Source organism: Mesoplodon densirostris, chromosome X, assembly GCF_025265405.1.
Source record: "Mesoplodon densirostris isolate mMesDen1 chromosome X, mMesDen1 primary haplotype, whole genome shotgun sequence".
Classification (NCBI taxonomy): domain Eukaryota; kingdom Metazoa; phylum Chordata; class Mammalia; order Artiodactyla; family Ziphiidae; genus Mesoplodon; species Mesoplodon densirostris.
Window position 1 is genome coordinate 84,515,653 of NC_082681.1, and position 144,179 is coordinate 84,659,831.

Here is a 144,179-nt window from a genome sequence, read left to right on the forward strand (position 1 = left end):
CACTAATCCATTCCACAAACATTCCCAGAGCTCCTACTCTGAGCCAGACACTGTGCCCAGCATCAGGAACACAACGGAGACTAGGACCTAGTCTCTACCATGAGTAGTGCAGTAACACATGAAAAAATAATCATAATACCTTTCATATCATTGTCGCATGTCCTTTTGGGAATGTGGCAGTGTTTGAATTAATACATACTATATGGTATATGCATATGTAAATATGTGTTCTGTTAGAGGGATGCACAGAGTGCTAGTGAAGTTCAAAAGAGGGGAAACAGACCAGGAGTCAGAGACAAGAGGACATTTCAACTGGATCTTAAAGATGAGTAGTTTTCCAGGAAAGGGGGATGATGGAAAGTGCAACTGGAGGAAATGTCATGTACAAAAGCAGGCACAGAGGCATGAAAGGGGATGGTGGTTTCCAGAATAAAAGGGGTTTCCATGGAGCTAAAATATGAAAGAGTGGAGAGGTAGGAAGTAGGGGCCAAGGTTGAAAAGACTGGTAGAGGCTTGATTATGAAGGGCCTTGAATGCCATGCTAAATTTGGACTTTTTTTTCTGATAATAGTAAGAAACCAGTAGAAAAAAATTTTATTTAGTTTGGTTTTTAGAACAAAGCATCCTTAAGCAAAGGGATTCCAGTGTCTTTAATCAAGACTGAATTCTTAGGATTTCCCTGGTGGCCCAGTGGGTAAGACTACACACTCCCAATGCAGGGGGCCTGGATTCAATCCCTGGTCAGGGAACTAGATCCCGCATGCATGCCACAACTAAGAGTTCACATGCCACAACTAAGAGCCCGCATGCTGCAACTAAAAGATCCCACGTGCCACAACTAAGACCCGGTGCAGCCTAAATGAATACATAAATAAAAGACTGTATTCTTATGCCCTCCTGAGAGCAATGTTTCTCAAATTATGGTGAGTTCTGAAATAGATTTTTTAAAGGTCAGCCTTTTAAAAAAAATGAAATAGGAAAGAATAGATAACTTCAGAGTATATCACATATGGTGAGAGTAGCTACTGTTTCATGAAACTTTCATTTAAGGTATGTACGTGTGCATGCGTGCACATGTGTGTGTGTCCCCGCATCCATGAAGGGGGGTGGTATGTAAAATGTATTTCTTAGTGTGCGTCTCTGTCAAAAAGCTTGAAAACCATAGCCCTAGAAGCCTAGGCTCTGAGATATGAGGAATTCCAGACCCATTCCCAGAAATCTCTGATCTAACTCTTTCCAGGAAGCCTGCTCCTGCAGGCTGTGGCCAGTCAGACCCCAAGCCTAGTACCTGGGCATGGTGGCAGGAAACTCCAGAAAGGTAGGGGAAAATTACTGCAGTGGTACCAAGCTAGATGGGAGATGGCCTGCAACACAATCTCCTTCATTTTGGTGATGTGCATGAAGGAGAATTGTTGGTAAATCCGCTTGTCAGTGTTAGTCACTTGGAAGGGGGAACATCAACTGGAATGAGCTGGGTTTGAGGGAGAAGCTCTTCACCATCCACCCTCAGTCTTGAAGTTCTCTGAGAAAAACCACATGAATTGGATTTTCAAATGTACTTTGTGAGGGGGGGGGGGATGAATAAGCAGAGCACAGAGGGTTTTTAGGGCAGTGAAAATACTGTGTATGACACTATAATATAATGATTGGTACATGTCATTATACATTTGTCCAAACCTATGGAATGTGCAACACCAAGAGTGAACCCTAAGGTAAATTATGGACTTTGGGTGATTGTGATGTGTCAATGTTATATCATTCCTGGTTAAAAAAAAAAAGTATCATTCTGGTGAGTGATGTTGATATGGGGGAGGCTATTCATGTGTGAGGACTGGGGAAATCTCTGTACCTTCCTCACAGTTTTGCTGTGAACCAAAAATTGCTGTAAAAAAAAAAATGAACCTCCATACTGTTCTCCATAGTGGCTGTACCAATTCACATTCCCACCAGCAGTGCAAGAGTGTTCCCTTTTCTCCACACCCTCTCCAGCATTTATTGTTTTTAGATTTCTTGATGATGCCCATTCTGACTGGTGTGAAATTATATCTCATTGTACGGAATTAAAAAAAAAAGTCATGAAGAACCTAGGGGTAAAACGGGAATAAAGACACAGACCTACTTGAGAATGGACTTGAGGATATGGGGAGGGGGAAGGGTAAGCTGTGACAAAGCGAAAGAGAGGCATGGACATATATACACTACCAAACGTAAGGTAGATAGATAGTGGGAAGCAGCCGCAGAGCACAGGGAGATCAGCTCGGTGCTTTATGACCACCTGGAGGGGTGGGATGGGGAGGGTGTGAGGGAGGGAGATGCATGAGGGAAGGGATGTGGGAACAGATGTATATGTATGACTGATTCACTTTGTTATAAAGCAGAAACTAATAAAAAAAATAAATAAATGAAGTCCTTTTAAAACAGTTCTTCCTGTGAAAAAGTGAGGTTTTTTTTTTCTCCTAAAGAGAATTTTTTTTTCTATAAAAGCTTCTTGCATAAATTGAAAGTGGCAGAATTCTATGCTTATTGTCAGAAGCAACTTTTTGAGAGTGGCTAGTTCTGAAGAGAATTAATAAGGAAGACTTCATTTCTTACAAGACCTAACAAGGAAGTAAAAAAGTTAATTAAGGGAACAGTCTGACTCAAAGATAAGGTTTCAAGGAGAGGTTGGAAGAATCCTTAAGCTTAGGTGCTATTAGTTAAGGATTTGTGAGGAAGGTACTAGGGCTTGGTAATTTCCATGCACATTCCTCACAAATTACTCATGTTAGTAAAAGCATCAATTCATTATACTGTCTTTTTAATTTATTTATTTATTTATTTATTTATCTATTTTTTGGTTGCATCAGGTCTTAGTTGCGGCACATGGGGTCTTTTGTTGCAGTGTGAAGGCTTCTCTCTAGTTGTGGCGCATGGACTCCAAAATGCACGGGCTCAGTAGTTGCTGTGTACAGGCTCCCTAGTTGTGGTGTGCAGGCTTCAGAGCACATGGGCTCCAGAGTTCATGGGCTCTGTAGTTGCAGCACGTGGGCTCTCCAGTTGTGGCACGTGGACTTAGCTGCCCTGTGGCATCTGGGATCTTAGTTCCCCAACCAGGGATGGAACCAGGGCCTCCTGCATTGCAAGAAGCATTCTGAAGCACGAGACCACCAGGGAAGTCCCCAATTACACTGTCTTAAGTTGATGTTTTATATCGGGGAAATGTGAACACTGATATGCTATTTGATTATTATTTAACATGTGACAGTGTCATTGTGTATATATACATGTGTGTGTGTGAGATACATACATATATATATATATATATATATATAAAATGAGTCCTTTTCATTTAGAAATACATACTGAAGTGTTTATGGATGCAGAATTATGATGTCTAGGACAATCGAGGTGGGGGGTGTTACCGATTAAATTGTTAGTTGAGCTAGGACCTGTGCAGAAGGGAAGTGGCAGCACATGGAAAGGAGGGCGCCTGGAGTGTGGAGTTCTGGAGTTTGGAGTTTAATTGGGTTTCAAAAAGACCTTGACAACATCTCCATGATATCCTTGTGAAGAAGCAGAAATATAGGCTGAGGAGATCTTCAACAGGGCAGAGCAGTAAGACATGGAGACCGCCTTCCTCCTGCAAAATACATCAGAAATACATCTAAATGTGGAACAATTACTACAGATCACCTACTGAATGCTGGCAGAAGACCTAAGACTTTCCAAAAGGCAAGAAACACCCCACATACCTGGCCGTGTGCCTGACAGGGTCTTGGTGCTCCGGCAGGGTGGCAGGCCTGTGCCTTTGAGGTGGGAGAGCCGAGATCAGGACATTGGTCTACCAGAGGCCTCCTAGCTCCACGTAATATCAAATGATGAAAGCTCTCCCAGAGATTTCCATCTCAATGCTAAGACCCAGCTCCACTCAATGACCAGCAAACTACATTGCTGGACACCCTACGTCAAACAACTAGCAAGACAGGAACACAACACAACCCATTAGCAGAGAGGCTGCCTAAAATCATAATAAGGTAACAGACACCCAAAAACACACTACTGAATGTAGTACTGCTCACCAGAAAGACAAGATCCAGCCGCACCCACCAGAACACAGGCAACAGTCCCCTCCACAAGGAAGCCTAAACAATCTACTGAAACAACCTTAGCCACTGGGGGCAGACAACAAAAACAACAGGAACAATGAATCAGCAGCCTGTGAAAAGGAGACCCCAAACACAGTAAGTTAAGCAAAATGAGAAGATAGAGAAACACACAGCAGATGAAGGAGCAAGGTAAAAACCCAGCAAACCAAACAAATGAAGAGGAAATAGGCAGTCTACTGAAAAAGAATTCAGAATAATAATAGTAAAGATGGTCCAAAATCTTGGAAATAGAATGGAGAAAATACCAGAAACGTTTAACAAGGACCTAGAAGAAGTAAACAGCAAACAAACAATGATGAACAACACAATAAATGAAATTAAAAATACTCTAGAAGGAAACAATAGCAGAATAACTGCAGCAGAAGAACGGATAAGTGACCTGGAAGATAAAATAGTGGAAATAACTAGTGCAGAGCAGAATAAAGCAAAAAGAATGAAAAGAACTGAGGACAGTCTCAGAGACCTCTGGGACAACATTAAATGCACCAAGATTCGAATTATAGGGGTCCCAGGAGAAGAAGAGAACAAGAAAGGGACTGAGAAAATATTTGAAGAGATTATAGTTGCAAACTTCCCAAATATGGGAAAGGAAATAGTTAATCAAGTCCAGGAAGCATAGAGTCCCATACAGGATAAATCTAAGGAGAAACAAGACACATATTAATCAAACTATCAAAAATTAAATACAAAGGAAAAATATTAAAAGTAGCAAAGGAAAAAAAAATAAAAAAAACACACAAGGGAATCCCAAAAAGGTTAAGAGCTGATCTTTCAGCAGGAACTCTACAAGCCAGAAGGGAGTGGCAAGACATATTTAAAATGATGAAAGAGAAAAACCTACAACCAAGATTACTCTACCTAGCAAGGATCTCATTCAGATTCAAAGGAGACATTAAAAGTCTTACAGAAAAGCAAAAGCTAAGAGAATTCAGCACCACCAAACCAGCTTTTCAACAAATGCTAAAGGAACCTCTCTATGCAGGAAACACAACAAAAGGAAAATACCTACAATAACAAACCCAAAACAATTAGGGAAATGGCAATAAGAACATACATATCGATAATTACCTTAAATGTAAATGGATTAAACGCTCCCACCAAAAGACATAGACTACCTGAATGGATACAAAAACAAGACCCATATATATGCTGTCTACAAGAGACCCACTTCAGACATAGGGACACATACAGACTGAAAGTGAGGGGATGGAAAAAGATATTCCATGCAAATGGAAATCAAAAGAAAGATTGAGTAGCAATTCCCATATGAGACAAAATAGACTTTAAAATAAAGACTATTAAGAGACAAAGAAGGACACTACATAATGATCAAGGGATAAAACCAAGAAGAAGAATTCACAATTGTAAATATTGATACACTCAGCATAACAGCACCTCTATAAATAAGGCAAATGCAAACAGCCATAAAAGGGGAAATCAACAGTAATACAAACACAGTAGGGGGCTTTAACACTCCCTTATCACCAATGGACAGTTCATCCAAAATGAAAATAAATAAGGAAACACAAGCTTTAAATAAAACATTAAACAAAATGGATTTAATTGATATTTATAGGACATTCCACCCAAAAACAACAGAATACACTTTCTTCTCAAGTGCTCATGGAACATTCTCCAGGATAGATCATATCTTTGGTCAAAAATCAAGTCTTGCTAAATTTAAGAAAATTGAAACCATATCAAGTATCCTTTCCGACTTCAATGCTATGAGACTAGATATCAATTAGAGGAAAAAAATCTGTAAAAAAATACAAACACATGGAGACTAAACAATACACTACTTCATAACCAAGAGATCACTGAAGAAATCAAAGAGGAAGTAAAAAAATACATAGAAGCAAATGACAATGAAAACATGATGACCCAAAACCTATGGGATGCAGCAAAAACAGTTTGAAGAGGGAAGTTTATAGCAATAAAATCCTACCTCAAGAAATGAGAAACATCTCAAATAAACAACCTAAAGTCACACCTAAAGCAATTAGAGAAAGTAGAACAAAAAAATTCTAAAATTAGCAGAAGGAAAGAAATAATAAAGATCAGATCAGAAATAAAAGAGAAAGAAATGAAGAAAACGATAGCAAAGATCAATAAAACTAAAAACTGGTTATTTGAGAAGATAAACAAAATTGACAACCCAGTAGCCAGACACATCAAGAAAAAAAGGGAGAAGACTCACATCAATAGAATTAGAAATGAAAAAGAAGTAACATCTGACACTGCAGAATTATGAAGGATCATGGGAGATTACTACAGGCAACTATAGGCCAATAAAATGGACAACCTGGAAGAAATGGACAAATCTTAGAAAAGCACAATGTTCTGAGACTAAACCAGGAAGAAATAAAAAATATAAACAGATGAATCACAAGCACTGAAATTGAGACTCTGATTAAAAATCATCCAACAGGGCTCCCTGGTGGCGCAGTGGTTGAGAGTCCACCTGCCAATGCAAGGGACACAGGTTCATGCCCCGGTCTGGGAAGATCCCACATGCTGCAGAGCGGCTAGGCACGTGAGCCATGGACACTTAGCCTGCACGTCCAGAGCCTGTGCTTCATAACGGGAGAGGTCACAACAGTTAGAGGCCCGTGTACGACAAATAATAAATAAATAAATAAATCATCCAACAAACAAAACCCCAGGACCAGATGGCTTCACAGAAGAATTCTATCAAACATTTAGAGAAGAGCTAACACCTATCCTTCTCAAACTCTTGAAAATATAACAGAGGGAGAAACACTCCCCAAGTCATTCTATGAGGCCACCATCACCCTGATATCAAAACCAGACAAAGTTGTCACAAAGAAAGAAAACTAGAAGCCAATTCACTGATGAATATAGATGCAAAAATCCTCAACAAAATACTAGCAAACAGAATCCAACAGCACACTATAAAGATCATATACCATGATCAAGTGGGGATTATCCCAGGAATGCAAGGATTCTTCAATATACGAAAATCAATCAGTGTGATACACCATATTAACCAACTGAAGGAGAAAAACCATATGATCATCTCAATAGATTCAGAGAAAGATTTTGACAAAATTCAACACCAATTTATGATAAAAACCCTCCAGAAAGTAAGCATAGAGGGAACTTTCCTCAACATAGTAAAGGCCATATATGACAAACCCACAGCCAACATCATCCTCAATGGTGAAAAAGTGAAACCATTTCCAATAACAACAGGAACAAGACAAAGTTGCCCACTCTCACCACTATTATTTAACATAGATTTGGAAGTTTTAGCCACAGCAATAAGAGAAGAAAAAGAAATAAAGGACTGCAAATCTGAAAAGAAGAAGTAAAGCTGTCACTGTTTGCAGATGACATGATACTATACATAGAGAATCCTAAAGATGCTACCAGAAAACTATTAGAGCTCATCAATGAATTTGGTAAAGTAGCAGGATACAAAATTAATGCACAGAAATCCCTTGCATTACTATACACTAATGATGAAAAATCTGAAAGAAAAATTAGGGAAACACTCCCATTTACCATTGCAACAAAAAGAATAAAATATCTAGGAATAAACCTACCTAAGGAGACAAAAGACCTGTATGCAAAAAACTATAAGACACTGATGAAAGAAATTAAAGAGGATACAAACCGAGAAATATTCCATGGTCTTGGATTGGAAGAATCAAAACGGTGTAAATGACTCTACTACCCAAAGCAATCTACACATTCAATGCAATCCCTATCAAACTAAAAATGACATTTTTCACAGAACTAGAACAAAAAAATTTCACAATCTGTATAGAAACACAAAAGACCCCGAATAGCCAAAGCAATCTTGAGAAAGAAAAACGGAGCTGGAGGAGTCAGCCTCCCAGACGCCAGACTATATTGCAAAGCTACAGCAATCAAGACAGTATGGTACTGGCACAAAAACAGAAACATAGATCAATGGAAGAGGATAGAAAGCCTAGAGATAAACCCACACACATATGTTCACCTTATTTTTGATAAAGGATGCAAGAATATGCAATGGAGAAAAGACAGCCTCTTTAATGAGTGGTGCTTGGAAAACTGCACAGCTACATGTAACAGAATGAAATTAGAACACTCCCTAACATCATACACACAAAAAACTCAAAACGGATTAAAGAGCTAAGTCTAAGGGAAGACACTATAAAACTCTTAGAGGAAAACAAGCACTCCATGATGTAAATCACAGCAAAATGCTTTTTGACCCACCTCCTAGAGAAATGGAAATAAAAACAAAAATAAACAAATGGGACCTAATGAAACTTAAAAGCTTCGGCACAGCAAAAGAAACCATAAACAAGACAATAAGACAACCCTCAGAATGGGAGAAAATATTTGCAAATGAAGGAACTGACAAAGGATTAATCTCCAAAATTTACAAACAGCTCATGAATCTCAATATCAAAACAAACAACCCAATGCAAAAATGGGCAGAAGACCTAAATAGACATTTCTCCAAAGAAGATTTACAGATTGCCAACAAACACTTGAAAACATGTTCAACATATAGAGAAATGCACATCAAAACTACAATAAGGTATCACCTCACACCACTCAGAATGGCCATCATCAAAAAATCTACAAACAATAAATGCTGGAGAGGGTGTGGAGTAAAGGGAACCCTCTTGCACTGTTGTCAGGAATGTAAATTGTTACAGCCACTATGGAGAACAGTATGGAGGTTCCTTAAAAAACTAAAAGTATAACTACCATACAACCCAGCAATCCCACTACTGGCCATATACCCTGAGAAAACCATAATTCAAAAAGATTCATGTACCAGAATGTTCATTGCAGCTCTGTTTACAATAGCCAGGACATGGAAGCAACCTAAGTGTCCATCGACAGATGAATGGATGAAAAAGGTGTGGCAGATATACACAATGGAATATTAGTCAGTCATAAAGAGAAAGGAAATTGAGTTATTTGTAGTGAGGTGGATAGACCTAGAGCCTGTCATACAGAGTGAAGTAAGTCAGAAAGAGAAAAATAAAAGTAAAGGTTGTATCCTTATATATTTTTCTTGTATGAAAATGTCAACATTAAAAATATTTTCACTGACATACAATTTAAAAAAAAAAAAAAAAAGAAAGAGAAAAATAAATACTGTATGCTAACACATATATATGGAATCTAAAAAAAAAAAGAGTTTCTGAAGAACCTAGGGGCAGGACAAAAATAAAGACACAGATGTAGAGAATGGACTTGAGGACATGGGGAGGGGGAAGGGTAAGCTGGGATGAAGTGAGAGTGTGGCATGGACTTATATATGCTACCAAATATAAAATAGATAGCTAGTAGGAAGCAGCTTCATAGCACAGGGAGATCAGCTCGGTGCTTTTTGACTAGCTAGAGGGGTGGGATAGGGATGGTGGGAGGGAGACACAAGAGGGAGGATTTATGGGGATATATGTATATGTATAGCTGATTCATTTTGTTATAAAGCAGAAACTGACACACCATTGTAAAGCAGTTATACTCCAATAAAGATATTACAAAAACAAAAGTCATTAGTTGATAATTTTGAGCCTGGGTAATGGATATATGAAGTTCATTAAATTATTCTCTTTATTTTCGTATACATTAAAATTTTTCTACAATAAAAAGTTTTAAATAAAAATTTTAAAAGAGGGGACATGCCTGGTGATTGAGTGGGTAAGACTTCGTGTTCCCATTGCAGGGGGCCTGGGTTCGATCCCTGGTCAGGGAAGTAGATCCTGCATGCATGCTGCAATTAAGAGGCCCACATGCTGCAACAAAGAACCCACATGCCACAACTAAGACCCAGTGCAGCCAAAATAAATAAATAAATAAATAAATATTAAATTTTTTTAAAGATGTTTTTGTTAAAAAATATAATAAATGGGTAGAAATATATGGCAGGCATAACCAAGGGTCACCCTCTTCTTTGAACCAGTCCCTTCTAACTCAGTCCTTGTGTTGGATTTGATAGTGTCCCCCCAAATTCATATACATCCCAGAATCTCTGAATGTGATCTTGTTTGGAAATAGCGTCATTGCAGATGTAATTATTTAAGATAAGGTCATACTGGAGTAAGGGAGGCCCTTAATCCAATATGACTGGTGTCCTTAAGCAGTGAAGAAAAGACTCACAGAGACACATAGGGAGAATGCCATATGTATATGAAGACAGAGACATCAAATGGATTTATGCCACCACAAACCAAGGAACGCCAAGGACTACCAGCAACCACCAGAAGCTAGGAGAGAAGCATGGAACAGATTCTTCCTCTAAGCCCCCAAGAAGGAATCTCCACCTTGATTTCAGATTTCTAGCCTCCAGAACTGTGAGAGAATAAATTTCTGTTGTTGTAAGGCACTCAGTTTGTGGTACTTGATTACGGCAGCCCTAGAAAAATAACACAGACATCACTGGTTGCATATGCTCCCCTGATGGCGGTATACCCTGACTGCAGACCAACAGCCTGAGGCTTTGCTTCTCCAAAGTGTAGCCAACAAACCTCCCAGAGAACACAGCAGCACTGTGTGTGCATAGCAGGCTAGAGCAGGGCAATGAAATCACAGACTAAATATGGCACAACCCACCTTCTTAGGGCACTGATTTCACTCAGTGGATAAATAATTTAAATCTCTATTTTTATACTAAAGGAAACATGGATATAGCATGACATATAACGCAAAACTGGCATGGCTATTTACGATAAAACATGAGGCTTCAAAAAAATGTTGACCCTCAGTTGGCACCAAATTTCCTCCCCAGATCCCCAGGGGCTCAAGGACAATTCCCTCTCCTCTGAGATGTTTTGTGGAAATGTTTGAAAAGTACTAGCTTGAGGGAAATAAACAGATTTAGAGGTGCTAAGTTTGTAAAGTTAAGTACAAAGTTAGGACATTTCCAGATTCTAAGATTTAAATGTTAAGAAAGAAAAAGAAAGAGAATTTAAAGTACAAGAAGAAAACCAGGCAAAATTTCTATAACCTCTAAGTGAAGAAACCTTTTCTAAACAAACACCATACAAAATTCAAAAGCCATAAAAGAAAAGATTGATACATTTTACTACATAACATTTACAACTTCTGCACCACACAAATACATAGGACATAAAATGAAAACACAAGCAGCAAACTAGGAACGTATATTTACATAAAACAGGGAAAGAAGGGACTACTTTCCTCAATAACAAAGAGATCTTATAAATCAATAAGAATAAGGTGACTAATAGTACAAAATGGGAAAAGAGCATGAAGAGGGAGTGTACAGAAAGAGAAATATCAATGAATAATAAAAATGCTCATCTTCGGGCTTCCCTGGTGGCACAGAGGTTGAGAGTCCACCTGCCGATGCAGGGGACGTGAGTTCGTGCCCCAGTCCGGGAAGATCCCACATGCCTCAGAGTGGCTGGGCCCGTGAGCCATGGCCGCTGAGCCTGTGCGTCCGGAGCCTGTGCTCTGCAATGGGAGAGGCCACAACAGTGAGAGGCCCATGTACCGCAAAAAAAAAAAAAAAAAGCTCATCTTCAATCATAATGAAAAATATTTAATTTAAAGTGAGATATTTTCACCTATCAGACTGACAAAGATTAAGAAGTTTGATAATATTCAGTGTGGGTGACAGTATGAAGAAACAATCACTCTTGTACATAGCTAGTAGAAGTGTAAATTGGACAATCTCTCTCAGGGGCAGTTCATCAATATCTATCAAAAATTCTGGTGTGTATACACTTTGACCCAACAATTATATGCCTAGGGATTAGCCTGCAGATGCATCACACCTGTGCATGGACAAGTATACAGAGATAATCAGTATAGTGTTGTTTCTAGTTTTCCCCTATAAATGGGGAAAATCCCTGAATATTCATCATTTGGGAGCTGGTCAATTAAATTAAGGTATAAACTCTACCTCCAACTATACCTTCATTAAAAATAATGAAGTAAATATGTTTGTACAGATATGGAAAGCTGTCCAAATACAGTTAAGTAAACAAATCAAGGTATGGTATGAGTTCATTTGTGTAAAAAAATGTTGCTCTGTATAAACCATTAACATTTTCTGGAAGAAACACACGATAAACTGTTACCAGTGGGTACCACTGGGTAGTGAACTTTGGCAGTCTGGCTGTTTGCACTGATTAAATGCTTTACTTTGTGAACATACTGCTTTTAAATAAAAAAAAAACTAGTTAATTTAAAAATAACTTTTACCTACTGCAATTTTTTTTTAAGGTGAGTACAGTCATGCCAAAGTGTTTCAGAGATAGTTTTTTTAACATCTTTATTGGAGTATAATTGATTTACAAAGGTGTGTTAGTTTCTGCTTTATAACAAAGTGAATCAGTTATACATATACATATGTTCCCATATCTCTTCCCTCTTGCATCTCCCTCCCTCCCACCCTCCCTATCCCACCCCTCTAGGTGGTCACAATAGTTTTTGACACTTCCACTGGGAGATGGGTCGGGCTAAAGTCTAAGTGTGAACGTACCTTGGTCAAACCCAAACAGGAGATTTTCTTGCCAGGGTCAAACGGTGTAATTTAGCAGGGGGTGGAGGTAGAGCACTGCACCTAGTATCCTTTATGAATACATTCTAAAAGGCAAGAAAGTCCTGTTTTTCTGGACTCTCACCATTGGTGGCACAAATGCACAGAGCTAAAACCACCTCTGACTGGCTACCACTATGATGAGGATTTTTCCTCTGTCTCTATCTTTGTATCTGTCTCTCTCTCTCTCCATTTGGCCTCAGCTTTCCAGAAGAGCCCTGCTAAATAGCCCAGGAGTGATGAGATTCTGAAGCTGACTTCACCCTTCACTCAGGTCCTGTTAAACCCTGAGGCTTGGGATCAACAGCTTGCCCTGAAATCTCCCATTACCCTCTCTTGGCCTGAGTTCCCATTAAGGAGCCCCCACCCCAAGAAAAGGTTCTGCCTCCATCTCCCCTTGACCATACCACCCAGTCAGAGATTAGGTGAGACACGGGTCTGGAGATATGGAGCTGTGGCCCTCAGTCAAGTAACAAGAGGCACCCTGCTCTGGCTTCCTTGCCCAAGGATGAGTCACGTCTGGACGCGGAGAAAGAAAAGGAGGTGGGAAAGAACAGACACCAGGGTCAAGATAGTCTGCTATGAGGGAGATGTATGTGTCCTCTAACTCAACAACCACTGTTCAAGTTCCTTTCTGCTTCCCAGCAAAGATTTTCACAGAACACTGAACTATCCAACTCCTTTTATGACGGAGGGAGGAGTGAAGCCCATCAAGGGTGAGAAGGTAGCTAAGCCCAGACTAGAATCTGACCCTTCTGCTGCACCATAATGGTGTAAACATAAAACACTCATTCCAAGGCATATAGATAGGTGTCTTCCTCAGAATCCCCAGAGAGCATGCCCCAAGCAGCCACCAGGTACCTTACCTTGGTGAACACCATAGTATACTAAAGAGAGGAGAGGATCTCCTCAGTCTTAGGGTGGCAGGGTTTTTGAGACCCTACATTTGAGCCCTGTGGAATTTCCTTAGAGAAACCAAGTTGAGTGTTTAGGGAGGAGGTCAGCATTCCAGTGTGTGTGGAATTAGACTATGCATGTAGGCATATTTGGGACTAATATTTGGGTGGTATGCACTGATAGAGCTGTACAGGTTGTTAAAATATTGAAAAACCTCTGTATTGATTGGTATCACCCTTCTCTCCCACCACTGCCACCCTGAACCCTCCCTTGGGACACCTCCTCCCTCAAACCTCCTGATACAATCCAGCAACCAAAGGGTTAATGTCTGGCCTAGCAAAGGACCTCTTGGACTCTGCTGTAGTACTAAGGTCACTAAAGTTTGAGCCTGGTCAGAGTCCCTGCCAGGTGTTAAATATTTTAAATATCATCTCTGATTATCTCCATTTGTTCTGGGGAAAAATTGAGGTTCAGATAGATGGTGAAATGACGTGGCCAAGGTCACACAGCTAGTGTTATGGGCTGAATTGCATTCCCCCAAAATTCATATGTGAAACTTTAACCTCCAGTACCTCAGAATGTGAGAGTATTTGGAGAGGTGATTAAGTTAAAATGAGGCCTTTAGGGTGGTCCCTAGTCTGATCTGGATGGTGTCCTTATAAGAGGAAATTTGGACACAGAGACACCTGGGATGCACATGCACAGAGAAAAGACCATGTGAGGACAGAAAGAGAATGTGGCCATCTTCAAGCCAAAGAAAGAGGTCTCAGAAGAAACTAAACCTGACGACACCTTGATCTTGGACTTGTAGCCTCCAGAACTGTGAGAAAACAAATGTCTGTTCTTTAAGCCACCTAGCCTGTGGTGTTTTGTTACGGCAACCCTAGCAAACTAATACAGCTAGGAAATAGCAGAGCCAGGAATTTACCACTCACCCCCTCCCCCAGGCCCAAGTTCTGAGCAGCTCTTGCTTCCTCTGCTCATACAATGAAGAGAATAAGCTCTTAAGAGAATCCAATGAGAGAAAGGAATTTGGGACAGTGTCAAGAGATATGACTCCTCAGAAGTTATTCTTATCTGCCAGGAGAAATATAAGAACAGTGCCTTGTGCCATGAGTAAGTACTCATGGAATGTGTATGAAGCTAAATGAGGGTACCCTTTGGCACAGGGCCTAAGGGAAGAAATGACAGTTTTCTTAAACCTAGAGTGTACACATCCCAGAGACTGGTGCTGAAAGGAATTCAGTGGAAGGCTTTCACTGAGCAGTATGAACTAAGGGGTATAACTAGGGCTGCCCAACTAACCTCCCACTCTCCATACCCACACACACACTTACCAACACATGTCCTCCCTTCACCCCATCTCTGCATATGCTTCCTTAAACTCTCACATGCACTCTCACTCACATACAGATATACTCAAAGCATGCATGAGTATAGGCACATCTGGCTCACTCTTCAGCACATATTCCACCATAGTCTTGCTTCCCACAATCCAATGCAAATGCTTTCTCCAAGACACCACACTCTCCATCCATTCACGTATATTCCACATACAAATGTATCCACTACCAACTCTCATATTGTCACATGCCTTCCCTTTGTTCACATACACACACACACTCTCACATACCTACATATGGATATTTGTACATACATAGAAAATGGTCTGGAAGGCTGAATGTCAAACCATTTGCCATGGACACCCATGGGAAGTGGGTGTAGGGAGTGGGTGGATGTTCTATATTTACTTTAATCTTTTCCCTATCATTTGATTTTTTTCCAATGAGCATGTATTTCTTTTACAATTAAAAATATATGAAATGTTCATCATGTCAATGGAATCATGAAGCAAACAGTGTTTTGTGTTGGATTTCTTTCACTTAACATAACGTTTTTGAGATTTGTTATGTTATTTTTGTTGTTGCTGTGTAGTACCCCAAAGTAGGGGCATAATACAATTTGTTTATCCATTTACCAGTTAATGAACATTTAATGACATGTTTCCACATTTGGGGCCATTATGAAAAACTGTTACTATGAAAATTTGCATACAAATCTTTGTGTAGACCTATATGTTCATTTCTTGTGATAAATACTTATAAGTAGAATTGCTGGGTCCTAATAGAGATCCTGGTATGTATATTTTTGTTGTCATAAGAAAGCACTAAACTACTTTCCAAAGTAGATGCACCATTTTGCATACCACCAGCAACATATGAAAGTTTCAGCTACTATTTAGTCTTTAAATATTTTTCCCCCTTATTGTTCTTCTCCTTCTGGGACTGCATTATATTATCTGTTTATTTTCTTTCTATTTTCTCTGTTCTTTACATTGGATAATAGATTCCTGACTCTACTAGACACGAATTCTCTGTCTCTTTCCTCAGTCATCACCATCATTTCATTTTTATGCTCATCCAGTGAATTTTTAATTTCAAATATAGTATTTATCCATTCTAAAAATATATACATGAAATGTTCAAAGTAACTCAAAATAATCTAAACTCCTAGTGTAGTATTTCAGGACCTCTAAGATCTGGCGCCACCCTAGATTTAAAAATCTGTATACAAAAAAATCCAAGTCTATATCCCTCATATTTCGTATCCACTTGATCCTAACAACACCCCCTGGAGACAGGCAGGGCAGGAATCATTGTCCCCAAGGTCAATCTCAAACTCCCTGATCCTATGACCCCAATTCTCTATCTACTTATCATGCTTCACCATGTTTTCTCACTACCTATTCTTCAATGAGTGGAATCTTAATCTCAATTCTACCCATTACTTAAGGTCCACCTTAAATACCACTTCTTTCATGAAACCTTCTCTGACTTTCAGAGACGGAACTGATCTTTCCATTTTTTGTGTTCCTTTGGCCTCTCTTACAGAACTTATATTCTGTCTTGAATTTTAGTTATGTATGAAGCAAGGCCCAGAAATGTTAAATGACTTCCCAAGAACGCATTGCTAGTAAGAGGCAAAGACCTAGGTGGGAGAGGTACTTATCTCATTGAGGGCAGGGACTCCATCTGACCCATTTGTTTTCTTAATGCCCAGCACAAAATTTGGTGCATAGAAGGGGCTCAGCATATGCTTGTTGACTGAATGAAAAGGAAAGAGGGAGAGAAGAGGAGAAAAAGAGGAAAATCATACTTGTTTCTGGGCTTAGCTTGACATTAGGTGCTAGTTGTCTGACCTGTTTGCTTCTCTAAAACTATGTGAAGCTCTAGGGAGAAAACTGGCAGACAGAAGGACACTTTGCAAAGGATCATGAACCAGACCACATCAACGCATCCCCATCATAATAAAATTTAGCAAGTTAAGGAGAAGGAGGCAGTAAAGCAAAATGGAGGAGATTTTGAAAGAAGTAGAGGGCCCAGGAGGGCCTGAGGATGATGAAAAAGCAGAAAGAAGCCTGAAATGCAAAGACAGACCTGTGCAGGGAGCCCAGAAACAGGCCAGGATAGGAAAAGGGAGATCAAAAGTAGGGAAGGGCAAAGGCCCAGCCAGATTCACATTATAGCTGAAGTGCTCCATGGCAGGCTTGAAAAGGAGGGCACCAGCCCAGGCACTTGCTGGCACTCAGGGGAGTGCAGAACTCACCCAACATAACAGTGGCTCAAAGTGAGGGGAAAGAGAATCAGGGAGAGAACAAAGGCCGGAACTTCCCAGCATCTTAGGCCCTGGTCAGTCCAATGCAAGCAACTCAGGCCTGTCTGGTACCCTGCAGTAGCTGTAGCCAAGGGATAGCTAGCAAGGGCCCAGAAGATGTTTAACCCAAATAATAAAAGGCTTGAGAGTCTCAGAGGGCATGGTCAATTCTCCATTATCCTTGTGATAGCAACCAGTGGATTATTCCAGAAGGCTTTTTGCTGTTTGTTTTTATTATTTTATTTATTTTTTTTTTTACAACTTTATTGGAGTATAATTGCTTCACAATGATGTATTAATTTCTGCTTTATAACAAAGTGAATCAGTTATACATATATATCTGCTCCCATATCGCTTCCCTCTTGCATCTCCCTACCTCCCACCCTCCCTATCCCACCCCACCAGGCTGTCACAAAGCACCGAGCTGATCTCCCTGTGCTATGCGGCTGCTTCCCACTAGCTATCTACCTTACATTCGGTAGTGTATATATGTCTGTGCCACTCTCTCACTTCGTCACAGCGTACCCTTCCCGCTCCCCATAACCGCAAGTCCATTTTCAAGTAGGTCTGTGTCTTTATTCCTGTTTTACTGCTAGGTTCTTCATGACATGTGTTTTTTTCTTAAATACCATATATATGTGTTAGCATACGGTATTTGACTGTCTCTTTCTGACTTATTTCACTCTGTATGACAGACTCTAGGTCTATCCAACTCATTACAAATAGCTCAATTTCATTTCCTTTTATGGCTGAGTAAAATTCCATTGTATATATGTGCCATATATTCTTTATCCATTCATCGGATGATGGACACTTAGGTTGATTCCATCTCTGGGCTATTGTAAATAGAGCTGCAATGAACATTTGGGTACATGACTCTTTTTGAATTATGGTTTTCTCAGGGTATATGCCCAGTAGTGGGATAGCTGGGTCATATGGTAGTTATATTTGTAGTTTTTTAAGGAACCTCCATACTGTTATACACAGTGGCTCTACCAATTCACATTCCCACCAGCAGTGCAAGAGTGTTCCCTTTTATCCACACCCTCTCCAGCATTTATTGTTTCTAGAATTTTTGATGATGGCCATTCTGACTAGTGTGAGATGATATCTCATTGCAGTTTTGATTTGCATTTCTCTAATGATTAATGATGCTGAGCATTCTTTCATGTGTTTGTTGGCAGTCTGTATATATACTTTGGATAAATGTCTATTTAGGTCTTCTGCCCATTTTTGGATTGCGTTGTTTTGTTTTTCTTGTTATTGAGCTGCATGAGCTGCTTGTAAATTTTGGAGATTAATCCTTTGTCAGTTGCTTCATTTGCAAATATTTTCTCCCATTCTGAGGCTTGTCTTTTGGTCTTGTTTATAGTCTCCTTTGCTGTGCAAAAGATTTTAAGTTTCATTAGGTCCCATTTGTTTATTTTTGTTTTTATTTCCATTTCTCTAGGAGGTGAGTCAAAAAGGATCTTGCTGTTATTTATGTCATAGAGTGTTCTGTGTATGTTTTCCTCTTAGAGTTTTATAGTTTCTGGCCTTACATTTAGGTCTTTAATCCATTTTGAGCTTATTTTTGTGTATGGTGTTAGGGAGTGATCTAATCTCATACTTTTACATGCACATGTCCAGTTTTCACAGCACCACTTATTGAAGAGGCTGTCCTTTCTCCACTGTACATTACTGCCTCCTTTATCAAAGAGATGGTGACCATATGTGCGTGGGTTTATCTCTGGGCTTTCTTTCCTGTTCCATTGATCTATCTTTCAGTTTTTGTGCCAGTACCATACTGTCTTGATTAATGTAGCTTTCTAGTATAGTCTGAAGTCAGGGATCCTGACTCCGCCAGCTCCGTTTTCCGTTCTCAAGATTGCTTTGGCCATTTGGGGTCTTTTGTGTTTCCATACAAATTGCAAAATATTTTGTTCTAGTTCTGTGAAAAATGCCAGTGGTAGTTTGATAGGGATTGCATTGAATCTGTAGATTGCTTTGGGTAGTAGAGTCATTTTCACAATATTGATTCTTCCAATCCAGGAACATGGTATATTTCTCCATCTATTTGCATCATCTTTAATTTCTTTCATCCGTGTCTTATAATTTTCTGCATACAGCTCTTTTGTCTCCTTAGGTAGGTTTATTCCTAGATATTTTATTCTTTTTGTTGCAATGGTAAATGGGAGTGTTTTCTTGAGTTCACTTTCAGATGTTTCATCATTAGTGTACAGGAATGCCAGCGATTTCTGTGCATTAATTTTGTATCCTGCTACTTTATCAAATTCATTGATTAGCTCTAGTTGTTTTCTGGTAGCATCTTTAGGATTCTCTATGTATAGTATCATGTCATCTGCAAACAGTGACAGCTCTACTTCTTTTTTGCGATTTGGATTCCTTTTATTTCCTTTTCTTCTCTGATAGCTGTGGCTAAAACTTCCAAAACTTTGTTGAATAAGAGTGGTGAGAGTGGGCAGCCTTGATTTGTTCCTGATCTTACTGGAAATGGTTCCAGTTTTTCACCATTGAGGACGATGTTGGCTGTGGGTTTGTCATATATGGCCTTTACTATATTGAGGAAAGTTCCCTCTATGCCTACTTTCTGCAGGGTGTTTATCATAAATGGGTGTTGAATTTTGTTGAAAGCTTTCTCTGCATCTATTGAGATGATCATATGGTTTTTCTCCTTCAATTTTTTAATATGGTGTATCACGTTGATTGATTTGCGTATATTGAAGAATCCTTGCATTCCTGGAATAAACCCCACTTGATCATGGTGTATGATCCTTTTAATGTGCTGTTGGATTCTGTTTGCTAGTATTTTGTTGAGGATTTTTGCATCTATGTTCATCAGTGATATGGGCCTGTAGTTTTCTTTCTTTGTGACATCCTTGTCTGGTTTTCATATCAAGGTGATGGTGGCCTCGTAGAATGAGTTTGGGAGTGTTCCTCCCTCTGCTATATTTTGGAAGAGTTTGAGAAGGATGGGTGGTAGCTCTTCTCTAAATGTTTGATAGACTTCGTCTGTGAAGCCATCTGGTCCTGGGCTTTTGTTTGTTGGAAGATTTTTAATCACAGTTTCAATTTCAGTGCTTGTGATTGGTCTGTTCATATTTTCTATTTCTTCCTGATTCAGTCTTGGCAGGTTGTGCATTTCTAAGAATTTGTCCATTTCTTCCAGGTTGTCCATTTTATTGGCATAGAGTTGCTTGTGGTAATCTCTCATGATCTTTTGTATTTCTGCAGTGTCAGTTGTTACTTCTCCTTTTTCATTTCTAATTCTATTGATTTGAGTCTCCTCCCTTTTTTTCTTGATGCGTCTGGCTAATGGTTTATCAATTTTGTTTATCTTCTCAAAGAACCAGCTTTTAGTTTTATTGACCTTTGCTATCCTTTCCTTCATTTCTTTTTCATTTATATCTGATCTGATTTTTATGATTTCTTTCCTTCTGCTATGTTTGGGGTTTTTTTGTTCTTCTTTCTCTAATTGGTTTAAGGGCAAGGGCAGGTTGTTTTCTCGAGATGTTTCCTGTTTCTTAAGGTGGGATTGTATTGATATAAACTTCCCTCTTAGAACTGCTTTTGCTGCATCCCATAGATTTTGGGTCATCGTGTCTACTTTGTCATTTGTTTCTAGGTATTTTTTAATTACCTCTTTGATTTCTTCAGTGATCACTTCGTTATTAAGTAGTGTCTTGTTTAGCCTCCATGTGTTTGTATTTTTTACAGAACTTTTCCTGTAATTGATATCTAGTCTCATAGCATTGTGGTCGGAAAAGATACTTGATACAATTTCAATTTTCTTAAATTTACCAAGGCTTGATTTGTGACCCAAGATATGATCTATCCTGGAGAATGTTCCATGAGCACTTGAGAAAAATCTGTAATCTGTTGTTTTTGGATGGAATGTCCTATAAATATCAATTAAGTCCATCTTTTTTAATGTATCATTTAAAGCTTGTGTTTCCTTATTTATTTTCATTTTGGATGATCTGTCCATTGCTGAAAGTGGGGTGTTGAAGTCCCCTCGTATGAATGTGTTACTGTCGATTTCCCCTTTTATGCCTGTTAGTATTTGCCTGTTTTGTGCATAAATATTTACAATTGTTATATCTTCTTGTTGGATCGATCCTTTGATCATTATGTAGTGTCCTTCTTGGTCTCTTCTAATAGTCTTTATTTTAAAACCTAGAGAGAGGGGAAGATGGCAGAAGAGTAAGATGCGGAGATCATCTTCCTCCCCACAGATACACCAGAAATTCATACACACGTGGAACAACTCCTACAGAACACCTACTGAACACTGGCAGAAGACCTCAGACCCCCCAAAAGGCAAGAAACTCCCCACGTACCTAGGTAGGGCAAAAGAAAAAAGAATAAACAGAGACAAAAGGATAGGGACAGGACCTGCACCAGTGGGAGGGAGCCGTGAAGGAGGAAAGGTTTCCCCACACTAGGAAGCCCCTTCGCAGGAGGAGACTGCGGGTGGCGGAGGGGGAAAGCTTTGGAGTTGTGGAGGAGAGCACAGCAATAGGGGAGCAGAGGGCAAAGCGGAGAGATTCCCGCACAGAGGATCGGTGCCGACTGGCACTCACCAGCCCAAGAGGCTTGTCAGCTCGGCCGCCGGGTTGGCAGGGCTGGGAGCTGAGGGTCGGGTTTTGGGTTTTCGTCAGAGGTCAGGGAGAGAACTGCGGTTGGCGGCGTGAACAGAGCCTGAAGGGTTTAGTGCACCACAGCTGGCCGGGAGGGTGTCCGGGAAATTGTCTGGACCTGCCGAAGAGGCAAGAGACTTTTTCTTGCCTCTTTGTTTCCTGGTGCGCAAGGAGAGGGCATTAAGAGCACTGCTGAAAGGAGCTCCAGAGACGGGCGTGAGCCGCGACTAAAAGTGTGGACCCCAGAGACGGGCATGGGATGCTGGGGCTGCTGCTGCCACCGCCAAGAGTGCTGTGTGAGAGCGCAGGTCACTACCCACGCCAGCTTTCTGGGGAGGCTGTGCAGCCTGCCACTGCCGGGGTCCCGGGATCTCCCAGCTTCCCCGGGAGAGCGCACGGCGCACGTTGCGCTGCTGCAAAGTCATGCAGGCCTCTGCTGCCGCAGGCTCGCCACGCACTCCATACCCCTCCCTCCCCCTGGCCTGAGTGAGCCAGAGTCCCTGAAGCGGCTGCTCCTTTAACTCCGTCCTGTCTGAGCGAAGAATAGACTCCCTCCACGACCTACAAGCAGAGGCAGGGCCAAATCCAAAGCTGAGCTCCAGGAGCTGTGAGAACAAAGATGAGAAAGGGAAATCTTTCCCTGAAGCCTCAGAAGCAGCGAATTAAAGCTCCATCATCAACGTGAGGTACCCTGCATCTGTGGAATACATGAATACACAACGAATCATCCCAAACTGAGGAGCCTTGTGGATGAAAGGCTCTTGGTGCTGCAGCCAGGAGTCAGTGCTGTGCCTCTCAGGTGGGAGAGCCAACTTCAGGACACTGGTCCACAAGAGATCTCCCATCTCCACATAATATCAAATGGTGAAAATCTCCCAGAGATCTCCATCTCAACACCAGCACCCAGCTTCACTCAACGACCAGCAAGCTACAGTGCTGGACACCCTATGCCAAACAACTAGCAAGACAGGAACACAACACCACCCATTAGCAGAGACGCTCCCTAAAATCATAATAAGACCACAGACACCCCAAAACACACCACCAGATGTGGACTTGTCCACCAGAAAGACAAGGTCTAGCCGCATCCATCAGAACACAGGCACCAGTCCCCTCCAACAGGAAGCCTACACAACCCACTGAACCAACCTTAGCCAATGGGGACAGAAACCAAAAACAAGGGGAACTACGTACCTGCAGCCTGCAAAAAGGAGACTCCAAACACAGTGAGATAAGCAAAATGAGAAGACAAAAAAACACACAGCAGGTGAAGGAGCAAGATAAAAACCCACCAGACCTAACAAATGAAGAGGAAATAGGCAGTCTACCGGAAAAAGAATTCAGAATAATCATAATAAAGATGATCCAAAATCTTGGAAATAGAATAGACAAAATGCAAGAAACAGTTAACAAGGACCTAGGAGAACTAAAGATGAATCAAGCATCGATTAAAAACACAATAAATGAAATGAAAAATACTCTAGATGGGATCAATAGCAGAATAACTGAGCCAGAAGAACGGATAAGTGACATGGAAGATAAAATAGTGGAAATAACTGCTGCAGAGCAGAATAAAGAAAAAAAGAATGAAAAGAACTGAGGACAGTCTCAGAGACCTCTGGGAGAACATTAAATGCATCAACATTCGAATTATAGGGCTTGCAGAAGAAGAAGAGAAAAAGAAAGGGACTGAGAAAATATTTGAAGAGATTATAGTTGAAAACTTCCCTAATATGGGAAAGGAAATAGTTAATCAAGTCCAGGAGGCACAGAGAGTCCCATACAGAATAAATCCAAGGAGAAATACGCCAACACACATATTAATCAAACTGTCAAAAATTAAACACAAAGAAAACATATTAAAAGCAGCAAGGGAAAAACAACAAATAACACACAAGGGAATCCCCATGAGGTTAACAGCTGATTTTTTAGCAGAAACTCTACAAGCCAGAAGGGAGAGGCAGGACATATTTAAAGTGATGAAGGAGAAAGACCTGCAACCAAGATTACTCTACCCAACAAGGATATCATTCAGGTTTGATGGAGAAATGAAAACTTTACAGACAAGCAAAAGCTGAGAGAGTTCAGCACCAGCAAACCAGCTTTACAACAAATGCTAAAGGAACTTCTCTAGGCAAGAAACACAACAAAAGGAAAATACCTACAATTACGAACCCAAAACAATTAAGGAAATGGGAATAGGAACATACATATTGATAATTACCTTAAATGTAAATGGACTAAATGCTCCCACCAAAAGACACAGATTGGCTGAATGGATACAAAAACAAGACCCATATATATGCTGTCTACAAGAGACCCACTTCAGACCTAGAGACACATACAGATTGAAAATAAGGGGATGGAAAAAGATATTCCATGCAAATGGAAATCAAAAGAAAGCTGGAGTAACAATTCTTATATCAGACAAAATAGACTTTAAAATAAAGACTACTAGAAGAGACAAAGAAAGATACTACATAATGATCAAGGGATCGATCCAAGAAGAAGATATGACAATTGTAAATATTTATGCACCCAACATAGGAGCACCTCAATACATAAGGCCGACACTAACAGCCATAAAAGGGGAACTCAACAGTAACACAATCATAGTAGGCGATGTTAATACCCCACTTTTACCAATGGATAAGCCTGATTGAAGCCCTAGATTTCCCCACTTTTGAAGATTTCATCGTCTGAATCAGATCTTTAAACAGGTAAATCATAGCCTATGTCTGAGGTTACGGAAAGCCTGGGCTTCAGAGCCATATATACCTGGGAGGGAATTGCATTCACCTCCTTTCTTTTTTTTTTTTCTTTTTTTTTTTTTCTTAGTTTCTGCTTTATAACAAAGTGAATCAGTCATACATATACATCTGTTCCCACATCCCTTCCCTCATGCATCTCCCTCCCTCTCACCCTCCCCATCCCACCCATCCAGGCGGTCACAAAGCACCGAGCTGATCTCCCTGTGCTCTGCGGCTGCTTCCCACTATCTATCTACCTTACGTTTGGTAGTGTATATATGTCCATGCCTCTCTTTCGTTTTGTCACAGCTTCCCCTTCCCCTTCCCCATATCCTCAAGTCCATTCTCAAGTAGGTCTGTGTCTTTATTCCCGTTTTACCTCTAGGTTCTTCATGATATTTTTTTTTAATTCCATATATATGTTAGCATATGGTATTTGTCTTTCTCTTTCTGACTTACTTCACTCTGTATGACAGACTCTAGGTCTATCCACCTCATTACAAATAGCTCAGTTTCATTTCTTTTTATGGCTGAGTAATATTCCATTGTATATATGTGCCATATCTTCTTTATCCATTCATCCGATGATGGACACTTAGGTTGTTTCCAGCTCCGGGCTATTGTCAATAGAGCTGCAATGAACATTTTGGTACATGTCTCTTTTTGAATTATGGTTTTCTCAGGGTATATGCCTAGTACTGGGATTGCTGGATCATATGGTAGTTCTATTTTTAGTTTTTTAAGGAACTAAGGAACTCCATACTGTTCTCCATAGTGGCTGTACCAATTCACATTCCCACCAGCAGTGCAAGAGTGTTCCCTTTTCTCCACACCCTCTCCAGCATTTATAGTTTCTAGATTTCTTGAGGCTGGCCATTCTCACTGGTGTGAGATGATATCTCATTGCAGTTTTGATTTGCATTTCTCTAATGATTAATGATGTTGAGCATTCTTTCATGTGTTTGTTGGCAGTCTGTATATCTTCTTTGGAGAAATGCCTATTTAAGTCTTCGGCCCATTTTTGGATTGAGTTGTTTGTTTTTTTGCTATTGAGCTGCATGAGCTGTTTATAAATTTTGGAGATTAATCCTTTGTCAGTTGCTTCATTTGCAAATATTTTCTCCCATTCTGAGGGTTGTCTTTTGGTCTTCTTTATGGTTTCCTTTGCTGTGCAAAAGCTTTGACATTTCATTAGGTCCCATTTGTTTATCTTTGTTTTTATTTCCATTTCTCTAGGAGGTGGGTCCAAAAGGATCTTGCTGTGATTTATGTCATAGAGTGTTCTGCCTATGTTTTCCTCTAAGAGTTTGATAGTTTCTGACCTTACATTTAGGTCTTTAATCCATTTTGAGCTTATTTTTGTGTATGGTGTTAGGGAATGATCTAATCTCATACTTTTACATGCCCCTGTCCAGTTTTCCCAGCACCACTTATTGAAGAGGCTGTCCTTTCTCCACTGTACATTCCTGCCTCCTTTATCAAAGATAAGTTGACCACATGTGCGTGGGTTTAGCTCTGGGCTTTCTATCCTGTTCCATTGATCTATCTTTCTGTTTTTGTGCCAGTACCACACTGTCTTGATTACTGTAGCTTTGTAGTATATTCTGAAGTCAGGGAGCCTGATTCCTCCAGCTCCGGTTTTCGTTCTCAAGATTGATTTGGCTATTCGGGGTCTTTTGTTTTTCCAAACAAATTTTGAAATTTTTTGTTCTAGTTCTGTAAAAAATGCCAGTGGTAGTTTGATAGGGATTGCATTTAATCTGTAGATTGCTTTGGGTAGTAGAGTCATTTTCACAATATTGATTCTTTCAATCCAGGAGCATGGTATATCTCTCCATCTATTTATATCATCTTTAATTTCTTTCATCAGTGTCTTATAATTTTCTGCATACAGGTTTTTTGTCTCCTTAGGTAGGTTTATTCCTAGATATTTTATTCTTTTTGTTGCAATGGTAAAGGGGAGTGTTTTCTTGAATTCACTTTTAGAGTTTTCATCATTAGTGTACAGGAATGCCAGAGATTTCTGTGCATTAATTTTGTATCCTGCTACTTTACCAAATGCATTGATTAGCTCTAGTAATTTCTGGTAGCATCTTTAGGATTCTCTATGTATAGTATCATGTCATCTGCAAACAGTGACAGCTTTACTTCTTTTCCAATTTGGATTTCTTTTATTTCCTTTTCTTCTCTGATTGCTGTGGCTAAAACTTCCAAAACTAAGTTGAATAAGAGTGGTGAGAGTGGGCAACCTTGTCTTGTTCCTGATCTTAGTGGAAATGGTTTCAGTTTTTCACCATTGAGGACGATGTTGGCTGTGGTTTTGTCATATATGGCCTTTATTATGTTGAGGAAAGTTCCATCTATGCCTACTTTCTGCAGGGTTTTTATCATAAATGGGTGTTGAATTTTGTCAAAATCTTTCTCTGCATCTATTGAGATGATCATATGATTTTTCTCCTTCAGTTTGTTATTATGGTGTATCACATTGATTGATTTGCGTATATTGAAGAATCCTTGCATTCCTGGAATAAACCCCACTTGATCATGGTGTATGATCCTTTTAATGTGCTGTTGGATTCTGTTTGCTAGTATTGTGTTGAGGATTTTTGCATCTATGTTCATCAGTGATATTGGCCTGTAGTTTTCTTTCTTTGTGACATCCTTGCCTGGTTTTGGTATCAAGGTGATGGTGGCCTCATAGAATGTTTGGGAGTGTTCCTTCCTGTGAAATTGTTTGGAAGAGTTTGAGAAGGATGGGTGTTAGCTCTTCTCTAAATGTTTGACAGAATTCGCCTGTGAAGCCATCTGGTCCTGGGCTTTTGTTTGTTGGAAGATTTTTAATCACAGTTTCAATTTCATTACTTGTGATTGGTCTGTTCATATTTTCTATTTCTTCCTGATTCAATCTTGGCAGGTTGTGCACTTTTAAGAATTTGTCCATTTCTTCCAGATTGTCCATTTTATTGGCATAGAGTTGCTTGTGGTAATCTCTCATGATCTTTTGTATTTCTGCAGTGTCAGTTGTTACTTCTCCTTTTTCATTTCTAATTCTATTGATTTGAGTCTTCTCCCTTTTTTTCTTGATGAGTCTGGCTAATGGTTTGTCTATTTTGTTTATCTTCTCAAAGAACCAGCTGTTAGTTTTATTGATCTTTGCTATCGTTTCCTTCATTTCTTTTTCATTTATATCTGATCTGATCTTTATGATTTCTTTCCTTCTGCTAGCTTTGGGGGTTATTTGTTCTTCTTTCTCTAATTGCTTTAGGTGTAGGGTCAGGTTGTTTGCTCGAGATGTTTCCTGTTTCTTAATGTGGGATTGTATTGCTATAAACTTCCCCCTTAAAACTGCTTTTGCTGCGTTCCATAGGTTTTGGGTCGTCGTGTCTCCATTGTCATTTGTTTCTAGATATTTTTAAATTTCCTCTTTGATTTCCTCAGTGATCACTTCGTTATTGAGTAGTGTATTGTTTAGCCTCCATGTGTTTGTATTTTTTACAGATCTTTTCCTGTAATTGATGTCTAGTCTCATAGCATTGTGGTCGGAAAAGATACTTGATACAATTTCAATTTTCTTAAATTTACCAAGGCTTGACTTGTGACCCAAGATATGATCTATCCTGGAGAATGTTCCATGAGCACTTGAGAAAAATGTGTATTCTGTTGTTTGTGGATGGAATGTCCTATAAATATCAATTAAGTCCATCTTGTTTAATGTATCATTTAAAGCTTGTGTTTCCTTACTTATTTTCATTTTGGATGATCTGTCCATTGGTGAAAGTGGGGTGTTAAAGTCCCCTACTATGATTGTGTTACTGTCAATTTCCCCCTTTATGGCTGTTAGCATTTGCCTTATGTATTGAGGTGCTCCTATGTTTGGTGCATAAATATTTACAATTGTTATATCTTCTTCTTGGATTGATCCCTTGATCATTATGTAGTGTCCTTCTTTGTCTCTTCTAGTAGTCTTTATTTTAAAGTCTATTTTGTCTGATATAAGAATTGTTACTCCAGCTTTCTTTTGATTTCCATTTGCATGGAATATCTTTTTCCATCCCCTTATTTTCAATCTGTATGTGTCTCTAGGTCTGAAGTGGGTCTCTTGTAGACAGCATATATATGGGTCTTGTTTTTGTATCCATTCAGCCAATCTGTGTCTTTTGGTGGGAGCATTTAGTCCATTTACATTTAAGGTAATTATTGATATGTATGTTCCTATTCCCATTTCCTTAATTGCTTTGGGTTCGTTATTGTAGGTATATTCCTTCTGTTGTGTTTCTTGCCTAGAGAAGTTCCTTTAGCATTTGTTGTAAAGCTGGTTTGGTGGTGCTGAACTCTCTCAGGTTTTGCTTGTCTGTAAAGGTTTTCATTTCTCCATCAAATCTGAATGAGATCCTTGCTGGGTAGAGTAATCTTGGTTGCAGGTTTCTCTCCTTCATCATTTTAATTATGTCCTGCCCCTCCCTTCTGGCGTGTAGAGTTTCTGCTGAGAGATCAGCTGTTAACCTGATGGGGATTCCCTTGCGTGTTATTTGTTGTTTTTCCCTTGCTGCTTTTAATATGATTTCTTTGTGTTTAATTTTTGACAGTTTGATTAATATGTGTGTTGGCGTATTTCTCCTTGGATTTATTCTGTATGGGACTCTCTGTGCCTCCTGGACTTGATTAACTATTTCCTTTCCCATATTAGGGAAGTTTTCAACTATAATCTCTTCAAATATTTTCTCAGTCCCTTTCTTTTTCTCTTCTTCTTCTGCAAGCCCTATAATTCGAGTGTTGGTGCATTTAATGTTGTCCCAGAGGTCTCTGAGACTGTCCTCTGTTCTTTTCATTCTTTTCTCTTTATTTTGCTCTGCATCAGTTATTTCCACTATTTTATCTTCCACCTCACTTATCCGTTCTTCTGCCTCAGTTATTCTGCTATTGATCCCATGAATAGTATTTTTCATTTCATTTATTTTGTTTTTAATCGATGCTTGAATCATCTTTAGTTCTTCTAGGTCCTTGTTAACTGTTTCTTGCATTTTGTCTATTCTATTTCCAAGATTTGGATCTTGGAAATAGAATCTTGGATCATCTTTGCTATCATTATTCTGAATTCTTTTTCAGGTAGACTGCCTATTACCTCTTCATTTGTTAGGTCTGGTAGGTTTTTATCTTGCTCCTTCACCTGCTGTGTGTTTTTCTGTCTTCTCATTTTGCTTATTTTACTGTGTTTGGGGTCTCCATTTTGCAGGCTGCAGATTCGTAGTTCCCATTGTTTTTGGTGTCTGTCCCCAGTGGCTAAGGTTGTTTCAGTAGGTTGTGTAGGCCTCCTGTTGGGGGGGAATAGTGCCTGCGTTCTGGTGGTTGAGGCTCGATCTTGTCTTTCTGGTGGACAGGTCCACATCTTGTGGTGTGTTTTGGGGTGCCTGTGGCCTTATTATGTTTTTAGGCAGCCTCTCTGTTAATGGGTGCGTTGTGTTCCTGCCTTGCTAGTTGCTTGGCATAGGGTGACCAGCACTGTTGTTTGCTGGTCGTTGACTGAAGCTGGGTGCTGGTGTTGAGATGGAGATCTCTGGGAGATTTTCGCTGCTTGATATTATGTGGAGCTGGGAGGTCTCTTGTGGACCCGTGTTCTGAAGTTTGCTCTCCCACTTCAGAGGCACAGCACTGACTCCTGGCTGTAGCACCAAGAGCCTTTCATCTACCCGGCTCAGAATAAAAGGGAGAAAAAGTAGAAAGAACGAATTAGTAGAAGAAAGAAAGAGAGAGAGAAAGAAAAGAAGAAGGAAAGAAAGGAAGGAAGGAAGAAAGAGAGAAAGGAGGGAGGGAGGGAGGAAGGATGGAAAGAAAGAAAGAAAGAAAGAAAGGAGGGAGAGAGGGAGGAATGAAAGAAAAAGTAAGAGTGAATGGAAGAAGGGAGGGAGGGAGGAAGGAAGGAAAGAAAGAAAGACAGGAGGGAGGGAAGGAGGAAGAAAAGAAAAGAAAGTGAAAGGAAGAGGTGTGGGAGGGAGGGAGGAAGGAAAGAAAAAGAGTGAAAGGAAGAAGGGAGAGAGGGAGGGAGGAAGGAAAGAAAGAGAGAAAGTAGGAAAGGAGGGGCGGAGGGAGGGAGGGAGGAAGGGAAGGTAGGAAAAAAAGAAAGAGCAGGTAAAGTAAAATAGAATAAAGTATGAAATATAGTACCGTTATTAAAATTAAAAAGTAATTATTAAAAAAACGGACAGATAGAACCCTGGGACATATGGTGGAAGCATAGCTATACAGAGAGAATCTTACACAGAAGAATACATATACACATTCACAAAAAGAGAGCAGGGGGAAAAATAAAAAATCTTGCTCTCCAAGTCCACCTCCTCAATTTGGGATACTTCGCTGTAAAAAGAGGAAAAGGGCGAGAAGTCTGAAATCTTGCTCTCTAAGTCCACCTCCTTAATTTGGGATAATTCGTTGTAAAAAGAGGAAAAGGGGGGAAAGTCTTAAATCTTGTCCTCAAAGTCCACTTCCTCAATTTGGGATGATTTGCTGTCCATTCATGCACTCCACAGACTCAGGGCACAAGTGGACCGTGGAGCTTTAATCCGCTGCCTCTGAGGCTGCACAGAGAGATTTCCCTGTCTCTTCTCTGCTCTCACAGGTCCCGGGTCTCAGCCTTGGACCTGGCCCTGCCTCTGCTAGTAGGTCGCCGGAGGGCATCCGTTCTTCGCTCAGACAGGACGGGTTTAAAGGAGCCGCTGATTTGGGGGCTCTGGCTCACTCAGGCCGAGGGGAGGGAGGGGCGTGCAGTGTGGGGCGGGCCTGCGGCGGCAGAGGCCGGCGTGACGTTGCACCAGACCGAGGCGCTCCGTGCGCTTTCCCGGGAAAGCCGTCCCCGGGTTCCGGGACCCCGGCAGTGGCGGGGTGCACAGGCCCCCCGGAAGGCGGGGCGGACAGTGACCCACGCTCGCACACAGGCCCCGCGGCGGCGGCAGCAGCAGCAGCCCCAGCGTCCCACGCCCATCTCCGGGGTCTGCACCTTTAGCCGCGGCTCGTGCCCGTCTCTGGCACTTCCCAAAGCAGCCCTCTTAATGCCCCCTCCTCGCGCACCAGGAAACAAAAGGGAAGAAAAAGCCTCTTGCCTCTTTGGCAGCTCCAGACCCTTTCCCCTGACTCCCTCCGGGCTAGCCGTGGTGCACTAACCCCTTCAGGCTCTCTTCCTGCCACCAGCCCCAGTCCTCTCCCTGCGCTCCGACTGAAAGCCGATACCCGAGCCTCAGCTCCCAGCCCCGCCGCCCCGGCGGCGGAGCGGAGCAGACAAGGCTCTCGGGCTGGTGTGTGCCTGAGGGCACCGATCCTCTCTGCCGGAATCTCTCTGCTTTGCCCTCCACTCCCCTGTTGCTGTGCTCTCCTCCGCTACTCCGAAGCTTTCCCCCTCCGCCACCTGCAGTCTCCGCCCGCGAAGGGGCTTGTAGTGTGTGGAAACCTTTCCTCCTTCACGGCTCCCTCCCACTGGTGCTGGTCCCGTCCCTATCCTTTTGTCTCTATTTATTCTTTTTTCTTTTGCCCTACCCAGGTATGTGGGGGAGTTTCTTGCCTTTTGGGGGGTCTGAGGTCTTCTGTCAGCGTTCAGTATGTGTTCTGTAGGAGTTGTTCCACGTGTAGATGAATTTCTGATGTATCTGTGGGGCGGAAGGTGATCTCCGCGTCTTACTCTTCCGCCATCTTCCCCAGGACACGTTATTAAATGCTCCTTCCACTCTGCTCTCCTGGTATTCACTGGAAGCCAGTGCCAGGCATCAGAGGATTTCACCTGCAATGAGTTTTCAGTGAAGCTTTCTCTCTGTGCTGATGAGATTCATGCTACCTGAGTTGCCCAAAACCATAGAGCGCTTAACTCTTGGGGCTGGGGTACAAACCCAGCAAATCTGCCTCCAAGGTCTGTGTTACCTCACCCTAAACACCTCACTCCCGAGAGCCGCCTCCTTAAACCCACCTCCCCACCTTTCTTAATGGCACCACTTAAAGTCATGCAGCTGAGATTTGGTTTTCTCCTCTGTAAACTGATGAGAATAAAAGCAACTTCATAGAATTGTGAGCACTACGTGAAAGATAAAATGCACAGGGCAGTTAAGGAGATGATTTTATTCAGGTTATAGCCATAGGGAGAAGGCTCAAAGAAAAGAAAGTAAATTTAGAGTTTTATAGAGGTAGGTAAACAAAAGCATCTTCATAAGTCTATGGGAGTCATGAGAAAGTATGGAGAGGGTCTGATCTCGGAATATGCCAGGGCAGTGTGTTACTATACAATTAGCATCATTTTTAGAACAAGAAAGGGTGAGGGAGTTTTTCAACTGTGGCTGCTTTCTTGGAGCCCTGGGCTCAGATAAAGTTTAATGTTATCAAGCACTTAGCATGGGGCCTGGCCCATGGTAGGCATTGAGCAAATGTTTCTTTCCTTCTCTTCCTCCAACAGAAGGATGTGGATAGTGGTGTGGTGGTTCAGAGAAGGGCCTGACAGATTTACTCTGCATGAGAGAACTAGATTTGACAAAGGATGTTGAGTCTTAAAGGATGAATAATTGTTTGCCAAAAAGAGGGAGGAAAGAACATTATTGATAGTGCTAATGTAAGAGATAAAGGCATAGAGGCTTACAGGAGATTTGCATGTTCAGAGACCAGCTGTAACTTCAATGTGCTACAAGGAGTAACGAGACATAAGGTATGTTAGAACCAAATTGTAAAATCGCTTCAAAAGCCATTTAATGCCTGCTGTTTCAGGAAAATAGTCCAGGAATTTATGATTCTGACAAGATTAGGTTCCAGTTTATGAGAATCCTTTCCCTGCTGTGTAAGGGATGGAGGCAGGGAGACCAGTTAGGAAAGTAGTACATGATCCAGAGAGGATCAAGGCCTGAACTAGAGCAATGGCCATGAGGATGTCAAGGAGAGGACTGAATTTAGAAAAATAGTAAGTAGAATTTACTAGACAGATTATGTAGTTGTGGGGAAGGTCAGCATGGAGGTGAGGGAGGAAGTGGAATAGTGGACGATGATACTGTTAAAAGCAGTATAGGCTAATATTTCAAGTACTTACAATGTGCTGAGCACAGTTCTAAGGGCTCTACACTTATCTTTTTTAATCCACATAAGAGTCCTATGAAATAAGTGCTCTTTTTTCTCAATTTTTAAATGAAGAAAATGAGGCATATAGAAGTTAAATAACTTGCTCAATTTTTACAGATAGTAGGTGGTGAAGCTAGAATTCAAGCCCAAGCTGTCTGAGTGCAGAGACTGAACTTTGGATGACTGTGTGAATAGTGTTGCCATTTACTGGGATTGAAGGCTATTGGATGGGGGCAGACTTACAGGGAAAATATTTTAGTTTTGGACAGGTTGATATTGAGTGCAATGATTAAATGGGTCTGGAGCTCCAGAGAAAGATTAGGATCAGAGCTGGAGATTTGAAGGGCATCTACTTATAGGTAGGTGCTCAGAAGGGGCCTTAGGACTGCCTTAGGTGAATGGGATGCACAAATTGGGGGTGGGTAGAGGGAGGGAAATGGTGAAACATATAAGGGGAAGCAGTAGCTTGAAGACAAATTTGATCCACTTTAAGATTTTACAAACAATGCCTTAGACTTGGAGAGTGCTCATTTAATTCAAGCCCACTGGTACAGCTAGAGGTGTCCTGCAGCATCAAATGTCTAGGGATTCCTAGGATTCTTGAGCATGTGCTAGGATAGATTCCATAGTGCCTGAGGTAGGCTGAATTGCACCCCCCCACACACTGGCAGAACATCCACATCCTAATCCCTGGTACCTGTGAACATTACTTTGTATGGTAAAATAAATAAATAAAAGAATGCTATTTTATACAGTAAAATTAATTTTAAAAATAAATTTAATTGCAGATATAATTAAATTAAAGTTCTTAAAGTGGGGAGATTGCCCTGGATTATCCAGGTGGGCCCTAAATACAATCACATGTAGTAGAGGGATGCAGAGGGAGATCTTACACACACCAAGAAAAGGTGAAGTGAAGACAAAGCAGAGAGACATTTGAAGATGCTGGTTTTGAAGATTGAAGTGATGTGGCTATAAACCAAGGAATGCCAGTAGCCTCCAGAAGCTGGAAAAGACAGGGAATGGATTTCCCCCTAGAGCAGCCAGAGGGACTCTGGTCCTGCCAGTACCTTGATTTCAGCCAAACAGTACTGATTTTAGACTTCTGACTTCCAGAACTGTGAGATAATTTCTGTTGTTTTAAGCCACCAAGTTTGTGGAAATTTGTTATAGCAGCCACAGGGAACTAATACAGTGCCTCCTCAAAGCTATCACTACTTAACAGACTTGATCCAGTAATTCCTAATTCTCAATAGGTGTCAGGCCTCATTTGCCACATATTAGGCATGGTACTCTGTTATGTACTTTGTCACGTTTTCTTGGAACACATGGAATAGGGAGACCCTCAAATTCATAGGGAAGGAATGGGGAAGGATAGGGACCTTTACCTGAAAAGTACTATCCAAAAATATCCTCTAAACCAAAATGTTCATGAATGATTCCTGTAGACCTGGCAACTCCTCTGACTGGATTGAATCTTAAGGGGTCATATAAGCCATCTCCCTGTCTTTGCCTGCACACAGCTAAGAGCCTGAACATGGAGAGGGTATCTGGTTTCTGGAAGACACCTGGCCTACTGTTTGGCATGGCTACTCAGGACAGAGTAACTATCATTCAAGAACCATGGGCAGACTAGATCTTAGGAGAAGATGGCTGGAGAAAGAAGCACATATAGAGAATGGATTGGAATTTATTGCTGTAAAGTGGAAAAGAGTTACTCCCAGCAATGCTGTTAGAGTGTTAGCAACAGTTCTCTCTCATGTGTTAGATTGGAAAATAACTTCTGTGAGAAAGATTGGGACAGAGTCTTGAACATATTTTAGCCAACCCATAAAATCAGAAGGGTTTCATAATATTGCTTTCCCCTCCAGAACTCCAGAATCCCAAGGAATTGTGCATAAAAACTAAGTATACCTTTGTGGATGTTGAAACCAACATAGCAGTGGAATGCTGGCAGAGTAAAATCCTACAATTTTCAGCTATGGAAAAGAACCTAGAGATCACTCAGTCTAAGCTCCTCACTGTACAGATGGGAAACCCAGCAGATTTTTTTAACCCAACTTTAGATACTAGATATTTGCTCTGCAGTCTTGCTTTAGAGTCCATAGTGTTTTACTGGATCAGGTATTGATTCATGGCAATGAAAACATAAGCGCATTTCCAGTACACTGGACGACCACAATCCCTCCCCCTCCCGCCAGGGGGCGCAAACTAAAATTTCTCCTGCAGTCCAGAAATGTCCCTCCGGGTCTGGGACAGAATCCCGTTAGCAACCAGGAAATTAGAGGAACCTTGAGGCTGAACGCTTGCAGCTGGTACGGTTGCTTTGAGGAAAGAACACTTCCGGTCGGAGAGGCCGTTCCAGAAATTTGTAGTTAGGTCAGCCTCTAGCTCTCGCGTTTCGATTTGCCGTGCTAACGGTGGGAGGCGGGCTTGCGTTTGGGTCACACTCCCACTGGTTGCTGGTGCGGCGGCGGTTTGGAGTGAGGGTAGCACGTTGAGCTGGAGGCTGTTCGGAGTGCGGTGGCCCAAAGCCTGACAACGAGCCCGGTGTCTGGTAGGAATCCGGGATTGAGCCAGGCCTGAGTCCCCGGGGGATGGATCGCGTGTGGAGTGCGTGGTGCGGAAAGTGCATCAAAGAGAAAGGGTCGCCGCCACTCTGGGCCCAGCGCATCGTGGTCGCCTGGCTCAGTAGGGCCGAGTGGGATCAGGTGACAGTGTATCTGTTCTCTGATGACCATAAATTGCAGCGGTACGCGCTGAATCGCATCACCGTGTGGAGGAGCAGGTAAGGCGGCAGGCTTAGCCCTCCTGCCTGCGTGCTGGTGGCACTTCACCTCTTCCTTTGTAGAATTTCCGTAAGGCCTTATTACCCAGTTTTCTCCTAAATGCCTAATGGCCCCCCTACGCGTGGTTTGGGCATTGCTTGTCTCCCAAGTGCCCGGGGGAAGGTCGCAGCCAAGCTCGTGCACTAATCCCTTTTGCGGAAAGAAACGGGATGTGCCTCAACAGCCCTTTTGTCAAGCCTGTGAGCTTTGACCCTTACCTTCTCGCATCTTGGGGTGGGTGCCGATGAGAGGGCACCGCTGTGGCTGAGCCAGCCTGGTCTTAGAGAGTAGCACTCTAGGGTGGATTTCTGATTCGAAATAGGAAGGGGGTGGGGGGAGCTTGCCTGCAAAAGCATGTTTGAATGGAGCACTTAAGTCCAGTTGGTAAGATTTAGTTGGGAGCAGACAAGGGGCTAATGTCTCCAAGAATAAGGTCTTTTCTAGGTGAATGAGTTGAGGGTTTCAGGGTGAAAGAAAGGGGTGTGCCCACGCTTAATTATTGATTGGCTGTGTAGCAGTTAGATATCCTTTGTATGCCCTAAACCAGCCTCTCATGTCCTGTGTAGTATTGGATCCCAGGGACATTACCCTCCCTCTTCCCAGCTTCTTGATTTGTGTCTATCCACACACTCTTGAGCCAGTATATAATTGCAATAACCTACAACCTAGGTTCTGAGATGGAGGGTGGGCCTGTGTAAAGGACCTTTTTGATGGTGCTGGACTGTGGCCCTTTAGGTTAGGCAACGAACTCCCCCTGGCAGTGGCTTCTACTGCTGACCTGGTACGCTGTAAGCTCATGGATGTAACTGGTGGCTTGGGCACTGATGAACTTAGACTGCTCTATGGCATGGCATTGGTCAGGTAAGACCTACATGGGTAGGGGTGTGGGGGGTGGTTTTTTGAGGGGCGGGGCGTGGGCTTAGCACATGATAAGCAAAGTTTGGCTTTGGGTTCTACCTGAAGCAAAAAGCCTTGTGTGTCCCTGTGTATGGGTCACCTTGTGATTGCTTGATGTGACAGATTTTGGTACCCCCTGTTAACACACATTCTTCTTTTTTCCTGAGAACCTTCTTTCTTCCGTTTTTCTTCCCCTCTCTTTGGAATGTTGGGTGGGAGTGGTTCAGACCAAGTGGTCTCTATGGGTCTCTTCCAGCCTTGACAGTTTGATTTACTTTCCCCCTTTTACTCTTTAACCCAGAGGAACTTTTCTGCATGGTTCAATGTCCTTGGCCACGATTTAATGTGGAGTTTCTAATCCTACCCCTATCTACACCTTTTTTCCATTCTCTCCATGAACACTGAACGGTTACTGAATTGTGGAAATGGAGACATGGGCCAGGAGTTCCTGATTTACAAAGTGACTCAGAGTGGTTCTAGCTGTATCATGTACATTAGGAAAAAGATTGCCTCTGAGTTTTCTCATCTGTCAGAGTCTTTGCTTAGCTCATACTGTTTGCCTTGTCTGCCTTGGGGTCCTCCCTAGCTCTTCTTACCTTCTCCATTGTTTAGCTGTGCTCCCCGTGTCATTTGATGTAGTCCTTTGTTGTAGCATTTATAACGTATTATGTTCTAGCATAATATGTTATATTATGTCATGATTATTTATCCTAGACTGAACTCTTCAAGGCCAGAGCAGTGTCTTATTCATTTGTATGGCTTCAGTACAGGGCAGAGTCTCAGTAAATGTTAGACTGGATGGAACCATTTCTGCTCTGGCTGACACCAACCATAAGAACAGGACAGAACAGTCATTGGAAAGGTTGTGGAAATGCAGGGTGTCAGTAACTCAGCAAGGTGTTTTAAAGCCCCATTGCTTTGAATAAAACAGTTACTTGGGCTATGCCACTTATTTCTCCCGCACACTCAGGTTTGTGAACCTTATCTCGGAGAGGAAGACAAAGTTTGCCAAGCTCCCTCTCAAGTTCCTGGCTCAGGAGGTGTGTATGATAAAGTGGCCTTGCTAAATTCTCTCTTCTCAGGAGGACTCACTAAATGGGGCATGGGGTGATGTGGGTACAGTCAGACTAGCTCATCCCACCACTGTCAGCCAAGCCCAGCAAGAACCCCGGAGCCTCAGCTTCCAGCTTGAAAGAAGCAGAGTTGTTCCCTTGCTCATGGCTGCTATCTTCAGTGGGCTTGGCCTGCCCAGCTTGCTGGGAGTGGCCCAGGTGAGGCTGAAGCACCCCAATGCACCCCTGAGTGGGGACAGGAAAGAGGTGGCAGTTAAAGTGCCTGCCCTCTGGTTGACAGTCTGAAGGAGGAGACAAACTCAGCCAAGCAGGGTGAAAATGCAAGACATTCCTGCCTTGAGTGAGTATGGGAGGTGTGTAGAGATCCAGATGGCAAACAAGTTCTCAGCCATCAAAAGAAGCTTCCTGGAGGAGGTCTGGGAGAGAAGGAGGAAGGGAGGAAGAGAGGGGAGAGTAAAGGGTACCCTGGGAGAGCAACTGGTACAGACAAGGGCAGAGGGAGGCTGAAGAAGGTGATTGTTAATGCTCATTCACAGGAATCTCTTCATTGGAGGAGGGTAGTTGGTGGTTGGGGGAGGCGAGTGTCTTCCGATTTTCAAGATCACTTCCACAGAGCGTAAAGAGAATCAGGAGACCTGGTTTCTAATCTTGGCTCTGCCACTAAGAACGGAACCTCCTCTCAGGAGCTCAGTTTCTCTATCTGTAAAATGGGGAGAAGCCAGGTTAATTCATCTCTGTGGCCCTTTCTGCTTTAATATTTTCTACTTTCTGCACTCACACCCTCCCCCACAATCAGGTGAACATTCCAGATTGGATTGTTGAACTTCGCCATGAGTTGACCCACAAGAAAATGCCCCATATAAATGACTGCCGCAGGGGTGAGTCCCCAGGGAGTATACCTATCACAGTTAAGCCCCGAGGCCTGGGCTAGGTGGCACTGTTGGGGGAGAGAGAGGGAGGAGGGTCTTCACTTGGGGTCAGAGCTGAGACTAGGGTGAGGTGAGTGAGGCATTTGCCTTGGACACAAACTTTAAGGGGTCTCTGTTCTCCCACTTGCTAGCCCCGTGCCATTTTTGACATCCCATCTTCAAGTCTGGTATAAGTTTTTTCTAGGAAATGTGCTGGTGAGTGGGAGGAAGCAAAGAACTGGGGGATAACCCAGAGCAAGAGGGACTGCTTCTAGATATTTGAGATTTGTGCCTCCTTGGAGCCAAGCCTCTTACCTGGGGCCTCCCCATAATGTTTGCAAGATGAGGCTGGAGGCCTGCTAGGAGCTGCTTGCCTGGGCTGTTACTGTGGCACTGCCTTCCTTCCTCCCCTCCTTTAGGCTGTTACTTTGTCCTGGATTGGCTCCAGAAGACCTACTGGTGCCGCCAACTGGAGAACAGCCTAAGAGAGACCTGGGAGTTGGAGGAGGACAGGGAAGAGACAGATGAAGAAGACCAAGAGGAAAATAAGAACATTGTCATTGATGACATCACAGAACAGAAACCAGAGCCTAAGGTTGAGGAGAAAGGTGCAGAGCTGGATGTTAAGGCTGATGGAGACAGCGAAGGCAACAAAGAGGTTGATCCGCATTGGCAAAAGGCTCTGAGACATAAAGAGTTGTATGGTAGGTGTCCTTGATACAGAAAGGGGCCCATGAGCTTGGAAGACTCAGGCTTACGGTTGACTCTGGTTATTTCCCTGGCTCAGTATTTCCTCTGGGGTTGTAGTGAGGCTTAGCTTAAAACAATTACTGTCACAAATCATCTTCCTTGAGCCCCGTGAGGCAGGAGAGCCAAGAATTCTAGTTCCCAATTTACAACTCAAGAAATGAGGTCAGAGGGCTCAAAATTCCATCAGGAGCAAGGCACAGGGCTGGCTGCCCTATCTGTTTCCCTATTCTGTTTTCAGAAAGAGCCCGAGAACTGCTGGTATCCTATGAAGAGGAGCAGTATAAGGTAAGAAAGTGCCCTTGACTTGGCCTGTTCTCATCTGCCCCAGCCATTTCTTCCCTCTCGCCAGCTACCTGAGAGAAGTCTTGAGAATGAAATTGAAAGAAAAGTGGCAAAGCTTGGAAAGCTCTTCCAAAGCTCTTCTTGGAAAGAGAGAGGGGGGAAATAGGAAGGAGACAAGAGGAGAAGAGTCCAGTTGGCTGATCCTCCACATCACTGGAAGTTTGTGGATAATCGGTCCCACCTGGTGGTAGGGAACAACAGGGCTTAGGTGGTTGCATAGACCTGCGGTACTACAGCCGATCAGCAGATGGCGTCCAAGAACCTTCCTAGATCAGGTGAGCTTGAGGGGTGCTGTTTTAGCAGGAAGGGAGGTAAGCTTAGAAACCATTCACCTCAACCCTTCCTTTTCACAGATGAAGAAATTGAAGGCATGGATGAGTGAAATGACTGGCCCAAGGTCACATATGCAGTTAGTGATAGAACCAGTACAAGAACCTGAGTCTCCTGATTCACTTTCTTCCATAACCCATTGCTTCCTTTCACCCCTTGGTCCAAGGGTCTCTGCCCAACTCCAACCAGATGCCCCCATTGGATATCTATGTATTGGATTATCTGGTTATTGACAGCCACAATAACAAGGGAATTTGGGGGGTGGGGAGGGAGGAAGAAGAGAAAGTCTGGATGGAGTCTGAGGGTCAGGATATTTTTAGTTGCAGGACCAATAGGGACATCGTGGGCTCACCTCTGCATACCCTGCCATATCCCCTGAAGGGACATGCTGAGAGGTCCTATGAGAAGGAATCCTGGAGGGATGGGGGGGGTGTTACCTGGCTGAACCAGCCTTCTGATGGGACCCTCTTTGCTGGCAGGTGTTGGAGAAATTTAGATATTTACCTCAGGCCATTAAGGCGTGGAATAACCTGTCCCCACCTGTAGAATGCATCCTGGCAGAGCTCAAGGGCATTACATGGGAGAACAGGTGTGTAACTAGGTAATCAGGGGCTGCCTACTCTCTAGGGTAGAGCGTAGCAGCCTCACTGAAATTGGTTTTCATATCCCAGCTTGCCAACCTCTGCTGTAGGAAATCCCAGGGATAATCTTGACCCCCCCCCCACGGGTGACCCTGCATTTCACATGATCCTCTTCCCCAAGCCCCGCCAGCTACCAGGTGGGGTTTGCCTACTCTGAGTAACTGAAATGGCCAGAGGCAGGAATGTCTACTGTCATCCATCCCCTGGCCAGCTTTGTTCCTGTTTGTCCAGTGGTATGTGGAGCTCTTGGCAACTAGGAAAAGCCATTAATCTTTTGCTTTTTCACTGCCGATCTCTTGTCCGAGTTTGAGGTAAAAGATATATGGTAGGCACTGCTGGTCTCTTGAGCTGCTGTTAGAGGGGATCAACATCCCCTGGATAATTGTGGTTGAGGAGAGAGAGGAGGGGCCTTCCCAGGGCCTGGATCCTCCAAAGACTAAGTCCTCACTGACCCACCCAGTATGGCCATGAGCCTTATTTTCCCCTCAAAGTAGTACTCAGTTCAGTCAGAGCAGACAGTGTCTATCCATTCCTTTCCTCCCTGGCTCTTTGGGTCTTGCTACCTACATTCAGCTGGAAAGGGCTTTGGGAAGAGGTTGGAAAGAATCTGGGATGGAGCGGAGAGTATAGGAAGGTGGTGTATGTGGCAGAGTGGGCCTGGGTGGGGATCCTGCAGTGCAGGTTAAGATTGTCCCTGGCGTCTTCTTTATTCCCGGGATACCAGTAGTTCCAAAGGTGTTTTATCAGTGTCTGCCCAGCCTAGGCTTGTTAGCTGTACCCTTCAGTAACGGGGTGAGTGGTGGCCCCCTCAGTAGCTTGGAAAACTATGCTTGTGCTATACAGTAGTGTCTGCCTGGTCATGCTGAGCAGGCAACTGGCTGACTGTTTTAAGTGCTCTTCCTGCATACTGACCTGAGGAGATGGGAGATGGACGGAAGGACAACTCTTTCCTCCTTGAGCCTGGTAGAGGGAGGGATCTGAGCATGACAACCCTCCAGACATTGAGACACCTTGGGAGCTCTTGTTCCCCCTCAGCCCAGTCAGCTAGGAGAGCCTCTTATAGGGAACTGCTAGCTCTGGAGGAGACAGCTGGGTGTTGCTGGTTTTGGTTTGAGCTAGATGGGGTTGAGAGATTACCCCTATAGCTTATACTTTTAAACTCTGTATCTTAGTTCTGGGTTCTTGGGGTCCGTAGGAATGAGGATAATATAATATTTGGCCCAGCAATTGAGTCCCCAAAGTTTCTGCTTGTAAGATCTGAAAGAGGGTAACCAGGGCGAAGGGGAGGGGTAGGAGACTGGAGGACTGTCAAGGGAAACAAAGACTGAGCAGGAACTAAAGTCTAAAAGCCCTTGGCCCTATAACCTCAGGCATTTAACTCCTTTGTGGGCCTGGGACTTTTCTTCATCTGTGCTTTCGGGCTTGTTAAGCCACCACTGCCCTTGTTATGGGCCTTAGATTTGCCTGTGCTTGGTAAATGCTTGTTCAAAACCCACAGATCCCAGTCTTTGGCTCAGCCCCTGACTCAGGGAGGCTGAGGCCTGAGAACCAACTGTCAGCTGCCTTCCTTTTCCCCCATGCTGGTTTGGCCATTTGAGTCAGAGGCATTAGCTGCCTTGGGAGTGGGTAGGGGAGTAGAAGAGGGTCTTCTGCCTGTTTCAGTTTACTTAATTTAGTGTCCTCTTGCTCCAGGGAGGCTCTGCTAGATGCTTTTCTGGATGACGGCTTTCTCATCCCCACATTTGAACAGTTGGCAGCTTTGCAGTTAGACTATGAAGGTAGGGTCCTGGAGGCTCGATGCAGCCTTAGGGTACTGTGTATCCTGGGCAAGAACACCAGGGGTGGGCTGGGTGGCTCTGGACTGGGAGGTAAGGGCTGTTTACTGCTGTTCCATAGCTACTGGAAGCCCTCTTGGCTGAGCAGAACATGTAGCACCACTGATAAGTAGTTGTTGGGCTATCCTTAGGTGGCCTGGAATTGGGTGGGGTGAGGTGGGCTGGGGTGGGCTGGGGTGGGGGTGGGGGTCTTAATGCCATTATTGTGCCATGTTAATTGTGATCTAGCCACTTGCTAGAGAGCTAGAACAGCAGAACTGGAAGGGCCTTGTGAGGTCATCTAGTCCAACATCCTCATGTTACAGATGGGCAGACTGAGGTCCAGAGAGGGGAAGGTACTGACCCAAAGTCACACAGTGAGTTATTGACAAAGCCGAAGCTAGAACCAGAGCTCTTTTTCTTTTATATTCTATTTTGAGTCGGTTGTTGTTTACCAGATACTAACTGGTTTCTCTCCCCGCTGTTCTACTTTCCTCTTTCCTCCTGTTCTGCGGTGGCAACTCTGTTATTGTTGGTGGGACCCCCTCTTCTTCTCCCTCTCTCTCTCCTCCTCTTCCTCCCTTCCTTCTCTCTCTCTCTCTTTCCCTTTCTCGCCCTCTTCTCTCCTCTCCTTCTTCCCTCCCTCCCTCCTTCTCTCTCCCTCCCTGCCTCCCCTTTTCCTGTCAATGGGTGTTTCTCACAAACCAGAAAACGTGGACTTGAATGATGTCCTGGTGCCAAGGCCGTTCTCTCAATTCTGGCAGCCCCTGCTCAGGGGCCTGCACTCCCAGACCTTCACGCAGGCCCTGCTGGAAAGGATGCTCTCTGAGCTGCCAGCCTTGGGGGACACCGGGATCCGGCCCACTTACATCCTCAGATGGACCATTGAACTGATCGTGGCTAACACCAAGACTGGTGAGGGAGACTAGCCCTAGCCCCAGGGCCTAATGCAGCCCAGGCAAGAGCATCTGCCACTGTGCTCAGCTCTCGACTGAATAGCACCAGGAGGACACATCCCTTGTGAAAGGTTTAGGTCTGCCCAAGAAGGCCCCGCAGCAGCAGTGGACAAATCTCCCTTCACATTTTTCTTCTCAGAGCCAAGTAAACTGGACTGGGGCAAAGGGTCCTGAATACCTTGAGCAGTTAGGAGGTATAGAATGGGGAGTCGGAGTCTGGGGGGACAGGGATGGGCAGAGCCAAGCTTTTCGAGGTGCAAGATTGGGTGGGGGGCTTTCTAGTTCCTTCTCCTCAGGCCCTCTCTTCTCTCTCAGGACGGAACGCCCGCCGGTTTTCTGCAAGCCAGTGGGAAGCGAGGAAGAACTGGAGGCTATTCAACTGCCCTGCCTCCCTTGACTGGCCCCAGGTGGTTGAGTCCTGCTTGGGCTCACCTTGCTGGGCCAGCCCCCAACTCCTTCAGCTGTAAGTCTCTTGAATTCCATCCGGTAAGAGGGTGAGACCCTGCAGGCCTCAGGGCCACACAGCCCTAGAATGGCACAGTTGGACGAGCCCTTGCAAGGACACCTAGTCCTGTCCCCGTCCTACTAACAGATGAGAGAATTGAGTCCCAGAGAGGGGAGGGGTAGGGTATTCTTGCCTAAGATCACAGAGCTTAAGACGTGGCCGAACTGAGTCCAGTATGAAAATGGACAAGAACCCCCCTAGAGCGGTTAGCACAGTGGCCTGTACAGAGTAAGTGCACAATAAATGGTAGCTGCTGTTTATTATTGAACCCATTCTTCTGACTTTACGCCCAGTGCTGTCTCTATTATCTTCCCAAAGTATACCTCTCATAGGTGCTTAACAACCTTCAGTGGCTCCTTACTGCCTTCCTAATGAGGTCTAGGCTTCTTAGCCTGACATTCAAAGATCTTTCCGATTCTGCCCCAACCTATCATGATAACCATACCTCCTGTGATTCCCCTTTACCCAGTCTACTCTGGGCGCTGTGGTCAAACTGAATATTGCGCTGGTTCCTGTAAATACCTGTGGTCATCTCCCTTTTTTTCTGTCATCTCCTGACCCTGAGCCACTTCCCTCATACTCATGGAAGGCTTTAGCACCCAATTCTCTTCCTGCTTTCTGGAATGATATCTGTTTCATTTGAGTGACCCATCTGACACTGCAGCTCTCACCTCCAGTGACCTTCATTCTCCACTACACTCAGCAGCCCATTTCCATCACTCTGAGCTATTCCACCTCTGAAAGCTTACATCCCAGCATCCCACTCAGTGACCACCACCTCTTGTCCTACCAGTTCTCACCCTCGCATCCCACAACATCTGCTCTTTGCCTGCCTCCAGACCTCCGTCCCTCCATTTCTTACCCGCCTCAATTTTGCTTCCCCTCAGTCCTATCTGTGGTTGATCACTTCAGCCACCCATCATCAGCATCCTCAGCTCTGCCCATCCTTTGACGTGTCTGACTTGCAAACCCCCGAGCTGGGAGTGATCCTCCCCACTCTGCTTCTCCCACTCCTCAGTCTGGGTAGCTGAGCTCTGCTGGAGAAAACCACATAGCCCTGCGGATTGCTGCCACTGCAGAGGTATGATTTTTAATCTCAAGCCAGGCCTCAGTTCTGCTTGTCTGAACTTTTACTTGTTTTCTGCCCACTTTCTCTCCTGTTTCCTGACTGTTCTGAAAACCCTTACCACTGATCTCAAGCCCGACCCCCCCTCCCATTTCACCCTAGCTTCCTCAAGCACATGGAGGCCTCCAGCAGGGCCCCCTTGACCTGAGGTCCAGCCCTCGTGAACTGATCTCCGGCTACCCTCAACGTTGTCGCCAGTCTCAGTGTGAGGTGGCCTTGCCCAACCTCAAAGCCTCCTCTCCACCTGTGCTCTGGAGCTACCTCTGCTAGCATCACTGGGGCCTCACCCCAGCCTCTCCCTTGCTCTACTGGCTCTTACTCTTCAACCTGTGAACAGTGCCTGAGTTTTTCTTATCTTTAAACCAGACAACAATAACAACAACACAAGCAAAGTCTCCTTTGACCCTGCATCCCTCTGTTGGGTTATCACTAGCTTATCATCACTCCTTCCTCTCCTATCAGAACATCTCAAAAGAGTAGTCTGCACTCAGCGGTCTCAATTTCCTCACTACCTTCTTACTCCTCAAGCTGCTGCAATTTGGCATTCATCCCCAGAGCTGCTTTGACCTAATTACCAAATCCAGTGGGCCCTTGTCCATTGCCTGTCTGCCGCATTGATGCTGTTTACCACTCCCTCCTTCAAATGCCTGTGCTTTTTTACTAGTTCCAGTAAAATACCAAAGCTCAAATCTCTTTATCTAGCTCAGGCCTTTCCGCTAAGATTCAACATCCTGCGTTTGACCGCATGCCAGATATCTCCCCTTAGATGGCCTTCAGGCACCTTACTGTGACCGAAAGAGCATGGGTCATCTTACTCCCCACCCCAGCCCCAAAGTGAACTTCCTCCTCTGCTCCCTATCTGACTTGGTGGCACTACCTACTGTGTCATGTTGATTCTCTCAAGTACTTCTCAAGTCTGAGATTCTGTCTTGCCATGTCTATTTCCCCTAGTGTCTCCTTCCCTCTATCAGACTAAGCTTTTCAAGGACAAGGGTTCTGCATTAGCCATCTGTGCCCCAGCACGCCATGCAAGTCCAGGCCCCAAACACACCTCAGTAAATGTTGTTGAACTGAACTGTACTCTGCTGTCTCATGGCCAGCAGTGCTGTCTTTGGTGGGAGCTGACTCCATGCTTGAGGAATAAATGAAGTAGGAGTCTGGATGCTAAGACCGTCTTAGTCCCCTCATCTTTCCCATGGAGTCAGAAAGTCTTTCTTGAACCCTAATGACATTTGGGGCACAGTTGTATCTTATAAGTAACTTATAAGAGAAAAAAGTAGCCTTGTTGACAAAAGACAGCCAGTGCAAGACCTGCAGGAGATGGGACTGAACCAAACAGCCAGATCTCCAGATGTGTATGCTCTAGACTGGAAGTGATATGGATGGGTGGGAAACTGGGAGGAGAACCAAAAAATCCTAGAGGCATTTGAGCAATTCCAGCAAGAGAAAGAGTAAAGGAAACTTCAAAATTCTGAAGGAACATGGCATGTGTATGTAATGGGGGGAGGGAATGAAAAGAGCAGCATGGAGAGGTTGGATAAGTGGCCTTCAAGGTACTTTCCAATCCTGAGTGCCTACAGAGTGGAAGCTGCTGGTCTTGGAGAGGTCTGGACCACAGAGGTCTTCTCCCAACCCAAGCATACCAGCAGGATGGGACACATGCCAGCAGTAACAGCAGCTCACTTGGGTACGATTGCTTGTGCACAGATCCTGCCTTTCGCAGATAACCAGTGAATCTAGTCCTAATCATCCTGTTACACAGATTGGGAAATGGGATTTCCCCAGGTATTAGGCTGCAAGTCAGTAACAAGTCTGCAAGTCAGAGCTGGGGCCAGAAACCAGCATCCAGATATACTGTCCTTACTCCTGTGCTCTTTCTACAGTGTTCCATTAGATTGCACATACAGTGCCCTTATTGTCCTCATTTTACTGAGAGTGGAAGTGAGCCACAGAGATGAATTACGGAGCTCATTCAGGGTCCATGGTCCTGTTGTATCTGTGTTCTGTCTGCTCTACTGCACTTCATTTCAGAGGCAGGTCTGGAAGCTCAGAGACCAAATACAAACTGGAGTTTTGGGATATAAAATGACTTGAGATTTTGAATCTTTCTTACTTCATCCCTCTGCTCAGCATCTTCAAAGCCATGGGGCAGGTCCTGCCAGACGAGGAGCAGGAGAAGCTGCTGCGCATCTGTTCCATTTATACCCAGAGTGGAGAAAACAACCTGGTGCAGGAGGGCTCAGAGGCTTCCCCCATTGGGAAGTCTCCATACACACTGGACAGCCTGTATTGGAGCCTCAAACCAGCTGGCTCGAGCTCTGGACCTGAAGGAGAAGCCCAGCAACAGGAGGAACAGGGCAGCCTTAATGATGCCAAGGAAGATGAGAAGGAGAAGCAAGAGGCCTTGGAAGACCAGATGGAAGAGGATGATGAAGAGGAGGAGGAAGAGGAAAATGATGACCAGAAGTGGGAGGAGGGGGAGGAAGGTGATGATGACGATGACGATGACGATGACGACGACGACGACGATGACGATGACGACGAAGATGAGGAGGAGGAAGACAGGATGGAAGTGGGGCCTTTCTCTATGGAGGAAGAGTCCCCCACTGCTGAGAATGCCAGGCTCCTGGCCCAGAAAAGAGGAGCTTTGGAGGGCTCTGCATGGCAAGTTAGCTCAGGTAAGAAGCCTGATACCCACTTTCTCCCCACATCTATCTTCCCTCTCTGGCTGGCTCTTGAGGCTTCCCTTCACCCTAGAGAAAGGATGGAAAGTAGCAGGAGGTAGCCAGCATGAGGCAAGCCTGGGAGACAGCCTGGTGTGTGGATGACAGCTGGTTTCCCTCCCCCTTAAGATGGAGCATGTGAGCACCAGGGACCTTAGCACTGTCATGCTGCCAGCTGCCTCAGGCAGAGAGCACATTCAGAGAGGTTGGTGTGGGTGTGGGCACTGGGCAGCAAAACACAGAAAGCTAGAGTTAGGTGGTTGATATATGTATGATTCTGCGTGTGTTTTTCATGTGCAGTGATCAGGGCAAGGAGCCAAGGAATACTGCTTTCTGTGTATATGTGAATGTGTATGGACACTTGGAGGCTGGTTGGTGATAGGACAGGATTTTTCTGTGTGTATGAGAAAGAAGGAACCCAGGGGTATTCAGTCAGTGGAAGTGGAAATGAGATCAGAAGGGGGAGAATAAGGAGCAGTGCAGTTTTTTGGTGAGTATACAAGTTAGTGAGACAAAGCCAGGAGGGAGCAGGGGGTTGAATGGTAGGTGGGGGAACATGAGTCAGCTCCTGAGGTTGGTTTTTTGAATGCCCTCATTTGGCTTGGGGAGCAGGAACCTTAAGGCAGGGGGACTCCGCAGGAATGAACAGTCTGATGTGTGCACATGGGCATGTGTGTATGTGTACATGCTGGAGGCAGGGTTAGACACGGGGCACAGCCCATGTGATGGAGCCTGGGGCTGGGACTGGGTATGGTGTGGGGTAGGCATGGTGGGGAACAATAGGGAGAGAAAGGGGAAGCAGTGAAAGAGCTTAGGGGGAAAGTGAAGTCTTTGCCCTTATATGGACATGTGTGTGGAAGGGCTGGGACATAAAGACCCTGAGTGCTACGGATGGGGGAACATATTTATGTGTGTGTGTGTGTGTGTGTGTGAATGGGTATGTGCTTGCATCTCTTAGAGCAAGGAGGGCTGTGTTTGTAAATATTCAAAGGGAGGGGCAGTGACTCAGGCAGAATTGTGTGTGTGTGTGTGTGTGTGTGTGAGAGAGAGAGAGAGAGAGAGAGAGAGAGAGTAGGGGTTGTGAAAAGAGAAGGTGTGAAGTGGGCTGTATGTGCATCTGTGCATACACGCACACATGGTCATATATGTTTTTGGAAGAGGAGGCAGGGTTGCTAAGACCTATGGGGACCAGGAGGCATCTGTATGAGGGAGAGAAGTGGAAACAATAAGAGGTAGGGGGATATGGAAAGGCCTGAGAACAGGCAGTGAAACAGCCATCTTGAGATGGCCTATGTGGTCTGTGCTATCACTGAGGGGACATGTACAAAGGTATCAGGCTAGAGAGCCAAGGGCAGTGATGTAGACAGGGTTGGGAGTAGGGAGGATGGTCAGGTCAGTGACAGACATGGGGGAATGGTCCCTGTGTACAAAGGTGTCTTTGTATGCATAGGGCAATGCAGGGTGTTAAGAGAGTCACAACTTCCTTCATGTAAGAGAGCCAGGGATGGGGAGATGGGCAAGCAGAGGTACAGCCCTTCCTGCGGGGGTTCTTTGAGTAACATAAGACTCTAGTCCAGGGTTGATACTTTCCAGAATGCCAGGGGCATAATGACAGGGAGAATTCTTTGGGTACCAGGGAGATGCAGGAGGCCAGAAACTGGATCTACTTGGAGGAGCTCACCAGTGAAGGCTTCACCTGAAAACACTGGATGCACTAGTGTAAGGATGGGGAAGGAATTTAATATAATACTGTGTGGAGGGTACTTAAGTGATAGGACAGAGTGGGTGGGGAGTGCCTGACATGGTCCATTCCGAAGTGGAGTATGGCAGGGGCGGGGAGGGGGTGTGAACGTGGAAAGGCTAGGGCACTGAACTCTTTCCCTCTCCCCCTTGTTGTTACTTCCTCTGTATGTGTATACACATATGTGGAGATGCAGGGACGTTAATATCTCTGGTTCGTGTGCCTGTGCATGAGAAGTATGAGAGGCAGGGAGTAAAACTGGAAACATTTGTTGAGTGGAGGGTTTGGTCTGTGTGCTTATGTATGTATATTGAGGCATCTATAGGGGGTGGGATATGCAATGAGACAGGCGGGATGTTCTTTGTGTGCACATCTGGGGCAACAAGACCTTGCAGGGGGCAGGGAGAGCATGATAACTGCTGAGAGAGTGTTCACCCTGAGGTGGTATGTGGGCCTATATGTATATCTCTCAAGGCAAGGCTACTAAGAAATGATGTGGCGCTCAAACACGTTGGGAGGGGAGGGGAGGTTGTGCATAGATGTGTAGGATATCTAGGTCATTCAGATATGCAGAGGTATCTTTCAGTTTGGGGAGGAGTTGCGGTGGGAATTCTGGGGCATCCAGACTCTCCAGGATATATATATATATATATATATATGCGTGTGTGAAAACAGCGGTGAGGGTGAGTGACTGAGGCAGTGATACAGCCAGGTCTGAAGAAGGTGTCATCTGTATCTGTGTAGGGACGTGTTTGGGGAAATGGGAGAAGAAGAGTGGAGAGGAACAAAAATGTCTACGGTTGTGATAGTTGTGTGCATGGTATGCGGGGGTTGGGGGTGGCTGTGGTGGAGGTGCTGCATGTGAACACATAGAAGGACCATGAAGAGTGTATGGGAGAGTATGGAAGGGACGGGGAGTGCTAAGGTGGGGAGGAGAAATGATGAGAAATGATGAAGAGAGGAGTGAGGATGAAGATACACAGCCTGTGCTGAGCAGGCTAAGTAAGGTGGGTGGATGGACAGAGTAGGTGGGCTTGTGCACCCGTATGAGAACTAGCTCATCAGCCCTCTCTTGCCTCCTCACTTTGCTCCACAGAAGATGTACGATGGGACACTTTCCCCTTAGGCCGAATGCCAGGTCAGACCGAGGACCCATCAGAGCTTATGCTGGAGAATTATGACACCATGTATCTTTTGGACCAGCCAGTGTTAGACCAGCGGCTGGAACCCCCAAAATGCAAGACTAGGTGAGTGCCCATAGCAGCAGGATTTCTCACCCCTTTCTCTGCCTCCCACAGGAGGGAGGGAGGAAGGGAAGAACACAGAGTGGAGTGGATGGGGGAGGTAACTGTCCCCAGTCAGGGCCTAAATGAGTGAAATATAAGCTCCAGTCCCTGGCTGGGCCCTTGCCAGGAGTCCCAGCCCCTAGTGTGGGGGACCAGTGAGGCAGCCACATAGAACTGGCTTGGCATCCCTCTCAGATCGCATCTGGTTTGTGCATGCGTGCATGTGTGTGTGTGTTTGTGTGTATGTATGTGTGTGTGTGTGTGTGTGTGTATGGGGAAGGGAGAGGTCCATAGCTTTCAACAGATTCTCTAAAGGATCCACCACTCCTAAAAAGTCAAGAACGGGTGCTCCAATTAACTTCTTCATGTTCCTGAGGAGAAAACTGAGGCCCAGAAAGGGGAAGGGATTTGTCCAAAGGTGCACAGAGTAATCAGTAGGCCTCCTTGCACTGTCCAGGCATCTTGGTAGCAAGGCCTATGCAGGGCTCCATGCTGTCCCTCGAAACTCATCTCTGGATCACAGGCATAGGAGCCCTTGGGTCATCAAGGAGGCAGGAACCAAGCAGCCCTTGCTGAGGGGCTCTGCTGGTAACACAAAGGAGCCCGTCCAGAGGGCCTGTCCATTCTGGAATGCAGGGCCATTGTGACCAGGACAATCCTGTGAGTACCAGAGAGAGACCTCTGTGGGCCCCTGAAACAGTCTGTCCCTGTGCTGCCTGCCCACTTCATGGGAGATGAGCCCCTCTTCCTCTGGACATTCAGAGAGAGGGCTATGGAACCCAGGGACCCCAGCAGCAGGCCAGGCCCAAGGCAGTGTCATGGACTCTCTGTTGTAAGCCGGGGCAGCAGGCCTCTTGGAGAGGAGAGGAGGCAGTGGGGGAAGCCAGGCTGTCTGTAGTTGGGAGTGGGGCCCACATGTCTGAGAGAGAGACCGCCTCTCCCTTGAGTAGGGCTGTCTTGATGAACATCAAAGTATCAAGGGTGAAGTGTGGGTAGGTAGAGCTGTTATATCCAGAAGGAGGCCCACTCCCACACCCCCTGTAGTAGGGAGACTTCCTCAGCTGGAGCCAGTGTGCCCGCCCCTGCTCCTTGTCGCAGCTCCACCCCGACTTGGCTGTGTGGCCTTGAACAGGTCCCTTTTCATCTCTGAGCCTCAGTTCCCTTGTCTGTGAGATGGTGAGTGGTGGGAGGGGATGGGGCTAGATCATCTCTAAGGGTTTTTTCAGCTGCATTAGTGTAACCGTGGATCTCCCTGAGAGGAAAGATGATGGCTTTGCTCTCAGCTGTCACCCTCATCTACCTGGAAGGACTTTTGACCCGCAGGAAGCAGGGGAAGCAAGAGTGTTCTGAGCAGCGCCAGGAAAGAGGAGGGCAGTCTTCTCCCTAGGGCAGTTCTGCAATCCTGAGATGGGAGCTGGGCCTAGCCCTGCAGCCTAAGCCTGGCCTTGGGCCCCTTAACCTGCTATTGGGGTGGGAAGGATCCAGCCCAGGGTCCTCTGGGCCCCCAAGATCTAGGGCCTTAGAAGAAAGCCTATTAAGGCAGCCACTTTTAATACCTTCCTGAGGGTAAGGTGGTGCGGGTCTCCCTTTCCTACCTCAACCCAAATAGCTCTGCTTTAATCTGGTTTTTGTACTGGGGTTCTATATAAAGTTTCATTTGAAAAGTTCCACTCCTTTTCTCCCTCCTCCCTCAACTGAGGGCAGGGCAGAGCCACCCCTGGGGCCCATCTTGAAGTGGTTTCTCAGATGTGTTCCAGTCTCTTTGTAAAGCCAAGCAAGAGGCTGGGCCCTTCCCATAGACACGCACATATCAAGCACCCTTAGCCCCTCCAGAGCCTAAAGCTGCCTCCTTCCCTGACTGACCGCCCCCCTCCCCTCTCTTTGCAGCACCCTGGGCCTGAGCTGCAGCATTGGCAGTGGCAACTGCAGCAACGGCAGCAATGACGGCGGCAACTTGGACGGCCTTCTCTGGAGCCAGGACCAGCTGCATGGGCTCAAAAGTGGCCTACAGCTCTTCTGATGCCAGCCCTGGTGCAGGTGTTCATCCAGTGCTACTGGGGCAACAGCCCACTCTCCCCCACTCCCCCAGTGCACCTAATGCTCCAGAAAACAAGCTGGGAGACAGCCTGCATCAGCCATATCAGCTCAGCTTTCAAAATCACAGTAGGATCCAAAATCACAGTAGGTTTTTGAATATGTTTTGTTTTGTTTAGCTTTGTTTCATCTTGTTTTTTGTTTTGAAAAACAATAAACAGGCAACTGTTCTGGTGTTTGTGAGATGAGGGGTTGTGTGCTTCTTCCTTTATTCTGGGGGCTCCGGAAAAGGTGGGATCATAACAGAGCAGGATCTGGGTCCACTGCCCCTTTTATGCCTTTTTTTCTGACTCAAACCATATTCACTCCCCTCATTGGAATGTAGTGTGGGGCCGGCTCACTAGGAAGCATCAGGCCCCAGAAGAGGCATTGTTGGCCATAAAGCCCAGCCAGCATCAGGGGAATCTGCTCAGAACCTCCCTGACAGCTGGAAGACCCAGGTCTTCCAGTTGCTATTCAGCAGGCTTCTGACTCATTTACCTGCCTGCCCTCACTGGGCACCAAACAGCAGTTGAAAGTCAAAGAGAAACCTTTCTTTGTCACCTTTTTGCCTAGAAAAGATGAAGTGGACTTCCCTGTGGTATGCACTGGAACACAGAAATGTCTAAGGGACTGAACCAGAGTTCTTCTATGGTCACCCAACTCCTTCAGACACTCAGAGTGCCTTACTTACCCTGTCAGCCCTGAGCTGCCAAGAGACAGGGATGAATAAAATATGTCTCACCCGTCAGAGCCCTCTGCCGGGCGAAAAAGGACAAAGTCCACCAATTATGGTAGTCTGATGCCTTTGCTAAGTGTCTTAAGAAAGCCCCAGTGTACACAAGTTGTTTGTTTTTCTCAGGCAGGGTGATATTTCCAGGGTGGTGGTTGACTGAGGTTAAGATTGGCTACAGTATCTCCCACCCCAACTTGGGAAAGTGATAGCTGGGTGAGAGAGTGGGCATCTGTGGGGCCCGTTTGGGCCCAGACAAGGTGAAACAAGGGACAGAACCAGGCCACATTCCAGCCAAGAAACTGGCTCTAGAAGTGGCTGAGCCAAGGAATGGTGAAAGGAAGGAGAGGGCATATGCTATAAAATGCCAAGGAGGAATTGAGTGTAAGTGTCCTGCCAGAGCCCAGTCAAGGGTTTCAACTAGTTAAGACTCTAGGGAGTCCCCAACACCTCTTAAAAGATATCCTGAATATCTCTGTGGGTATGTATGTGTAATCATTTTTCTAGAGCCAGTTCACAGGTTTAATCAGATTATCAAAGTGGTCCAGGAGCCCAACAGCTGAAAAGGTTACAATTTCCTATCCTGTGTGGACCCAAGCACCAGGCGTGGGCCAAGCAGTCTCCTGCACAGGTTAATGCAAAGTCAGTTTCCCTCCAACTCTTCCCTCTCCTGCCAAATGCTAAGTCTTAGCATCCAGGAATGTCAGATCTAACTGAGCCCTCAAGGAGTATCTAGGCCACACCTAAAGGGATTTGCAAATGTGTATTCTGGGACATAGCCTCAGCATCTGCCCTGTGGGGAGATGGGTGCTGCAAGCTCTTGGTTCTGTCCAGCACTTCTCTAAAGCAGCCTGGATTTTTATCTATTGTGTATGTATTGGTATTGTATATAAGATTTTTTTTCAAAGTGGGCTTTGCTGCTAAAAAAAAAGTTTAGAAATCATAGTTCTAGTCTAGCCCCCTCGTTTTATACATTGAGACACTAAGGCAGAGAAAAAGGGAAGGGATTTGCCTAAGGAGAGAACAAGTTAACAGCTTGGTGTAGAACGAGTTTCTTGTAATGTCAGCATCACCTGGGTACTTGATAGACATGCAAATTATTGAACCCCACTCCTGGCCTGGATCAGAAATGTTGAGGGTGGCCAGCAATCTGGTTTAACAAGCCCTTCACATGATTCTGATGCACACTGAAGTCTGAGATGCTCTGGTATAGAGGAAAAAGCTACCCAAAGACCTAGATTCCAGGCAAGCTCCACCACTTAATGAGAACAGCCTTGGGCAAATCATGTCACAGTTTCTTGATCTGTAGAAGGAGGATATTTGCCTCATGGGCTTGTAAGGATCAAATAAGATAATGGATGTTCAATTGCTTTCTAAAGCTTTTCATGCTTTGTATGTGTGAGTGGTGTGGATTCATGCCAGGGTTCACAGGCCTTGAACTCAGGATTCAGGTCTCCATATAACCTAGGACAAAGAGCTCTCCCCTGGCCCTCAAAGACTGATCTAAACATGAGAAGTAGGCTATCAGAGCCATTTTTAGTCCAGGTCCAGGGAGAGTAAGAACCAAGCGTTATTGTTGGCTGGAGTCCTCCTGAAACCTGGGATTTGTGAAGCCAGGTCCCTGGGAAGGGCTGCTTTAGATGGCGGGGGCTGGGGGTAGGAAGGGAGGGAGGGGGGTGTAGGGGAGGACAGGCCAGGAAGCAACCTTAGCTCAGTACCCTTGCACCTTTTTCCTTCTGACTAGAGGCCAGAGACTGATTAGAAAAAGTCTTTGAACTGCGCACATTTAACCGAGGAGCAGGGTTCGGGGTCAAGGGAAGGGAGCACTGATTATATTGCTATTCAACAACAATAATGAGAGTCACCTGATAAATGGAATATAAGTGGAATGGAATATTCATAAATGGAATATTTCCTGCCTTATCAATAAACAAAGGATGTCACAGTTATCAACGATTGCAGCCCTCCAACGTGAGCTGGTGAGCCCTGAGGAAACTCAGGATGTGAAAATACAGGATACTGGCCCCAGATGGTTGAGGTGCATGTCAAAGGAATGATTTCAGTGAGCCCAGACTCTTGCATCTTCCCATACACAGAAAAGCGCTCAATTCCTTAACTTGAGCTATCTGGTTTTCTTTAGTTAACAGTAATCTTTTGATGTTCCCGACTACCTGTCCTTTGTTGCAAAACTCCTCTATATCCTGGCTCCTCCCCTTGCATCCTCGGATCAGTTTCTCAGAGCTATCTGAAACGCTGTCTCCCCGGGCTTCAGTCCTCATTTTGCCCCAGATAAAACTTAACTCGCAACTCTCAGGTTGTGTATTTTTTTTTTAAGTCAACACACCCCTTCTGATAGGAGTTAATTTCATCAGTAATGAAGAACATGGTTCCTGCCCCTAAGGAGCTTCATGTTTTGTATGGGATCTGCATGCCAACATGATTGTAACAGAGTGGCAAGTGCTAAAATAGACATATTGATCAAGATGCCTGCAAGGCCCCCAGGGGGAAAGGACTCACGATGTCTGGACAAGGAGGTGGGACAGCTTAAGAAGGAGGTGACTTTACTAGTCAAAACAAAGAGTAGAAGGAAGGTAAAGGTCTGGAGGGTTATAAGAAAGACCATGGCATGTTGGGGCACCAGTTAGGGGTCCAGAATAATTGGAATATGGGTTAAGCGAAGAACGTGGGAGGTCCTGAGGCCAGAGAGGTTAAGCTAGAGAGGGATATTGTCAGACTCATTGATTTTCTGCTTGTGATTAGGGAGAAACATTGGACATTGAATTGTCCCTTCTTAGAATTCTAATTATTCTTATCACTTCCTCTATCCTCACACTGTCACTGCCCTCTAAGAAAGGGAATTCATTTATTTTCTAAGCATGTTTCATTCCCTTGCTGCAGTGCACGTTCCAGAAGACAGGAACTGTTTCCTCCTCTTCAGTCTCTCCCTAGCCCAGTATAGACCAAGCTCCTATTTGGTACTCAGTAAGAATTTGTTGTATGTATGTCTGAGAAATGTGAGAGGAGGCAGCAGGAGTAAACAGACAGAAGAGGAAAAAGATGGGGAGAGATGAACACACTTAGTCCCAAGAAGGATGATAAAAGAAAAGAAGATTCACAAATACTAACCCCTTCTGAAGTCTCCTAGGCTGGGGTCCCCTGCAGCCACTGTGTCCACCTCTGCCTTTAGAATGAGACTGGCCTGTTGTGTCGGGGAGGGGAGGAGGAGTGCAGGGGTAAGGATGAGGCTTCAGAGAGGCCTAAGGGAAGAGCAGACACCACTGTGATAAAGGGCTCACTGGCCTGAGAGCAGTGAGGCCTGGGGTTCCAGTCCTGGCTTTGCCATTAACTCCCTGTTAAGCCTTGGTCGAATCTCTTCAGTTCTTGGTGCCTCAGTTCTCATACCTATAACTTGATTGAGTCCATGCAACTGAGCACTCCCCATGTGACTTCTCTGTGAACTGTAGGGTGCCAGGCTGCTTCTAGCTCTGATATTCTGGCTAAGGCTCGGCAGATGATGTCTCTGTGGCCCTGAGGCTATTCAGGGGGGAAACAGTAGGTTTTTACAGAAATAAACCTGAGCCCTGAGCCCTCCACCAGTTTCTGACCCACCAGTGGAGGCCTGGTCCAGCCCAGCCCTTCAGGAAACACCGATTGATTAGCACTTATAGATGTGTTAGTATACAAAAATTAGAGGTCATATGTTTACTGTGACGAAATTCAGATGAACTCATTGGGGGCGATCCCTCCCATTATAGCTTATCTCAAGATGCAAATCCCAAGGAGAGAAATGTAATTTTTTAGGAGCTAAGTGTGTGTATTTATAGGTGTGGTATGGCTTTTGTTGGTGATATTCTTAAAGAAACAGAGCCCTTAGTGGTTAGTAAACAAAACATTTATGCAGTAATTAAGTGTGGTTACAGTTCATTGTTGTCAATGACACAGCATTTTCCATCATGATGATAGATGAAACAAATTAAAACCTCATGAAGTAGTCGTAGCACATTCATGCTAGTGAGAACATATTGCAAAGCCTTGCACATGCATTGGAGGGGCAGACAAAACTGGGGACACAGTATATTTTCACTCACCTCAGGTTAGCTTTGTGTATTTTGTCGTTGAGACTTACATAATGTTTGGGTCAAACAAAAAACCCAAAGAGATTTTATAAAAGTTTACAGCCATTATACAGTATCATTTAACCCCGCAAATGGATAAAGCAAACTACTATAGCTCAGTGATACACAAACCAGGACTAAAATTAGTCAGTCTGCCTATGTATATAGCTAGCTACACTATGATAGATATGGAATATGCTGAGTCTTTTGGCATCAGCTATTTAGATAAGCAGGTTCCCAAAATATACTAGTTTGGTTTCCAATGAGAACTAAGTGTAGTGCCTTTTCAGTTGAAGATTATTCACACCTCAGTGTCAGACCTGAGGAGAAGCAAACTAGGGGAAGACAGAGAAGGGTTGGGAGGACACCTGAGCAGGGCTCTTTGGACAGCTTGGCATTACTTTCCCTGTGCAGTTCCAGACCTGGTTCACAGAGTTAAAGTGTATTGAAATTGTTGGCCCTCAAAAAGGGTGTTTATACAAAGTCCCATACTTAAAGCATAGAGACACAGTACCTGAGCGCCTCTCAAAATGAACTCTTCTATATTAGAAGAAAACCCAGTGCCAAAGGTTAATGGATATCAGTGTTTGAATTGCTGTATAAAGATAATTTATTCTAAAATAGAAAAAATGGATTTAGAAGTATTCTCCTGGAAACTAGCAGAGAGAGAGAGAGAGAGAGAGAGAGAGAGAGAGAGAGAGGATATATAGATATAGATATAGATATAGATATATAGATGTATATTTCATTACATAGAATAAAAGTTTTATATACCATTTCCATAAAGCATCTGTCATCCTCCCATTTCTTGCACCTTAAGAGAGAGTGCAATGGCTATATGTTACCTTTGAAAAAGCTCACTTTCCTTTGAGCAGTTTTACAGAAATAGTGCCCTGGATTGACCATGCCACTCCAGAGTCACACTTCTTCAGTCAAAATAAAAATAACAACAACAACAACAAAATCACAAAAAGAAAAAACAATTCACAAAATCTACAAAATATAAGGCCTGAACAAGCACAGACTTGCTATGAGTTCAGAAGCTCAGTGAAAGAATTAAAATTACAAAGCACCTCTTGCAAAATATACTTCTTGAAAACCAAACAAAACACTGTGCAGTAACCCCTGCTTAGTGCTTGGAGGTAAGTATCCTGAAGGACACACACTTAGCCCTAGGAAGGAAGCTTGATTTTATTATCAAGGGAGCCAAAGGGGTTCCAGGGTTTCTTTGTATTTGCTGTTTTATAATTGCAGACAAAATGGAAGTCAAGAAGTGTGCAGACCTCAATGCATTCATAATTGTACAGCTCCATTTATATATTTTTAAAAAATATTTATTTATTTATTTATTTATTTATTTATTTTGGCTACACCGGGTCTTAGTTGCAGCACACAGGATCTTCATTGTGGCATGCGGGATCTTTAGTTGCGGTACATGGACTTCTTAGTTGTGGCATGCAGACTCATTTGTGGCATGCGGACTTCTTAGTTGTGGCATGTGAACTCTTAGTTGTGGCATGCAGGTGGGATCTAGTTCCCTGACCAGGGATTGAACCCAGGCTCCCTGCATTGGGAGCATGGAGTCTTACCCCCTGGACCACCAGGGGAGTCCCCAGCTTGATTTATAAATTCTTGCAGATGAACCACTAATACTGACACTTTTTTTTACACAGTCTCTTTTGCAAGGATATATTAAACTTAATAGGCTAAAGAGAAACTTATGCAATATAGTGCTTGAAACTGTATGCACAATAGCTGTTGGACATAGTAATAAAGAGGCCTTGAAAAATTGTCTTTGTCTATAAACTGCTGCCCTTTGGAAATAAAAGCTCTCTCATGACCCCTGGGCTACTCCCTTGTGACACACAGTGCCACACACATCATAGTGAAAAGTCAATACCAAACCTAGTTTAAGATGAGTTTTGTACATTTGCTTCTATACAATCAGGAAAAAAAGAGATACAATTTGTATCAACAGAAGGTCATTTCTGGTTATTTGAGACATTGCTCCTAGCCGCTTTGATTCATACACATTTTATGAGAAGAATGACAATTGTTTTTGGAAATAAGAAATACATATGCTGCCCTAAAAATATTTCCTGTATTTGGGGGAGCTTACAATTTTTTTGAGTACTAAACATGAACATGTTCCAGATGAATCGCAGCTGACAAGATTAATCTTGTGCTTCCCTGTACGTTGTGCAGCTAGTGGATACAGTGGTGTCATTGATGGTTTTGGTAGGAAGATGAACTAACTGGCACAAAGTCATCTAAGATTGTCAAATACCCTGATTTAGACATGGGACAGATTTAGAAGGTCCAAGAAGCTGAAGGTATGAAATGGTGTTTGTGTGAACTAGCAAGCGCTTCACTCTCTATGGACCTACCTGACAGAAAATAATTTTACATCTCAGTATGCTGGGGGATAGAAAGATCAGAGGGTAGGGGATGAATGTGAACTGTGGTTAACTGAAGAGAAACACCGAGATGAAGTTTTGAACAACTAGGACAGAGACACGAAGCCAGAAAGCAGCATGCAAGCCATTTTCAAACCACCAGAAACAACCCTGACTACAGTCTCACATTCGGAGTGTTTCACAGTAAGAAACATTTATAGGCAGTGTCACACCTTCTCATGAAGAAACAAAAGGCCAAGACCAGGCCTTCTCAACTTTCATGAAAAAACGACCATAGAAATTAGCAAGTTCCAGCTCAAGAAATACTGAGCTGGTCATGGTTCAAAATGTTGCAATATACAATGGATTCAAAAAGGGGTTCATTTAGTGCAGCTGTTAAAAAACCAAAAACGATAAACGCCTCTTCTAGAGGCATTTAGCTACAAAGGTTCCCACCCTGAGCAAGATACAAGTTGCGCAGATTGTGCCGTCAACACAAAGTCCTGCCTTCTTTAGTAATGCATGTAAGAATTACCTAAGGTCAAGTGCACACTCTTTGTATGCATTTGAAGTGTGTAACTGAGCCAGCTATTAGCAAAGATGTAGCATCCCCTTTTGGAAGCTGCCTTTTTTCCACCTAGAAAATCCCCTAATTTTGTTTCTTAAAGAAATTCTGCTCCACCAATGATCAACCTTATTGCCCAAAGGGTGGATGGCAGGACAAAGTGGATTACATGGCTGTGCATTACATTTCATCCTGTAGTGTTGAATACTGCATAGGTCAGAAGTCCAAAGAGCATCCATTAGACCCTCCTTGAATGCAGCTTTTGTGTTCATCATTTAACGCCAAATGAGTTTGGCCATCTCTCCTGGGATTAAGGGAAGCGGATTCTGGTAGGAAATCCCTTGGTCCTGGTCAAACTCTTCTGTGCTTGTCTAGCACACGCATCTACTATGCTTGGAACTTGAGCTTATCCATCAGCTCCTCTGCAGAAGAAGGCTGCAATCTGATCCCTAATTTACTGAGGTGAAGAGACTTAAAAGCTAAGAACTGTCAATAAATGTTGACAAGTAAAAAGTGCAAAGGACATAGAGCCAGTTTGCTCTGGTGCCTAAGAAAGCAATGTTCAAACATTAGGATGTAGTTTCACTTTCAAAACTAGTTGAAACTATGAAACGTGACATAAAATCAAGTCTGATTTGTGATCTACACAGCTGTAGACTAAGGGCTGTGCAGAGCCTATCTTTTTATCATCACTATATAAAAGGTTATATAGAGATATACACACACACCTCTCAAACAAATACATACAGTCATACATGCAATATAATTGCTAACAATAAGTTTGAAATATAGCTCTAGAAGCTTCTATGTGACCCTATACCTCGGTTAATAAAGGTATTGAATGGTCAGATATCCATGCAATAAAGTATGCATTTACTTTTAAATAGCTTTAAATATTCCTATTAAAAATCCTAAAAGGTTAATTCAACATATGGATTGATCCTGATGCTCTTGCTCTCTAAAATTAGATATATCATCGATACTTTGTAATATAGAATGTGTGACTAAGAAAACAGTTGGTAATGGAATCCCTTGGAGTTTCTTGCATTTGGGCCCTTCCCCTGGGTTTTGTCCTCCATTACCTGCATGGTGCAGTGCAAAAGGGCATAGGACTTGGAGTCAGAGGACTTGGGTGTGAGTCTTGACTTGGTCAATTGCTAGCAGTGTGACCTCGGCAAGTCACCTAATCTCACTGAGCTTCAGTTTCCTTGTCTAGAAAGCAAGACATTAGTAAGACTTACCTCACAGGGTTGTTATGCACGTCAATGACATAAACACTCTATAACTTGTAAAGTGTAACGCAAAATTATTTGTTACTATTATCATAGTATTAGTGCATTATTGGTATTCATATTTATATTTGTATAATGAAATAAGTCCTATGTCATGTCAACGTGCAGCCCTAAGCTTAGAAACAATCAAGGCTGCTAGTTGCTGGGCATCTGCTGTGTGGGGATTCTTCTCCATCACTGCAAGGACGATGTTTGAAGGGAAAATATTGCAGAGGTTCTTGTAGGTCTGATACTGGTGCTCTGGGATCATATGCTCCCTGGAATCATTGCACATTCCAACCCAAGGATTCATCCAAAGCTGCTCCATCTTTTCAGGCACGCTCCGTACCATGACTGGCTCATAGCATGGTTGCATGAGGCTGTTACTCAAGGGATAGGAGTGGTAGCCATAGGAGTCAGTTGCACAGGGCAGTGGGTCCCAGCTGGCATGTTGTTCCCGGCACAGAGGAGGGCGTCTTTGCCTCATGGGGTTGCTCTCATACAGGCGGGAATCAGAAATGCTGTCCATCCGAGTCATCACCAGGGCACGTCCTGGCTGGGGAGTTGCCCCAGGATGGATATTGGGAGGCATTGGATAGTCTCCAGGACAGCTGGAGTGTGCTCCAGTTGTCGGGTGCTGGGCATGCAGAACTAAGTGGGGGACTGATTGCTTGTTGGGGGCTTGCTTAGAGTCCTCTGGGCCATAGCTCTGCACTCGCGTTAAGGCTTCATGGTAACCATGAGGAAAAGGCTGAAGATGGTTCTGAGATGCTGAGCGATGCAGCTTCAAACTACCTTCAGGATGAGTATCGGCTACAGCCAAATACAGGTTGTTGTAAGAGGAATAGCTGTCGTTCCTGCTATGGCTCATACGATTGTCAGGACAGAGGTTGGGATTCCGGGCATACAACCCCCGGTCTGTTTCAGCCATATAGTACTCTCTGTTATGCATGCTGTTGATGTTCAGTTTGGAGAAGTCACCTAACATTGAATAGTAGCCATGGTCCCCCAATGACTCAAACTTTGGGTATTGCTCAGCGTAGCTAATAGGGGTCCCATGGCTATTGGTAACCAGGATCGGGGGGTACTGCATGCTGGTCATGTGCTCCAGTGAGGACTTCTGGTGGGAGAAATGAGAGGATCCTGGCACCGGGCTGCTGGCTGAACGGGTGTTGAGTGCACCCACTGCATGGCTTTTGGGGGGTGGGATTGTGGGGACACTTAGAGCAGTCACAAGTGAGGGGACAGAGCTGGCCTCAGGCTTACGGGCAATGGACAGCCATTCCTCAGGCTCCACAGCCACGGAACGGATGCTGGGATCCGATTGGCGCTTGGGGGCCACACGTTTGACTTCTGAGGTTATGTCCCCTTTGGTACTAGACAGCCCTGTGCCACACTTGGCCAGGGTGCCTTCACTCATGGTTTTCACTGTGGACAGTTTGGCACTGATGCGGAGCTCATCAGCCACCGAACGCTGCGGTTGGTTGGCCCGCTCCGGATGGTAGTATTTGCACTTGTGGCCGTAGGTGCATTTTTTGCCTGAAAAATAACGCCTTGTGGTAAGACTCTCTCTCAGAGTGGTGCAACTCTCTGTGCCAGAAGCTGTCGTAACAATCTGGTCACTCAAGTTAGAGTTTTACTGTTTGGGGTTAAGGCAGAAAATTAACTGTTCATAAAGATGGGAGACAGACAACACCATGGTGGCATCACACACTGTGAGGGGAGAGAGAAGAAGTGGAAACCTAGGGAGGAAACTGCAATGCGAAAGCTAAGAGTTGAGCCATTGAACAGCCTGCATTTTCCTGTAATTCACAGCTTTGCCTAGGCATAACCCACATGCTGAGGCAGTATAGGGCAGCAGCAGGCAGGGTGGTTCAGTGCAAAGGGCACCGGCTTGGAGGCCAGTCAGACCTGAGTTTGAATTCCAGCTATGTCACTTACTAGCCCCGTGACCTTGGTAAGCGATTTTACTTTCTGTGCCTCATTTTCCTATTCTGTAAACGAGGTTCATAATAATAATGCCTTTATTACAGGGTCATTGTGAGGATTAAATGAAAATAATGAACATGAAATACTCTATGATATGAATAAATGATAGTTGAGAACAAACACCTAGTCATCCTATAAATAAATGACTATCCAAAAATAGTGAACATTCAAAGTAGCCTCAGACCAGGGAGCCCATGTCATACTATTAGGCTCACAAACTTTGTATCCTAGGGACTTGGGTAAGATCATGAAAGCACTCTAGAAAACTATATTTAAAAAAGGAAATGAAAATAAAGTTTGGAAGCAAGCTGGAAAGTACAGATTGGAAGAAAAGGGTATTATTAGTTGATAGGGTGTGCAGTCACCTGCCTGAAAGACACGTCCTTCTTCAGGCCAAACCCAACTTGGCATTGCCCTTTCTGATTCCATAGGCCAAGTGGGTTTCTTCACTTCCCTACACCCAGCAACCCTGCTCAGGACAGAGGCAGCTAGAACACATGCATAATTTTAACTAGTGACAATTATTCTTTCCTTCAATTCTAGTTACCTTTTCCTCATGTAATTTCTAAGATGTTTCTTTAAATGCCTAACTGATAATACATGAAGACACAGACTTTAACTCAGAAAGTGGACAAGCCAGGATTTTCCCTTTGGAAGGGAAACCTTGAAGAGAAAAGTATTCACAGAGTTCTTATGTTTCTCTCAGTACAGAACTTGGTTTTGCACGTAGGTACTCACCATAAGGGCATGGTTGCTTCTTGTGTTCGGGAACAACGGGTCTCTTTCTTAAGAAGTTTTCAAGGCTTGGGCCATGGCGTCCTAAAGGATCATCTGGAGGCATAAATCTGAAAGCAAGCAAGCAAGAGGCAAACGTCTTCCATTCTGTCCCCACTATCCCTTATCAGGAGTTCAGACCATTGCTACCTCTTGCCTATACGGTTGTCACAGCCTTCTAATGGCCCTTCTTGCCTCAAGTCTATCTTCTGCTAAGCCAGCAGTTCTTCCCTCTGTTTCCACTTGAACACAAAAAAGGAATGATTTTTCCCGTGCATCATTCTTCTGTGGATTATAAATTCCAGCCATACTGGCATGCCTGCTGCTTCCCCCAACATGCAACCCACTTTCACATCTTTACAGCTTTATTCATGATGTCTTCTTTACCTGAAATGCCCAGCAGCCCTCTTTCCTCTGCAGTAAACTTCATCTCAAATGTTATCTCCTCTGTGAGGCTTTTTCCTATCATTTCACATAGACAAAGCAATTTGAAAAAATTCTAACCATAGCACATATCATGACACATTGTGGGAATCTCTCTCTCTTCTCCAGTATACTTTGAGCCTCTTAAGGGTGAGTCCTGTTACTCGTTCAGCCTTTTATCCCCATGGTGACCAGCATAATGCACTGTACACAGTAAGTGTCCAGCAAATGTTTATTGAAATGAAATGAAATCTATCCCTAGTAGTAACTCGGATTTAGGCTATTCAGAGCCTACAGGAAAGAAACATACTTGTCATTCACAAAAGAATACATCAGCAACCGCTCCTCTATAAACTTCTTCCATTCTGGCTTTTCAATTTGAAGGTCTCTGTAGTTATCATTGGATACAATGATGCCATCAGAATCAAAAGCCAGTTTGACTATGAACCGGTCATCATAGCAAACAACTCTCCTGCCCTGGACCCTTCTGGATGGTGTGAAGACAAGAATCTTTTCCTTCTCCAGTTTACGTAGGATATCTTGATCTGTTGAAATATGGATTATATGCCAGAGGGTAGAAATAACCTTTGGAAATCAACAGCATTATCCCCATATTACAGATACAAAAGTTGGTACTAGATTAATATATTATTTGCCCTTAGAGAGAAAGTGGCCTCTATTCCTGGCTATGGCACCAAGTTGGATTGTGACCTTAGACGAGTTACCTTCCCCTTTGCATTCCAGTTTTCTTTCTGATAAAATGAAGGAAATAGATTCAATGACATCTAAGTTTTTAAAACCTACCATGAACAGTGAGAAATATCCTAGCACTCTTGAGGCTTGTTTTGCCCTTTCGCTGAAGCACCAGCTTTTTGTTGCTGAAGAAACCAGGGCAGTATGCTGAGGATGTGTCTGCCAGGAGGAGAATAAAGCATCCCTCCTAGGGACAACATTTTGCCTTCTCCTGAGGGAAAGCCATGACTAAGGAAAAACATTAAGCGGTAGCATGTGAGTACTGACCCCTTTCCTTTTAGCTTCTTAATTACTGAGGAAAGAAGCCAGGATCCACTCTCAGACTGAGGCTGGGAGCCTGTTCAGCAGCTGGCAGAAAGCTCCATGATAGAGTTCTAACAGCCATTCACTGAACTTTCTCATTTTGCACAACAGGCAAGAGCTGATACTCAGAGGACTGGGCTATTTATGCTCTCAAATGCTGTAAAGAGCTAGCTTCATATACTGCTACAAGTGAATGTAGTGATCCTCCTGCCAATAGGGCCACATCATGACTTTTGTGGACTTTAGGCACTTTTGCCTTCATGGGTCCCTTCTTCCATTAAAGAAATATTAAAATTTATACTTTACAACTGGGTTGGTATAAAAACAAATAATCCAGTTAGGTACATTATTATACATTCATTGTTATATTCAATTTTCCCCTCTGATGTTAAAAAAATAATAAAATTAAAACTTTTACATGGGACCCTAAAAGTATCTATCATGGGCCCTAGGCACTGGGCCTCCTGTGCCTCATGGATAAGTTCACTCTGAATGCCATGGGACTTTTCTCTTTTTCTATTCTACCCCCTAATCTGCAAATCCCACAGTCACTTATCTGGTACAGAATAAGATCCATTGTCTACCATGGCTTCTTTAGTATTTTGGAAAACTCAGATTCATCCCCCTTTAGTCTGAAGTCTGTGGTCAAATAGAAAAAAACACTCCCTTTTTTCAACTGTGTGCTTTATTCTTTGCTTGAAATTGAAGTCTCTATTTAACTGCTGTATGCCACAGCACAATGGTTTATTTGGATCAGGAAAAATATGCTTTAAAATATACTTAATAAAAAACATTTTAAGTATACTTAATAAATTTAGAAGAGTAATTATCTAATTTGGGAACATCAAGCTCTCCCTAAACTGTCTTGCCAGCCTTGCCTCTGGATGAGAAGAAATGTCTTATTTGAAATGGTACCTGTAATTGGTGCATCAGGGCGGGATTGCTCCTTTCTCCATGCAGGCACAAATACAGTAATGTCTTTATGGCCTTTATCTAGAAACCATTCCACAGCAAGTTGTATTCCTCTGCAGGAGAACTCTTCTTTATTCCCATGGCTTCAGGAAGATAGAGAATGAGAGTAGAGAAGATTGACAACAGATAGCAAAGAAATACTCTGAACAGGCTTTTTCTTAGCACCAAGCCATTAACGACAGACATATTAGTTCTTGAGGATGCCAAAAATGTCTTTTTTTTTTTTTTTTTTTTTTGCGGTACGCGGGCCTCTCACTGTTGTGTCCTCTCCTGTTGCGGAGCACAGGCTCCGGACGAGCAGGCTCAGCAGCCATGGCTCACAGGCCTAGCCGCTCCGTGGCATGTGGGATCTTCCCGGACCAGGGCACGAACCCATGTCCCCTGCATCGGCAGGCAGACTCTCAACCACTGCGCCACCAGGGAAGCCCCAAAAATGTATTTAAAAAAAAAACAAATTCTTTTTTTATTCCATCATTACAAATATTGCCGTTATTATTACACATTCATTCAAGGCCACAGGTAACACCTCCCAACTTATAGCAGCCTTAGTGACTATTTCCTATCATTATTTCCATTTTCTCTCATCTCTTTCTGTTTTTATTACCACTTTCTTTTTAAAGATTCAGATATTTATCAGATGAAAAAGGAAGAGGTGTCACCAGAGGTTTAGATAAAGTTTATATTGAGGATTAATTGGAGATGAATTTTAAGCACATATAGTAAGCTTAAAAAATAACTGATAGCAAAAAAGACACACATAAATGCTGACTGAAAATAGTTATCACATTTAATTAAATATGATGTGCCACAAAAAGTCACAGTCTTGAAAATTTTAAGATGTGAGAAATGCTCACAGTGTAATGCTAAAAGAGAAAAGAAAGGATTTGGACTACATGTAATGTAATCCAAATTCTATAGAAGAAAGTCTATGTACAGTATTCTTTCCTTATTTTGGTTTCACTATGTGCAGTTCCACTTACCCACGGTCAACTGCAGTCCAAAAATATTAAATGGAAAACTCCAGAAATAAATAATTCATAAGTTTTAAATTGTGCACCATTCTGAGTGATGAAATCTGGTGCCATCCCATTCCATCCCACCCAAGGAGGTGAATGATCCCTTTGTCCAGCATATCCCATCTGTGAGTCACTTAGTAGCGTCTCTGTTATCAGGTTGACTGTTGCAGTATCATAGTGCTTGTGTTCAAGTAACTCTTATTTTACTTAATAATGGCTCCAAAGTGCAAGAGTAGTGGTGCTTGCAATTTGAATATACTGAAGAGAGGCCATAAAATGCTTCCCTTAAGTGAAAAAGTGAAAGTTCTTGACTTAAGGAAAGAAAAAAAAATCATATGCTGAGGTTACTAAGGTCTACTGTAAGAACGAATCTTCTATCCATGAAATTGTGAAGAAAGAAGAAATTCATGCTAGTTTTGCTGTCACACCTCAAACTGCAAAAGTTAAGATGGAAAAGACACCGAATTTGTACAATAAGATATTTAAGAGAGAGACACACTCATACAACTTTATTACAATATACTGTTATAATTGTTCTATTTTATTATTAGTTATTGTTGTTAATCTCTTACTGTGCCTAATTCATAAATTAAACGTTATCATAGGTATATATGTATAGGAAAAAGCAGAGTATATACCAAACAGGGTTTGGTATTATCCCTAGTGTCAGACATCCACTGGGCTTCTTGGAACGTAACCCACGTGGATAACAGGGGACTACTGTAGAAAGTTAGAAAAACTGTTGTAGCAGGGAAGAGCCAATTTTGACTCCAGTTTGGATCTGTTTCTTTGACTTTAGCCTTTGCTTTTCGTTGCTTTTGTTACTATAATCATACATAATGGCCTGCCTCAGAGAACCCTACCCACCTGTGAATGGCTGCAAGAAAAAAGAAATTAACACATCCATTCCCCAAGCCTGGCCATTCCAGGAGATGTTTTGCAAGACTGATGGCCCTTTTTACTTTACTTCCTCCCCACCTCTCCCTCTCTATTCTGCCTTTTTACTTTACTTCCCTCTCTGATTCTACAAAAGAAACTGGCATCCAGACCCCAATAAGATGGGTTTTTGGGGGACCCTAGTCTGCCATCTTCTCAGTCTGCCAGCTTTCCGAATACAGTCGCTATTCCTTGTCTCAACACCTCGTCTCCCAATTCATTGGCCTGTTGTGCGGCGAGCAGAGCGATCTTGGACTCGCTAACAAATTTAGCTTAGCCAGCCAGGAGCCTTGCTGCTCGTGGCTAGGCCGCGCCAGTCAGGGAATAATGGGGCAAGGCCCTAGCAGCTGCGGGGACCATTTGTCCTGAGGATCTTCCCTTCAAAATTCCCTGAAGCGGCACCAGCTACCCCAGCTCTTGGCAGTTGAAGCAAGGAACCGACAAACTTTATGAGTCGACAGACTCGATTTTGGAGAGTAAGTCACTCTGCCGTGCACAGTAGAACATATTCCCCCCTCAATTTGGGCTTTTCCTTTACGGGACAAACCAGTTTGTTTGGTTGGGGTACCCTGTTGGAGAGGGGAATTGTTGTGGGACTCTACCTGATTTTGGGAACCGGTTTGGTGGGTTTGGTTTTGGTTTTGTGTGTGTTGATGTTGGAATGTGTGCTTTTTGTGTTGGAATATGTGTCTTTTGTGTTCTGGTGTTATCAAACTTATGAAAATGAGAAATACTCCATCTATCCCAAAGGAGAGCCCTTTGGGGTGTATATTAGATAAATGGGCAAAACATAACTGTGAGCCTATGACTAAGAAAGATAAGATATACTATTGTAATAGGGTGCAGATCCAATATATGTTAGGAACAGAAGAACAATGACCCCTGAATGGCTCACTTAATTATTATATGATATCTCAGTTAGAAGTGTTTTGCAAAAGACAGGGAAAAGAGATGAGATTCCATATGTAGAAGCATTGCATCAGGAGGAAAAGGAGTCAGAGGGCTGCCACCTTATGGTGCAGCGGTCTGAAAGAAAACCTAAGGGGGAACCTATTCTACAAGGGGAAGAGGGAGAAAATGAGAGTCGGGGTATGTTATTTCAAAACTTAAACCTCTCTCTAGCTTATCCAGCTCCCCCAACAGCTGAGCAAGCTGCCCCGGCAGTTGTTCCAACTGCCCTCCGACCCATGCTGCCAACATATTCACCACCTCCTAATTTCCTTACCCATGGGGATCAAATAGTAGTTTCTATGTTAACCCCTGGAGCACAGGAACCTGGTTTAGTATCACCATCTAAGACCCGACAGAGCACCCAATTTGGACCGGGAGCCATTTCCGCAGCAGGGCAATTTCCCTTGCTCCGATATCCTCTAAGAGGCCCGGGGACTCCCTTGGATTTGAGGCGCCCGATTCTAACTTTCCCACAAGAGCGCCCAGGTAACATTGACAGTGAGGAATAAGTTGATTGACTTTCTAATAGATACGGTGTCACATATTCTGTTGTAAACACCATAATGGCACAGAAAACATCTCAGTCTATTCCGGTCATGGGAGTTTCTGTAGAAGTACAAAACCATTTGTTCTTACAACCTCTAGAATGCCAACTAGGGGGCCTCACCCTACAGGGCCATGGATCCCGAATGAACGTGTATCCCTCCTCCCCCTAGGTACAGGCCCTTTTGGCTATGAATTTCATGGCCCAGTCTGCCCCAGCCATCAGGTGCAAAATTCAGAAAGCAACTGCTGGTCTTCAGACTCCAAAGAACGATTTGCTCCAATTGGCTTATTTGGTTTTCAATAATAGGTATATGGCCAAAAATGCTGAATGCATGGAGAGAAATATGCAAAAGGCCCAAATGATTGCAGTGGTTTTGTCTGCTCAGAGACCACCAACTGCGAGGCCAGCTTTTCCTGGACCACTATGCCCATGGATACCCAGACAGGACCAATGTACCCTGTGTGGACAAAAGGGGCACTGGAAGGAGAGTTGCGATCGATGTGCCCTTTGCAAACAGCCAGGGCATTGGAAGAAGGAATGCCCCAGACACCAGAGAGTGATGGGGGCCCCTCGGCCATGGACGGTTTCACAATCAGAAGACTGAGGGGGCCCGAGGCCAAAAGTGGCTTTGCCTAGAGATACCGCCTACATAATAAATATTGAGCCTTGGGTGGTCATTGATGTGGCAGGCCTCCTGATAGAATGTTGCTTATAGATACTGGTGCAACCTTTTCAGTCTTAATCCAAAGTATTGGAAAACTTAGTAACCATAAAGAGTATGTAATGGGGGTGTCAGGGAAAAGGCAGGGGCACACTTTCCTGGAACCCCTTTTGTGCAACATCAATGGCCAGTTGTTTTTACATTCCTTTCTGTTTGTGCCTGATTGTCCCATCCCTTTAATGGGAAGAAGTTTATTAACTAAGTTAGGGGTCACTATGTTTCTTGAGGGGCAAGGAAGCCACCCTCACAAATTTCTTAAACCTAGGGAAGATCCTCAAAAATGTTTGTACATAGATTACCAAAATAGGAGGCCACTGGTCTGACTAAATTAACCATAGCTGATATTCAGAGCCTGATTGGAATTTTGGAAGAGGCCTTCTCCCCTAAGCTAAATGAGGAAAAGTAAAACTTTCCAACATAGGTAAATGGGTATGTTAGTCCTTCTATATCATTGAGGTAGCCACCCAATTCTTTGAAAAAAGAAAAACAAAACTGTCCTTGTTTTACAAATGTTGTCTTTCCAAGACCAGGAGTGTGGCTCCAAAAAATAATCCAAAGCCCACCAATCCTTTTACCACTCCCAAACCTTCCCTATTTATCTTAAGAGGCTTGTAAGTATTAAACAAAGGGGAAACAAAATCATCCTAAGAGAAACTTGCCTGTATCTTTGAGATGCCAATGTGCTATCTGGCCTTCTAGGACCCCTTATCTCTGTCATCGTTTTAAAATGCAAATTTTGAAAAAGAGGGTAAAGTAATTTAGAACTTGACTTGTTTTCCATAAATATTAGTAAAAAGGGTTTAGCCATCTAGACAAGCGAGCTTGATTTGTTCCATCTGCCAGAAACCCAACTTTAATCCAGCCTCTTAAAAGATATGTTCCTTACCCAGAGAGGGAAAAGAGGAAAGAAAATAGGCAGGCCCAATTATTGGCAGCCCTACAGGGGCAACCCCCATCCAGAGAAACCCTGACCCGTCCCAGCAGAAGCCAAGACCGATGCTGGGTCTGCAGAAAGCCTGGCTATTGGGCGAGGGAATGCTCCCACAATGACAAGCCTCCTAAGATGCCTTGTCCAAAATGCCAAAAAAGTGGCCATTGGGGAGCCAACTGCCCCTTGGTCCAAAGGGCTCAGGGGCCAGGGGAAGCCCCTCAGATGACCCTGGATTGACGGGACCCTCCGTTCCAAATGAACCCCCTGTTTAACGTCAGTATTACTGGATTGGAACCAAGGGCGAACCTGGATGTGGCAGGTAGGACCATATCTTTCTTATTGGATACGGGGGCCACCTACTCTGTCCTAGTTTTCCTTCTCTGGACCCTTCTCCTCCGACTCCTGTCAGGTTACAGGAGTCTCAGGTAAACTTACTACTAGGTCCTTTACTGTCCCTTTGTGTTGTTACTGGGAAGGATACACTTTCTCTCATTCCTTCCTGGTCATACCTGAATGTCCCCTCCTACTGTTAGGTAGGGACATCATGAACAAGCTGGGAACCAGACTGCTATTTGGGGGAACCACCCCAGTAACACCTCTGCAGTTCTTAGTCTTAGAGACACAGCCCCCTCTGAGAACTGGCACACCAGCCTTAGCTAAGTTGCCAGTAGACCCCCAGGTCTGGGCTGATAGAATCCCGGGGAGAGCTATAACCGCCTCCCCAGTGCTTATCACCTTAAAGGAGCCAACCTCTTTCCCCAATCAGAAACAATATCCAATTTGCCCAGAAGCCCAAAGGGGACTGCAGCCTCTCATATCCAGATTTTTACAACACGGGCTACGTATTCCTTACAGTTCTCCTTGCAACACCCCTATCTTACCTGTTAAGAAACCAAACGGAGAATACAGACTGGTCCAAGACTTAAGAGCTATCAATGAGGCAGCTGTCCCACTCCATCCAGTAGTCCTCAACCCATACAACTTGTTGGGGACCATCCCAGGCACAGCCTCCTGGTTTACTGTGTCACACTTAAAGAAGGCTTTCTTTTCCATACCTCTGGACCCCCAGTCCTACTTCCTCTTTGCTTTTGAGTGGCATGAGGAAGGGCATAGAGGACAAAAACTCACCTGGACAGTCCTACTTCAAGGGTTCTGAGACAGCCCTCACCTTTTTGTCCAGGCCCTGGCCAAGGACCTCCAAGATCTACACCTGGAGGAAGGGACTATCATCCAGTATGTGGATAACCTTCTTATTTGCTCCCCAGACCATGAGAGAGCCTTAACTCATGCTACCCTGACCTTCAATTTTGGGGCCAAAAAAGCTATAAAGTTTCTAAGTCTAAGGTCCAATTGGCACAGCAGGAAGTCAAATATCTGGGAGTAATCCTCTCCCCAGGGGAACGAAGTATCTCCCCAGATAGAATACAAGGGATTTAGATCTGCTGGAACCAACTATCTGAAAGCAGCTCTGAGCCTTTTTAGGCCTCATGGGGTATTACAGACTATGGATTCCTAACTATGGATTAAAAGCACAACCTCTTTATGAGGCCTCGAAAGGAAAATCTGACTCTAAACCTCGGCTCTCGGGCCCTAACCAAACCCAAGATTTCTAACAGCTAAAGACATTACTATCTCAGGCCCCAGTCTTGGGAATCCCAAGAACTGATAGACCTATCCAACTATTTGTGGCAGAAAAACAATGGATGGTTTTAGGAGTCTTAACTCAGGAACTTGGCCCTGTCTGGAGACCTGTAGGATATCTGTCAATGAGACTGGACCTGGTGGCCACTGGATGGCCCAACTCTCTTAGGGTAGTTGCTGCCTTGGCCTTATTAGTGGAAGAAGCCTCCCCTGACAGTATATACCTCCCATCAGGTTACCTCTCTCAGAAGAGAAAGACCATTTCTGGCTCACAGATAGCAGGATCCTCAAATATCAGGCATTACTGTTGGAGAATCCAGACTTACATGTCATGGTCTGTTCCTCTTTAAATCCAGCTAACCTGCTCCCCCTATCTGAAGAAGGTCTACCAGTTCACCAATGTGAAGATAATATATCATTCATTGTTGCCCCGACCAGATCTATCTGATATTCCACTACAAAACCTGAGGAGGTTTGGTTTACTGATGGAAGTAATTTTGTTTCTGAAGGATGTAGAAGGGCAGGGTATGTGGTGGTCTCCTTGACACAGGTTATTGAGGCCCGGACTCTTCTCCCAGGGACCTCAGCCCAGTTGGCAGAAATAATTGTTTTAACCCAAGCCTTAACCGTGGCTGAAAATAAGGCCCTTAATATATGTATATACTGACTCTAAATATGCTTTTTTGGTTCTGCATGCTCATGCTGTTATCTGGAAGTAATGTGGCTACTTGACGGTCTAAAACAACCCAGTTAAGTATGGACCTCAAATTCTCTCCCTCTTGGAGGTAGTCCTCAAGCCTTTCCAGGTAGCAGTGATTCATTGCAGAAGTCACCAGAAGGGTGATGATGAAATAACAAAGGGAAATCGGCTAGCTGATCAGGCTGCCTGATAGGCAGCCCTTCAGCCCTTTGTGATAGAGGGTGCCTTAGTTCCTTCCCTTAGTTCTCTTCCTTCCCTGTCTTACCTGCCTAAGGAAATCAAGTGGGACATAAATCATGGGTACCACCTTGACCCAGATGGATGGTACTGGAGAGAGGACTTAACTCACCTGCCCCAATCACTCCAGTGGAAAATTATTAAATTTTTGCATGAGGCCTGTCACCTAGGGAGAGATGCCTCATACCAGATTGTTTCTTCTATCTTCTCTGGGAAGGGACATTACAATGTAGTTAATAAGGTAACCTCATCATGCCCTATTTGTCTGACTAAAAATCCTCAGGGAAATAAGCCACCCCCATTGGCCCTTCTATCTCAGAGACACAGAACATATCCAGGGGAAGCCTGGCAAATGGACTTTACAATGGTTCCTCCCTACTGAGGATATAAGTACATTTTGGTGTTTGTGGACACCTTTGCTAGTTGGGTGGAAGCTTTCCCCACCAGGACAGAAAAAGCTTTGGAGGTAGCCCAGATGCTTTTAATTGAAATCATCCCTAGATTTGACCTCCTGTTGTCTCTTCAGAGTGATAATGGTCCTGCCATTGTTTACCAAATTATTCAGCAGATATCCAAGGCTCTAGATATTGAGTACCACCTTCAGTCTTCCTGGAGACCCCAATCCTCAGGAAACATAGAAAGGGCCAACCAACATTTAAAGAATACCTTAAGAAAAATAACCCAAGAGACCTCCCTCAGTTGGAAGAAAGCCTTCCCTATTGCTCTTTTAAGGGTCAGAACATCCCCAAAGGCCTTACTTAACCTTAGCTCTTATGAAATGCTGTATGGGAGGCCTTTCTTATGAGGGGACCTACTGATGTACTCTGTTACCTCCTTTGGACAATTCCAAAAAGCCCTCCAGAAATATGTGGTAAAAAGGCTTCCTTCCCCAGAGTCTTCTCCTTTTCTCTACTCTCCAGGAACACAAGTATTCATCAAAACTTGGAAGGATGGCTCCCCTGGTTCTCAACTTCAGCTGACCTGGAAGGGACCCTATCCAGTCTTGCTCTCTTCTCCTACAGCTGTTAAAGTACCAGGGATCGCCAGTTGGATCAGCCTGAAGTGATCCACAGTGTCTTTGGAGGAATTTTTTTGGTTTGCGGGTATACACCTCTTTGAGAGAAGCATTCTCAATCTTACCATCATGGTCCAGGAATCCTGGAAGGCTATGGTAGCAGCCACTGAAGAGCAACAGTCAGCCCTAGATTCTCTGGCTGAGCTGGTTTTACAAAATAAGAGGGCCCTCAATGTTATAACACAGTGGTCCCCAACATTTTTGGCATCAGGGACAAGTTTCATGGAAGACAATGTTTCCACAGACCGGGTTGGGGGCAGGGATGGTTCAGGCAGTAATGTGAACGATGGGGAGGAGCAGATGAAGCTCCACTCACTTGTCTGCCACTCACATCCTGCTGTGTGGCCTGGTTCCTAACAGGCAACAGACCAGTACCAATCCACAGCCAGGGAGTTGGGGACCCCTGTTATAACAGCTGAGACCGGGGGTGTCTGTGCCTTGTTAAATGAAACATGCTGCTTCTATGTTAATACCTCCAGCCAGGTTGAAGAAAACCTTCTGGTTTTAAAGCAAAACATCAAAATAATAGAAGATCTGAAAGAGAGAGCAGGACAGGGCCCTAGCTGGCTTTCTACCTTCCTCTCCTCTATGGAGACTCAGATATGGACATGGCTGCTGCCCTTGTTGGGACCATTAGTCCTGACAGCCTTTGTTTTGTTATTAGGCCCTTCTATCATAAACCTACTTGTTCGACTCATTTCAGAACGCATACAGGCCGTTCGATTCCAAATGGTTCTGCGAGGTAGCTACCAGCCCATTCAGCCTGGCCCTGAGACCAAGAGCTACATGGGACCGCTTGATGGTCATCACTCAAGCCTACCTCCTAGCTGAAGGAGAGCAAAAGGAGGGACCCAATCAAGACTCCATCCCTTAAAAGCAGGAAGCAGCCAGAGCAGTCACTGTCCATGTCCCAAAGAATTGGGTCCCATACTCTTTTTTTTTTTTCACTGAAGAATGTCCACTTTTATTAAATTTCAATTCTTGAATACAAGTCTTTTTAATATTTTATGTGAAGAAATTAGAAGTATGCAAAAAGTGCCTCTGCTACTTATAAAGTGAGGAACTGCACTTGTGCTACTATTTGAGTTGCACGCTGCACTAGCCTTATTATTATTATTATTATTATTATTATTATTATTATTGTAGAACAATAGTTTTATTTGAAAGAACAACTGACAGACAAACTGTGATTATTCAGGCTTGGGAATTTGGCAGATATTTTCTCAAAGAATGAAGTGAGCCTGTCACTTCAAGGAAGAAAACTGACAGTATTTGTTGCCAATGATAAAATTTGAGTTTGCAAGCAAAAATTAGAATTCGGGTAAAGTTATAGCTGCCTCCATGAGTTTGACAACTTCATACTAGTTACAGAATTTTCTGATGCAATTAGAGGTGATATTAAAGAGTGTAATTTTTTTATTAGTTTCTGCTTTATAACAGTGAATCAGTCATACATATACATCTGTTCCCCCATCCCTTCCCTCTTGCGTCTCCCTCCCTCACACCCTCCCTATCCCACCCCTCCAGGCGGTCACAAAGCACCGAGCTGATCTCCCTGTGCTATGTGGCTGTTTCCCACTAGCTATCTACCTTACGTTTGGTAGTGTATATATGTCCATGCCTCTCTTTCGCTTTGTCACAGCTTACCCTTCCCCCTCCCCATATCCTCAAGTCCATTCTCAAGTAGGTCTGTGTCTTTATTTCCGTTTTACCCCAAGGTTCCTCATGACATTTTTTTTCTTAAATTCCATATATATGTGTTAGCATATGGTATTTTTCTTTCTCTTGCTGAGTTACTTCACTCTGTATGACAGACTCTAGGTCTATCCACCTCATTACAAATAGCTCAGTTTCGTTGCCTTTTATGGCTGAGTAATATTCCATTGTACATATGTGCCACATCTTCTTTATCCATTCATCCGATGATGGACACTTAGGTTGTTTCCAGTTCCGGACTATGGTGAATAGAGCTGCAATGAACATTTTGGTACATGTCTCTTTTTGAATTATGGTTTTCTCAGGGTATACGCCCAGTAGTGGGATTGCTGGATCATATGGCAGTTCTATTTTTAGTTTTTTAAGGAACCTCCATACTGTTCTCCAAAGTGGCTGTACCAATTCACATTCCCACCAGCAGTGCAAGAGTGTTCCCTTTTCTCCACACCCTCTCCAGCATTTATTGTTTCTAGATTTCTTGATGATGGCCATTGTGACTGGTGTGAGATGATATCTCATTGTAGTTTTGATTTGCATTTCTCTAATGATTAATGATGTTGAGCATTCATACATGTGTTTGTTGGCAGTCTGTATATCTTCTTTGGAGAAATGCCTATGTAAGTCTTCTGCCCATTTTTGGATTGGGTTGTTTGTTTTTTTGCTATTGAGCTGCATGAGCTGCTTATAAATTTTGGAGATTAATCCTTTGTCAGTTGCTTCATTTGCAAATATTTTCTCCCATTCTGAGGGTTCTCTTTTGGTCTTCTTTATGGTTTCCTTTGCTGTGCAAAAGCTTTGAAGTTTCATTAGGTCCCATTTGTTTATCTTTGTTTTTATTTCCATTTCTCTAGGAGGTGGGTCCAAAAGGATCTTGCTGTGATTTATGTCAAAGAGTGTTCTGCCTATGTTTTCCTCTAAGAGTTTGATAGTTTCTGGCCTTACATTTAGGTCTTTAATCCATTTTGAGCTTATTTTTGTGTATGGTGTTAGGGAATGATCTAATCTCATACTTTTACATGTCCCTGTCCAGTTTTCCCAGCAACACTTATTGAAGAGGCTGTCCTTTCTCCACTGTACATTCCTGCCTCCTTTATCAAAGATAAGTTGACCATATGTGCGTGGGTTTATCTCTGGGCTTTCTATCCTGTTGCATTGATCTATCTTTCTGTTTTTGTGCCAGTACCACACTGTCTTGATTACTGTAGCTTTGTAGTATAGTCTGAAGTCAGGGAGCCTGATTCCTCCAGCTCCGGTTTTCGTTCTCAAGATTGCTTTGGTTATTCGGGGTCTTTTGTTTTTGCAAACAAATTTTGAAATTTTTTGTTGTAGTTCTGTGAAAAATGCCAGTGGTAGTTTGATAGGGATTGCATTGAATCTGTAGATTGCTTTGGGTAGTAGAGTCATTTTCACAATATTGATTCTTCCAATCCAGGAGCATGGTATATCTCTCCATCTATTTGTATCATCTTTAATTTCTTTCATCAGTGTCTTATAATTTTCTGCATACAGGTCTTTTGTCTCCTTAGGTAGGTTTATTCCTAGATATTTTATTCTTTTTGTTGCAATGGTAAATGGGAGTGTTTTCTTGATTTCATTTTCAGATTTTTCATCATTAGTGTACAGGAATGCCAGAGATTTCTGTGCATTAATTTTGTATCCTGCTACTTTACCAAATTCATTGATTAGCTCTAGTAGTTTTCTGGTAGCATCTTTAGGATTCTCTATGTATAGTATCATGTCATCTACAAACAGTGACAGCTTTACTTCTTCTTTTCCAATTTGGATTCCTTTTATTTCCTTTACTTCTCTGATTGCTGTGGCTAAAACTTCCAAAACTAAGTTGAATAAGAGTGGTGAGAGTGGGCAGCCTTGTCTTGTTCCTGATCGTAGTGGAAATGGTTTCAGTTTTTCGCCATTGAGGACGAAGTTGGCTGTGGGTTTGTCATATATGGCCTTTATTATGTTGCGGAAAGTTCCCTCTATGCCTACTTTCTGCAGGGTTTTTATCATAAATGGGTGTTGAATTTTGTCAAAAGCTTTCTCAGCATCTATTGAGATGATCATATGGTGTTTCTCCTTCAGTTTGTTAATATGGTGTATCACATTGATTGATTTGTGTATATTGAAGAATACTTGCATTCCTGGAATAAACTCCACTTGATCATGGTGTATGATCCTTTTAATGTTCTGTTGGATTCTGTTTGCTAGTGTCTTGTTGAGGATTTTTGCATGTATGTTCATCAGTGATATGGGCCGGTAGTTTTCTTTCTTTGTGACATCCTTGCCTGGTTTTCGTATCAAGGTGATGGTGGCCTCGTAGAATGAGTTTGGGAGTGTTCCTCCCTCTGCTCTATTTTGGAAGAGTTTGAGAAGGATAGGTGTTAGCTCTTCTCTAAATGTTTGATAGAATTCGCCTCTGAAGCCATCTGGTCCTGGGCTTTTGTTTGTTGGAAGATTTTTAATCACAGTTTCAATTTCAGTGCTTGTGATTGGTCTATTCATATTTTCTATTTCTTCCTGATTCAGTCTTGCCATGTTGTGCTTTTCTAAGAATTTGTCCATTTCTTCCAGGTTGTCCATTTTATTGGCATAGTGTTGCTTGTAGTCATCTCTCATGATCTTTTGTATTTCTGCAGTGTCAGTTGTTTCTTCTCCTTTTTCATTTGTAATTCTATTGATTTGAGTCTTCTCCCTTTTTCTCTTGATGAGTCTGGCTAATGGTTTATCAATTTTGTTTATCTTGTCAAAGAACCAGCTTTTAGTTTTTTTGATCTTTGCTATCATTTCCTTCATTTCTTTTTCACCTTTTTTCTGATCTGATCTTTATGATTTCTTTCCCTCTCCTACGTTTGGGTTTTTTTTGTTCTTCTTTCTCTAATTGCTTTAGGTGCAGGGTCAGGTTGTTTACTCGAGATGTTTCCTGTTTCTTAAGGTGGGATTGTATTGCTATAAACTTCCCCCTTAGAACTGCTTTTGCTGTGTCCCATAGGTTTTGGGTCGTCATGTCTCCATTGTCATTTGTTTCTAGGTATTTTTTTATTTCCTCTTTGATTTCTTCAGTGATCACTTCGTTATTGAGTAGTGTATTGTTTAGACTCCATGTGTTTGTATTTTTTACAGATCTCTTCCTGTAATTGATGTCTAGTCTCATAGCATTGTGGTCGGAAAAGATACTTGATACAATTTTAATTTTCTTAAATTTACCAAGGCTTGATTTGTGACCCAAGATATGATCTATCCTGGAGAATGTTCCATGAGCACTTGAGAAAAATGTGTATTCTGTTGTTTGTGGATGGAATGTCCTATAAATATCAATTAAGTCCATCTTGTTTAATGTACCATTTAAAGCTTGTGTTTCCTTATTTATTTTCATTTTGGATGATCTGTCCATTGGTGACAGTGGGGTGTTAAAGTCCCCTACTATGAGTGTGTTACTGTCGATTTCCCCTTTTATGGCTGTTAGTGTTTGCCTTATGTATTGAGGTGCTCCTATGTTGGGTGCATAAATATTTACAATTGTTATATCTTCTTCTTGGATCGATCCCTTTGTCCTTATGTAGTGACCTTCTTTGTCTCTTCTAATAGTCTTTATTTTAAAGTCTATTTTGTCTGATATAAGAATTGCTACTCCAGCTTGCTTTTGACTTCCATTTGCATGGAGTATCTTTTTCCATCCCCTTACTTTCAATCTGTATGTGTCTCTTGGTCTGAAGTGGGTCTCTTGTAGACAGCATATATATGGGTCTTGTTTTTGTACCCATTCAGCCAATATGTGTCTTTTGGTGGGAGCATTTAGTCCATTTACATTTAGGGTAGTTATTGATATGTATGTTCCTATTCCCATTTACTTAGTTGTTTGGGGTTCGTAATTGTAGGTATTTTCCTTCTGTTGTGTTTCTTGCCTAGAGAAGTTCCTTTAGCATTTGTTGTAAAGCTGGTTTGTTGGTGCTGAACTCTCTCAGCTTCTGCTTCTCTGTAGAGGTTTTAATTTCTTCATCAAATCTGAATGAGATCCTTGCTGGGTAGAGTAATCTTGGTTGCAGGTTTTTCTCCTTCATCATTTTAATTATGTCCTGCCACTCCCTTCTGGCTTGTAGAGTTTCTGCTGAGAGATCAGCTGTTAACCTGATGGGGATTCCCTTGTGTGTTATTTGCTGTTTTTCCCTTGCTGCTTTTAATATCATTTCTTAGTGTTTAATTTTTGTCAGTTTTATTAATATGTGTCTTGGCGTATTTCTCCTTGGATTTATTCTGTATGGGACTCTCTGTGCCTCCTGGACCTGATTAACTATTTCCTTTCCCATATTAGGGACGTGTTAAACTATAATCTCTTCAAATATTTTCTCAGTCCCTTTCTTTTTCTGTTCTTCTTCTGGAACCCCTATAATTCGAATGTTGGTGCGTTTAATGTTGTCCCAGAGGTCTCTGAAACTGTCCTCTGTTCTTTTCATTCTTTTTTCTTTATTTTGCTCTGCAGCAGTTATTTCCACTATTTTATCTTCCACCTCACTTATCCGTTCTTCTGCCTCAGTTATTCTGCTATAGATCCCATCTAGAGTATTTTTCATTCCATTTTTTGTGTTTTTAATCCATGCTTGATTCATCTTTAGTTTTTCTAGGTCCTTGTTAACTGTTTCTTGCATTTTGTCTCTTCTATTTCCAAAATTTTGGATCTTGGAAATAGAATCTTGGATCATCTTTACTATCATTATTCTGAATTCTTTTTCAGGTAGACTGCCTATTTCCTCTTCATTTGTTTAGGTCTGGTGGGTTTTTATCTTTCCTCTTCTCCTGCTGTGTGTTTTTCTGTCTTCTCATTTTGCTTATCTTACTGAGTTTGGGGTCTCCTTTTTGCAGGCTGAAGGTTCATAGTTCCCGTTATTTTTGATGTCTGTCCCCAATGGCTAAGGTTGGTTCAGTGGGTTGTGTAGGCTTTCTGTTGGAGGGGACTAGTGCCTGTGTTCTGGTGGATGAGGCTGGATCTTGTCTTTCTGGTGGGCAGGTCCACGTCTGGTGGTGTGTTTTGGGGTGCCTGTGGACTTTTTATGATTTTAGGCAGCCTCTCTGCTAATGGGTGGCATTGTGTTCCTGTCTTGCTAGTTGTTTGGCATAGGGTGTCCAGCACTGTAGCTTGCTGGTCGTTGAGTGAAACTGGGTGCTGGTGTTGAAATGGAGATCTGTGGAAGATTTTTGCCGTTTGATATTATGTGGAGCTGGGAGGTCTCTTGTGGACCAGTGTCCTGAAGTTGGCTCTCCCACCTCAGAGGCACAGCACTGACTCCTGCCTCTCAATTTGGGATGATTCGTTGTGTATTCATGTATTCCACAGATGCAGGGTACATCAAGTTGATTGTGGAGCTTTAATCCTCTACTTTTGAGGCTGGTGGGAGAGATTTCCCTTTCTCTTCTTTGTTCTCACAGCTCCCGGGTCTCAGCTTTGGATTTGGCCCCATCTCTCCGTGTAGGTCACCGGAGGGCTTCTGTTTTCGCTCAGACATGACAGGGTTAAAGGAGCAGCCGCTTCAGGGACTCTGGCTCACTCAGGCCGGGGGGCAGGGAGGGGCACGTAGTGTGGGTGGTGCCTGCAGCAGCAGAGGCCGGTGTGAAGTTGCACCAACCTGAGGCATGCCGTGCTTTCTCCCAGGGAAGCCGTCCCTGGATCCTGGGACCCCGGCAGTGACGGGCTGCACAGGCTTCCCGGAAGGGTGGCGTGGACAGTGACCTGCGTTTGTACACAGGCCTCACAGCAGCAGCAGCAGCCCCAGCGTCCCACGTCCGTCTCTGGGGTCCACGCTTTCAGCCGTGGCTCGCGCCTGTCTCTGGAGCTCCTCCAATCAGTGTTCTTAATCCCCTCTCCTCCTGCACCAGGTAACAAAGAGGGAAGAAAAAGTCTCTTGCCTCTTTGGCAGGTCCAAACTTTTTCCCGGACTCCCTCCCGGCTAGCTGTGGTGCATTAGCGCCTTCAGGCTGTGTTCACGCCGCCAGCCCCAGTCCTCTCTCTGCGCTCCGACTGAAGCCCAAGCCTCAGCTCCCAGCGCCACCCGCCCCGGTGGGCGAGCAGACAAGCCTCTCAGGCTGGTGAGTGCCAGTTGGCACCGATCCTCTGTGTGGCAATCTCTCCGCTTTGCCCTATCCAGTTACGTGGGGAGTTTCTTGCCTTTGGGGAGGTCTGAGGTCTTCTCCCAGCGTACAGTAGGTGTTCTGTAGGAGTTGTTCCACGTGTAGCTGTATTTCTGGTGTATCTGTGGGGAGGAAGGTGATCTCCGTGTCTTACTCTTCTGCCATCTTCCCCGGAAGTCCGTGTCCCATACTCTTGAGGGGGGAATGTTAGGTAGTTAGTCAGACATTAGCAACAAGGAAGTGACAGTGGTGAAAAGACAAGAAGGAAACTATCAAGTCACACCCCAACCCTCTTGGCACCCTCCCCTGACATTAGGAGCAAGGAGGCAACAGTAGCAAAAAGACAAGAGGGGAGCAGTTGAGTCACACCCCAACCATCTGAGGACCCTCCCCTGACATTAGCAGCAAGGAGGTGACAGTGCTAAGAAGACAAGTGGGGAATAGTCAAGTTACACCCCAATCATCTGAGGACCCACCCCTGACCCCACCCAGAATGGGTGAAACTATGGTCAGGTGGTGGGCAACTTATCCTGATAAAGATAATGAGGGAACCCAATAACACGAAGGAACTTCTCTGGGCTGAACATGCCCAGACCAGACAGGTGTATAACCTACAGTAAACCCAAACTCATTATACCATCATTATAATAAAATCTGTAAGTAGTTTTGCTCCCCCCTTCCAGGTAGGCTTTTCTTAGTGAATTAAGGGTAAGGGCATGCACAATAATGAACTTGTTACATAGTTCAGGACTGTCAATCAAATAATGATCCCCTGTCACTCACCCATGATCATGACCCACCTCCTCACAGAACGCTCCTTACAAACACTCTTAAGCCTGTACAGGAGTGCTGGTTTCACTTCACAGAAGTAGCCCACTCTCTCTCTGAGAGTGTAACTATGTTTTAGTAAACTTTGCTTTGCACTTAAGCCCAAAGTGGTAGCCTGTAATTCTTTGCTTGCTATCACAAGGACAGAGATTGCTGGTCTGGGTCTTCCTTTGACCTCCTTAGTTGAAGCTATTTAACACAAAGCACACCAACCCAGTAACATGACATAAGGGCCCAGTATGCAAAGTTTAGAGATCAATAAATATTTAAGGAATAAATGAAATAAAAAATGGAAAATAAACAAATCCTGCAAGATGACCTGTTTTAGCCTGAACCTGCAAAATGTCCTTTTGCAATTTTAAAAAGCTAGGACCTAAAATCCTATCTAAAAAGCAATATAAAACCTAGGACCTGAAAGTTACAGAATGTTTTAGTGACACTACAACTCACTTTGTTCTGTCAAGTGGCTTAGCTATGTCTCACGATCTAGGTTCCAAGCCAAATTCTGTCTAGCAGATGGGTCACTGACCTCTCTCTTTGACTTTTTTTGTAGGGTTCAAATATTTGGGCTTCTCCTAGACTTAAAAAAGAATATAGTGGGGTGGCTTCCTTGGTGGCCCAGTGGTTAAGAATCCACCTGCCAATGCAGGGGGCACAGGTTCAAGCCCTGGTCTGGGAAGATCCCACATGCTGCAGAGCAACTAAGCCCATGCACCACAACTACTGAGCCTTAGTGCTACAACTACTGAAGGCTGCATGCTTAGAGCCCATGTTCTACAACAAGAGAAGCCACTACAATGAGAAGCCTGTGCACCACAATGAAGAGTAACCCCCACTCGCCGCAACTAGAGAAAGCCCATGCACAGCAAGGAAGACCCAACACAGCTAAGAAAAAAAAAATATGGTGGCGTTTACATTTGAAAGTCTTAACTCCACTGAAATGGATCCCCCCCAACCCCCAAGGAAACAGCTCTCTGAATGAACAAACCCTTTAGGATTTTACCATACATCAGTATGTGAATTACAGGTACACCACTATTGCAAATGTTAAACAAATGCTATTAATGACAAAGCATCATGATTTCAATGCAGTCTCATCCAATACACTGAGGAACAACAGAAATCAATATGTAGTTTGTTTAAGTACCAATCTCATGATAAAGTTACATGAGAATGGGGAAAACAAAATGAATTTGGATTAATGGCACTAAAAAATCATGAACAGACTATGGCACTGAATTTTTGACCATGTGAAATGTGATTGCAGAATAAATGGGACTCATCAATAACTTTCCTAGTCAGACAAGGAAGAGATGCTAACAAGGACACAGTTGTCAATTAAAAAAAAACATGTTGTCCATTATGCACTATTTTAACCTGCTCTTAAAAATAAGGTTGAGTGCTGATTTTTTTTTGCTTTCTTCAAATTGTGTGAGGTATCTTTAATATAGTAAATCAACTACTGTAAAAGACAAAAGTTTATCTTCCTACCAGCATGAGAGTTTACTATTGGCAAAGACTAGATATGTTGAAACTAATTACCTTGGTAATTAATCTCTTCATTATTCCTTACAAAGAAAAAGAACCATAAAGTGTCCTTCATAATCAGCAATCCTTGAACAGAACTCCAAATACAAGGAAGATCTTATATCACCATGAATTCAAAGTTCTCAGAGAAGTTCTGGGTTCTTCTCATCCCCACCTCCAAAACACAAAACACAAAGAAGAGTGGGTCTTGGGAAATGGGTCCAATCTAAAGTGTTTTGGGTGGCCTGATCTGGTAAAAAATTGATTTTAGCAGATCCATACCTCTTCCCCTCAAGAATCACTCTAGTTTATGCCTATTAGGGAGGGGGGCGAAGTTACCTTTGGTCCTTTGGACACAGAAATCACTCTCTGCTTTTCACCACCCATTGCATCAATCTGATTCCTGGAATATTGTGTACAGGTCACTTAACTTTCTTGTTACTATGCTTCTAGTTTCCCTTCATTAAAACAGGGGAGATGTCTAGCCTCCTTCACACAGACTATTATGATGCTGTGATATTTAAACATATTTTAAAAGGGGGGAATCAAGATGGCAGAGTAGGAGGATGTTTGTGGGAGCTCACCTCCCCCAGCAAACACATCAAAAATATATCTACATGTGTAACAACTCTCACTGAAAACTAACTGGAGGCTGGCAGAAAGGCTCTTCTACAACCAAGGCTATAAAGAAAGATCTGCAAGGAGTCAGACAGAGAGGAGAAGTGATCAGGTTGGGACCTGCACTACTAGCGGGGGACACAGAAGAAGAGGGGTATATCATAGGCTTAGAGATACTTCCTAGGAAGTGAGTGGATGCCAAATATATGGTTCTAGCCACATATTTGGCATTCCAGCACTGGGGTCTCACACTGGGAAGATGAGTCCCCTTACCTTGTTTGAAAACTGGTGGGACTTACTAGAGGAGCTGTGAGAAACTGAGACTCCATCATGAACAGTATGCATGCACACTTCCTTACTCCCAGGAACAAGGCAAAGAAAGCATATTGAAAACAGCCTGGGACTCTGGCTGGTTTCTCACAACTGTCCCAGCATCCACTCCAGCTCTCACTGGGCTACTGTTCCAAATCCACTTGCTCTGGCTCTGCTCTCCACTAGGGTGGAGGTGCTGTTGCTGGGGGAGAATGCACACTTAGAGGGTATGGGACTAACTTGGACCCAAACCTTAGGGCTTCTACTCCAGCATCTTGGACTCCAGCCCTATGCCCAATAGGGTGGTGACAACCATTGATCATAGGAGAAGCCCCAGCTCACATTTGTCTCTGGCTCTAGCTCCTCCATATCCAGCCCTACCACCAACTAGGGTGGTAGCTGTCAGCACACCCCAGGGGAAGATGTGACCTGTGTTCATTTCAGATCCAGCTCTCCCACCAAAGTCACTGGGCACACACAGACTGCATAAGGACACTCCCACAGAAGGACACCCCTTCAAGATCAGGATAAGTAACAGTTTCACTTAATTCTATAGAGACAGAGAAAGTTAAACAAAATGAGAAGACAAAAGAATGTGTTTCAAATGAAAGAAAAAGAACTTGCCTCTGAAAAAAAACCCTAATGAAACAGAGGTAAATAATTTACTAGGTAAAGAGTACAAACCCTTAGTAATAAGAAGGCTAACTGAACTTGGGAAAAGAATAGACAAGCAAAATGAGAATTTTAACAAGGAGCTAGAAAATATAAAAAAGAACTGGTTAGAGCTGAAGGATACAATAACTGAAATGAAAAACACACTGGAAGGAATTAACAGCAGACTAAGTGATACAGAAGATGGCATAAGTGATCTGGAAGATAGTCTAATGGAAACCACCCAATCAGAACAGCAAATAGAAAAAAAAATTAAAAATGAGGATAGTTTAAGGGATCTATGGGACAACATCAAGCATACTAACATTCACATAAGGGTCCCAGAAGGAGAGGAGAGAGAGTAAGAGGTAAAGAATGTAGTTGAGGGGCTTCCCTGGTGGCGCAGTGTTTGAGAATCTGCCTGCCAGTGCAGGGGACACGGGTTCGAGCCCTGGTCTGGGAAGGTCCCACATGCCGCGGAGCAACAAAGCCCATGAACCACAACTACTGAGCCTGCGTGTCTGGAGCCTGTGCTCCACAACGGGAGAGGCTGTGACGGTGAGAGGCCCATGCACCGCGATGAAGAGTGGCCTCCTCTCTCCACAACTGGAGAAAGCCCTCACACAGAAACGAAGACCCAACACGCCAAAAATAAATAAATAAATTTATTTTTAAAAAAGAATGTAGCTGATGAAGTTATGGTTGAAAAATTCAAGAAGAAGAAGAGATTTCCATTCACAGGGAGCACAGAGAGTCCCAAACCCAAAGTGACACATACCAAGGAATATCATAATTAAAATGGCAAAAGTTAAAGACAAAGAAAGAATTTTAAAGGCAGCAAGAGAAAATCAAAAGTCACATACAAGGGAACTCTCCCAAAGCTATCAGCTGATGTTTCTGCAGAAACTTTGCAGGTCAGAATGGAGTGGCATGATATATTTAAAGTGCTGAAAGCGAAAAACCTACAACCTAGGATACTATACCCAGAAAAAATATTCAGAATTGAAGAAGAGAAAAAGCACTTCTGAGACAAACAAAAACTAAAAGAGTTCATCAATATTAAACTGACCCTACAAGAAGTGTTAAAAGGTATTTTCTAAGTAGAAAATAAAAGGTTACAACAAGAAGTAAAAGTTTATAGGAAAGAAATAGTCCTGCTAGTAAAAGCAAATATATAGTAGATGTGGTGGATCAACAATTTATATAAGCAAGTATGAGATTAAAAGACAACAGTTGTAAAATAAACTATAATTACAATAGAGAGTTAAGGGGTAGACATGATGATATAAAATATGACATGAAACACAAACTGTGGGAAAGGGGATTATAAAATGTAGATTTTTTAGAATGTGTTTGAACTTAAACGACTATCAGTTTAAAACATGACCTATACATTTAGTTATAGGTCAACATATACAACCCCCATGATAACCTCAAATCACAAACCTATGATAGGGACTTCCCTGGTGGTACAGTGGTTAAGAATCTACCTGCCAATGCAAGGGACATGGGTTTGAGCCCTGGTCTGGGAAGATCCCACATGCCGCAGAGCAGCTAAACCCGGGTGCCACTACTACTGAGCCTGTGCTCTAAAGCCCATGAGCCACAACTACTGAGCCCATGTGCCACAACTACTGAAGCCTGTGCACCTAGAGCCTGTGCTCCACAACAAGAGAAACCACTGCAATGAGAAGCCCGCACACTGCTACGAAGAGTAATCCCCGCTCGCCACAACTAGAGAAAGCCCACATGCAGCAATGAATACCAAACACAGCCAAAAATAAATAAATAAATTTATAAACAACAACAAAAACCTATGATAGATACACAAAAACTAGAGAGAAAGGAACACAAGCATACCATTAAAAAAATCATCAAACCACAAGAGGAAGAAAAGAATAGAGAATAACTACAGAAACCATCAGAAAACAAGCAACAAAATGGCAATAAGTACATACTTATCAATAATCACTTTAAAAGTCAATGGGTTAATGCTCCAAATCAAAAGATACTATATATACAAAACCCTAAAATCTCCACAAAAAAACTACTAGAATTAATAAATTAATTCAGTAAGGTTGCAGGATACAAAGTTAATGTAAAGAAATCTGTTGCATATCTATACATTAAAAATGAACTGTTGGAAAGAGAAATTCAGGAAACAATCCTTTCCACCATCACATCAAAAAGAATAAAATAGCTAGGAATAAAGCTACTTATGGAGGTAAAAGGCATGTACTCAGAAAACTGTAAGACACTAATGAGAAAAATTGAGGAGGACACAAACAGATTGAAAGATATACCCTGTTTTTAAATTGGAAGAATTAATACTGTTAAAATGACTATATTACCCAGTGCAGCCTACAGATTCAATGCAATCCCTAACAAAGTATCAAGGACATTTTTCACAGAACTACAACAAATAATTTAAAAATTTTGTATGGAAACACAAAAGGCCCCTAATAGCCAAAACAGCTTGAGAAAGAAAAACAGAGCTGGAGAAATAATGCTACTTGAATTCAGACTATACTACAAAGCTACAGTAATCAGAACAGTATGGTACTGGCTCAAAAACAGAAACATAACTCAATAGAAAAGAATAGAGAGCCTAGGAAAAAACACACACTTATGGTCAATTAATGTACAACAAAGGAGACAAGAATATACAATGGAGAAAAGACAGTCTCTTCAATAAGTGGTGCTGGGAAAACTGGACAGTGACATATAAGAAAATGAAATTAGAACATTCTCTAACACCACATAAAAATAAATTCAAAATGAACTAAAGTCCTAAATGTAAGACCTTAAACCATAAAACTCCTAAAGGAAAACATAGGCAGAACACTCTGACATAAATCAGAGCGATATGTTTTTGGATCTGTTTCCCAAAGCAAAGGAAATAAAAGTAAAAATAAACAAATGGCACCTAATTAGACTTAAAAGCTACTGCACAGCAAAGGAAAGCTTTGACAAAATGAAAAGACAACCTATTGAATGGGAGAAAATATTTGTTATTGATATGATTGTTATGGGGTTAATGTCCAAAATATATAAACAGCACATACAACTCAACATTAAAAATCCAAACAACTCAATTTAAAAATGGGCAGAAGGCCCCCGTAGGAAGATGACGGAAGAGTAAGATGCGGAGATCACCTTCCTCCCCACAGATACATCAGAAATTCATCTACACGTGGAACAACTCCTACAGAACACATACTGAACGCTGACAGAAGACCTCAGACCCCCCAAAAGGCAAGAAACTCCCCACATACCTGGGTAGGGCAAAAGAAAAAAAGAATAAACAGAGACAATAGGATAGGGACGGGACCTGCACCAGTGGGAGGGAGCCGTGAAGGAGGAAAGGTTTCCACACACTACAAGCTCCTTCTCGGGCGGAGACTGCAGGTGGCGGAGGGGGAAAGCTTCGGAGTAGCAGAGGAGAGCACAGCAACAGGGGTGTAGAGGGCAAAGCGGAGAGATTCCGGCACAGAGGATCGGTGCCCTCAGGCACACACCAGCCCGAGAGGCTTGTCTGCTCGGCCGCCGGGGCGGCGGTGCTGGGAGCTGAGGCTCAGGTATGGGCTTTCAGTCAGAGCGCAGGGAGAGGACTGGGGCTGGTGGCAGGAAGAGAGCCTGAAGGGGTTAGTGCACCACGGCTAGCCCGGAGGGAGTCCGGGGAAATGGTCTGGAGCTGCCAAAGAGGCAAGAGGCTTTTTCTTCCCTTTTGTTTCCTGGTGCGCGAGGAGAGGGCATTAAGAGGGCTGCTTTGGGAAGTGCCAGAGACGGGCACGAGCCGCGGCTAAAGGTGCAGACCCCGGAGACGGGCGTGGGACAATGGGGCTGCTGCTGCTGACGCAGTCGCGGGGCCTGTGTGCGAGCGTGGGTCACTGTCCGCCCCGCCTTCCGGGGGGCCTGTGCACCCCGCCACTGCCGGGGTCCCGGAACCCGAGGACGGCTTTCCCGGGAAAGCGCACGGAGCACCTCGGTCTGGTGCAACGTCACGCCGGCCTCTGCCGCCACAGGTCCGCCCCACACTGCGCGCCCCTCCCTCCCCTCGGCCTGAGTGAGCCAGAGCCCCCAAATCAGCGGCTCCTTTAAACCCGTCCTGTCTGAGCGAAGAACGGACGCCCTCCGGCGACCTACTAGCAGAGGCGGGGCCAGGTCCAAGGCTGAGACCCAGGAGCTGTGAGAGCAGAGAAGAGACAGGGAAATCTCTCTGTGCAGCCTCGGAGGCAGCGGATTAAAGCTCCATGGTCCACTTGTGCCCTGCGTCTGTGGAGTGCATGAATGGACAGCAAATCATCCCAAATTGAGGAAGTGGACTTTGAGGACAAGATTTAAGACTTTCCCCCCTTTTCCTCTTTTTACAATGAATTATCCCAAATTAAGGAGGTGGACTTAGAGAGCAAGATTTCAGACTTCTCGCCCTTTTCCTCTTTTTACAACGAAGAATCCCACATTGAGGAGGTGGACTTGGAGAGCAAGATTTTTTATTTTTCCCCTGCTCTCTTTTTGTGAATGTGTATGTGTAATCTTCTGTGTAAGATTCTCTCTGTATAGCTTTGCTTCCACCATATGTCCCAGGGTTCTATCTGTCCGTTTTTTTTTTCAATAATTACTTTTTAATTTTAATAACGCTACTATATTTCATACTTTATTCTATTTTACTTTACCTGCTCTTTCTTTTTTTCCTACCTTCCCTTCTTCCCTCCCTCACTCTGCTCCTCCTTTCCTTCTTTCTTTTTCTTTCCTCCCTCCCTCCCTCCGACCCTTCTTCTTTCCACTTTCTTTTTCTTTCCTTCCTCCCTCCCTCCGTCCTGTCTTTCTTTCTTTCCTTCCTTCCTCCCTCCCTTCTTCCATTCACTCTTCCTTTTGCTTTCATTCCTCCCACCCTCCCTCCTTTCTTTCTTTCTTCCTTCCTTCCTTTCTTCCCTTCTTCCTTTCTTTCCCTCTCTCTTTCTTTCTTCTACTAATTCTCTCTTTCTACTTTTTCTCCCTGTTATTCTGACCCGGGTGGATGACAGTCTATTGGTGCTGCAGCCAGGAGTCAGTGCTGTGCCTCTGAAGTGGGAGAGCCAACTTCAGGACACGGGTCCACAAGAGACCTCCCAGCTCCACATAATATCAAGCAGTGAAAATCCCTCAGAGATCTCCATCTCAACACCAGCAACCAGCTTCACTCAACGACCAGCAAGCTACAGTGCTGGTCACCCTATGCCAAGCAACTAGCAAGGCAGGAACACAACCCCACCCATTAGGAGAGAGGCAACCTAAAAACATAATAAGGCCACAGACACCCCAAAACACACCATCAGACGTGGACCGGTTCACCAGAAAGACAAGATTGAGCCTGAACAACCAGAACACAGGCATTAGTCCCCCCCACCAGGAAGCCTACACAACCTACTGAAACAACCTTAGCCACGGGGGACAGACACCAAAAACAACGGGAACTACGAATCTGCAGCCTGCAAAAAGGAGACACCAAACACAGTAACATAAGCAAAATGAGAAGGCAGAAAAACACACAGCAGGTGAAGGAGCAAGATAAAAACCTACCAGACCTAACAAATGAAGAGGTAATAGGCAGTCTACCTGAAAAAGAATTCAGAATAATGATAGTAAAGATGATCCAAGATTCTATTTCCAATATCCAAAATCTGGGAAATAGAATAGACAAAATGCAAGAAACAGTTAACAAGGACCTAGAAGAGCTAAAGACGAATCAAGCATCAATTAAAAACACAGTAAATGAAATGAAAAATACTCTACATGGGATCAATAGCAGGATAACTGAGGCAGAAGAACGGATAAGTGAGGTGGAAGATAAAATAGTGGAAATAACTGATGCAGAGCAAAATAAAGAGAAAAGAATGAAAAGAACAGAGGACAGTCTCAGAGACCTCTGGGACAACATTAAATGCACCAACATTCGAATTATAGGGGTTCCAGAAGAAGAAGAGAAAAAGAAAGGGACTGAGAAAATATTTGAAGAGATTATAGTTGAAAACTTCCCTAATATGGGAAAGGAAATAGTTACTCAAGTCCAGGAGGCACAGAGAGTCACATACAGAATAAATGCAAGGGGAAATACGCCAAGACACATATTAATCAAACTGTCAAAAATTAAACACAAAGAAATGATATTAAAAGCAGCAAGGGAATAACAACAAATAACACACAAGGGAATCTCCATCAGGTTAACAGCTGATCTCTCAGCAGAAACTCTACAAGCCAGAAGGGAGTGGCAGGGCATAATTAAAGTGATGAAGGAGAGAAACCTGCAACCAAGATTACTCTACCCAGCAAGGATCTCATTCAGATTTGATGGAGAAATTAAAACATTTACAGATAAGCAAAAGCTGAGAGAGTTCAGCACCACCAAACCAGCTTTACAACAAATGCTAAAGGAAGTTCTCTAGGCAAGAAACACAGCAGAAGGAATATACCTACAATAACGAAACCAAAGCAGTTAAGGAAATGGGAATAGGAACATACATATCAATAATTACCTTAAATGTAAATGGACTAAATGCTCCCACCAAAAGACACAGATTGGCTGAATGGATACAAAAACAAGACCCATATATATGCTGTCTACAAGAGACCCACTTCAGACCAAGAGACACATACAGATTGAAGTAAGGGGATGGAAAAAGATATTCTATGCAAATGGAAATCAAAAGAAAGCTGGAGTAGCAATTCTTATATCAGACAAAATAGACCTTAAAATAAAGACTATTAGAAGAGACAATGAAGGACACTACATATCAATAAAGGGATCGATCCAAGAAGAAGATATAACAATTGTAGATATTTATGCACCCAACATAGGAGCACCTCAATACATAAGGCAAATACTAACAGCCATCAGAGGGGAAATCGACAGTAACACAATCATAGTAGGAGACTTTAACACCCCACTTTCACCAATGGACAGATCATCCAAAATGAAAATAAATAAGGAAACACAAGCTTTAAATGATACAATAAACAAGATGGACTTAGTTGATATTTATAGGACATTCCATCCACAAACAACAGAATACACATTTTTCTCAAGTGCTCATGGAACATTCTCCAGGATAGATCATATCTTGGGTCACAAGTCAAGCCTTGGTAAATTTAAGAAAATTGAAATTGTATCAAGTATCTTTTCTGACCACAATGCTATTAGACTAGACATCAATTACAGGAAAAGATCCGTGAAAAATACAAACACATAGAGGCTAAACGATACACTACTCAATAACGAAGTGATCACTGAAGAAATCAAAGAGGAAATTAAAAAATACCTAGAAACAAATGACAATGGTGACATGACGACCCAAAACCTATGGGACGAAGCAAAAGCAGTTCTAAGGGGGAAGTTTATAGCAATACAATCCCACCTTAAGAAACAGGAAATATCTCGAGTAAACAACCTGACCATGCACCTAAAGCAATTAGAGAAAGAAGAACAAAAAAACCCCAAAGTTAGCAGAAGGAAAGAAATCATAAAGATCCGATCAGAAATAAATGAAAAAGAAACGAAGGAAACTATAGCAAAGATCAACCAAACTAAAAGCTGGTTCTTTGAGAAGATAAACACAATTGACAAATCATTAGCCAGACTCATCAAGAAAAGAAGGGAGAAGACTCAAATCAATAGAATTACAAATGAAAAATGAGAAGTAACAACTGACACTGCAGAAATACAAAAGATCATGAGAGATTGCTACAAGCAACTCTATGCCAATAAAATGGACAACCTGGAAGAAATGGACAAATTCTTAGAAATGCACAACCTGCCAAGACTGTCTCAGGAAGAAATAGAAAATATGAATAGACCAATCACAAGCACTGAAATTGAAACTGTGATTAAAAATTTTCCAACAAACAAAAGCCCAGGACCAGATGGCTTCAGAGGCGAATTCTATCAAACATTTAGAGAAGAGCTAACACCCATCCTTCTCAAACTCTTCCAAACAATATCAGAGGCAGGAACACTCCCAAACTCATTCTACGAGGCCACCATCACCTTGATACCAAAACCAGGCAAGGATGTCACAAAGAAAGAAAACTACAGGCCAATATCACTGATGAACATAGATCCAAAAATCCTCAACACAATACTAGCAAACAGAATCCAACAGCACATTAAAAGGATCATACACCATGATCAAGTGGGGTTTATTCCAGGAATGCAAGGATTCTTCAATATACGCAAATCAATCAATGTGATACACCATATTAACAAGTTGAAGGAGAAAAACCATATGATCATCTCAATAGATGCAGAGAAAGCTTTCGACAAAATTCAACACCCATTTATGATAAAAACCCTGCAGAAAGTAGGCATAGAGGGAAGTTTCCTCAACATAATAAATGCCATATATGACAAACCACAGCCAACATTGTCCAGAATGGTGAAAAACTGAAACCATTTCCACTAAGATCAGGAACAAGAAAAGGCTGCCCACTCTCACCACTCTTATTCAACCTAGTTTTGGAAGTTCTAGCCACAGCAATAGGAGAAGAAAAGGAAATAAAAGGAATCCAAATTGGAAAAGAAGAAGTAAAGCTGTCACTGTTTGCAGATGACATGATACTATACATAGAGAATCCTAAAGATGCTACCAGAAAACTACTAGAGCTAATCAATGAATTTGGTAAAGTAGCAGGATACAAAATTAATGCACAGAAATCTCTGGCATTCCTGTACACTAATGATGAAAAATCTGAAAATGAAATCAAGAAACACTCCCATTTACCATTGCAAAAAAAAAGAATAAAATATCTAGGAATAAACCTACCTAAGGAGACAAAAGACCTGTATGCAGAAAATTATAAGACACTGATGAAAGAAATTAAAGATGATACAAATAGATGGAGAGATATACCATGCTCCTGGATTGGAAGAATCAATATTGTGAAAATGACTCTACTACCCAAAGCAATCTACAGATTAAATGCAATCCCTATCAAACTACCAGTGGCATTTTTCACAGAACTAGAAAAAAAATTCCAAAATTTGTTTGGAAAAACAAAGGCCCCGAATAGCCAAAGCAATCTTTTTTTTTCTGAGTCTTTTTTTATTAGTTTCTGCTTTATAACAAAATGAATCAGTCATACATATACATCTGTTCCCACATCCCTTCCCTCATGCATCTCCCTCCTTCCCACCCTCCCCATCCCACCCCTCCAGGCGGTCACAAAGCACCGAGCTGATCTTCCTGTGCAAAGCAATCTTGAGAACGAAAAACGGAGCTGGAGGAATCAGGCTCCCTGACTTCAGACTATACTACAAAGCTACAGTAATCAAGACAGTGTGGTACTTGCATAAAAACAGAAAGATAGATCAATGGAACAGGATAGAAAGCCCAGAGATAAACCCACGCACATATGGTCAACTCATCTTTGATAAAGGAGGCAGGAATGTACAGTGGAGAAAGGACAACCTCTTCAATAAGTGGTGCTGGGAAAACTGGACAGGGACATGTAAAAGTATGAGATTAGATCATTCCCTAACACCATACACAAAAATAAGCTCAAAATGGATTAAAGACCTAAATGTAAGGCCAGAAACTATCCAACTCTTAGAGGAAAACGTAGGCAGAACACTCTATGACATAAATCACAGCAAGATCCTTTTGGACCCACCTCCTAGAGAAATGGAAATAAAAACAAAGATAAACAAATGGGACCTAATGAAACTTTAAAGCTTTTGCACAGCAAAGGAAACTATAAACAAGACCAAAAGAGAACCCTCAGAATGGGAGAAAATATTTGCAAATGAAGCAACTGACAAAGGATTAATCTCCAAAATTTATAAGCAGCTCATGCAGCTCAATAGCAAAAAAACAAACAACCCAATCCAAAAATGGGCAAAAGACTTAAAGAGGCATTTCTCCAAAGAAGATATACAGACTGCCAACAAACACATGAAAGAATGCTCAACATCATTAATCATTAGAGAAATGCAAATCAAAACTACAATGAGATATCATCTCACACCAGTCAGAATGGCCAGCATCAAGAAATTTAGAAACAATAAATGCTGGAGAGGTTGTGGAGAAAAGGGAACACTCTTGCATTGCTGGTGGGAATGTGAATTGGTACAGCCACTATGTAGAACAGTATGGAGGTTCCTTAAAAAACTAAAAATAGAACTACCATATGACCCAGCAATCCCACTACTAGGCATATACCCTTAGAAAACCATAATTCAAAAAGAGTCACGTACAAAAATGTTCATTGCAGCTCTATTCACAATAGCCCAGAGCTGGAAACAACCTAAATGTCCATCATCGGATGAATGGATAAAGAAGATGTGGCACATATATACATTGGAATATTACTCAGCCATAAAAAGAAATGAAACTGAGCTATTTTTAATGAGGTGGATAGACCTAGAGTTTGTCATACAGAGTGAAGTAAGTCAGAAAGAGAAAGACAAATACCATATGCTAACACATATATATGGAATTTTTAAAAAAATGTCATGAAGAACCTAGGGGTAAAACGGGAATAAAGACACAGACCTACCTGAGAATGGACTTGAGGATATGGGGAGGGGGAAGTGTAAGCTGTGACAAAGCGAAAGAGAGGCATGGACATGTATACACTACCAAACGTGAGGTAGATAGATAGTGGGACGCAGCCACAGAGCACGGGGTGATCAGCTTGGTGCTTTGTGACCGCCTGGAGGGGTGGGATGTGGAGGGTGGGAGGGAGGGAGATGCATGAGGGAAGGGATGAGGGAACGGATGTATATGTATGACTGATTCACTTTGTTATAAAGCAGAAACTAATAAAAAAAGTTTTTAAAAAAATGGACAGAAGACCTGAATAGACATTTTTCCAGAGAAGACATACAGATGGCCAACAGGCACATGAAAAGATGCTCAACATTTCTAATCATCTCCGATATCCAAATAAAAGCTAAAGTGAGACATCGCCTCACACCTGTCAGAATGGCTATTGTCAAAAGGACCACAAAAAATAACAAGTGTTGGTGAGGATGTGGAGAAAAGGGAGCCCTACTGTACTGTTTGTGGGAATGTACACTGGTGTAGCCATTATAAAAATTCTATGGAGATTCTTCAAAAAACTAAAAATAGCACTATGATATGATCCAGCTATTTCATCCCTGTGTGTACATCTGAAGAGAACAAAATCACTGATTTGGAAAAAATATATGCACCCCAATGTTCATAGCACCATTAATTACAATAGGCAAGATATGGAAGCAACCTTAGTGTCCATAAACAGAAGATTGGATACAGAAGCTGTGGTATATATACAATGAAATATTACTCAGCCTTAAAAAAGAATGAAATTTTGTCATTTGCAACAATTTGGATGAACCTAGAGGGTATTATGCTTGGTGAAAAAGTCAGACAGAGAAAGGCAATTACTATATGCTACCACTTATATGGGGAATATAAAAAATAAAACGAATGAATATAGCAAAACTGAAACAGACTCACAGATATAGAGAACACACTAGTGGTTATCACTGGGAAGAAGGATGGGGGAGGGGCAATATAGGGGTAGGAGATTAAGAGGTACCAAGTACTATGTATAAAATAAATAAGATACAAGGATTTATTGTATAGCACAGGGAACAGTCATAGAGAAATAGTCAATATTTTAAAATAACTTTAAATGTAGTAAAATATTGAATTTTACTATACTGATTCAATACTATAAAACACTGAATCACTAAGTTGTACACCTAAAACTAACAAAGTATTGTAAATAACTGTACTTTAATAAAAAAATAAAATATAATATTTGAAAAAAGAATTCTGTAAATGTATTCCCTGATACTAGAAACTATGTCAGATGGATTTGAGAAGATGGTAGAAGAGTAAGACGTGGAGATCACCTTCCTCCCCACAGATACATCAGAAATACATCTACACGTGGAACTGCCCCTAGAGAACATTCACTGAATGCTGGCAGAAGATCTGAGACCTCCCGAAAGGCAAGAAACTCCCCACATACCTGGATAGGTCAAAAGAAAAAAAGAAAAGACAGAGACAAAAGGATAGGGATGGGACCTGCACCAGTGGGAGGGAGCCGTGAAGGTGGAAAGGTTTCCATGCACTAGAAGCCCCTTTTTGGTTTGAGACTGCAGGTGGCAGAGGGGGGAAAGCTTCGGAGCTATGGAGGAGAGCACAGCCAGAGTGGTGTGGAGGGCAAAGCAGAGAGACTCCCACATGGAGGATTGGTGCCGACCAGCACTCACCAGCCCGAGAGGCTTGTCTGCTCACCCACCGGGGTGGGCGGGGCTGGGAGCTGAGGCTCTGGCTTCAGTCAGATCACAGGGAGAGCACTGGGGTTGGCGGCGTGAACACAGCCTGAATGGGGTTAGTGCACTATGGCTAGCCGGGAGGGAGTCTGGGAAAAAGTCTGGAGCTGCCGAAGAGGCAAGAGACTTTTTCTTCCTTCTTTGTTTCCTGGTGCGTGAGGAGAGGGAATCAAGAGTGCTCCTTAAAGGAGCTCCAGAGACCAGTGCGAGCCGTGGCTATCAGCACGGACCCCAGAGATGCGCATGGGATGCTAAGGCTGCTGCTGCAGCCACCAAGAAATCTGTGTGCAAGCACAGGTCACTACCCACACCTCCCCTTCCTGGAGCCTGTGCAGCCTGCCACTGCCAGGGTCCCGTGATCCAGGGATAACTTCCCCAGGAGAACGCATGGCGTGCATCAGGCTGCTGCAACGTTACGCCGGCCTCTGCTCACCCCGCATCCGTACCCCTCCTTTCCCCCGTCCTGAGTGAGCCAGAGCCGCCAAATCAGCTGCTCCTTTAACCCCGTCCTCTCTGAGTGAAGAACAGATGACCTCAGGCGACCTGCACACAGAGGCGGGGCCAAATCAAAAGCTGAACCCCGGGAGCTGTGCGAACAAAGAAGAGAAAGAGAAACCTCTCTCAGCAGCCTCAGAAGCAGCAGATTAAAGCTCCACAAACAACTTGATGTACCCTGCATCAATGGAATACCTGAATAGACAGTGAATCATCCTAAATTGAGGAGGTGGACATTCGGAGCAAGATACCTTATTTTTCCCCCTTTTCCTCTTTTTCTGAGTGTGTATATGTATGCTTCTGTGTGAGATTTTGTATGTATAGATCTGCTTTCACAATTTGTCCTAGGGTTCTATCAGTCCGTTTTTTTTCCTTCAAAAATTGTTTTTTCGGGCTTCCCTGGTAGCGCAGTGGTTGAGAGTCCGCCTGCCGATGAAAGGGGCACGGGTTCATGCCCCGGTGCTGGAGGATCCCACATGCTGCGGAGCAGCTGGGCCTGTGAGCCATGGCTGCTAAGCCTGCGTGTCCGGAGCCTGTGCTCCGCAATGGGAGAGGCCACAATAGTGAGAGGCCTGTGTACCGCAAAAAAACAAAAAACAAAAAACAAAAAACAAAATAAAAAAATTGTTTTTCCTTCATAGTTATTTTCTATTTTAGTAACTTTATTTTATTTTATCTTACTTTATTTTATTTTATCCTCTTTTTTTCCTTTTTTTCTATTTTTTCTCCCTTTTATTCTGAGCCAAGTGGATGAAAGGATCTTGGTGCTCCAGCCAGGAGTCAGTGCTGTGCCCCTGAGGTGGGAGAGCCAACTTCAGGACACTGGTCCACAAGAGACCTCCCAGGTACACGTAATATCAAACAGTGGAAATCTCCCAGAGATCTCCATCTCAACACCAACACCAAGCATCACTCAACGACCAGTAAGCTACAGTGCTGGACACCCTATGCCAAACAATTAGAAACACAGGAAAACAGCCCCATCCATTAGCAGAGAGGCTGCATAAAATCATAATAAGGCCACAGACACCCCAAAACACACCAGCAGACGTGACTATGCCCACCAGAAAGAGAAGATATTACCTCGTACACCAGAACACAGACACTAGTCCCCTCCACCAGGAAGCCTACACAACCCACTGAACCAACTTTAGCCACTGGGGACAGACATCAAAAACAAAGGGAACTACGAACATGCAGCCTGCAAAAAGGAGACCCCAAACTCAGTAAGATAAGCAAAATGAGAAGACAGAAAAACACACAGCAGATGAAGGAGCAAGATAAAAACCCACCAGACTTAACAAATGAAGAGGAAATAGTCAGTAAACCTGAAAAAGAATTCAGAATAATAATACTAAAGATGATCCAAAATCTTGGCAATAGAATAGAGAAAATGCAGGAAACGTTTAATGAGGATTTAGAAGAACAAAAGAGGAAACAAGCAATGATGAACAACAAAATAAATGAAATTAAAAATACTCTAGAAGGGATCAATAGCAGAATAACTGAGGTAGAAGAACGTATAAGTGACCTGGAAGATAAAATAGTGGAAATAACTACTGCAGAGCAGAGTAAAGAGAAAAGAATGAAAAGAACTGAGGACTGTCTCAGAGACTTCTGGGACAACATTAAATGCACCAACATTCGAATTATAAGCATCCCAGAAGAAGAAGAGGAAAAAGAAACGGACTGAGAAAATATTTGAAGAGATTATAGTTGCAAACTTCCCAAATATGGGAAAGGAAATAGTTACTCAAGTCCAGGAAGCACAGAGAGTCTCATACAGGATATATCCAAGGAGACACACGCCAAGACACATATTAACCAAACTATCAAAAATTAAATAAAAAGAAAACATGTTAAAAGCAGCAAGGGAAAAACAACAAATAACACATAAGGGAACCCCATAAGGTTAACAGCTGATCTCTCAGCAGAAACTCTGCAAGCCAGAAGGGACTGGCAGCACATATTTAAAGTGATGAAGGAGAAAAACCTACAACCAATATTACTATAACAAGGAAGGATCTCATTCAGATTTGATGGAGAAATTAAAAACTTTAAAGACAAGCAAAAGCTGAGAGAGTTCAGCAACACCAAACCAACTTTACAACAAATGGTAAAGGAACTGCTCTAGGCAAGAAACAAAAGACAAGGAAAAGACCTACAATAATGAACCCAAAACAATTAAGAATATGGGAATAGGAACATACATATCGATATTTACCTTAAATGTAAATGGATTAAATGCTCTGACCAAAAGACAGAGACTGGCTGAAGGCATACAAAAACAAGAACCATATATATATGCTGTCTACAAAAGACCAACTTCAGACCTAGGGACACATATAGACTAAAAGTGAGTGGATGGAAAAATATATTCCATGAAAATGGAACTCAAAAGAAAGTTGGAGTAGCAATTCTCATATCAAAAAAACAGACTTTAAAATAAAGACTATTACAAGTGATAATGAAGGACACTACATAATGATCAAGGGATCAATCCAAGAAGAAGATATAACAATTGTAAATATTTATGCACCCAACATTGGAGCACCTCAATACATAAGGCAAATACTAACAGCCATAAAAGGGGAAATCGACAGTAAGACAATCATAGTAGGGGACTCTAACACCCCACTTTCACCAATGGACAGATCATCCAAAATGAAAACAAATAAGGAAAAATAAGTTTTAAATGATACATTAAACTAGATGGACTTAATTGATATTTATGACATTCCATCCAAAAACAACAGAATACACATTTTTCTCAAGTGCTCAGGGAACATTCTCCAGGATGAATCATACTTTGGTTCACAAATCAAGCCTTGGTAAATTTAAGAAAACTGAAATCATATCAAGTATCTTTTCCAACCAAAATGCTATGAGACTAGATATCAATTACAGGAAAAAAATCTGTAAAAAATACAAACACATGGAGGCTAAACAATACACTACTTAATAATAAAGGGATCACTGAAGAAATCAAAGAGGAAATCAAAAAATACCTAGAAACAAATGAAAATGGAGACACGATGACCCAAAACCTATGGGACGCAGCAAAAGTAGTTCAATGAGGGAAGTTTATAGCAATAAAATCCTACCTTAAGAAACAGGAAACATCTCAAAGAAACAACTTAACTTTGTACTTAAACAATCAGAGAAAGAAGAACAAAAGAACCCCAAAGTTACCACAAGGAAAGAAATCATAATGATCAGATCAGAAATAAATGAAAAAGAAATGAAGGAAATGATAGCAAAGATCAATAAAACTAAAAGCTGGTTCTTTGAGAAGATAAACAAAACTGATAAACCATTAGCCAGACTCATCAAGAAAAAAAGGGAGAAGGCTCAAATCAATAGAATTAGAAATGAAAAAGGAGAAGTAACAACTGACACTGCAGAAATACAAAGGATCATGAGAGATTACTACAAGCAACTCTATCCTCATAAAATTGACAACCTGGAAGAAATGGACAAATTCTTCGAAATGCAGAACCTGCCGAGACTGAACCAGGAAGAAATAGGAAATATGAACAGACAAATCACAAGCACTGTAATTGAAACCATGATTAAAAATCTTCCAACAAACAAAAGCCCAGGACCAGATGGCTTCACAGGCGAATTCTATCAAACATTTAGAGAAGAGATAACACCTATCCTTCTCAAACTCTTCCAAAATATAGCAGAGGGAGGAACACTCCCAACCTCATTCTATGAGGCCACCATCACCTTGATACGAAAACCAGACAAGGATGTCACAAAGAAAGAAAACTACAGGCCCATATCACTGATGAACATAGATGCAAAAATCCTAAACAAAATAGTAGCAAAAAGAATCCAACAGCACATTAAAAGGACCATACACCATTATCAAGTGGGGTTTATTCCAGGAATGCAAGGATTCTTCAATATATGCAAATTAATCAACGTGATACACCATATTAACAAATTGAAGGAGAAAAACCATATGATCATCTCAATAGATACAGAGAAAGCTTTCAACAAAATTCAACACCCATTTTTGATAAAAACCCTGCAGAAAGTAGGCATAGAGGGAACTTTCCTCAACATAATAAAGACCAAATATGACAAATTCACAGTGAACATCGTCCACAATGGTGAAAAACTGAAAGCATTTCCAGTAAGATCAGGAACAATACAAGGTGGCCCACTCTCACCACTCTTCTTCAACATAGTTTTGGAAGTTTTAGGCACAACAATCCAAGAAGAAAAAGAAATAAAAGGAATCCAAATCTAAAAAGAAGAATTAAAGCTGTCACTGTTTGCAGATGACATGATACTATACATAGAGTATCCTAAAGATGCTACGAGAAAACTACTAGAGCTAATCAATGAATTTGGTAAAGTAGCAGGATACAAAATTAATGCACAGAAATCTCTGGCATTCCTATACACTAGTTATGAAAAATATGAAAGTGACATTAAGAAAACACTCCCATTTCCTATTTCAAAAAAAGAATAAATATCTAGGAATAAACCTACCTAAGGGGACAAAAGACCTGTATGCAGAGAATTATAAGACACTGGTGAAAGAAATTAAAGATGATACAAAAAGGTGGAGAGATATACCATGTTCTTGGATTGGAAGAATCAACATCGTGAAAATGACACTACTACCCTAAGCAATCTACAGATTCAATGCAATCCCTATCAAACTACTACTGGCATTTTTCACAGAACTGGAATCAAAAATTTCACTATTTGTGTGGAAACACAAAAGACCCCAAATAGCCAAAGCAAACTTGAGAACGAAAAATGGAGCTGGAGGAATCAGGCTCCCTGACTTCAGACTATACTGCAACTTTACAGTAATCAAGGCTGTATGGGAGTGGCGCAAAAACAGAAAGATAGATCAATGGAACAGGATAGAAGGCCCATAGATAAACCCACGCACATATGGCCACCTTATCTTTGATAAAGGAGGCAAGAATATACAGTGGAGAAAAGACAGCCTCTTCAATAAGTGGTGCTGGGCAAACTGGACAGCTACATACAAAAGAATGAAATTAGAACACTCCCTAACACCATACACAAAAATAAACTCAAAATGGATTAAAGACCTAAATGCAAGGCCAGACACCATCAAACTCTTAGAGGAAAACATAGGCAGAACACTCTGACATAAATCACAGCAAGATCCTTTTTGACCCACCTACTAGAGAAATGGAAATAAAAACAAAAATAAACAAATGGAACCTAATGAAACTTAAAAGCTTTTGGACAGCAAAAGAAACCATAAACAAGACCAAAAGACATCCTTCAGAATGGGTGAAAATATTTGCAAATGAAACAACTGACAAAGGATTAATATCCAAAATTTACAAGCAGCTCATGCAGCTCAATAACAAAAAAACCAAACAATCCAATCCAAAATAGGCAGAAAACCTAAATAGACATTTCTCCAAAGAAGATATACAGATTGCCAGCAACACTGAATGAATGCTCAACATCTTTAATCATTAGAGAAATGTGAATCAAATCTACAATGAGATATCATCTCACACCAGTCAGAATGGCCATCATCAAAAAATCTATAAACAATAAATGCTGTAGAGGGTGTGGAGAAAAGGGAACATTCTTGCACTGTTGGTGGGAATGTAAATTGATACAGCCATTATGGAGAACAGTATGGAGGTTCCTTGAAAAAGTAAAAATAGAACTACCATATGACCTAGCACTCCCACTACTGGGCATATACCCTGAGAAAACCATAATTCAAAGAGAGCCACATACCAAAATGTTCACTGCAGCTCTATTTACAATAACCAGAACATGAAAGCAACCTAAGTATCCATCAACAGATGAATGTTTAAAGAAGATCTGGCACATATATACAATGGAATATTACTCAGCCATAAAAAGAAATGAAATTGAGTTATTTGTAGTGAGGTGGATGGACCTAGATTCTGTCATACAGAGTGAAGTAAGTCAGAAAGAGAAAACCAATACCTTATGCTAATACATATATATGGAGCCTAAGAAAAAAAAAGTCACAAAGTACCTAGGAGTAAAATGGGAATAAAGATGCAGACCTACTAGAAAGTGGACTTGAGGATATGGGGAGGAGGAAGAGTAAGCTGTGACAAAGTGAGACAGTGGCATGGGCATATATACACTACCAAATGTAAAATAGAGAGCTAGTGGGAAGCAGCCGCCTAGCACTGGGAGATCACCTTAGTTCTTTGTGACGACCTAGAGGGGTGGGATAGGGAGGGAGGGAGGGAGAAGCAAGAGGGAAGAGATGGGCTTCCCTGGTGGTGCAGGGCTTGAGACTCTGCCTGCTAATGCAGGGGACACGGGTTCAAGCCCTGGTTTGGGAAGATCCGACCTGCCAAGGAACAACTAGGCCCATGAGCCACAACTACTGAGCCTGCACGTCTGGAGCCTGTGCTTTGCAACCTGAGAGGCCGCAATTGTGAAGAGGCCCATGAACCGCGATGATGAGTGGCCCCCGCTTGCCGCAACTAGAGAAAGTCCTTGCACAGAAACGAAGACCCAACACAGCCAAAAATAAAAATAAATAAATAATTAAATAAAAGGCTACTATTAAAAAAAAGGAAGAGATTTGGGAACATATGTATATGTATAACTGATTCACTTTGTTATAAAGCAGAAACTAACACACCATTGTAAAACAATTATGTTCCAATACAGATGTTAAAAGAAAAAAGAAATTATGTCAAATATTCTTTTTTTTTTCTTGAGGTACACGGGCCTCTCACTGCTGTGGTCTCTCCCGCTGCAGAGCACAGGCTCTGGACGCACAGGCCCAGCGGCCACGGCCCATGGGCCCAGCCGCTCCGCGGCATGTGGGATCCTCCTGGACTGGGGCACGAACCCATGTCCACTGCATCGCCAGGCGGATTCTCAACCACTGCCCCACCAGGGAAGCCCAATGTCAAATATTCTTTTTATTTATTTATTTATTTTTTTTTTCTTTTTGCGGTATGCGGGCCTCTCACTGTTGTGGCCTCTCCCGTTGCGGAGCACAGGCTCCGGACGCGCAGGCCCAGCGGCCATGGCTCACGGGCCCAGCCGCTCCGCGGCATATGGGATCCTCCCAGACCGGGGCACGAACCCGTATCCCCTGCATCGGCAGGCGGACTCTTAACCACTGCGCCACCAGGGAGGCCCTCAAATATTCTTAATAACATTAATAGCCACATACTGTTGCATGATATTGCAGAAGGAGCATTGGAGTCAGATTCAGGTTTTAATACAAACTGCCATTTATTACTTGTGTAACCTTGGCGGTTACTCAACCTCTGAACTTGAGTTGGCACACCTGCAGGTTAAATCATATATGCAAAGTACTTGGCACAAAATAGATTACAAATGTTAATTTTATTTCATTCATCTGAAGCCAGAAAACTTAAGTTTAAATCCTCACTTTGCTACATATTACCTATATCAAGTGTTCTCAAGGAAGTCATTTAACCTTGCTGAACTCTAGTTTTCTCATTTGTGAAATAAAGTTGCTATGAAGATTATATAGAACTGTATATTAAAATGTACCTCCAGATAGCCTGCTAAGCAATGCCTGCATACAGGGCAGTTTTAAAGAAAGAGAAAGAAAATATATCAGTCTTACCTCATTGCCACATTACTTCCATCTATGACAACTGGCCTCAAATTGTCACTGTTGTCTATTTCATCTTCAAGAGACTGTTCAGGGCTTGCAACTTCTCTGGAGCTGGGACCCCGAGGCACTAACAAACTCAAGTTGACTTGCCCTTCCAAATCACCTTTGTTTCCAAGTCTGACAAGCTCTGCCAGTACATCATTAATAAGCGATTCTGGACCCAGCTTGTTCAGCACTAATTGAATCTGTTCCTCTGCATAGCCCAGCTTTAAAGCAAAATCCATCTTGGTTTGGTATTCTTTTTCCAAGTCAAGCTTCCCATCCTGTAGAATGCTACTCTGGGAGAAGCTTGGATGATCTAGGCAGGGTGATCTACAAAGCTGGCGGTGTGGCTTAGAGGGAATCTCCTTTTTCTTCAACTGAACATCTCCAGGTTGGCAGCTGTTGTCATTACTGCTGCTTTTAAGGATCATCTGTTCAGGGTCACTCTCAGAGCTCAACAACTCTTCAGAATCAGCATTATGCTGCTCTGTGCTCTCTTGCTTAGGCTGCTGCTTCTCTTCCTTGGAGGCATTCTTCTTCATTTTTGGTGTTTCCACTGCAGCGGTGGCCGTCATCCCGTTCAGTGGGCAATCTGAGGTCTAATCAGCTCTTTTTCTTTTTAGCCTTCTTGCAATCCATGTACATTGGCCTCCCTTTGTGTAAAATGGGGTGGTAGTGATGGCGCAAGGGTTTGCCTGTTTGGTTTGTTATGTTTAGATGTTACCAGTTCCTACAAATAAACACACATACCATAATCATGTTTAGTAAACTTATGAAAAAGTATTTTAGAGTACAGTGTTTTCTTCCTAAGAAACTACAGCTGTCTGACATTATATTTTTCTGCTTAAAATGATTGGACTCTTGAAATAATACCAAGCATCTTTTCAGACCACAACAATATGAGACTATAAAATCAACTACAACATGAACAACTAAAAGAAAATCATCAAACACATGGAGTCTAAACAGCATGTTACTCAATGACAAATAGGTCAATGAAGAAATCAAACAGAAAATAAAAAATATTTTGAGATAAATAAAAATGTAAGCACAATGATACAAATATTTATGGAACTGAAACAAAGCAGTTGTAAGAGGGAAGTTTATAGTGATGCAAGCCTGTCTCAGGAAACAAGAAAATTCTCAAATAAAGAATCTAACCTAAAGGAACTAGAAAAAGAAGAAGAAGAAACAAAACCCAGAGTTAGTAGAAAGAAATTAATACTAAAGGTTAGAGAAGAAATAAATGAAATACAGACTAAAAAGCAATAGAAAAATCAATGAAAGTAAGGCCTGGTTCTTTGAAAAGATATATAAAATTGACAAAACTTTATCCAGACTCATCAAACAAAAGAGACAGAGAGGGCCTAAATAAATAAAATCAGAAATGAAAAAGATGTTACGACTGACAGCACAGAAATACGAAGAATTATAAGAAATTACTACAAACAATTATATGCCAAAAATTGGACAACATAAAAGAAATGGATTAATTCTTAGAAACACAGTTTCTCAAGACTGAATCAGGAAGAAATAACAATATGAACAGACCAATTGCCAGTAATGAAATTAAATCTGTAATTAAAAACCTCCCAACAAACAAAAGTCCAGCACAAGATGGCTTCACAGGTAAACTTCACAGGTAAACATTTTAAAAAGAGTTACTGCCTCTTCTTCTCAGACTATTCCAAAAGTTGAAGAGGAGGTAATGCTTTCAATGCTGCTTCCAAGCCAGCATTACCCTGACAAGAAAACTAGACAAAGACAGCATAAAAAAAAATTACAGGCCCAAATCACTGATAAACATAAATGCAAAAACACTCAACAAAATATTAGCAAACTAAATTCAACAGTAAGTTAAAAGGTTCACACACCATGATCCAGTGGGATTTATCCCAGGGATGCAAGGATTTTTCAATATCTGCAAATTAATCAATGTGATATACCACATTAACAAATTGAAGAATAAAAGTCATATGATCAGTTCAATTGATGCAGAAAAAGCTTTTGACAAAATTTAACACCTGTTTATGATAAAAACTCTCCAGAAAGTGGGTATAGAGTTAAGATACCTCAACATAATAAAGGCCATATATACCCCAACAACGAACATTATACTCAATTGTGAAAACCAGAAAGCATTTCCTCTAAGATCAGGAACAAGACAAGTTGGCCTACTCTCACCACTTTTATTCAACACAGTATTGGAAGCTCTAGCCACAGCAATCATACAAGAAAAAGAAATAAATATAATCCAAATTGGAAAGAAAAGTAAAACCTCTTGCAGATGACATTATAATATATATAGAAACCCTGAAGACTCCACCAAAAAAGCTATTAGAACTGACAAATGATTTCAATAAAGTTGTAGGATACAAAATTAATATACAGAAACCTCTAGTGTTTCTATACACTAAAAACCATCTATCAGAAAGATAAATTAACAAAACAATCCCATTTACAATTGGATCAAAAAGAATCAAATACCTAGAAACAAATTTAATCAGGGCAGTGAAAGACCTCTATTCTGAATGGGATAAGATACTGATGAAAGAAATTGAAAACAACACAAACAAATGAAAGATATACCTTGCTCATGGATTGGAAGAATTAATATTGTTAAAATGTCCATACTACACAAAGCAATCTACAGATTCAATGAAATCCCTATCAAAACATCAATGGCAGTTCTCACAGAACTAGAACAAATAATTGTAAAGTTTATATGGAACCAAAAAAGACACTGAATAGCCAAAGCAATTTTGAGAAAAAAGAACAAAGCTGGATGTATTATGCTCCTTGACTTAAAACTTTACTACAGGGCTTCCCTGGTGGCGCAGTGGTTGAGAGTCCGCCTGCCGATGCAGGGGACACGGGTTCGTGCCCCGGTTTGGGAAGATCCCACATGCCGCGGAGCGGCTGGGTCCGTGCGCCATGGCCGCTGAGCCTGCGCATCCGGAGTCTGTGCTCCGCAACGGGAGAGGCCACAGCAGTGAGAAGCCCGCCTACCACAAAAAAAAAAAAAAAAAAAAAAAAAACAAAAAAAACAAAAAAAACTTTACTACAAATTTATAGTAATTAAAATAGTATGGTATTGGTACAAAAACAGACACATAGATCAATGGGAGAGAATAGAGAGCTGAAGAATAAACTGAAGTCTATTGGGTCAATTAATTTATCACAAAGGAGACAAGAATATACAATAAGGAAAAGACAGCCTCTTCAATAAATTGTGTTGGGAAAACTGAACAGCTGCATGTAAAAGAGTCAAACTGGATTAATTTCTTACACCATATACAAAAATAAATTTAAAATGGATTAAAGATTTAAGTGTAAGACTTGAAACTATAGAACACCTAGAAGAAAACATAAGCAGTATGCTTTTTGACATCAGTCTTAGCAACATTTTTTTGGATCTGTGTCCTCAGGCAAGGGCAACAAAAGAAAAAATAAACAAATGAGACTACATCAAACTAAAAAGTACTTGCACACTATCAACAAAAGAAAATCAATCTACTGAATAGGAGAAGATATTTGCAAATGACATGTTAGATAAGAGCTTAATATTCAAAATATATAAAGAATTCATACAACTCAATAACAAAAAGCCCCAAACTTTCTGATTAAAAACTGGTCAGAGATATGAAAATATTCCTAACTTCATTAATCATCAACAAAACGCATCAAAACCACAATATCACCTCACACCTATCACCTCACACCTATCAGGATGGCTATCATCAAAAAGACAGCAAATAACTAGTGCTGGTGAGGATGTGAAGAAAAGAGAATACTCCTGCACTGTTGGTGAGAATGTAAATTGGCACAGCCAATATGGAAAATAACATGGAGGTTCCCCCCAAAATTTAAAATAGAACTACTAGCATTTCGACTTCTGGATATTTACACAAAGTAAGCAAAAACACCAATTCAAAAAGATATATGCACCCCTATGCTCATTGCAACATTATTTACAGTAACCAAGCTATGGAAGCAACTTAAGTGTCTATCGATAGATGAATGGATAAAAAAGCTGTGAGATATATTTGTGTACACACAGAATATTATTCAGCTATAAAAAAGAATGAAATCTTGCCTTTTGAGATAACATGAATGGACCTAGAAGGTATTATTTTTGTTGCTGTTGTTTTTTGTTTGTTTTTAGTTCCCTGATCAGGGATCAAACCTGGGTCCTTGGCAGTGAAAGCATTGAGTCCTAACCACTGGACCTCCAGAGAATTCCCTAGAAGGTATTATGTTAAGTGAAATAAGTCAGACAAAGAAAGACAAATACTGTAAATTTCACTTATATGTGGGATCTAAGAAACAAATCAAATGAATAAACATAACAAAACAGAAACAGACTAATAGATACAGAGAACCAGCTCGTGGTTGCTGGTTGGGGCTGGGTGGTGAGAGTGAGGGGTTGGGTGAAACAGGTGAAGAGGATTAAGAAGTACAGACTTCCAATAATAAAATAAATGTCACAGGGATCCAATAAACAGCATAAGGAATATATAGTCAACAATGTAATAATAATTTTGTATAGTGACAGATGGTTATTAGACTTTTGGGGGGATAATTTTGTAATGTATTTAAATGTCAAATCATTACGTTGTAAACCTGAAACTAACATAATATTGAACATCAACTATAATTCAATAAAAAAATGCTTCGAATCACATTAAAAAAAATAGTCTCGAGAAGTCCGATGTTCTATCCATTGCACTACAGAGCCACCTAAGCGTCTCTAATTCTCTACTAAATCTAGACACAAAATTTTCAGTGGTGGCCATAGTGCTTTAAGGACCCCCCCCCACAAAAATCATATCTAAAGTTAACTGCTTATCACAAAAACGAAGGAAGAGAAACATGGTATTTCAACAGGGTGCAGAAACATATACATCTTTTAAGAACTCTTTTTTACTTTCTGCCAGGTAAATTCTCCGAATACCACACCATATTCTTCTAGCTAAAGCTGAACTCCACTCCTGAAGAGGACAACTTCTCTAGCATTACTTTTTCCAAAATATCAGGGTCCCCATCTACTGGGGAGACTGGTAAACCATTAAAATTGCTTTAAAGCAATTGAAGCTGGCTATAAGGGTCACAAATAGAGACGTGTGCTCCAGATAAGAAAAAAAGGTGTGTGCACACTCATGAATTGTATCTGCAGCCTCTTTTATCTATTGTAATTTTATTTATTATATTGTAAAAAGGAGAAAATCAACTCACTTTGCATGAGAAATTAGAATACTTTAAAAGAACATTAATTACAGAAGAGAAATAGGAGTGTTTTATTTCTAAACTCCTTTCACCTACATCATCTGTCCCCTCAGGTTTGAGTTCTAACCTGTCCAAGGTGTTTCCTTTACTTTGAGCCTCAGTTTCCTCATATATGAAATGAGGATATGGATAGTTACCTCACAGAACAAGGATTACATTAAATGAGTAAGGAAAGTGCTTAGAAAAGTGAACAGAACATAGTAGGCTCTCAATATATGTAAAGGGTACAACAGACACCACCAGAAGTTTGGTTTAAAAAAAGAGAAGACTGACAGTGAGGCAAGACTATAGACCTGTGAGCATTGATAAGCTCTTCAGGTAGCAGCTGTGCTCACTAATCTAAAACCAGACTATCTATGTAACTAGTGTACTAGGATTTTCCAGTTACACTTTAATTCTATTCATTTAAACAAGAATAAAATTAATCAGTAGTTTTATCTAAGAATAATATAGATAACTGCATACTTATCTTAGGAAAGTCACGTTTGGAAACAATATATGCACACAGAATTGACATCTCAGACCTGACATTCAGGCAGCATACAGTGACTTCTCTAATGATTATATCACCACTTGTTACTTCAAATTTTTCCCTTAATGAATAGACACATAGACACCCATTTCACTGTCACTTCTCCATTAATCTTTGTTATATAAATTTTAAATCCTATTTCCCTTATAAGTTCCATATTTACTACTGACTTACATTTTATTCTCTTGAAAATAATTTCTAGTGCACACAGGAAATTGAGAAATTTCCTCTTGCATTTATTCAAAGCTCCAAAGTCACTTAACAACTGTTTATAAGACTAAATGTGTATTTTCCTGGCAAATGACAGGTACCTGTAAAAGACAAACTTGACTGCTCTTAGCTAGGAGACCAAATGTCTAGTTATTACTGTGAAATTTTCTTACTCAATAACCTAATGTATAAGAGAAATAAATGACTTGGCAGACATAAACTTTGATTTACTTTTTAAAGCCTTAAGCAAGTTTTTAAGAGAAATGCTGGTTGTCTGTCCTAAAAGCTACGTAGGTGTGTAAGTATCATGTGGTTTTTTTGTGTGTGTTGTTTTACAATGCAAACTTCTTGAGGCAAAGATAGCAGGAAAGTCTTTTCCTTCAAAAGAACAATCACTGAGCGCCAGAGACTGTGATAAGTCCTGGGTCTAGAAGGAGAGATCAGAACTGATCCTGTCCTCAAAGAACTCTCAAACTAATTTTTAAAATGGCTATAAATGTCCCTAAGGAATGCTGAAACACAATTCTATAGAAGGTGATCATATCAATTTTAGTTCAAGTTGGGACAACTTTGAGAATGAAGGATCATTACTAATAATTATGTCAGAACAATAGGCATGAACTGGGGAAGTCACAGGCAAATATGGATATATGGTTGGTCCTTCAAGTTACTTGAAAATTTCCATTGACATACAGAAGTGGGAATGTTCAATTCTATCCACAGGGTGGGAGATGAGTGTAGTGGTTGAAGGGATTATGAAGAATTCAAGAAAGATACAATAATTGGAGTAATTTTCTGACTAATTAATTAATTAACATCTACTTAGTGCTATGTACCAAGAGACATGTTAGCTGGTAGGGTGAAAAAACAGACAAGGAGGTAACCCTTCGGATGATGGCAGAAGAGTAAGATGCGGAGATCACCTTCCTCCCCACAGATACACCAGAAATTCATCTACATGTGGAACAACTCCTACAGAACACCTACTGAACCCTGGCAGACCTCAGACTCCCCAAAAGTCAAGAAACTCCCCACGTACATGGGTCGGGCAAAAGAAAAAAGAATAAACAGAGACAAAAGGATAGTGATGGAACCTGCACCATTGGGAGGGAGCCGTGAAGGAGGATAGGTTTTCACACACTAGGAAGCCCCTTCATGGACGGAGACTGTGGGTGGCAGAGGGGGAAAGCTTCCGAGTCATGGAGGAGAGCACAGCAACAGGGGTGCGGAGGGCAAAGCGGAGAGATTCCTGCACTGAGGATCGGTGCGGAATGGCACTCACCAGCCCGAGAGGCTTGTCTGCTCAGCCGCCGGGATGGGCGGGCCTGGGAGTTGATGCTCAGGCTTCGGTCGGAGCACAGGGAGAGGACTGGAGTTGGTGGTGTGAACACAGCCAGAAGGGGTTAGTGCACCAGGGCTAGCCGGGAGGGAGTCAGGGGAAAAGTCTGGAGCTGCCAAAGAGGCAAGAGACTTTTTCTTCCCTCTTTGTTTCCTGCTGCACAAGGAGAGGGGATTAAGAGAGCTGCTTAAAGGAGCTCCAGAGACGGGCGCGTGCCGCAGCTAAAAGCACACACCCCAGAGAAGGGCGTGGGACGCTGGGGCTGCTGCTGCCACCACCCAGAGGCCTGTGGGTGAGTGCAGGTTACTGTCCATGCCCCTTTCTGGGGAGCCTGTGCAGCCCGCCACTGCTGGGGTCCCAGGATCCAGGGACGGCTTCCGCGGGAGAGCGCACGGCGTGCCTCGGGCTGGTGCAATGTCACGCTGGCCTCTGTCGCTGCAGGTTCGCCCTGAACTCCGTACACCTCCCTCCCCCCGGCCTGAGTGAGCCAGAGTCCCTGAAGCGGCTGCTCCTTTAACCCCGTCCTGTCTGAGAGAAGAAGAGACGCCCTCCAGCGATCTACGTGCAGAGGTGGGGCCAAATCCAAAGCTGAGACCCGGGAGCTGTGAGAATAAAGAAGAGAAAGGGAAATCTCTCCCAGCAGCCTCAGAAAAAGCAGATTAAAGCTCCACAATCAACTTGATGTACCCTGCATCTGTGGAATACACGAATAAACAATGAATCATCCAAAATTGAGGAGGTGGACTTTGAGAACAAGTTTTATGATTTTTTTCCCTTTTTCCTCTTTTTGTGAGTCTGTATGTGTATGCTTCTGTGTGAGATTTTGTCTGTACAGATTTGCTTCCACCATTTGTTCTAGGGTTCTATCCGTCCGTTTTTTTTCTGAATAATACTTTTTATTTTAATAACTTTATTTTATTTTATCTTACTTTATTTTATTTTGTGTTATCTTCTTCCTTCCTTCCTTCCTTTCTTTTTTCTTTCTTTCTTTCTTTCTTTCTTTCTTTCTTTCTTTCTTTCTTTCTTTCTTTCTTTCCTTCCTTCCCTCCTTTAGACAACGAAGCATCCCAAATTGAGGAGGTGGACTTTGAGAGCAAGATTTATGATTTTTTCACCTTTTCCTCTTTTTGTGAATGTGTATGTATATGCTTCTGTGTGAGATTTTGTTTGAATAGATTTGCTACCACCATTTGTCCCAGGGTTCCATCTGTCTGTGTTTTTTTAATAATTATTTTTTATTTTAATAACTTTATTATATTTTATCATACTTTATTCTATTTTACTTTATCTTCTCTCTTTCATTTTTTCCTACCTTCTATCCTTCCTCCCTCGTTCCCTCCCTCCCTTCTTTCTTCCTTTCTTTCCTTCCTTCTTTCTTTCTTTCTAGTTTTACTACTTCTTTCTTTCTACTTCTTCTCCCATTTATTCTGAGCCGTGTGGATGAAAGGCTCTTGGTGCTGCAGCCAGGAGTCAGTGTTTTGCCTCTGAGGTGGGAGAGCCAAATTCAGGACGCTGGTCCACAAGAGACCTCCAAGCTCCACATAATATCAAATGGCGAAAATCTCCCAGAGATCTCCATCTCAACACCAGCACTCAGCTTCACTCAATGACCAGAAAACTACAGTGCTGGACGCCCTATGGCAAACAAATAGCAAGACAGGAACACAACACCACCCATTAGCAGAGAGGCTGCCTAAAATCATAATAAGTCCACAGACACCCCAAAACACACCACCAGATGTGGACCTGCCCACCAGAAAGACAAGATCCAGCCTCATCCACCAGAACACAGGCACTAGTACCCTCCACCAGGAAGCCTACCCAACACACTGAACCAACCTTAGCCACTGGGGACAGACACCAAAAACAATGGGAACTATGAACCTGCAGCCTTCAAAAAGGAGACCCAAAACACAGTAAGATAAGCAAAATGAGAAGACAGAAAAACACACAGCAAGTGAAGGAGCAAGATAAAAACCCGCCAGACCTAACAAATGAAGAGGAAATAGGAAGTATACCTGAAAAATAATTCAGAATAATGATAATAAAGATGATCCAAAATCTTGGAAATAGAAGAGACACAATGCAAGAAATATTTAACAGGGACCTAGAAGAACTAAAGATGAATCAAGCAATGATGAGCAACACAATAAATGAAATAAAAAAATACTCTAGATGGTATCAATAGCAGAATAACTGAGGCAGAAGAACGGGTAAGTGACGTGGAAGATAAAATAGAGGAAATGACTGCTGCAAAGCAGAATAAAGAAAAAAGAATGAAAAGAACTGAGGACAGTCTCAGAGACCTGCGGGACAACATTAAATGCACCAATATATGAATTATAGACGTTCCAGAAAGAAGAAGAGAAAAAGAAAGGGACTGAGAAAATATTTGAAGAGATTATAGTTGGAAACTTCCTAATATGGGAAAGCAAATAATTAATCAAGTCCAGGAGGCACAGAGAGTCCCATACAGAATAAATCCAAGGAGAAATACGCCAACACACATATTATGCAAACTGTTAAAAATTAAACACAAGGAAAACATATTAGAAGCAGCTAGGGTAAAACAACAAAAAACACACAAGGAAATCCCCATAAGGTTAACAGCTGAACTTTCAGCAGAAACTGTGCAAGCCAGAAGGGACTGGCAGGACATATTTAAAGTGATGAAGGAGAAAAACCTGCAACCAAGATTACTCTACTCAGCAAGGAATTCATTAAGATTTGATGGAGAAATTGAAAGCTTTAGAGACAAGCAAAAGCTGAGAGAGTTCAGCACCACCAAACCAGATTTACAACAAATGCTAAAGGAACATCTCTAGGCAAGAAACACAAGAGAAGGAAAAGGCCTACTATAATGATCCCAAAACAATTAAGGAAATGGGAATAGAAACATGCATATAGATAATTACCTTAAATGTAAATGGACTAAATGTTCCCACCAAAAGACACAGACCTGCTGAATGGATAAAAAAACAAGACCCATATATATGCTAACTACAAGAGACCTACTTCAGACCTAGAGACAAATAGAGACTGAAAGTAAGGGGATGGAAACAGATATTCCATGCAAATAGAAATCAAAAGAAACCTGGAACAGCAATTCTCATATCAGACAAAATGGACATTTACAAGAGGGAAAGAAGAACACTACATAATGATCAAGGGATCGATCCAAGAAGAAGATATAACAATTGTAAATATTTATGCACACAACATAGGAGCACCTCAATACATAGGGCAAACACTAGCAGCCATAAAATGGGAAATAGACAGTAACACATTCAGAGTAGGGGACTTTAACACCCCACTTTCACCAATGGACAAATCTTCCAAAATGAAAATAAATAAGGAAACACAAGCTTTAAATGATACATTAAACAAGAAGGACTTAATTGATATTTATAGGACATTCCACCCAAAAACAGCAGAATACACCTTTTGCTCAAGTGCTCATGGAACATTCTCCTGGATAGATCATATCTGAGGTCACAAATAAAGCCTTGGTAAATTTAAGAAAATTGAAATTGTATCAAGTATTTTTTCAAACCACAAAGGCTATGAGACTAGATATAAATTACAGGAAAAGATCTGTAAAAGGTACAAACACATGGAGGCTAAACAATATACTACTTAATACCAAAGTGATAACTCAAGAAATCAAAGATGAAATAAAAAAATACATAGAAACATATGACAATGGAGACAGGACGACCCAAAACCTATGGGAGGCAGCAAAAGCAGTTATAAGAGGGAAGTTTATAGCAATACAATCCCTCCTTAAGAAACAGGAAACATCTCGAGTAAAAAACCTGACCGTTGGGCTTCCCTGGTGGCGCAGTGGTTGAGAGTCCACCTGCCGGTGCAGGGGACACGGGTTCGTGCCCCGGTCCGGGAAGATCCCACATGCCGTGGAGCGGCTTGGCCCGTGAGCCACAGCGGTGAGAGGCCCGCGTACCACCAAAAAAAAAAAAGAAAAAAAAAAAAAAAAACCTGACTGCTCACCTAAAGCAATTAGAGAAAGAAGAACAAAAAACCGTAAAGTTATCAGAAGGAAATAAATCATAAAGATCAGATCAGAAGTAAATGAAAAAGAAATGAAGGAAATGATAACAAAGATCAATAAAACTAGAAGCTGGTTCTTTGAGAAGATAAACAAAATTGATAAACCATTAGCCAGACTCATCAAGAAAAAAAGGGAGAAGACACAAATGAATAGAATTAGAAATGAAAAAGGATAAGTAACAACTGACACTGCAGAAATACAAAGGATCATGAGAGATTACTACAAGAAACTCTATGCCAATAAAATGGACAAACTGGAAGAAATGGACAAATTCTTAGAAATGCACAACATGCCAAGACTGACTCAGGAAGAAATAGAAAATATGAACAGACCAATCACAAGAACTGTAATTGAAACTGTGATTAAGAATCTTCAACAGGGGCTTCCCTGGTGGCGCAGTGGTTGAGAGTGCGCCTGCCGATGCAGGGGACACGGGTTCATGCCCCAGTCCGGGAAGATCCCACATGCCACGGAGTGGCTGTGCCCGTGAGCCATGGCTGCTGAGCCTGCACGTCCAGAGCCTGTGCTCCGCAACGGGAAAGGCCACAACAGTGAGAGGCCCGCGTACCGCAAAAAAAAAAAAAAAAAAAAAAAAAAAATCTTCCAACAAACAAAAACCCAGGAGCAGATGGCTTCAGAGGCGAATTCTATCAAACATTTAGAGAAGAGCTAACACCTATCCTTCTCAAACTCTTCCAAAATATAGCAGAGGGAGGAACACTCCCAAACTCATTCTAAAAGGCCACCATCACCTTGATACCAAAACTAGACAAGGATGTCACAAAGAAAGAAGACTACAGGCCCATATCACTGATGAACATACATGCAAAAATCCTCAACAAAATACTAGCAAACAGAATCCAACAGCACATTAAAAGGATCATACAACATGATCAAGTGGAGTTTATTCCAGGAATGCAAGGATTCTTCAATATACGCAAATCAATCAATGTGATACACCATATTAACAAACTGAAAGAGAAAAACCATATGACCATCTCAATAGATGCAGAGAAAGCTTTTGACAAAATTCAACACCCATTTATGATAAAAACCCTCCAGAAAGTAGGCATAGAGGCAACTTTCTTCAACATCATAAAGGCCATATATGACAAACCCATAGCCAACATTGTCCTCAATGGTGAAAAACTGAAACCATTTCCAGTAAGATCAGGAACAAGACAAGGTTGCCCACTCTCACCATGCTTATTCAACATAGCTGTGAAAGGTTTACCCACAGAAATCTGAGAAGAAAAGGAAATGAAAGGAATCGAAATTGGGAAAGAAGAAGTAAAGCTGTCACTGTTTACACATGACATGATACTATACATAGAGAATCCTAAACATGCTACCAGAAAACTACTACAGCTAATCAATAAATTTGGTAAAGTAGCAGGATACAAAATTAATGCACAGAAATCTCGTGCATTCCTGTACACTAATGATGAGAAATCTGGAAGTGAAATCAAGAAAACACTCCCATTTACTATTGCAACAAAAAGAATAAAATACCTAGGAATAAACCTACCTAAGGGGACAAAAGACCTGTATGCAGAAAATTATAAGACACTGATGAAAGAAATTAAAGATGATACAAATAGATGGAGAGATATACCATGTTCTTGGATTCGAAGAATCAGCATTGTGAAAATGACACTACTACCCTAATCAATCTACAGATTCAATGCATTCTCTATCAAACTACCACTGGCATTTTTCACAGAAGCAGAAGCAAAAATTTCACTATTTGTATGGAAACACAAAAGACACCAAATAGCCAAAGCAATCTTAAGAACAAAAAATTGAGCTGGAGGAATCATGTCCCCTGACTTCAGACTATATTACAAAGCTACAGTAATCAAGGCAGTATGTGACTGGCACAAAAACAGAAAGACAGATCAATGGAACAGGATAGAAAGCCCAGAGATACACCCACACACATATGGTCACCTTATCTTTGATAAAGGAGGCAAGAATATACAGTGGAGAAAAGACAGCCTCTTCAATAAGTGGTGCTGGGCAAACTGGACAGCTATATGTAAAAGAATGAAAATAGAATCCTCCCTAACAACATACACAAAAATAAACTCAAAATGGATTAAAGACCTAAATGTAATGCCAGACACCATCAAACTCTTAGAGGAAAACATAGGCAGAATACTCTATGACATAAATCACAGCAAGATTCTTTTTGACACACTTCCTAGAGAAATGGAAATAAAAACAAAAATAAAAAAATGGGACCTAATGAAACTTAAAAGCTTTTGGCCAGCAAAAGAAACCACAAATAAGACCAAAAGACCTCCTTCAGAATGCGCAAAAAATATGTGCAAATAAAGCAACTGACAAAGGATTAATCTCCAAAATTGACAAGCAGCTCATGCAGCTCAATAACATAAAAAATAAATAATCCAATCCAAAATGGGCAGAAGACCTAAATAGACATTTCTCCAAAGAAGATATACAGATTGCCAACAACACTGAAAGAATGCTCAACATCATTAATCATTAGAGAAATGCGAATCAAAACTACAATGAGATATCATCTCACACCGGTCAGAATGGCCATCATCAAAAAATCTAGAAACAATAAATGCTGTAGAGGGTGTGGAGAAAAGGGAATACTCTTGTACTGCTGGTGGAATGTAAATTGATACAGCCACTATGGAGAACAGTATGGAGGTTCCTTAAAAATCTACAAATAGAACTACCATACAACCCAGAAATCCCACTCCTGGGCATATACCCTGAGAAAACCATAATTCAAAAAGAGTCATTTACCAAAATGTTCATTACAGCTCTATTTACAATAGCCAGGACATGGAAGCAACATAAGTGTCCATCAACAGATGAATGGATAAAGAAGATAGGGCAAATATATACAATGGAATATTACTCAGCCATGAAAAGAAACAAAATTGAGTTATTTGTAGTGAGGTGGATGGACCTAGAGTCTGTCATATAGAGTGAAGTAAGTCAGAAAGAGAAAATGAAAAGTCTTATGCTAACACATATATATGGAATCTAAAGAAAAAAAAAGTCATGAAGTACCTAGGGGTAAGATGGTAATAAAGACAAAGTCCTACTAGAGCATGGACTTGAGGATATTGGGAGGGGGAAGGGTAAGCTGTGACAAAGTGAGAGAGTGGCATGGACATATATACACTACCAATCGTAAAATAGATAGCTAGTGGAAAACAGCCACATCACACAGGGAGATCTGCTAGGTGGTTTGTGACCACCTAGAGGGGTGGGATAGGGAGGATGGGAGGGAGGGAGGTGCAAGAGGGAAGAGATATGGGAACATATGTATATGTATAACTGATTCACTTTGTTTTAAAGCAGAAACTAACACACCATTGTAAAGCAATTATACTCCAATAAATATGTTAAAAAAAAAACCCACAACCTACCTAAGGAGACAAAAGACCTGTATGCAGAAAACTATAAGACACTGATGAAAGAACTTAAAGATGATACAGGTGGAGAGATATACCATGTTCTTGGACTGGAAGCATCAACACTGAGAAAATGAATATACTACCTAAAGCAATCTACAGATTCAAGGCAATCCCTATCACACTACCAGTGTAATTTTCACAATACTAGAAGAAAAAATATCACAATTTGTATGGAAACACAAAAGACCCTATATAGCCAAATCAATCTTGTGAAAGAAAAACGGAGCTGCAGGAATCAGGCTCTGTGACTTCAGACTATACTACAAAGCTACAGTAATGAAGACAATATGGTACTGGCACAAAAGAGAAATATAGATCAATGGAACAGGATAGAAAGCCCAGAGATTAAGCCATGCACATATGGTAGCCTTATCTCTGTTAGAGGAGGCAAGAATATATAATGGAGAAAAGACAGCCTCTTCAATAAGTGGTTCTGGGAAAACTGGACAGCTACATGTAAAAGAATGAACTTAGAACACTCCCTAACACCATACAAAAAAAATCTCAAAATGGATTAAAGACCTAAATATAAAGTCAGACATTATGAAACTCTTAGAGGAAAACGTAGGCAGAACACTCTATAACAGAAATCACAGCAAGATCATTTTTGAACCACCTGCTAGAGAAATGGAAATAAAAACAAAATAAACAAATGGGAGCTAATGAACCTTAAAACCTTTTGCACAGCAAAGGAAACAAGAAACAAGGAGAAAAGACAACCCTCAGAATGGTAGGTAATATTTACAAATGAAGCAACTGACAAAGAATTAATCTCCCAAATATACAAGCAGCCCATGCAGCTCAATATCAAAAAACAAACAACCCAATAAAAAAATGGGTAGAAGTCCTAAATAGACAATTCTCCAAAGAGGACATAAAGATGACCAGGAAACACATTTAAAGATGCTCAACGTCACTAATCATTTGAGAAACGCAAATCAAAAATACAATGAGGTAACACCTCACACCAGTCAGAATGGCCATCATCAAAAATCTACAAACAATAAATGCTGGAGAGGGCGTGGAGAATAGGGAACGTGCTTGCACTGTTGGTGGCAATGTAAATTGATACAGCCATTATGGAGAACATTATGGAGGTTCCTTAAAAAAATTAAAAATAGAGCTACCATATGACCCAGCAATCCCACTACTGGGCATATACCCTGAGAAAACCATAATTCAAAAAGAGTAATGTACCCCAATGTTCACTGCAGCACTATTTACATTAGCCAGGAAATGGAAGCAACCTAAGTGTCCATTGATGGATGAATAGATAAAGAAAATGTGGCACACATATACAAAGGAATATTACCCAGCCATAAAAAGAAACAAAATTGAGTTTTTTTGTGGTGAGGTGGATGTACCTAGAGTCTGTCATACACAGTGAAATAAGTCAGGAAGAGAAAAACAAACACTGTGTGCTAACACATATATATAGAATCTAAAAAAAAAAGTTTCTGCTGAACCTAGGTGTAGGACAGGAATAAAGACACAGACCTACTAGAGGATGGACTTGAGGACACAGGGAGGGTGAAGGGTAAGCTGGGACGAAGTGAGAGAGTGACATTGACATATATTCACTACCAAATGTAAAATAGATAGTTAGTGGGAAGCAGCTGCATAGCACAGGGAGATCAGTTGGGTGCTTTGTGACCACCTAGAGGGGTGGATAGGGTGGGTGGGAGGGAGATGCAAGAGGGAGGAGATATGGGGATATATGTATATGTATAGCTGAGTCACTTTGTTATAAAGCAGAAACTAACACACCATTGTAAAGCAACTATACTCCAATAAAGATGTTTAAAAAAAAAAGATTGCTTTGGCTATTTGGGTTTTTTGTGTCTCCAAACAAATTTTAAGATTTTTTGTTCTAGTTGTGTAAAAAATGCTATTGGTAATTTGATAGGGATTTCATTGGCTCTGTAGATTGCTTTGGGTAATATAGTCATTTTCAGAATATTGATTCTTCAAATCCAAGGACATGGTGTATCTCTCCATCTGTTTGCATCATCTTTCATTTCTTTCATCAGTGTCTTATAGCTTTCTTAGTACAGGTCTTTTATCTCCTTAGGTTGGTTTATTCCTAGGTATTTTATTTTTTTGCTGCAATGGTGAATGGAATTGTTTCCTTAATTTCTTTTTCTGATCTTTCACTGTCATTGTATAGGAATGCAAGATATTTCTGTGCATAAATTTTGTATCCTGCAACTTTACCAAATACTTTGATTAGCTCTAGTAGTTTTCTGGTGGCATCTTTAGGATTCTCTATGTGTAGTATCATGTCATCTGCAAACAGTGACAGCTTTACTTCTTTTCCTATTTGGATTCCTTTTATTTCTTTTGCTTCTCTGATTGCCATGGCTAGGACTTCCAAAGCTATGTTGAATAGTATTGGTAAGAGTGGGCATCCTTGTCTTGTTCCTCATGTTAGAGAAATTGCTTTCAGTTTTTCACCATTGAGAATGATGTTTGCTGTGGGTTTGTTGTATATGGCCTTTATTATGTTGAGGTCGGTTCCATGTATGCCCACATTCTGAAGAGTTTTTTTTCTATCATAAATGGGTGTTAAATTTTGTCCAAAGCTTTTTCTGCACCTATTGAGAGGATCATATGGTTTTTATTCTTCAATTTGTTAATATGGTGTATCACATGGATTGATTTGCATGTATTGAAGAAGACTTGCAGCCCTTGGATAAATCTCACTTGGTAATGGTGTAAGATCTTGTTCATGTATTGTTGGATTCTGTTTGCTAGTATTTTGTTGAGGATTTTTGCATCTATATTCATCAGTGATAATGGTCTGTAATTTTCTTTTTTTGTAGTATCTTTGTTGGCTTTTGCTATTAGGGTGATGGTTGCCTTGTACAATGAGTTTGAGCATGTTCCTTCCTCTGAACTTTCTTGGAAGAGTTTGAGAAGGATGGGTGTTAGCTCTTCTCTAAATATTTGATAGAATTCACCTGTGAAGTCATCTGGCCTGGACTTCTGTTTGTTGGATTTTTTTTTTTTTTTTTTGCAGTATGTGGGCCTCTCACTGTTGTGGCCTCTCCCATTGAGGAGCACAGACTCCGGAAGTGCAGGCTCAATGGTCATGGCTCACAGGCCAGCTGCTCTGTGGCATGTGGGATCTTCCCAGACTGGGGCATGAACCCGTGTCCCCTGTATCGGCAGGTGGACTCTCATCCACTGCCCCACCAGGGAAGCCCTGTTGGATAATTTTTAATCACAGTTTCAATTTCATTACTTGTGATTGGTCTGTTCATATTTTATATTTGATCCTGGTTCAGTCTTGGATGGTTATACCCTTGTAAGAATGTGTCCATTTATTCCAGGCTGTCCATTTTATTGGCATATAGTTGCTTATAGTATTCTTTTATGCTACTTTTATTTCTGCGGTGTCTGTTGTAACTTCTCCCTTTTCATTTCTAATTTTATTGATTTGATTCCTCTCTCTGTCCTTTCTTGATGAGTCTTGCTTAATGTTTGTCAATTTTGTTTATCTTCTCAAAAACCAGCTTTTAGTTTTATTGATATTTTCTATTGTTTTCTTTGTTTCTATTTCATTTATTTCTTTTCTGATCTTTATGATTTCTTTCATTCTACTAAGTTTGGGATTTGTTTCTTCTTCTTTCTCTAATTCCTTTAGGTGTAAGGTTAGATTGTTTATTTGAAATTTTTCTTGTTTCTTGATGTAGGATTTTATTGCTATAAACTTCCCTCTTCAAACTGCTTTTGCTTCATCCCATAGGTTTTGGGTCATTTTGTTTTCATTGTTATTTGTCTCTAGGTATTTTTTTGTCTTCCTCTTTTATTTCTTCAGGGATATCTTGGTTATTTAGTAGCTTATTGTTTAGCCTCATGAGTTTCTGTTTTTTACGGGTTTTTTTTACTGTAATTTATTTCTAGTCTGATAGTGTTGTGGTCAGAAAAGATGTTTGATATGCTTTCAATTTTCTTAAAGTTACCGAGGTTTGATTTGTGACCCTAGATGTGATCTATCCTGGAGAATGTTCCGTGTGCACTTGAGAAGAAAGTTTAATCTATTGTTTTTGGATGGAATGTCCTATAAATATCAATGAAATCTATCTGGTCTATTGTGTCATTTAAAGTTTGTATTTCCTCATTAATTTTCTGTCTGGGTGATCTGTCCATTGGTGTAAGTGGGGTGTTAGGGTCCCCCACTATTATTATGTTACTGTCTATTTCCACTTTTATAGTTTTTAACACTTGCCTTATGTATTGAAGTGCTCTCTTGTTGAGTGCATATATATTTATAATTTTTATATTGTCTTCCTGGACTGACCCTTTGGTCACTATGTTGTGTCCTTCCTTGTCTTTTTTAACATTCTTTATATTAACGTCTACTTTGTCTGATATGTGTATTGTTACTCCAGCTTTATTTTGATATCCATTTGCATGGAATATCTTTTTCCTTCCCCTCACTTTCAGTCTGTATGTGTTCCTAGGTCTGAAGTGGGTCTCTTGTCAACAGTATATATATGAGTCTTGTTTTTGTATCCATTCAGTGAACCTCTGTCTTTTGGTTGGAGCATTTAATCCATTCACATTTAAGGTTATTATGTTTATGTATGTTCCTATTACCAACTTCTCAATTGTTTTTTGTTTGTTTCTGTAAGTCCTTTTCTTCTCTTGTGTTTTCCGCCTAGAGAAGTTCCTTTAGCATTTGTTGTAGAACTTGTTTTTTGGTGCTGAATTCTCCTAGAATTTACTTGTTTGTAAAGCTTTTGATTTCTCCATCGAATCTGAAAGAGATCCTTGCTTGGTAGAGTATTCCTGGTTTTAAGTTCTTCCCTTTTATCACTTTAAATATATCATACCACTCCCTTCTGGCTTGCAGAATTTTTGCTGAGAAATCAGCTGTTAACCATATGGGAGTTCCTTTGCATGTTATATGTCATTTTTCCCTTGTTGCTTTTAATAATATTTATTTGTCTTTAATTTTTGTCAATTTGATCACTATGTGCTTAGGTGTGTTTCTCCTCGGGTTTTTCCTGCCTGGGACTCTTGGCACTTCCTGGACTTTGGTGGCTATTTCTTTTCACATGTTAGGGAAGTTTTTGTCTATAATGTCTTCAAATATTTTCTCATGTATTTTCTCTCTCTCTTCTCCTTGTGGGACCCCTTTAATGAGAATGTTGTTGCATTAAATGTTGTCCCAGAGGTCTCTTAGGCTGTCTTCATTTCTTTTCATTCTTTTTTTCTTTTTCTGTTCCATGGCAGTGATTTCCACCATTCTGTCTTCCAGGTCACTTATTTGTTCTTCTCCCTCAGTTATTTGGCTATTTATTCATTCTAGTGGATTTTTCATTTCAGTTATTGTATTGTTCATCTCTGTTTGTTTGCTTTTTTATTATTGTTTGTCTTTATTAAACGTTTCTTGCATCTTCTCGATCCTTGCCTCCATTCTTTTTCTGAGGTCCTGGATCATCTTCACTATCATTATTCTGAATTCTTTTTCTGGAAGCTTACCTACCTGCACTTCATTTAGTTTTTTTCCGTTTTTTTTTTCTTTTTCCTTAATCTGGGACATAGTTCTCTGCCTTTTCATTTTGTCTTTCTGTGATTGTGGTTTTCATTCGGTGGGCTGCAAGATTGTAGTTCTTCTTGCTTCTGCTGTCTGTCCCCTGGTGGATTGATCCTTTATTATATTGTTGGATTCTGTTTGCTAGTATTTTCTTGTGGATTATTGCATCTATGTCCATCAGTGATACTGTTTTTTTTATTTTTTGTGGTATCTTTGTCTGGTATCAGAGAGGTGTTGGTCTCAGAGAACAAGCTTGGGATTGTTTCTGCCTCTGCAACTGTTTGGAAGAGTTTCAGAAGCATAGGTGTTACCTCTACTCTAAATATTTGGGAGAATTCGCCTGTGAAGCCATCTGGTCCTGGACTTTGTTAGTTGCAAGTTTTTGTACCTATGGAGACAAAAGACCTGTAGTCTGAAAACTAAGATGCCAATGAAAGTAATCAAAGATTACACAAACAGTTGGAAAGATATACCATGTTCTTGGATTGGAAGAATAATATTGATAAAATGAATATACTATCCAAGGCAATCTACACATTTAATGCAACCCTATCAAATTCCCAATGGCATTTTTCACAGATTAGAACAATAAATATTAAATTTTGTGTGGAAACACAAAAGACCATGAGTAGCCAAAGAAGAAAGAAAGAAAAATGAAAAAGAAAAAGAAAAAATAAAAAGAAAATGGATCCAAAAAAGAAAAAAGAAAAGCCAAAAACCCAAAAAAGAAAAATGGAGCAGGAGAACTCAGGCTTCCTGACTTCAGACTATACTACAAAGCTACAGTAGTCAAAACAGTATGTTACTGGTGCAAGGACAGAAATATAGATCAATGGAACAGGATAAAGATCCCTGAAATGATGTTACACACCTATGGTCAGTTAATCTATGGCAAAGGAGACAAGAATATACAACGGAGAAATGGCAGTCTCGTCCATAAATGGTGCTGGGAAAACTGGACAGCTACATGTATAATAATAAAATGAGAAAATTCTGTAACACCACACACAAATACAAACTCAAAATGGATTAAAAACCTAAATATAAGACTGGATACTCCAAAGCTCTTAGAGTAAAACATAGGCAGAACACTCTCTGACATAAATCACAGCAATGTCTTTTTGGATCCACCTCCTAGAGTAATGGAAATAAAAACAAAAATAAACAAATGAGACCTAATTGAACTTAAAAGTTTTTGCACATGAAAGGTGACCATAAACAAAACGGAAAGACAACCCACAGAATGGGAGAAATTACTTGCAAAAGAAGTGACCAACAAGGAATTAATCTCCAGAATACAAAAACAGCTCTTGCCACTCAATAGCAAAAAACAAACACAAACAACCCAATCAACAAATCAGCAGAAGATCTAAATAGACATTTCTCCAAAGAAGACTTTACAGACTGCCAAAAACGCACATGAAAAGATGCTCAAATTCGCTTATCATTAGAGAAGCGCAAATCAAACCTCACACTGGTCAGAATGACCATTATCAAAAAGTCTACAAACAATAAATGCTGGAGAGGGTGTGGAGAAAATTGTACCCTCCTACACTGTTGGTGGGAAGGTAAATTGTACAACCACTATGGAGAACAGTATGGAGGTTCCTTAAAAAACTAAAAACAGAGGTATCATATGATCCTTAAATCCCATTCCTGGACAATATCTGGAGAAAACCATACTTCAAAAACATACATGTCCCCCAAGGTTCATGGCAGCACTATTTCCAATAGCCAAGCCATGGAAGCAACCTAAATGTCCATCAACAGATGAATGGATAAAGAAGATGTGGTACATATATACAATGGACTATTACTCAGCCATAAAAAAGAATGAAATAATGTCGTTTGCAACAACATGGATGGATCTAGAGATTATCATGCTAAATGAAGTTAAGTCAGAGAAAGACAAATAACATATGCTATCACTTATATGTGGAATATTAAAAAATGATGCAAATGAACTCATTTACAAAACAGAAACAGACTCACAGACTTAGAAGACAAACATGATTACCAAAGGGGAGACTGGGGGGAGAGAGGGATAAATTAGGAGGTTGGATTAATATATATACACTACTATATATCAATATAAAATAGATACTCAACAAAGACCTACTGTACACCACAGGGAACTCTACTCAATACTCTGCAATACCCTATACGGGAGAAGACTATGAAAAAGGATATGTAAATGTATAACTAAATCACTTTGCTGTACTACTGAAACTCATACAACATTGTAACTCAAATATGCTCCAATGTAAAAAAAGAAAAAGAAAAAGAAAAAAGAAAACTAACTTAGATATCTTCTCTGGTAAATACCACCAAATGTCTTAAGACCTCTTCCAAAAAATAGAATGGGAGGAAATACTTCCCAAATATGGGACCAGTATTACTCTGACACCAAAACCAGAAAACGATATATCAAGAAAAGGAAACTACAGACCAATGTCTTTTATGAATACAGGTGCAAAAATCCTCAACAAAAATGTACCCAAGAACATTAAAAAAAAATTGCACACCATGATAAAATGGGAATCATCTCAGGAATGTCAGTTTCGTTCAACATATGAAAATCAATCAGTGTAATATACCATATTGATTAAATTAAGGACAAAACCACAGGATAGTCTCATAGACAAATAAAAAACATTTGATAAAATCTAATATTCTTTCATGATAAAATTAAACTATACCCTAGGAATACATGGAGATTTCCTAAAGCTGATAAAGGGACTCTAAGAAAAACCCACAGTTAACATACTTAATGGTGATAGGCCAAAAGCTTTCCCCTAATACCAGGAAGAAAACAAGTATATTAATATTCTTGGTAATTTTATTCAACATTGTTATTGAAGTTATAGCCAAGACAGTTACACATTCAAAAGAAAGAAAAACCATCCAAGCTCAAAAGGAAGAAGTAAAACTATTTCCATTTACAGATGATATATTTTATGTAGAAAAATCTAAGGAATCCATGAATGAATGATTAGAATTAATAACTAAATTCAGCAGTGTTGCAGAATATTAGATCAGTATACAAAAACTAATTATATTTCCATACACTAGCAATAAAAAATCTTAAAATGAAATTAAGAAAATTCCATTTATAATATCTTCAAAAATAATAAAATTCTTAGGAATAAACTTAACAAGTAAGTGTAAGACATAGACTCTGAAAATTCCAAAACCTCATAGAAAGACATTAACGACCTAAATAAATGAAAAGTCATCCTCTGTTCATGGATTGGAAGACTTATTGTTAATATGGTGATACTACAAAAAACATCTACAGTCATGATGCAGTTCCTATCAAAATTCAGGAATATCTTTTGCAGAAATTAATCAGCTGACCCTAAAATTTATATGGAAATGCAAGCCTGAATGGCCAAAACAATGCGTAAAAGAACATAATTAGAAAATTGTTATTACAAAAGTATAGTTTTAATTATACTTACTAGCTATGAAACTGAAAAACTTACCTAGCCTCTCTGAGCTTCAATTTTAACATTTGTAAAGTGGTGATAATACTATCTCATGGTAAGAGTAAATAAGACAAAAAATGTAATGAAATTTATAAATCATGAATCAGTTTAAAAGTTCAATAAATATTTATGAAGTACTTGATATAGGCCAGGCATTATTTGTCATACAAAGATGTATAAACAGCCCCTGACCTCAAAAAATATACAAAATTAATGAATCTTTACAAGTGGTGTGTCAGAGTGCAAATAGCACAGACACTGTAGTCAGAGACTATGTTTAAGTCTTATTAGCTCTGCTATTCCTCAGCCAAAGGATCTTATATAATTCCCCTAAATTCATTGCATTTTAGTTTCCTGATGTTAGGTAGAGATAATGATAAATACCCTACATTGTGAAACTGATTTTTTGAAGGTAAGTTGATATAAACTATAATAATAAAACCACTTTTATTATGAAAGTTAAGTAGCATATTCTGAGTTCATCTACAGCACACTAAACTGTCACTATGTCTTTACATACATAAAAGCAATAGGTGTAGTAGATGTTGGTGTGGGAACTATATTCAATCTCCTTTTTTAAAAGAGTTTTATTGAGATACAACCCATATACCATGCAATTCATTCACTCAAATTATTTAATTTAATGATTTTTGGTATATTCACTGATATGTGCAACCATCATCAGTAAAGTTTAGAACATTTTATCACCTCATAAAAAACCCCCAAGTGTTCATAGATTAGAATATTTAATATTGTTAAGACATCATTACTTCTCAAAGTGATCTACAGATTTAAGGCAACCCCTATTAAAATTCCAATGGCATTTCTTGCAGAAAAAGAAAAATCCACCCTAAAGTTCATAAGGAATCTCAAAGTACCCAGGATAGCCAAAACAATCTTGACAAAGAACAAAGTTGGAGGTCTCACACTTCCTGATTTCAAAACTTATTACAAAGTTATACAATAAAAACAGTGTGGCACTGGAATAAAGGCAGACATATAGGCCAATGGAATACAACATACAGCCCAGAAATAAACCCTCACATATACAGTCAAACTATTTTCTACAAGGGTGCCAAGTCCATTGAATGGGATAAAAGACAGTCTTTTCATCAAATGGTATTGGAGAAACTGGATAGCTACATAAAAAATAATGAACTTGAACCCTTACCAAATAACATATAAAAAATTAGCTCAAAATGGACCTAAATGTAAAAGCTAAAACTATAAAATTCTTAGAATAAATTATATAGGAAAAGTTTCATGATATTGGATTTGTCAATAATTTCTTTGATATGACAACAAAGAATAGGCATCAAAAGTAAAAATAAATATATTGAACTCTATCAAACTTAAAAACTTCTGAGCATCGAAGTACACAATCAACAGATGAAAAAAGCAACCTATGGAATGGAAGAAAATATTTGTAAAATACATATCTGAAAAGGGATTAATAGCCAGAATGTATAAAGAATTCCTAAAACTCCACAAAAAAACTAAAAATGGACAAAAGATGTGAATAGACAATTTCCCATAGATAGAGACATGGTCAATAAGCACAAAAAAGATGCTCAACATCACTAATCATCAGGGAAATGAAAATTAAAACCACAATGAGATACCACCTCACACTCACTAGGGTGGTTATTATCAAAATACACACACAAACACACACACACAGAAAATAACAAGTGTTGACAAGGATGTGGAGAAATTCTAAGTCTGTACACTGTTTCAGGAAATGTAAACTGGTGCAGCCACCATGGAAAACAGTATGCAGCCTTCTCAAAAAATAAAAAAAAAAAGAATAATCATACGATCTAGCAATTCCACTTCTGGGTATATACACCAATGAATTTAAAGCAGGCTCTCAAAGACATATTTGTACACCCATGTTCATTGCAGCATACTCACAATACCCAAAAGGTGGAAGCAACCAAATTCTCCATCAGTGGATGAATGGATAAGCAAATTGTGGTATACACATATAATGGAATATTCAGCCTTAAAAGGGAAGGAAATTCTGACACCTGCTACAACATGGATGAACCTTGAGGACATTATGCTAAATGAAACAAGCCAGTCACAAAAAGACAAATACTTCATAATTCCACCTATATAAGATATCTATAATAGACAAACTCAGAAACAGGAAGTAGAATGGTGGTTGCCAGGGACTGTGGGAAGGGAGAAAAGGGGATTTGTTGTTCAATGGATTTAGAGTTTCAGTTTTGCAGGATTAACAACTTCTAGAGATCTGCTGCACAACAATATGTTTATAGGTAATAGTAGTGTACTGTACATATAAAAATGGGTTAGATGGTAAATTTTATGTTATGTGGTTTTTACCAGAAACAAATATTTAAATAAAATTTTAAAATTCCAATGCACATGGCTTGTTATGACAGAATGAGAAAGAGACAGTCTATTTAAATTTTAAAAAATGGTTAAGATGGTAAAATGTATGTAATGTGCTTTTAACCACAAGTAAAAATAAAAACATATATACACTGAAACCTTTAGCTTTCACACACCTATTCCCACATCCTCACTCCAAACCCTAAATATCCACTAATAAACTTTCTATAGATTTTCCTGTTCTGACTTTCATATGAAAAAAATCATGTAATATCTGTTCTTTTGTAACTGGCTTCTTTCACTTAGTGTAATGTTTTCAAGATTCATCCATGCTATAGCATGCATCAGTACATAATCTTTTTTATGGTTGAATATGTGTGGATATTCATATTTTATTGTCTGGATGTAACACATTTTGCTTATCCATTCATCTACTGATGGACATGGGTTGTTATCATCTTTTGGCTACTGAAAATGATGCTGCTATAAATATTCACATACAAGTGACTGTGTGAACATATTTTTTCATTTCTCTTGGGTATAAATGTATGAATGGAGTTTCAGCGTCTTATGGTAATTCTATGTTTAATAGAATGCATAACTGCCATACTGTCTTCCAAAGGGGCAGCACCATTTAACATTCCCACCAGCAATGTAGGAGGGTTCTGATTCCTCCACATCTTTGTCAACATTTGTTGTTACCTGATTAAAAAAAAAATCTAGCCATCCTTGTGGGTGCAAAGTAGTATCTCATTGTGGTTTTGAATTGCATTTCCCTGATGATGCCAAGCATCTTTTCATATGCTTATTGGCCATTTGTATATCTTGAGAAATGTCTATTCAGATTCATTGCCCGTTTAAAAATTGGGTTGTCTTTTTTATTAAGTTGTAAGTGTTCTTTAAATGTTTGGAATAAATCCCAATTAATCATAATATATAATTCTTTTAAAAATGTTTCTGGATTTTGTTTGCTAGTATTTTGTTGAGGATTTTTGTGCCCATATTCATAAGATATATTGGCCTGTAGTTTTCTTGTGATGTCTTTGTCTGCTTTTCATATGGGGAATGATATTGGCCTCATAAAATGATTGTAAAGTGTTCCCTTCTCTTCTATTTTTTTGGAAGTGTGTGAAGAATTGGTATTAATTCTTCTTTGAGTGTTTGATACATTTAGCCAAGAAGCCATCTGGGTCTGGGTTTTTCTTCATGCATAGGTATTATTATGATGATATTTGATATTGTTATTATTATTATTGCTGATGAAATATCTTCATTTATTAAATGTCTATTTAGATGGCCTTGTTTTTGAGCCAGTTTCGGTAGTTTGTGCCTTTCTAGGAATTTTCCCATTTAATCTAAGTCCTCTAATTTCTTAAATACAATTGTCATAGGATTCATTTATAATACATTTTTATTTCTGTAAAGTTGACAGCAACATTCCTTCTTTCATCTTTGATTCTAGTAATCTGAGTATTTCTTGGTCAAACTAGACAAAGGGTTGTTAATTTTGTTGATCTTTACAAAGAACCAGCTTTTAGTCTCATTGATTTTCTCTATTGTTATTCTATTCTTTATTTCATTAATTTCCACTACAATCTTTATTATTTCATTTCTTCCTCCTGCATTTCATTTAGTTTGCTGTTTTTTCTCCAGTGTCTTAGATTTTTCCTTTTTTTCACTATGGACATTTATGGCTATAATTTCCCCTCTAAACACTGTTTTAGCTGCATCCCATAGCCTTTGGCATTTTGTGTCTTCCTTTTCATTCACCTCAAAGCACTTTTTGATTTCCCTTTTTATTTCTTCTTTGACTCATTGGTTGTTTTAAGAGTGTACTGTTTAATTTCCACATATTTGTGAGTTTCCTAATTTTTTCTTGTTGGTGGTTTTTAATCTTATTCTTTTGTGTTCAGAGAACATATTTTTTATTATTATTTATGGCCACAAATATAGTCTATCCTGAAGAATGTTCCATACGCAGTTAAGAGAATGTACATTATGTTGTTGTTGGGTGAAGTGGTCTATAAATGTCTGCTACATCTAGTTCATTTTTTATGTTGATCAAGTCTTCGATTTCCTTACTGATCTTCATCTTCTGTCTAGTTATTCTAACCTTGCTGAATGTAATGTAGATTTTCTATTTCTTCTTTCATTTCTGTTTATGCTTTATGTATATTCATGTTCTCTTGTTAGATGCATATGTTTATAATTGTTATATCTTCCTGATGGATTGATCCTTTCATCATTATAAAATGTCCCTCTTTACCTCTAGTAACCTTCTTTTAAAAGTCTATATTCTATATTATTATAGCCACTCGTTTCCCTGTGATGCTCTGTACATGAAATATTTTTTTCAACTTTTTACTTTCAAACTATTTGTGTCTTTGAATTTAAAGTGTATTTCCTAAAAAAAGAAAGAAAGAAACCCACAGCAAACCTTTCCTGACTGTCAAAACTCTCCTAATCCTACAGTAACTTGTAAGTCATGTTACGTGAGGTAAGTCTTGGAAGCACTACAGCAGCCTGTGCCCTTTGTTCTATAACAGGATAACTGGCTCTAGAGCTTCTGGACAGCAGAACTTATTGCTGTTTTTTTTTAATCGTTAAGCCATCTCATCTAAGGTTTTTGGTTTGTTTGAGAAGTGAACTTGTTTTATAGATTATATATATATACATATGCAGTGTTTGTATAAAGCAGAATGCCTGTCCTTCCTGATTATTTTTGTACCATATTGTAAATTATATTATTTATTCTTTACCCATTTTAGGAATAAAGGGAGTTTGGTTATTTAATATAATAAACAAAAGCTGTTAAACTTCTTATGTTTCAATTTCCAGTTCAACTTGTAAATCTGTTTTTATTATTGTGCATAAATACATACTAATACTTGATCTAAAAAAAATAAAGTATATTCCCTGTTGTCAATAAATAGTTGGAGCATGTATTTTTATCTAGTCTGACCATCTCTGCCTTTTGATAGAATTGCTTAATTCATACACCTGTAATGCTTACTGATATAGTTGTATTTACATTTGCCATTTTACTTTTTGTTTTCTATATGTCTCACATCTTTTTCCTTCTCTATTCCTCCCTTACTGCTTTCTTTTGTATTTATTGAATATTTTTATATGTAACATTTAAATATCATTAAAGATTTTTCACAATTTTAAAATTTACATTTTTAGTGACTGTTCTAGGACATATACATCTTAAATTTTCAGAATAAGCTTCAGATTTAAACTAACTTATACTCAGTGTTATATGGAAACTCTACTCCTATATGGCTCTATTCACTTTTCCTCTTTTTTTGGTATCATTGTTATATATATTACATCTATAAATGTTACAAAATCAACAATACATTGTTGTACTTATAACTTTACAATCTGTATTTATTTCCTTTTCCACCAGCCACCTCTCTTGTACTGTTATTGGCACATATACTACACATATATTATATTTGCATTTGTTATAGGTCCAACAAAACATTCTATACATATTATTTCTATTTTCACATTTTAAATCAGCTATGAGAAGAAAGGAGAAAAGTATATAGTGTCTTTGGTTTTATTTATTTATTTATTTATTTATTTATTATTTTTTGTGGTACGCGGGCCTCTCACTGTTGCGGCCTCTCCCATTGTGGAGCACAGGCTCTGGACACGCAGGCCCAGCGGCCATGGCCCATGGGCCCAGCCACTCCATGGCATGTGGGATCCTCCCAGACTGGGGCATGAACCCTTGTCCCCTGCATCGTCAGGCAGACTCTCAACCACTGCGTCACCAGGGAAGCCCTATTTTTTAAATAGAACTTTCTATTTTTAACTTGCTGTAGAGTATTCCATAGGGTTGATTTATCAGTTTTACCTAAACAGTTTATTTATTTATTTATTTATTTATTATTGGAATATAGTTGTTTTACACTGCTGTGTCATTTTCTGCTGTACAGCAAAGTGAATCAGCCATATGTATACATATATCCTCTTTTTGGGATTTCCTTCCCATTTAGGTCACCAGAGAGTACCAGATAGAGTTCCTTGTGCTATACAATAGGTTCCCATTAGTTACTTTATACATAGTAGTGTATATATGTAAATCCCAGTCTCTCAACTCTGGCTCGTACCCCCCTTTCCCCTTTGGTATCAATACATTTGTTTTCTAGGTCGGGGTCTCTATTTCTGCTTTGCAGATAAGATCATCTACAACATTTATCTAGAGTCCACATATGTGGGTTATTATATGATATTTGCTTTTCTCTTTCTGACATACTTAACTCTCTATGACAGTCTCCAGGTCCATCCATGTATCTTCAAATGACAGAATTTTGTTCCTTTTCATGGCTGAGTAATATTCCACTGTATATATGTAAAACATCTTCTTTATCCCTTCCTCTGTTGATGGATTTTTAGGTTGTTTCCATGTCCTGGTTATTGAAAATAGTGCCACAATGAACATTGGCTCGCAGGTATCTTTTTTTTATTATTATGATTATCCTGGGCATATGCCAGTAGTGGGAATGGTGGGTCATATGGTAGTTCTATTTTTAGTTTTTTAAGGAACCTCCATATTGTTCTCCATAGTAGCTATATCAATTTACATTGCCACCAACAATGTAAGAGAGCTCCATTTTCCCCATACCCTCTCCAGCATTTATTGTTTGAAGATTTTTTGATGATGGCCATTCAGACTGCCATAAGGTGATGCCTCATTTTTGTTTTGATTTACATTTGTCTAATAATTAGTGATGTTAAGAATCTTTTCATGTGTTTTTTGGCCATCTATATGTCTTCTTTGGAGAAATGTCTATTTAGGATTTTGCCCATTTTTTTGATTCTGTTGTTTGTTTTTTTGATATTGAGCTCCATGTGCTGTTGTATATTTTGGAGATTAATCCTTTGTCAGTTGCTTTGTTTGCAAGTGTTCTCTCCCATTCTGTGGGTTGCCTGTCTTGTTTACAGTTTCCTTTGCGGTTCAAAAGCTTTTAAGTTTAATTAGGTCCCATTTGTTTTTGTTTTTATTTCCATTTCTCTAGGAGGTGGGTCAAAAGGACCTTGCTGTGATTTATGTCATAGAGTGTTCTGCCTATGTTTTCCTCTAAGAGTTTTATAGTGTCTGTCCTTATATTTAGGTCTTTAATCCCTTTTGAGTTTATTTTTGTGTATAGTGTTAGAGAGTGTTCTAATTTCATTCTTTTACATGCAGTTTTCCAGTTTTCTCAGCACCACTTATTGAAGAGACTGTCTTTTTCCCATTGTATATTCTTGCCACCATTGTCATATATTAGGTGATCATATGTGCATGGATTTATCTCTGGGTTTTGTATCCTGTGCCATTGAACTGTATTTCTCTTTTTGTGCCAGTGCCATACTGTTTTGATTACTGTAGCTTTGTAGTATAGTCTGAAGTCAGGGAGCCTGATTCCTCCAGCTACATTTTTCTTTCTCAAGCTTGTTTGTCTATTTGGGGTCTTTCGTTTCCATACAAATTGTAAAATTTTTTTTTGTTCTTATTCTGTGGAAAATGCCATTGGTAATTTGATAAGGATTATATTGAATCTGTACATTAATTTGGGTAATTCAGTCATTTTCACAATATTGATTTTTCCACTCCAGGAGCATGGTATTTCTCTCCAACTGTTTGTGTTCTTTGATTGTCTTTGATTTCTTTCATCAGTGTCTTATTGTTTTCTGCATACAGGTTTTTGCCTCCTTAGATAGGTTTATTCCTACGTATTTTATTCTTTTTGTTGCAATGGTAAATGGGAGTGTTTCCATAGTTTCTCTCTCTGATCTTTCATTGTTAGTGTACAGGAATGTGAGATTTCTGTGTATTAATTTTGTATCCTTCAACGTTACTAAATTTGTTGATTAGTTCCAGTAGTTTTCTGGTGGCATCTTTAGGATATTCTATGTACAATATCATGTCATCTGCAAGCAGTGACAGTTTTACTTCTTTCCCAATTTGGATTCCTTTTATTTCTTTTTCTTCTCTGATTGTGTTGGCTAGGAGTTCCAAAACTATGTTGAATAATAGTAGCGAATGAACACCCTTGTCTAGTTCCTGATCTTAGGGGAAACGCTTTCAATTTTTCATCATTGAGAATGATGTTTCCTGTCAGTTAGTCATACATGGTCTTTAATTTTTGAGGTAGGTTCTCTCTATGCCCACATTCTGGAGAGTTTTTACCATAAATTGGTGTTGAATTTTTTCAAAACCTTTTTATGCATCTATTGAGATGATCATATGATTTTTATTTTTCAGTTTGTTAATATGGTGTATCACATTGATTGATTTGTGTATATTGAAGAATCCTTGCATTGCTGGGATAAATCACACCTGATCAGGGTATATGATCCTTTTAATGTGTTGTTGGATTCTGTTTCCTAGTGTTTTGTTGAGATTTTTATGTCTATGTTCATCAGTGATATTGGTTGGTAATTTTCTTTTTTTCTCTTATCTTTGTCTGGTTTTTGTATCAGGGAGATTGTGGCCTCATGGAACGAATTTGGGAGTGTTCCTTGCTCTTCAATTTTTGGGAAGAGATTGAGAAGAAAAGGTGTTAGGTCTTCTCTAAATGTTTCATAGAATACGCCTGTGAAGCCATCAGGTCCTGGACTTTTGTTTTTTGGAATTTTTAAAATCACAGTTTCAGCTTCATCACTTGTGATTTGTCTGTTCATATTTTCTATTTCTTCCTGGATCAGTCTTGGAAGGTTGTACTTTTCTAAGAATTTGTCCATTTCTTCCAGGTTGTCCTTTTTATTGGCATATAATTGCTTGTAGTAGTCTCTTATGATCCTTTGTATTTCTGTGGTGTCGGCTGTAACTTCTCCTTTTTCATTTTTAATTTTATTGATTTGTGTCCTCTCCCTTTTTTTCTTAGTGAGTCTGGTTATAGGTTTATCAATTTTTTTTATCTCCTCAAAGAACCAGCTTTGAGTTTCATTGATGTTTGCTATTGTTTTCTTCATTTCTATTTCATTTATTTCTGCTCTGATCTTTATGATTTCTTTCCTTCTGCTAACTTTGGTATTTTGTTTTCTTTCTTTCTCTATTTGCTTTAGGTGTAGTTTAGGTTGTTTATTTGAGATTTTTCTTGTTTCTCTAGGTAGGATTGTATTGCTATAAACTTCCCTCTTAGAACTGCTTTGCTGCATCCCATAGGTTTGGGGTCATTGTGTTTTCATTATCATTTGATTCTAAGTTTTTCTTTGTTTGATTTTCTTTTTGATTTCTGCAGTGATCTCTTGGTTATTTAGTAGCATATTGTTTAGCCTCTATCTGTTTGTGTTTTTTACAGATATTTTCCCTGTAATTGATTTCTAGTTTCACAGTGTTGTGGTTGGAGAAGGTGCTTGATACTATTTCAGTTTTCCTAAATTTAGTTAGGCTTGATTTGTGGCCCAAGAAGTGATCTATCCTGGAGAATGTTCCATGTGCACTTGAGAAGAATGTGTATTCTGATGCTTTTGGATGGAATGTCCTATAAATTTCAATTATGTCTATCTGGTCAACTTTGTCATTTAAGGCACTTGTTTCTTTATTAATTTTCTGTCTGGATGATCTATCCATTGATATAAGTATGGTGTTAAAGTCCCCCACTCTTACTGTGTTACTGTTGATTTCCCCTTTTATGGCTGTTAGCATTTGCCTTATATATTGAGGTGCTCCTATGTTGGGTGCAGAAATGTTTACAATTGTTATATCATCTTCTTGGATTGATCCCTTACTCATTATGCAGTGTCCTTCCTTGTCTCTTGTAATAGTCTTTATTTTAAAGTCTATTTTATTTGATATGAGTATTGCTACTCCAGCTTTCTTTTGATTTCCATTTGCACAGAATATCTTTTTCCATCCCCTTGCTTTCCGTCTGTATGTGTCCCTAGGTCTGAAGTGGGTCTCTTGTAGACAGCGTATATCCAGGTCTTGTTTTTGTATCCATTCAGCCAGTCTGTGTCTTTTAGTTGGAGCATATAATCCTTTTACATTTAAGGTTATTATCAATATGTATGTTCTTATTACTATCTTCTTAATTATTTTGGGTTTGGTTTTGTAGGTCTGTTTCTTCTCTTGTGTTTCCCACCTACAGAAGTTCCTTTAGCATTTGTTGTAAAGCTGATTTGGTGGTGTTGAATTCTCTTAGCTTTTGCTTGTTTGTAAAGCTTTTGATTTCTCTGTTGAATCTGATTGAGATCTTTGCTGGGTAGAGTAATCTTGGTTGTACTTTTTTCCTTTCATCACTTTAAAAATATGCTGCTACTCCCTTCTGGCCTGAAGAGTTTCTGCTGAAAAATCAGCTGATAACCTCACAGGGATTCCCTTGTATGTTATTGGTTGCTTTTCCCTTGTTGCTTTTAATATTTTTTCTTTGTATTTAATTTTTGTTAGTTTTATTTATATGTGTCTCAGCATGTTTCTCCATTGGTTTATTCTGTATGGGACTCTCAGTGCTTCCTCGACTTGTGTGACTATTTCCTTTCCCATGTTAGGGAAGTTTTTGACTATAATCTCTTCAAATATTTTCTCAGACTGTTTCTCTTTCTCTTCTTCTCTACAACCCCTACAATTCAAATGTTGTTTCACTTAATGTTGTCCCAGAGGTCTCTGAGAATATCTTCTTTTCTTTTGATTCTTTTTTCTTTATTCTTCTCCACAGCAGTTATTTCCATCATTCTAGCTTCCAGCTCACTTATTCATTTTCTGCCTCAGTTACTCTGCTATTGATTCCTTTTAGTGTATTTTACATTTCAATTATTGTGTTGTTCATCACTGATTTTTCTTTAGTTCTTCTAGGTCCTTGTTAACCATTTCTTGTATCTTCTCGATCTGTACCACTATTCTATTTCTGAGATCTTGGATGATCTTTGTTATCATTACTTTGAATTCTTTTTCAGGTATATTGCCTATTTCATCTTCTTTTATTTGG

The 144,179-nt window shown here is 41.3% G+C and overlaps 2 protein-coding genes across 4 annotated transcripts; one reads left to right on the plus strand and one right to left on the minus strand.

Moving 5' to 3' along the window:
- The first annotated feature begins 36,062 nt into the window (after positions 1 to 36,062).
- On the plus strand, positions 36,063 to 53,905 carry LAS1L (LAS1 like ribosome biogenesis factor). Of its 3 annotated transcripts, XM_060087008.1 has the most exons (14): positions 36,063 to 36,494; positions 37,270 to 37,395; positions 38,402 to 38,471; positions 39,301 to 39,382; positions 39,832 to 40,116; positions 40,401 to 40,447; positions 41,314 to 41,423; positions 43,168 to 43,253; positions 43,616 to 43,666; positions 43,998 to 44,204; positions 44,561 to 44,708; positions 48,007 to 48,554; positions 51,437 to 51,587; positions 53,514 to 53,905. In XM_060087008.1, exons 1-14 carry the CDS (start codon positions 36,304 to 36,306, stop codon positions 53,644 to 53,646), a joined length of 2,235 nt encoding a protein of 744 aa, XP_059942991.1. In that variant the 5' UTR covers positions 36,063 to 36,303; the 3' UTR covers positions 53,647 to 53,905. The 3 variants fall into 3 exon arrangements, with proteins under 3 accessions (XP_059942991.1, XP_059942992.1, XP_059942993.1); XM_060087009.1 differs by lacking the exon at positions 43,616 to 43,666; XM_060087010.1 differs by lacking the exons at positions 43,616 to 43,666; positions 43,998 to 44,204.
- An 8,992-nt stretch (positions 53,906 to 62,897) lies between these two features.
- Positions 62,898 to 109,539, minus strand: ZC3H12B (zinc finger CCCH-type containing 12B). Its single transcript, XM_060087571.1, has 5 exons — positions 108,932 to 109,539; positions 67,937 to 68,076; positions 66,276 to 66,510; positions 65,507 to 65,613; positions 62,898 to 64,318 (listed from the first exon to the last, which is right to left on the minus strand). Exons 1-5 carry the CDS (start codon positions 109,537 to 109,539, stop codon positions 62,898 to 62,900), a joined length of 2,511 nt encoding a protein of 836 aa, XP_059943554.1.
- Positions 109,540 to 144,179: the final 34,640 nt, after the last annotated feature.

Bases quoted from the DNA above. Each gene is read 5' to 3' on its own strand.
- LAS1L (XM_060087008.1), top strand. From the start codon at position 36,304: ATGGATCGCGTGTGGAGTGCGTGGTGCGGAAAGTGCATCAAAGAGAAA. The intron at 43,667-43,997 runs GTGAGTTATTGA...CTCACAAACCAG, and splicing joins TACTGACCCAAAGTCACACA to AAAACGTGGACTTGAATGAT. The intron at 44,205-44,560 runs GTGAGGGAGACT...CTTCTCTCTCAG, and splicing joins CGTGGCTAACACCAAGACTG to GACGGAACGCCCGCCGGTTT.
- ZC3H12B (XM_060087571.1), bottom strand. From the start codon at position 109,539: ATGACGGCCACCGCTGCAGTGGAAACACCAAAAATGAAGAAGAATGCC. The intron at 68,077-108,931 runs GTAAGACTGATA...ATCTTCCTGAAG, and splicing joins GGAAGTAATGTGGCAATGAG to CCATGGGAATAAAGAAGAGT. The intron at 64,319-65,506 runs GTGAGTACCTAC...GTTATTTTTCAG, and splicing joins GAAGCAACCATGCCCTTATG to GCAAAAAATGCACCTACGGC.